The 144,179-nt window shown below is 45.0% G+C and overlaps 4 protein-coding genes across 4 annotated transcripts in view; 2 read left to right on the top strand and 2 right to left on the bottom strand.

The window, feature by feature from the left end:
* LOC122928959 (gastrula zinc finger protein XlCGF17.1-like) overlaps positions 1–2,480 on the top strand; it is a 4,806-nt gene extending 2,326 nt beyond the window's left edge. Inside the window, exon 2 of the mRNA XM_044282311.1 lies at positions 143–2,480. Coding sequence (XP_044138246.1) covers positions 143–1,107 — 965 coding nt within the window. The 3' untranslated portion in view covers positions 1,108–2,480. The remainder of the gene's footprint in view (positions 1–142) is intronic.
* Positions 2,481–32,121: 29,641 nt separating this feature from the next.
* On the bottom strand, positions 32,122–96,884 carry LOC122926301 (zinc finger protein 585A-like). The gene is made up of 6 exons (XM_044277672.1): positions 96,827–96,884; positions 94,437–94,616; positions 61,378–62,764; positions 59,060–59,129; positions 37,886–37,940; positions 32,122–33,947 (listed from the first exon to the last, which is right to left on the bottom strand). The coding sequence occupies exons 1-6, from the start codon at positions 96,858–96,860 to the stop codon at positions 32,629–32,631; spliced, it is 3,045 nt and encodes a 1,014-aa protein (XP_044133607.1). The 5' UTR covers positions 96,861–96,884; the 3' UTR covers positions 32,122–32,628.
* A 15,234-nt stretch (positions 96,885–112,118) lies between these two features.
* LOC122928960 (gastrula zinc finger protein XlCGF17.1-like) lies at positions 112,119–117,202 on the bottom strand. Its single transcript, XM_044282312.1, has 2 exons — positions 117,148–117,202; positions 112,119–114,352 (listed from the first exon to the last, which is right to left on the bottom strand). Exons 1-2 carry the CDS (start codon positions 117,179–117,181, stop codon positions 113,448–113,450), a joined length of 939 nt encoding a protein of 312 aa, XP_044138247.1. The 5' UTR covers positions 117,182–117,202; the 3' UTR covers positions 112,119–113,447.
* A 16,767-nt stretch (positions 117,203–133,969) lies between these two features.
* LOC122928957 (zinc finger protein OZF-like) overlaps positions 133,970–144,179 on the top strand; it is a 15,813-nt gene continuing 5,603 nt past the window's right edge. Inside the window, exon 1 of the mRNA XM_044282309.1 lies at positions 133,970–134,022. The gene's annotated coding sequence lies outside the window, so the exon portion shown is untranslated. The remainder of the gene's footprint in view (positions 134,023–144,179) is intronic.

The following is a 144,179-nucleotide window of genomic DNA, read 5'->3' as shown; positions in this document are numbered from 1 at the left end:
GTGCAGTTTTATTTTTTTATTTGTTTTGCCCATTAAAATGAATTGCTTATTACTCTCCTTTCTGCTGGATCCACTTCCAGCCTAATAGGAATATTATACGTTTCTGTTCTTTGTGGAAAAAATTTTTTTTTTATCTTCGCAGAAAATCCCAGTAATGATTCAGTGGGAACACTCTTTTCCCCAAATCATAAAGCCAAAGATAAAGATATCATTCAGTGCTCCACGGGAGAAAACCTCATCACCCTTAACCCAAGACTACACAGTACAGAACTATTGTATAATACCTCTAATCATGAGGAGCATTCTAACCAATTGCACATTGTTACCACAAATACATGTCAGAAAGGCGGTAAAACGTTTCAATGTGGTACACTGTTCTCAGGACTTTCTACACAAAGAACAATTTACACAGGAGAGAAGCCATACTCCTGTTCAGAATGTGGGAAGTGCTTTACAGACAGATCAAGCCTTGTTACACATGAGAGAAGTCACACGGGAGAGAGGCCGTATTTATGTTCAGAATGTGGGAAATGTTTTACACAAAAATCAACTCTTGTAAAACATGGGAGAATTCACACAGGAGAGAAACCATTTTCATGTTCAGAATGTGGCAAACGTTGTGCACAAAAATCAGATCTTGTTAAACATAAAAGAGTTCACACAGGAGAGAAGCCGTATTTATGCTTAGAATGTGGAAAATGTTTTACACAGAAATCGGAGCTTGTTACACATGAGAGACGACACTCAGGACAGAAGCCGTATTCATGTTCAGAATGTGGGAAATGTTTTACAGTTAAATCAAGTCTTCTTACTCATGAGAGACGTCACACAGGAGAGAAGCCATATTCTTGTTTAGAATGCGGGAGGTGTTTTGCACAGAAATCAGATCTTGTTACACATGAAAGAAGACACACAGGAGTGAAGCCGTATTCATGCTCAGAATGTGGGAAATGTTTTACAGTTAAATTAAGTCTTGTTTTACACGAGAGAAGACACACAGGCGAGAGGCCATATTCATGTTTAGTATGTGGGAAATGTTTTATTTCTAAAGCACAACTTAAAAACCATCAGAAAAGCCACACAGAAGAGAAGCTTTATTCAGGTTGAGAATGTGGGAAATGTTTTGTTGCAATAACGTCTCATGTACACAACTGTCCAGCTCCTCAGAGGGCACAGGTTCCTCATGACTTAACCCACTTCCTCCTATGTCTTGGTGGCCTGGACCAGCTTGCTTTCCACTGCTCCACCTGCAGGTCTGCTTGTATCTTGTGGCTCCTGCAGCCTGCACTCCACTATAAGGTCCCCTGGTTCTGTCTTATAGGCGCTTCTCAGCTTTTAAACATTCAGAACGCACACCCTAGTCTTCTCTAGTTAATGGCTGGTAACCTCAGGGTATTTAATGCTCCTTCCCCTGGGGTAGGGTGTCTGAGCTTTAGGTTGTCTAACTTTCTAGTTCCCTGCAAAGTTTTTCTTATATGATTGTCTGTCCATGTACTGACATCTGCCAGTTCACCGATTCAGCAGAGTAAGGCCTCTTTTACACAAACGATAAGTATTGTGTCGGGATTCGTTCAGTGAAACTCACACCATTTTACAAGAAAGTTCATTATTGTTTGCGATTGTGTTCTCCACTCAACTACTCCACGTCATGGTACCACCCGGGACCCCATGCAGGAGGTCACGATGATGTCATTGCGACCTCCTGCGCTGTTCTATTGCCTCATGGGCTTCAGGCCTAGCAATGTATGATATGGTTTGTACATGAACCCTCTGATTGTAAAGGGCTGAGGAAAATGTTGCCACTATATAAATAAAGACAACTTCTTTTAGTCATTTCTTTTTAGATTTTTTTTTTTAAAATAAAGAGCAAGTAAGACAAGTAGAAAATCGCATAACAAGGTCCTTATCACATCGTAGGCCCCAAAAGAGATCAATCAATAAGAATATAGTGTGTACAGATGACCTCATGTCTCTGCTAGGTATCAAATAGAAGCTGAGTGAAGTGCCATGAAAACTTATCAGAAACATAAGGGGTGCCTCTGTTTAACCCCTTAATGACTAGCCCTGTGTGAGGGATGAGATTCAATTTTGTATAAATATGTCCTCCATCTTGTGCATGTGTGGTAAATTACTGAACCAGCTGTGAAGACATGGCAGTTTCTATGTATAGATAGCTACAAGGCCAAGGTAAGCAGCTCCCTCGCTCCCTTATCAGAATTTGACATACAAGAGAGAGTTAGGTTCTTTCTGAGTTTCGGGATGCGCTGCTAACGAATACTAACTTTGAGATAAGATACTGCAGAAAATGTTTAATTATTAGAAGTTTTTAAACATTAAAAATTAATTATGTTGGTATGGGGCGGAAGTATTGCCTTTTATGAATCACCATTTAAATCATTAGTTTCGCTTCCCACCCCTTACAGATTTGTCTGTGATTATCTGTAGTGTTATAAAAATGGATGCTTGTGTGGAATAAATTAGAGAGAATTTGATTCAGCAAGTGTGTCTGTGTCTGAGCGCTCATAAAGAAAACTTCAATTGGAACCCTGACAGTCATAGAGGTGGGGGTTTTGCCCCAACAAAACTTGGCGCCTCAATGAGGGGCTCGACTAAAGGACACTTCATTAATCTCCCAACAACTTGGATAATCCAGACCGGGACGGACAGATATAAAAGACAGCACTGCAAGGTAAGAGACTTTATCTTACATTATATCTGTGCCTCCCTGACCAGTTGTCTGGTTACAGGGACTGTTGATGGAACGTACATATAAAGTCCTTTTACAGTCGAGTCCATATTGATAAAGAACCTTGAAAGTTGAAAATACCTATGAATATTGGGTTTAGTTTCTGATCATGAGTAACTTTGGGATGTTTTTGGTCTGGCTTTAGGAGTCACGGTATAGGTTTTGTTTGTTCTTTACTGTGTTTGGAAAATTGCAGAACATTATAGAAAGGGAAACCAAAGTCCTTGGACTCCGATGTCCGGTTTGTAGACTTTTGATTTGTATAATAAATCTCAGTAACAGAGTACACTAGGTGATATAGTAGGGAAGCTCTGAGGCTCAGTAACAGAGTACACTAGGTACCATAGTGAGGAAGCTCTATGGAAACTGAGGGGAAACAGACGTCTGGAATTTTGTTTCTACAGTTGTTATGGTATAGTTGAAAAGCAATCGAGAATAATTTTAGTATACCCAAAGGTTATAAGACAGGCAAAACATTGGTGAAGGAAAGAGGAGGTAAGGAGGGTCTGAGGAATGTGGACAGAGTGTTGGAGAACGCAGGGATGAAGTATGGAAATCTTAACCTAGAGGTCTGGGAAAGATTCAGTAGGACACATTGTGGTTGGATAAAGGATCATGGATGTGAAGAAGTGGTTAAAATAGATAAAAGTAGCTTGTGAGGTTGAAACTGAGGGATGGAGAGGAGAAGTTGTGCAAGGTAGATTGTTGTATACTCAGCAACAAAAATGTGTGAAAACTGGAGATACACCACCTCTATACTCCCCCTGGCCACCTCTCTGGAGGCATTTATCCTGTATTGGCTAAGACTAGAATCCTACCTTCTCAGACACCCAAAACAGGTGCCACGGACCCATCCGCCTCTATGGCTCCCCAAGCCCCGGGACCGTCAGGACAGTATGGTTACGTTGCTGTGACAGAATATCACCCTTGGAGCCCTAAAGACCAATTAGAACTGTTGACTAGAATCCCAGACCCCCTGATGAGACCAATGCCCACTGCCAGGATGTTACAACAGATTCAGGCGGCATATAGAGCCACCTGGGCTGACCTGAAGGACTTGATGTTGCAGAAACTAGTGGAATCCCCGTATCAGGTTGTGGACCCTTTCCTGACTGAACATAGGAGGAGGGCTTTTGACAATCTGTCTCTAGAGAACTGGGAGAAGACTACCTTCAGGGGCAGAGTTTGTCCAAGTTTTCAAGGAATGGGCAAAGGGAAAAGAAGATGAGAGTTCCAGGAGTCTAAAAGATGTAGTTCAGGGACCTCAAGAGACAGTACAGACGTATGCAGCTGGACTGCGGACCATTTGGACTGACATGGGTTGGGATCAGACTGCACTAATGGGTGAAAAATTGTTGACATCAGCATTTATGGAAGGCTTGAGACCTGCTCTGCAAGCCAAGTTAAAAGCCTTTAACCTGAATGGCGAGTCACTGCACTGCCACAATAGATTTTTGCTGCAAAAGGGTTAGAGCTGGACATGAAAAAGAATTCAGGGGCTGCAGTCAAATATGTCAATCAGGGCCAAGGACAGCAACAAACATCCTGTAGAGATTTCAGATGTTTTAACTGTAGGAAACCTGGCCACATAAAACTAGATTGCCGCGCTCCGCGTCGGCAACGGGAAGCGTCCAAGGATACTGACAGTGGAGATCAACAGACCTCCACTGCCATTTTTACTCCCTGCTAGGAAATAGGCGACCCGTGCCGATACTGCTCGCAAAAACTGAAAAAAAAGGGCCCTCAACTTCATGCACCCGTATCCATAGGCAGTGGATACTGCTAATACCCCGCTGTTCCCAATAAAGAAGAAACCAGTTAAGGTACAGCCTGTCAGTTACAGGATGGTTCATGATCTTAGAGAAGCTAACAAGGTGACAGTTTTGCAAACTCCAATAGTGCCAAACCCACATACCTGTCACCCCACCAGATCCCTGAGAAGTTCTGACAGACGTTCTTCAGTACCTCCTGCATGATGTTCTTTTGTTTTGCTTTCGCTTTGACATCTCTCCTCCCTCTCCCAGCTGTTATCTATTAGCAGTGATTGCCTCCCTATATATCTCCTGCCATACTGCCTCACTTTGCGGTTTATACTACTTCCTGGTTTGTGTTCTCTGCTTGGAGTTGCTACAGCTGGTTCTTCAGATAAGTCTATTTCTGTATTTGTTGTTTTCCTGTTGGCTTGATTCTAGGTGACCCTGACTCTCTCCGTATTAAGTGCAGGGAGCCGGTGGTCGTGTCCCCTCACTATTATAGGGTTTGCAGGTGTCACTCAGTCTAGGTACGTGGACATGCAACCTTCTATCATTGAGATCTTTGCATGGGCTGAGAAGACAGGGAGAGCTTCAGGGCTTTAATAGGGCTTACCCTTCTGTTCCTTAGTTTTGGATCAAGCCAGTCGGATGCTTATTTGTAACTTCCTGTTTTCTGATACACCATCCGTGACAATACCTTACTGTGACAAGTTCCATCCACTGCCACGTGTTTCACAGTGATAGATCTGGCAAATGCTTTCTTTAGTGTCCCTCTGCATCCTGACTGTCAGTATCTGTTTGCCTTTACATTTAAGGGTAATCAGTATACTTGGACAGTCCTGCCTCAGGAAGCTCAGAACTCCGCCCGGCTCAGTGGTCCTGTTACAATACATGGATGATTTTCTCCTGTGTGCTGAAGACGATGAGACTTGTTGTGGGGCGACTATATCTCTTTTAATTTTCTACATCAGAACGGGTGTAACGCCTCAAAGCAGAAGCTGCAGTTTTGTAAAAACAAGGTTGTATTTCTAGGACACTGCCTGCCCCATAGAGCTTGCCACCTAACCCCAGAAAGAAAGGAGGCTGCTGAAAGGATACAAGTGCCCAAAGGAGCACAAAGCCTCTGGGTGTTTTTGGGGCCGGTGTCATACTGTCTTCCTTGGATTAGACATGCCTCCATGTTAATGCAGCCTCTGTATGATTGTCTGTCATCTGACCCATTTCACCTAATAGAAGAGGCAATTTCCTTACATTGAAGCTGTGCATAACCTCGGCCCCAGCCCTGGATACTCCAAAATATGACGAGGAATTTAACCTGTTCTGTTTATAAATGCAGGGTCACAGCACTGGCTGTACTGGCTCAGAAACATGGTGACCGCCAGCAGCCAGTGGTGTACTTTTCAGCCAGATTAGATCATGTCATCAGAGGTGCCCCCTCCTGTGTCAGGGCGGTAGCGGCAGCGCAGGCAATGGTAGAAAAAGCCTCTGAAATTGTGTTAGACTGCCCAGTGATTTTACAAACACCTCATGACATACAGGGCATATTAACACAGGTTCAACCTCAGCATATTTCTATGGCCAGGCAACTCAGACTCCAGTGTGCACTCCTCATGCCGCTAACATTTATTTCCCAAGGTGTACTACTCTGAATCCTGCTACTTTGTTACCAATCACAGATTCAGAAATGGGGGAAGGGGGCATAGAAGGTACAGGAAGCCTCCTAAATGTCATGATGGAACATGACCCCCATGACCGTGTACAATTAATGCAACAGGAAAACGTCAGGAGTTAATCATATCTATGAAAACCCCCTTGATAACCCTGATTTTTTTGTATTTTGTAGATGGAAGCAGGTTGATGGGAGAGGACGGCCGGTTCCACACTGGATATGCAGTGGTCACACAGCATGAGGTAGCGATAGCTGAACCACTGCCGCCTCACATGTCCGCACAAGAGGCGCAGCTGAAGGCACTCGCTGAGACGTGAAAATTGGCCATGGGGAAGAAGGTGAATATCCACATGGACTCAAGGTATGCTTTTGGTATCTCACATGACCCATATGGCCGGCTAGACACTTTCTAAAATCAGCAGGCCGGCCAATTAAAGATAATGACTCTGTACTTTAACTTATGAACTCTCTGTTATTACCAGAGGAGGTTGCTATTATTAAGGTATAGGCTCATACAAGATGTACCACGATGGAAGCAAAAGGCAATGATCGAGCAGACAAGGCAGCCAAACAAGCTGCACTCCAGCCACTAAATGCTGATGCCACCCCGGTGAGAGCCTTGAGGCCTGAGGTAATTTTTGTACGTACATTTCAAAGAATGCTCGAACAAGCCCCTCCTGAGGAAAAAGAACTGGGCAAAACAAGGGGCCAAACCTGATGAACATGTAATTTGGAGAAACAAGGACAAAATTTGTCTACCGCGCCCTCTATACCCAGCTATGGCTCAGGAGGCCCACAAGCCCATTCGCCTATCAAAAGGTGCCATGGTAAGTGTGGTTAATGCAGGGTGGATTGCTCCAGGACTTTCTACAGTAGCCGCTCGGTTTGTACAAGGATGTATGGTCTGTGCAATGAACAATCCCGGTCAAGTGGTGAAGACTCCAAGCAAGCACACCCCCAGGCCACTTTACCCGCTCCAGAGACTGCAGATAGACTATATACAACTGCCTAAGGTAGGAGTATAGGAATTTGTCCTTGTGTCTGTTGATCTATTTTCAGGGTGGCTGGAAGCCTTTCCAGTAGCAAAGGCAAATGAAAAGGACACAGCAAAGAAGCTGGTCAGTGAACTGGTGTGCGTGTATGGTGTCCTTGAAGTTATTGAATCATACAGGATTATCCCTATTTGAGATTCTGTTTGGAAGCGCCCCCAGATTAGGATTGTATTCCCCACAACATTTGCAAATGAACAATGATAGCCTAACAAGCTACATGCGGGCCCTCACATAGAGGCTTGAGCACACCCATTAACAAGTGTTTGCTTCCCTTTCAGATTCAGTAGAAGGAACACACAGTCTGCAACCAGGAGACTGGATGGTGATAAAAAGACATGTGAGAAAAGGCCTGGTTCCCAGATTTGATTGTCCTTTCCAAGTCCTGTTGACTACTCATACAGCAGTAAAGGTTTAAGGAAAGCCTAACTGGATCCACGCTTCTCACTGCAAGGAAGTTCCGACACCCAAGGATGAGGATCCTCCTGCTGATGGCCGTCCTAATTCTGGGAACAATGGCACTGTACCAACAACTGAAGGAAAACTGGGACAATGCACTTATCCGACACCACCAGGCGCTGTTTAGAGGACTCAATGACACTGACAGTAAAATTAAAGACTATTAGATCTGTACTCACAGTCCCGTGAGTTCAAGAACTATGCCTTATCTGACAATCCCTTTGACTTTTAAAGAACTTAGTCATATGTCTTGTTGGCAGTTTGTCTCACAAAGAAGGCTAGGGCCTGATGATCAAAAGTATAACCCCACTGCAGTCCCTCTCCCCATAGCAGGGTGGGTGGAGGGTCCCTGGTGGAAAGACAAACAATAATGCAAGTAGTGTTGATTATAATAGTAGTATATGCTGGGATTAGGCTGATGTTTATGTGCACCAACAGGTTCTGTACCAAAAGGAGAAACTACCAGGATTATTGAGAGGTCTTGGGAACTGCATCGATACCTGGCCTATCCTGCATCGATACCTGGCAGTTGGACCTATCCCAGCTGAAGTAACTCTAGGTTAAGATGTCAGTTCCAAAATATCTCAAAATGGGGGAATTGTGAAGGATGAGAATCAATTTTGTATAAATATGGCAGTTTCTGTGTACAGATAGCTACAAGGCCAAGGTAAGCAGCTCCCTCGCCCACCTTTATCAGAGTTTGACATACAAGAGAGAGTTATATTCTTTCTGAGTTTCGGGATGCGCTGCTAACGAATACTAACTCTGAGATAAGATTCTGCAGAAACTTTTTAATTATTAGAAGTTTTTAACCATTAAAAAGGAATTCTGTTAGTATGGGGCGGAAGTATTGCCTTTTATGAATAACCAATCAAATCATTAGTTTCGCTTTCCACCGCCCTTGGTGGTGTGCCAGATTTGTCTGTGATTACCTGTAGCATTATAAAAATGTATGCTTGTGTGGAATAAATTAGAGAGAATCTGATTCAGCAGTGTGCCTGTGTCAGATCTCTGAGCGCTCATAAAGAAAACTTCAATGAGATCCCCAACAGTCGGGGTGAGTGGCCTGCCACTGAGCGGAGCAGACGGCCATCTCCGCAGCTCCTGCCTGTTAAAACCGAATAACGGATCTCATTTTGCCCCAGGCCCAGTCCATCACAGGACTTCACGCGCTTCAGCTTTGGCTGACTTTGGAGTCTCCGAACTCGACATAGCCCGATTTACTGCGACGGCCTAACAGGAGGACTGAATCCCTGACTTAAAGTAGCGGGACGCGCGCCGCAGCGTAAGAAGGTGAGCCTCCTCCAACAGCCAGGATCTTCCCCATTCGGTCTCATGTTCTTAACGGGAGGCAAACAGCTTCTGATCTGTTCTTTTACAGACCTTCCTGATGTCTAAAAAGAGCTGGATTTGCCTGTTCTGCAGATATCTGACTGGGCAGTGGTGAAGGAAATAAGGAACTTACCTCACATTCCACCACCAACCCCATGGGAAGAAGTGCCCCACGGTTGCCACACCAAAGCAAAGAAGAATGCGGGTCGACTGACATCTAGAAGCATTGCTACAGACAACACCTGAATTCAGCCCAGTGGTAATAGACTGCTTGAGTCCAACACTATGTCTTACGAGAAGATTTATCTTCTCTGACTACCTAATTTCACCCCTCTCCCTATCAATGCAGATTAATGTGGGTAGGGAGATGGAAGGATGACTGGTCATCCTAATTTTTCTGCAATGTCATATATTGTCTTGTTTTGCATTTCGCAAGTTCCATGGCCAGCGCATTACCCAGTTCTACTGTCGACAAGCAGCCTCCTGCTATAATCTAAAGAGACATAAATCCTCCAATCCCTCTTTCATTTCCTCGCTCTGTCTCTGCTTTTCCACTACTCTCTCGTAGTACTTTATATTCATACTTAACTATCCTGCTATTACTTCCCACTCTTTTTGTTCCTCTCTTTTGCCATGACACTACAAATGTCTGTTGAGACACAACTGTTTCAAAACCACTCTGGCTACCTGCTCCAGGCACTTAGCCATGCTTGCAGTTCACTGACACAAATTTAGGCAGTCATAGCGCCTTCTCCCCTTACCGCACTTCCTGCCGTCTACTTTTATCTTTTCACTACTCTCTAGCAGTTCTTTGATATCCATACCTCACTATCCTCCTTAATATCTCCCATCTTTTCTTCCCTCTTGCATCTTTCACCATGACATTACACTAGTTGGGTCTCCCAAAATATGCCACAAACTGTATTTGGCATAATCCCATCTGTGAGGCAATCACTTAGCCTTGACCACCATGCCTCACACTTTGTTGATCTAGTAGTAGGGAACTGAACTACTACTATGTATGTTACTTGTATTAGCTGTTATGTTTTTGAAACCCAACTTTTCCCCTTCCCCCTTTCCCCTTTCCTTCCCCTCCCCCTCCCCACCCTATTGGCTATCATGATATAACGATCTCACTCTCATGGCAATACAGATTCAAGAATGACCCGACAACATTGTCTCTTATAATGTGAGAGGTATCAACAGGTGATTTACGCTCTTAAAAAAACAAAAAAAAAAAAAAACTGACATATGCTTACTGCAGGAAACACATTTTAAGAAAACAAACATCCCTACCATGAACAGGCAATACTTTTCTTATTGGTTTTACTCCATCTCGGACAGCGGAGCATCAAAGGGCGTTAGCACTGGAATTAGCAAACACGTTTCCTTCTCAGTTTCTGAGAAGTGTACGGACTCCGAGGGTCGCTACCTCTTCATAAAGGGGAAAATAGGTAATTTTATGCTTACGTTTGGGAATATGTATGCTCCTAATAAAGATCAGATCCCATAGCTCATTAGGGTCCATAAAAGACTCTCTTAGTTCGCAGAAGGTACACTAATCCTAGGTGGCAATTTTAACATGGCCCTGAACCCGTTAATTGACACATCCAGCAGCAGATCCTCTCTAAGCTGTCAAACCCTGGCAAAATTTAAACGCCTTCTACACTCTTTGCAATTAACTGACTTGTGGCACGCTTTACATCCATCTGTCACGACCATGGTCATGGTCGTGACTCTTGAACCGCATGCTGTTGCCTGCGGTCTCGTTTGGTTGTTTCAACCACAGGTGAGGGCCGCTTATTTGTTGCCTCACTTGTGGTTGCCGCTGGCAACATGTTATTATTATGTATGTGCCAGTATAGCAGCCTGAGCTGGTGCTAGGCAGCTTGCTGCAAGTGTGCATGCAGTTGCACCTGGCAACCTCTCTTTATAGGTGTGCCTTTTATCGGTGTGCACGGGGTGTTACATGTTATGTGTGCACTTTCCTCTTTAAGTGGTTGTCTTCCCTTTCCTGGTGTGAGAAGGGTTAATTCCTTCCTAGTGTGTGTGCACTGGGTGTGTCTGAGTGTGGGTGTGGCTACTTTGGGCTATAAAGCCTCTGCTGGTTTCAGTTAGCTGAGGGGTTGTTCAGCCCAGGTTGCTGGAGACATCCTCCTGTTATTTACCATCTGCCAGTGGGGGCCACCCTTGTGGTCATAAGTTTATGTCTATGTGATGTTCAGTTGATATTTTCCTTTTGTTATTTGGTGCAGCTATGGATCTGGGTTCCTGTGTGTGGATGTGTGTTTGCTGGGTTCATTTAATATTGTGTGGACATCAGCTTGCCAGCACAGGGATCCAGTCAGCAAGGCTGTGGCAGGTAGGTGGAACTAGTTCAGTTCACCTGCCATATCCATAGGACTGTTTGTGTTCCCCTTTTCCCTGCAGCTTGGCCAGTGAGACTCCTGTTCCTCCGTGTCCAGAAGGAACAGGTCGTCTTACCCTGCTCCTAGTTTAGGGCCACCCTGAGGGCTAGCAGGGACTTCAAGGTTCCGGAGTATGAGCCCTCCTACCATCAGGGTCGGCTCATACAGCTAGGAGTCAGGGTCAGATTAGGGAAGCGATTAGGAGGTGACCTGCTCCCTAATTCTATTGTCCTGGTCGAGCAGCGACTACCATCTTCTGTCATCGCACGGCTGAGGGTTTTCCCATCCTCAGCCGTGACACCATCTGTAAAGGACTGTACACATTACTCTGCGCCCCATAACTCCTATCAAAGGATTGACTTTATATTCTTACCCGTTACTCACATACAAAATTGCTGCTCATCTTCCATAAAATCCCAAGTCTTTTCTGACCACTCTTTAGTAGAGCTTAAATACACAATTCCTTCCTCACCCACTCCCACCATATGCTGGAGATTAATTGACCTTCTGCTTAAATCTTCACATAATACAGAGAAAATTATGAAACTTCTAGCAGGAGTTTTTTGAGGTCAATGATAATGGGGAGGTCTCTCTGCAGACACTCTGGGAAGCCCATAAGGCACATATTAGAGGTGAGCTGATCTCTCTATCTGCCCATGTCCATAAATAGAAAACTAAGAAGATTTCTAATCTTCAGCAAAAAATCTGGCGACTGGAGTGCCTGCATAAGAGATCCTTACTGGCCTCTCATCTTGCGGAATTATCGTCCCTCCGAGATGAACTAAAAAACACTCTCAATCTTACATCAGCAAAGGCCTACCTGTTTGCAAAATGTAAACACTATGCTTACAGAGATAAACCGACCATATAAAAAAAAAAAGGAAAGCCACCTAATTTATCCCCAGCCTACGAGACTCTGCAAACAATCTCTTACACAAAACAGAAGATATTGCAAAATAATTTACTAACTTTTACACTCGACTTTACAACTTACCACCAGCACAGATAGAAGCTGGCCCTCAGATGAAAGCTAACTTAATAACTCACTTCCTCTCATCTCTCTATCTTCCCCAAATTACTGCCGCTCAATTTTAAAAACTCTGCTCTCCCATCACCGATCAAGAAATAAAAGCCACAGTATCCACTTACAGCCCTGATGGCCTGACCTCTTTTTACTATTCTACCCGTCTGGAAATTCTGCTCCCATACCTCGGCAAACTATACAACTCAGCACTATCCGGTGTTCGCTTTCACAAGCAGACACTTCTAGCGCAAATCTCTGTCATTCAGAAAGAAGGGAAGGACCCAATGCATTGTAGCAACTACTGACCCATTTCTCTACTTAACGTAGATCTAAAGCTTTTTTCAAAGATCCTGGCCCAAAGATTACAAAACACCCTTCCCTCTTTGATTTCTCCTGATCAGGTGGGATTTGTACCAGGTAGAGAAGGGAAAGATAATATATACAGAGTCATACAACTCATTGCCTATGCAAAATCTTCATCCATGTTCATTGAAGCTATGTTCACTATGTACATGGGCCCCACCGCCAGAGTATGGATCAATGACACTCTGTCACCTGTATTCCCCATCTCCAACGGTACCCGACAGGGATGCCCTCTACCCCCTCTTCTAATTGTATTAACAATTGAAACACTACTACAGAAAATAAGGTTAGATGACCGGATACAGGGAATTAATTGCGTTGGAAGGGAACACAAGGCCGCAGCATACACGGAGCCCTATTATCAATGCTAGCCAATCCTTCTGACTCGATCACCATAATAGAACTGCCTTTCAAAAGAATTCGGACAGATATACAACTTTAAAGTGAATATGAACAAGTCGCAGGCCCTCAACATATCACTCAGCTACTTCTTCTTTCGACTGGTCACAACCTACAATTAAATTCTTAGGGGTTAAAATCTTCTCTGAGCCCAACCAGCTATATAAAAATAATTTCCCACCCTTACTGCATGAGATATCTAAAATCCTAGCCTCCTGTCCATATATTTCCTGGTTCGGACGTAAAAATATTGCTAAGTGCCTCATTTGGCCAAAAATTACGTACCTATTACAAGCACTCCCTATACATATCCCCAACACCTTCTAGACTATGGTCAATAGGATACTTTCAAGATACATATGGAACTATAAGAAACTGAGAATTAAATATTCTACGCTTCAACTCCCACAGAGATATGACTGTATAGACCTACCTGCTCCACAAACATTTGTCGGAGCAGTCCACCTGAACAGAATTGTCTACTGGATCAAAAGTCCACCTCATAAGCTTTGGGTTGGCAAGAAGAGGAAATAGCAGGATACCCAGTTAGATACTTAGTACTCTCTGATCAAAATAGCCTTATATCCATCAAAACACATAATCCTCTTATAAACTAAACCAGATGCACCTGGAACACAGGCGAAATCCACTCAATTTGCTCTCCGTTCCCCTCCCCATTATTACAAATTAGAGATATATTATACAGCCCTGATCACGCCCACAACGGCACCATACCGACAGATTAAAAACAATAAGACCACTATTGACTCCTTAATCTCAGCCGGCATAATTCCTCCCCTTAGCACTTTTTCCGATATACTAAATTGTCCTTCCCTATCCCAACTACTATACAACAAGTTTACCTTCTCCTTCAAATTTCTAATATCATCAAAAGACGTAGGTCAGTCACACCCTTCAAATCCAATCTCACCCAGCTCAAAACTCCTAAGAAAGTAGTCTCGACCCTTTGCAAGCTACTTTTGTCCCCTCCCACAGACACAGAACACTTTTTCATCAAAGCTTGGAAAGCGGATCTTAAGAAAAAGCTCTCAAAAGAAGAACTATTAAGTATCTTCCTCGCTCCAAAGTAGACCTCTAGATGTGTGAGAATGCAGGAGAGCGGCTACAAAATACTGACCAGATGGCACCTAACTCCAGTGCTATTAAATAAATACAACGCCAATTATAACCCTAACTGCTGGAGATGCTAACAGCAGCCAGGTACTTACTTCCACTTATGGTGGTCCTGCCCTCTCATTGTCCCATATTGGAGGTCCGTTTCAACTCAGATCAATACAATCACAGGCCTAAATCTACCCTTTCTCCCCTTTCTTTTCCGAACACAATCCTAAAATGCAAGCTCCGGTTAAGTAGACTCTTAGCTGCAGCCAGAATTTTGATACCCACTCTCTGGAAGTCTGATCTTCCACCTACAGTTGCGCAATGGTCTGACAAGGTGGATTCCATTTTCCGTTTAGAAGAACTAGCTAGCTGGGAATCCAAATCACATACTCTTATCCAGGTTATCTGGTTTCCCTGGGCAAAATTCAGACACTTCAGTAATAAGAGAGTTTTATTGCTCATGAACCCGTCCTCCACAATATTAAATACCCTTCTGCACTTTCCTATTCCTCTGGGAACACATAATCTAGTCTGAACAAAATGGAACGCTACAGTGGGTCATTAAAGCCCCCCCCCCCCCCCCCCCCCACTACCTAGACCTTCCTCCCCGTCATCCCGCTTTTACTTTTTAGGTTAGGTTACAACAATAAGACTAATAGCCTGATTGTACCTGCTGTTATTGTTCACTTTTGATTTGTCTCTAGATTTTTCCTACTTGGCGACCTCGTTTAGCTGAACATGCATTGCAACAGCACACTACTACCCACTACCTCTATATTTGTAACCTGTACCGCCTACGTTGCTGTTATATATTCAAAATAATAATAAAAATAATTTTGAAAAGAAAATAACCCGACAGTCATAGATATTGGCCTGCCTGGAAGAGCAGAAGGGCCTGCGCCAGATGAGTTGATTGAAAAATGGATAAAATAACTTTTTCCAGATGCAGCGTTCTCTTCAGCCTACGCAGCTCCACCGAGTCCTATGCTTGCAAGAATTCTCAAATGCAAAGACAGGGACAGGATATTGGCTCTAGCTAGAAGAAGGCAGCAAATTAAACATGACGGAGACAGAGTTTCCATCTTTCCGGATTTCTCCATAGATCTATAGAAACAAGGTGCCACCTTTATAGATGTAAAGAGACGCCTGAGCAGAAGCGAACATTCCATACTCCATGGGCTATCCTGCAAGGCTCAGAGTAGTGGACGGCAACAGAGCAGTCTTCTTTACCTCCCCTGGCGAAGTCTCAGAACGGCTGGCCCTACGGAGAAGATCCCTGAGACGCTGAGACTCGTGCTATAACTAGGGTCATGCTACCAGCTGAGGACACTGACCTGGTTTGGCTCACTTGATATGTTCCAGATACCGTATTTCTCCCCCTATAAGACGCACTTTCCCCCCCCTAAAAGCGGGAGGAAAATGGCAGTGCGTCTTATGGGGCGAATGCTGTCGTTTTTATACTGATACACCGCCGACCGCATGCTGCACAGCGCGGCCGGCGTGTGTAACAGCGAGGAGGGAGGAGGGGCTGGGGGCCGGCCCCTAGTTTTGTAATGGCAGCGGGGCCCGGTGCAGTCACTGAATTCTATTGCACCGAGCCCCGCTCACTGTACTAATCGTATCTACTGTAACTGTAGGCAGGCAATGGTTAACTATAGATATGTTCGATCCAGCACTGAACAGCCTGTACTTACGATCATAGCCGGCTGGAGGCAGGAGGCAGGGCGGGCACTGGCAGCGTAACTTCCTACGTCACGTGCCTGCTCTGCCCACTTTATGAATGAAGCAGGTGGCGCAGGCATGTGACGTAGTGAGTTACACTGCCAGTGCCCACCCGCCCGCCCAGCCTCCTGCCTCCTGCCTCCTGCCTCCAGCCTGCTATGATCGTCAGTACAGGCTGCTGGATCGAAAATATCTATAGTTAACCATTGCCTGCCTGCAGTTACAGTAGATAAGATTAGTACAGTGAGCGGGCCCGGTGCAATGGAATACAATGATTGCACTGGGCCCCCGCTGCCATTTAAAAACTAGTGTAGATCCCAGCCCCTGCATTGGGGGTCATTCACAGTGGCTGACACTGTTACGGGGGAATCTGTGAATGTGAAATAGCATAAGATGCTATTTATCTGTCATCCACAGATCCCCCCCATAGCAGTTTCATGCCATCCACAGATGCCCCCATAACAGTGTCAGCCACAGACCCCCATAAGTGCCATCCACAGACGCTCATAACAGTGCCATCCACAGACGCTCATAACCGTGTCATCCACAGACCCCCATAACAGTGCCATCCACAGACCCCCATAACAGTGCCATCCACAGACCCCCATAACAGTGCCATCCACAGACCCCCATAACAGTGCCATCCACAGACCCCCATAACAGTGCCATCCACAGACCCCCATAATAGTGTCAGCCACAGACCCCCATAATAGTGTCATTCACAGGCTACCATTAGTTCAAAGCACACCCAAAGCGCACCTTTTGGTTCAAAATATTTTTTTTCTTATTTTCCTCCTCAAAAACCTAGGTGCGTCTTATAGGGCGAAAAATACGGTAGTAAAATACAGTGGCAGGAATACATATAGTCTCAATTTAGCTAAGAATATAGAGTGTTAATTATTGTGTTAAATCATCTAAATGGTTATATCATTACTGTACCGCAGCCTGTATGCTTCTGCCAATAGTCACCGTAGACAGAAGCATCCCGATTTTACTGGCCTTTGGTCTGGAGTTAGGCAGCACCCAGGACAGTTAACTATATACGAGGATAGGAAAGATTAAGATCTTAGACCGTTTTCTGGTTTCAAAACAATAATGTTTCACTGGTTAGAGACAGTTGTTTATATAGAAATGTTGTATAATGCTACACCCTCTGACTGCGCCCCATACTTGACATCATGTTTCTGCCTTTGAATCCATGGCTGAGCTAAAACTCCTTTCATGGAATGTTAGGGGACTGGGTACCGCAGAAGAGATCCAAGGTGTTCGCCATGATTAGAAAGTCTAATCCACAAAATGTATGTCTTCAAGAGACACATTTAATTACCACTACCTCTAGGGTCTTACAGAAGCCTTGGGTTCAGTGGGTCGCACATTCTTATCCCACCTCCTCGTCACAAGGAGTGTCCTTAATAGTCCACAAACAATTACGCTGGGATGTAAAGGACTTGGCCGTTGATTCAGAAGGCAGATATGTCTTTGTACACTCTCCAGGGGCGTAACTATAGGGGAAGCAGGGGAAGCGGCTGCTTTGGGGCCCTGACCCAGACGGGGCCCATCAAGGAAGAGGAGGACTACAAGACTTTGTCAGGGCCCCCTCAACAGTATTACACAATGACATTATATACAGTGACAGTATAGACAGTGTAGAAAACGGATGGAACAGCTGCCGGCCCTGGTCTGAGAGAGCGATATTTACTAGCCACAGGAATGGGGGCGGCATGAAAATTACTGGGGGAGGGGGGCCCCATTCAAAAATTTGCTGTGGGGCCCAGTCATTTCTAGCTACACCACTGACACTCTCTAATTGACAACTTACAATATACAATATTAGGTATGTACAACCCTTCCCTTGGATCTATGCAAATATTACACTTAGCAGCCACCTGCGACAACCTACCCACATGCTAGAGTAATCTGCATGGTAGATCTAAACATGATATTGGACCCACCTCTAGATTGCTTTACGGACGCAGGGGACCCAATAGGTGCACGGAGTCCCTCACACAGGTTTCTGTCTGAATTTCGATGGTTTGACCTCTGGAGAACTAAGCATCCCAGAGATAGGGTATACTCCTGCCATAGCGATAGCTATAACTCCCTAACCCGAATAGACTACATGCTAGGTAATGAGATAGTGATGTTAAAGCTTCGCTCCATAACATACTTACCTAGGGGGGTATCTGATCACTCGCTAATGTTAGGCATTCTAACACGTGGTACTTCCTCAGTAATGTACAGAATGAGTATACATCCATTTTGGTTGAACCTGCTGGGCTCAGCGGATAAGACCTCCTTTCAGCTAAAAGAGTTCTTGAAAATACATGCAGAAGAGCAGAATATAGCTTTGGTGTGGGATACTTTAAAAGAATTCCTCCACGGTCATTTACACGCCAGTAATAATTACATTAGAAAAGACACCCAGCGTTTGGAGACGGAACTGGACTCCCAGTATACCGCACTGGAACATCAATACATCCAGCATCGAACAGATGCAAATAGAAATGCCTGGCTCCAAGCAGGCAGGAAATACCTAGCGATACTTAAGGATAAAGCGGACAGGAAACTGTTCTTTAGGAAGCAGACAGCATTTGAGCTAGGTCATCAATCAGCTAAACTATTGGCCCAATTAATTCGACATAACCAATCCTCATCAGCAATACTATCAATCAGAGACGCTGCAGGGCAAGAAGTCTGCACGCAGGAAGCAATCCTCCAGATTTTTACACAATTCTACCAAGACTTATATAGTTTAAGGATAACTACATCAGAAACAGAAATATCGAGGTATTTAGAGAGTATATCCCTCCCCAAACTTACCACAACACAAAGCTTACAACTGGATCAACCAATTAGCTTAGAAGAAATAACACAAGCCATCTCATACCTCAACAATGGGAAATCACCGGGTCCAGACGGTCTCCCTAAAGAAGTATACTCCAAATATGCAGAGGAACTGGCCCCACAATTATTATCCACACTTCAGGTAGCTCTGGAAACAGGACATTTGCCAGAGTCATTTATAGAAGCTACCATCATCTTACTGCTTAAACCGGATAAAGACCCATTAGAGTGCAGCTTATATAGACCCATAGCATTGCTGAATGTGGATTATAAAATCCTGACCAGGGTCTTAGCCACTCGGTTGAACTGGGTAATCCTGGCTCTGGTCCACCAGCACCAGACGGGATTTATGCCAGGGAAGTCCACCACGGAAAATATTAGAAGAGTACAGGTAGTCACACAACTGGGATATGCCCTAAATGCAGACTGGGCCTTGACCTCATTAGACGCTACCAAAGCATTCGATTCAATAGAATGGGCTTATTTGTTTCAATGCCTGAAAGGGTTTGGATTTGGTCCACAATTCCTTAGATGGATTACTCTTCTTCTTCTGTATAGTAGCTCGGTAAAACGACTATTAATAAACGGGGAATTATCAGAAACCTTCTCTCTCCATAGAGGCACGAGACAGGGCTGCCCCCTGTCACCACTCATGTTTGCTCTAGCGACCGAGACACTGGCAATCAGGGTTAGAAGCAATAGTAACATAACAGGTGTGACTACGGAAGACAAAGAAGTCTGCATAGGATTATACACAGATGACATGATCTTACATCTATCATCTCCCTCCACATCTCTTAGAGGGGCAGTGGCACTGATAAACGAGTTTGGGGAATTTTCGGGCCTAAAAATCAACTGGGAAAATTCTGTATATACAGTCATGTGAAAAAATTAGGACACCCTTTGAAAGCATGTGGTTTTTTGTAACATTTTTAATAAAAGGTTATTTCATCTCCGTTTCAACAATACAGAGAGATTAAAGTAATCCAACTAAACAAAGAAAACTGAAGAAAAGTCTTTTCAAGATCTTCTGTAAATGTCATTCTACAAAAATGCCTATTCTAACTGAGGAAAAAGATAGGACACCCTCACATGTATTCCCTCTTAAATTGGCTCAGATCTCACACAGGTATATCACACCAGGTGCACATAATTAGTAGATCGTTACTCTGCATGTTGAATGAGGCTTGCCCTATTTAAACCTCAGACATTTAGTTTGGTGTGCTCCTGACTGTTGAAGTGAGAGTGAGCACCATGGTGAGAGCAAAAGAGCTGTCAGAGGACTTCAGAAAAAAGATTGTAGCAGCCTATGAGTCTGGGAAGGGATTTAAAAAGATCTCAAAAGATTTTGAAATCAGCCATTCCACTGTCCGGAAGATAGTCTACAAGTGGAGGGCTTTCAAAACAACTGCCAACATGCCCAGGACTGGTCGCCCCAGCAAGTTCACCCCAAGAGCAGACCGCAAGATGCTAAAAGAGGTCTCCAAAAACCCTAAAGTGTCATCTCGAGAACTACAGCAGGCTCTGGCTACTGTTGATGTAGAAGTACATGCCTCTACAATCAGAAAGAGACTGTACAAGTTTAACTTGCATGGGAGGTGTGCAAGGAGGAAACCTTTGCTTTCCTTGAGAAACATCGAGGCCAGACTGACATTTGCCAGAGATAAAGTTGACAAAGACCAGGACTTCTGGAATAATGTTCTTTGGACAGATGAGTCCAAAATTGAATTATTTGGACACAACAGCAGAGGACATGTTTGGCGTAAACCAAACACAGCATTCCAAGAAAAGAACCTCATACCAACTGTGAAGCATGGAGGTGGAAGTGTCATGGTTTGGGGCTGCTTTGCTGCAGCAGGACCTGGTCAGCTCACCATCATAGAATCCACGATGAATTCTACTGTGTATCAGAAGGTGCTTGAAGAACATGTGAGACCATCAGTTAGAAAATTAAAGCTGAAGCGGAACTGGACCATGCAACATGACAATGACCCAAAACATACTAGTAAATCAATCAAAGATTGGCTGAAAAAGAAGAAATGGAGAGTCCTGGAATGGCCAAGTCAAAGTCCAGATTTGAATCCCATTGAGATGCTGTGGGGTGACTTGAAAAGGGCTGTACGTGCAAGAAACCCCTCAAACATCTCACAGCTGAAAAAGTTCTGCATTGAGGAGTGGGGTAAAATTTCCTCAGACCGATGTCGAAGACTGGTAGATGGCTACAAGAACCGTCTCACTGCAGTTATTTCAGCCAAAGGAGGTAACACTCGCTATTAGGGGCAAGGGTGTCCTATCTTTTTCCTCAGTAAGAATAGGCATTTTTGTAGAATGACATTTACAGAAGATCTTGAAAAGACTTTTCTTCAGTTTTCTTTGTTTAGTCGGATTACTTTAATCTCTCTGTATTGTTGAAACGGAGATGAAATAACCTTTTATTAAAAATGTTACAAAAAACCACATGCTTTCAAAGGGTGTCCTAATTTTTTCACATGCCTGTATGCCTCTAGGCAGAACAAAATGGAAAGGTCCCTCTCATGTAGAATGGTTGAAGGTAGTAGAAACTTTCAAATACCTCGGAGTACACTTCACTAAAAGACACTCTCAGTCACCTAACATCTACCCTTTAATTGGCCATATACAGAGCAAACTTCAAAATTGGGAAACTCTGCCTATTTCAGTGGCAGGCCGCATTAACCTAACGAAAATGATAATACATCCCAAAGCTCTTTATGCTTTCCAACATTCAGAGATATACACTCACCTAGAGAATTATTAGGAACACCTGTTCTATTTCTCATTAATGCCATTATCTAGTCAACCAATCACATGGCAGTTGCTTCGATGCATGTAGGGTTGTGGTCCTGGTCAAGACAATCTCCTGAACTCCAAACTGAATGTCAGAATGGGAAAGAAAGGTGATTTAAGCAATTTTGAGCGTGGCATGGTTGTTGGTGCCAGACGGGCCGGTCTGAGTATTTCACAATCTGCTCAGTTACTGGGATTTTCACGCACAACCATTTCTAGGGTTTACAAAGAATGGTGTGAAAAGGGAAAAACCTCCAGTATGCGGCAGTCCTGTGGGCGAAAATGCCTTGTTGATGCTAGAGGTCAGAGGAGAATGGGCCGACTGATTCAAGCTGATAGAAGAGCAACATTGACTGAAATAACCACTCGTTACAACCGAGGTATGCAGCAAAGCATTTGTGAAGCCACAAAACGCACAACCTTGAGGCAGATGGGCTACAACAGCAGAAGACCCCACCGGGTACCAATCATCTTCACTACAAATAAGAAAAAGAGGCTACAATTTGCACAAGCTCACCAAAATTGGACTGTTGAAGACTGGAAAAATGTTGCCTGGTCTGATGAGTCTCGATTTCTGTTGAGACATTCAAATGGTAGAGTCCGAATTTGGCGTAAACAGAATGAGAACATGTATCCATCATGCCTTGTTACCACTGTGCAGGCTGGTGGTGGTGGTGTAATGGTGTGGGGGGTGTTTTCTGGGCACACTTTAGGTCTCTTAGTGCCAATTGGCCATCGTTTAAATGCCACGGGCTACCTGAGCATTGTTTCTGACCATGTCCATCCCTTCATGACCACCATGTACCCATCCTCTGATGGCTACTTCCAGCAGGATAATGCTCCATGTCACAAAGCTCGAATCATTTCAAATTGGTTTCTTGAACATGACAATGAGTTCACTGTACTAAAATGGCCCCACAGTCACCAGATCTCAACCCAATAGAGCATCTTTGGGATGTGGTGGAACGGGAGCTTCGTGCCCTGGATGTGCATCCCTCAAATCTCCATCAACTGCAAGATGCTATTCTATCAATATGGGCCAACATTTCTAAAGAATGCTATAAGCACCTTGTTGAATCAATGCCACGTAGAATTAAGGCAGTTCTGAAGGCAAAAGGGGGTCCAACACCATATTAGTATGGTGTTCCTAATAATTCTTTAGGTGAGTGTACATACTCAAGTCAGTATTTAGAGAAATAGATTCCCTAACTAGATTTTTTATTTGGGGAAGATCCCGAGCGAAATTAAGCTTAGATACATTAAAACACCCTAAGGCAGAAGGGGGTATGGCACTGCCGGACTATTATATATATACTTGGCAAGCCAGCTGAGGCTTATTAGCTCCTGGTATTCTTCTGTAGATCTTCCCACTTCAGAATACTTCTTAAAATACTACCTAAATTGCCACACACTATGGTCAATCCTGGAAATGCCACCTCAGTTCCAGAAAACGATGTTGCAACTTCACAAGTTGGCACAAGTGACCTGGAGGGAGGCTAAATCACTGGCTAATTTTACAGAAATTGTATCCGACATACCCCTGTGGGATAACCAATCGCTACCGCAGTTGCAGGTGGTTATGGGGGCGGACAGATGGCAGAAGTTAAAACCCCTAGGGGATGTATATGACCCGGGAGTGCTAATGACATTTGAGGCACTGTCCCAGAAGTATCAAATCCCACGATCTCACTTTTTCTCATACCTAAAGCTCCAGCCATACAGAGCAAATTCCTGAATACCAACACTACAATCTCTAAGTACCCACTTATAGGAGTCGTAAAAACCCAAGGATCCAGAGGACTGGTATGAGCAATCTACTCACATCTGGTACAAGCAAAGGTCCCCCTTAGGATAGTAGATACATGTAATAGAATGATACCCACACTTACAGAAGAATCTATAATAGATTTATTAGAATCACATTTACGCCATTTTCTTCACTGCCAAATCTTTTTATTGCCGGAGGTGTGTTTTCATTGGTTGCTGGAGTCACATGCCCTCCCCTGGCCAATTACGGCATACATCGTGCGCATGGGAGTACAGAGCATCATAGGTTACTATGATGCTGTGCACATCAGGCCGCCCACAGTACTATTGTCCTGCACTCATATGATATTCTGAGTTCAGGACAATAGCCCCACGGGCGGCCCGATGCGCACAGCATCATTGTAACCTATTTGGCATCACGGCGCCCATTACTCATCTTTCCACTGTAATTCAGTAACATCTCGATTTATGCTGTGGAGGTATTGAGGAAGGAGGGAGGATGAATAGGGAACATATATATGTGCCTCACTTGGTCACTGGATTCATGTTAGTCTTATTCATGAGTAATAGATGTGGGCACCACACGCGATCAAGGCCACCAATATATCACCCAGTTCCAGCATCTAGATAGGTTTACCAGTAATGTACATAGGGGGTGTTAGTGACAGGAAGATTCCTCTCATGTGTGTACTGGTTTCCAGGAAGTATATATCTCATCCAGGGAGAGGAACCCCGGAGGGCCGAGTATCACTATCAAAGATGGTGGCCTGGATTTTTGGAATAATGGGCGAGTTGGTGGTGGGGTCTATTAATTTCCTTCCTGGCCAGTACAGTTTCTCTGTAACACAGTCCAGCTCATTACTGGGCTATTAACCTCTTAGTGACCAGCCTGTTTTGGGCCTTACTGACCAACCGTTTTTCTTCCTTTTTTCCTCGTCGCATTCCAAGAGCTATAACTTTATTATTTTTCCATCTATGTAACTTGTAAGTTGTAGTTTTTAATAGCGCCATTTTGGGGTACACATAACTGTCTGATTAACTTTTATTAACGCTTTCTGGGTCAGTACGATTACAGTGATATCAAATACATATTTTTTTAAAGTTTTTCTACTTTTTTGCAATAAAACCCCCCTTTTTTTTAAAGAAAAAAAAGTTTTTGCATTGCCACTTCCCAAGACCCATAACTTTTTAAATTTTTCTTTATATGGAGTTGTGTGAGGGCTTGATTTCTGGGGGACGACTATTTTTCATTGGTATCATTTTGGAGTAAATGGCGCTTTTTGATCGCTTGTTAATAAGTTGTTTTTTTCGGTGGCAACTAAGACTAAATTCAATTCTGTCTTTTTTTACTTATTAATTTTTTTTAAGAAAATTACGGCGTTCACCGTAGGGGATAATTTTCGTGATATTTATGTAGTCCGGCTCATTACAGACGCGGCAATACCAAACATATGGGGAAGATTTTTTTTTTTTGCAATTTTATAACAGACAGCTTTTTTATATCTTTTAAAATGCAATGCACTATCCGTATAGTGCATTGCATTTTAACCCTTTCAAGACCAAGCCATTTTTCATCTTTGTGACCAGGCCTAATTTTGCAAATCTGACATGTGTCACTTTATGTGGTAATAACTTTGGAAAGATTTTACTTATCCAAACCATTCTGAGATTGTTTTCTCGTGACACATTGTACTTCATGATAGTCATAAATAATTTGAGTCAACATATTTCACCTTTATGTATGAAAAAATCCCAAATTTACCAAATATTTGGAAAAATTAGCAATTTTCAAAATGTAAATTTCTCTGCTTTTAAAACAGAAAGTGATACGTCATAAAATATTTATTACTTAACATTCCCCATATGTCTACTTTATGTTGGCATCATTTTGTAAATGTCATTTTATTTTTTTTAGGACGTTAGAAGGCTTAGAATTTTAGAAGTACTCATGTTTTAGCCGTGGAAATAAAATAATGTCAAGAATAGACATGGCACTAGTTAGCCCAGAACTGATAGATCGGATATTAAGAATGAGGTATGAGGTGAATAGTATATCAGATCATTCCCCGGTTAGTTTGACATTCAAAACAAGCTCAAGGTTAAAAAAGAGAGAGTTCCGCTTGAATCCGCACTGGCTGAACATGATAAATAAGGATGAAGGTATTATTGCAGATATAGAGGAGTACTGGCAAATTAATCTAGGATCCACACAAATAGGGTACGTCTGGGATGCGTTTAAAGCATACCTACGAGGTACTATGGTTGGTAGAATTAAGGACCTTAAAAATAAATTTGCTAAAAAGGAGAGAGAGCTGACGGAAAAAATAAAGAAAATAGAGGAGGATCTACTGGAAAATAGCTCTTCTGATATGGTGGACCAGTTAAAAGAGGCCAAAATCCTATAAAAAAATTACCTAGCTGATAAGGCACAACAAAAAGTGTTTTTTGAGGGGGCCCGATATTTTAGGGAATCTGGGAAGCCAGGGAGACTGTTGTCTACACTTATACAGAACCAAAAGGGGGGCAGCAGAATCAAGTGTGTTGAGAGGAGAGATGGGGGGAGGACATCCAGCCAGGGGGAAATTTGTTAAATACTATAAGAACCTCTACTCCTCGGAGGGAGTGGGGAGGGATGGGGATCTGAGACTATTCCTGGAGGGGGTATCTCTTCCCAGACTCTCCGAGGAAGATTGTGAATTGTTGAATGGCCCTATTAATCTGGAAGAACTACGGGATACTTTGAAATCTATTAAGGGTAATTCTAGTCCTGGGTTGGATGGTCTCCCCTTTGAGATATATAGAAGATATGGAGAGGTTATCCTACCAGTCTTCTTGTGGGTCATCAACGAATCGTTAGAAAGGGGCGAACTTCCTGCCTCTCTCTCTGAGGCGGTGGTGACCCTGATAGTCAAGAAGGGGAAGGAGAAGAGTAAGGTGGACTCGTATCGCCCCATCTCTCTTCTCAACACCGATTTTAAAATACTTGCCAAATTATTAGCAAACCGTCTATAAAGATATAAAGAGTCATAGAAAAAATAATACATCCAGACCAATTAGGGTTTGTGCCAAAACGTCAGGCTCAAACGAACATATGTCGGGCTCTGCTGAATATCCAGATGAGCGGGGGGGGGGGGGGATAGGCCCACTCCGTCCTGTCTCTGGACGCGGAAAAAGCGTTTGACAGGGTGGAGTGGGCATACCTCTGGAGAATAATGTATGAGCTGAACCTGGGGGAAAAATTCATTAGATGGGTACAATTGCTTTACCATCATTCGAATGTTAGGTTAAAGGGGTGCCCACTCTCCCCATTACTGTTTGCCATATTCATCGAGCCGCTGGCATGTAAGGTGCGAGCAGATGATAAAATCAGGGGGTTTGGGGGAGGGGGTGCATCAGATAAAATATGTTTATATGCAGATGATATCCTGTTCTTCTTAGAGGGGGGAATCTCAATGATGCTATATCTGATAGGGATAGTAAACCAGTTTGGCCAGATCTCAGGCTTTAGGGTGAATTGGACAAAATCGATGCTGCTCCCAGTTGGGTATGAAACCACGCGAACTGATTTAGATGTCATAATACTGAAACCTACAGAATCATTTGAATATCTCGGAATAAAAATTAGCTCAAGGATCCAGGAGTATATAGAACTTAATATTTCCCCTCTGCTCAAAAGGGTTAAAAATAAAATGAGTACCTGGCAAAAATTACTGTTTCGACAGGCTGATCGAATTGCTATTATTAAGATGGTCCTGTTACCGCAGATCCTCTATGCCATTTCCTCCTGCCCCGTATGGATAGGGGATCATTTTTTTAATGTATTGGAAGGATTGATAAATGATCTCATATGGGGGAGAAAAAGGGTGAGGTTGAAACAAAAATACTTATGGTTAGATGAAGAAGATGGTGGCCTGTCCGTTCCCTGCTTTCGAGGTTACTATTATGCCTCTCAGCTTCAGTGGCTAATGACGGAGGATGACAGATTGCGTCGATTTCTGGAGGGCGAGTTTGAAGGTCTCCAAGATAACAGTATCAGTGTCCTAGAAACTGGGGTTATAAAAATAAAGGGCAGGAAGTGCCCAATAAGTAATATGATGCACTTGATCTGGGTTAATGTCAAAAAATTACTGGGTATAAATCACTCCCATATTGGGAAATATAAACTTAGGTGAGTTTCAGAGGTTAGATGATTATGTATTTTGGGAACAAAATGGTATTAAGTTTATTTCACAGATTGAGGTTAAATTGTTTCTGCTTTTTCTGTTGTATTTATCCTTGTTATGCTAAATTAAACAAGATAAGGATAGTATTTTAAGGCTATATAATGATAATCATGTAACAGATGTCTGAGTATGTCTCTGCCATATTGCCTATTCTTTGTCTGCTTTTTTGTCTCTTAGCTTGCATTTTGTTATATGCTGAAATTGAAAAAAAATATATAAAAAATAATAATAATTTTAGAAGCAATTCTTGAAATTTTTAAGACAATTTCCAAAACTCACTTTTTAAGGACCAGTTCAGGGCTGAAGTCACTTTGTGGGGCTTACATAGTGGAAACCACCCATAAAATACCCCATTTTATAAACTACACCCTTCAAGTTACTCAAAACTTATTTCATAAAACTTTGTTAACCCTTTAGGTGTTCCACAAGGATTAAAGGAAAATGTAGATGAAATTTCTAAATTTAACTTTTTTGGTAGATTTTCAGTTTTAATTCATTTTTTTCTTTAAGACTTCGAGGGTTAGAAGCCAAACAAAACTTAATATTTTCAACCCTGATTCTGCAGTTTACAGAAAGACCCCACATGTGGTTGTAAACCGCTGTACGGGCACACGGCAGGGCGCAGAAGGAAAGGAGCGCCATATGGTTTTTGGAAGGCATATTTTACCGTACTGGTTTTTAGATGCCATGTCCCATTTGAAGCCCCCCTGATGCACCCATACAGTAGAAACTCCCAAAAAGTGACCCCATTTTGGATACTAGGGGATACGGTGCCAGTTTTATTGGTACTATTTTGGGGTACATATGATTTTTAATTGCTCTATATTACGTTTTTTGTGAGGCAAGGTAACAAAAAATGGCTGTTTTGGCAGCGTTTTAATTTTTTACAACATTCATCTGACAGGGTAGATCATGTGCTATTTTTATAGAGCAAGTTGTTACGGACGCAATGATATAAAATATGTCTACTTTATTTGTTTGTTTCAGTTTTACATAATAAAGCATTTTTCAAGTTTTACATAATAAAGCATTTAAAGCATGTTTTTGTGTCTCCATTTTCTGAACGCCTTATTTTTTTATATTTTTCTGCTGATCGTTTTGTGCGGGGGATCGTTTTTTTTGCAGGAAGAGTTGACGTTTTTATTGGTACTATTTCTGGGTACATATGATTTTTTACGGACGTGGCAATGCCTAATATGTACACTCTTATTTATTTAACTTTTACACAATAAAAGCATTTTTTAAACCAATTAGCGTCACCATAGTCTGAGAGAGATAGCTTTTTAATTTTTTGACTTTTTTATCGCTTGGTGTTGCAATTTTTGTGATCTAAGGTGACCAAAAATAGCTTTTTTTGGCACCGTTTTTTTTTTACGGTGTTCAGCTGAGTTAGGTCATGTGACATTTTTATAGAGCAGATCATTACGGACACGGCGATACCTAATATGTATACTTTTTCTAAAGTTTTACACAAGTTTTACTAAGTTTTACACAATAATAGCATTTTTTAAACCCCAAAAAATGATGTTTTAGTGTCACCATAGTCTGAGAACTATAGCTTTTTTATTTTTTGACCGTTTTCTTAGGTAGGGTATAATTTTTTGCAGGATGAGGTGACGGATTGATTGGTACTATTTGGGGGGCATACCTTTTTGATTGCTTGGTGTTGCAATTTTTGTGATCTAAGGTGACAAAAAATTGCTTTTTTTTAAGCTTGGTTTTTATCATTTTCTTTTTACGGTGTTCAGCTGATGGGTTAGCTCATGTGATATTCTTATAGAGTAGGTTGGCTATACCTAATATGTATACTTTTTAAAATTTATTTCACTTATAATGGCATATTTGAAACAAAAAAAATGATGCTTTAGTGTCTCCATGTTCTAAGAGCTATATTCATTTTTTCAGTGTTTTTTTTATGGGGGCTCATTTTTTGTGGGATGAGGTGACTGTTTTATTGAATACCATTTTGTGGGACATACGCCTTTTTGATTGCTTGGTGTTTCATTTTTTTGTGATGTAAGGTGACAAAAATAGCTTTTTTTTTGGTGTTAATCAGACGGGGTGGATTATGTGATACATTTATAGAGCCGGCCGTTACGGATGCGTTGATACCCAATATGTGTAGTTTATTTTTTTCATTTTTTAATCTCTTATAAATGAACGGATATAGGAAAAGGCAATTGATTTTATTTTTTATTTACATTTTATTTTTTTGTTCACACTTTTTTTTATCAAGTCCCTCTTGGATCTTGAAGATTTTGTGGGGCTGATGGCTGCATTATACTTTGCAATGCTCTTGCACTCCAAAGTATAGTACAATCAGGTTTCCTAATAGATGGCAACATCGGACACCTTTGCAAAGCGTCCTGGTTGCCATGGCAACCATCGGGTCGCAGTGCGGCAGCCCGATGGTTCAGAGAGGGAGCCCCCTCCTATTAACCCCATGTATGCCGCTGCCGTGGCATCTAGGGGGTTATAGTAGAGTGTCAGCATACAGCTGACACTCTTTGCTGATGGCTGCAGCTTTCCTGACCCGCCATCACATTCAGCAAGACCGCAACAGGGGGTGGGGGCAGGGGGCTCAGATGGGCAGCTGGCGCTGATCAGGAAGAGGGCACAGAAGAAGCTGGCAGGACACATTACAGGGGACAGATGGGGGCACAGATGAGGGGCACAGATTGGGGGCAAAGATTGCCCGATTTCAGGCTTTGATCTGCAGAGTACAGATCAGAGCCTGAAAGCAACATTTTACACTGCTGAGCTCCAATTGGTTAGTCTGCATAGACTAACCAATCGGATCGATCGTCGGCAAGGGACTCTGATTGGTCCCTTGCTGGCATTACTGGACTCTGCACTGACCCTGACATCGGCAGTGCAGGGGCACAAGCTTTAATCCAAGCGCTTTGCAGCGCTTGGATTAAAGAGCTGCCATAACGTTTATATACGTGCTATCTGCACGGGGTTTGTGCAAATAGCACGTATATAGCCGTATGGCAGTCGTGAAGGGGTTAATTGCAATGCTATTCTGACATTGACCAGCAGGCTGTGCCAGAGAGGCACAGCCTGCTGGAAATTACTCAAGGCTGGTATGGGGCCTACATCAGACCCCCAGGCAGCCTTCACACACATCGGCACCCCACAATCTCATTTGCGGGGTGCCAATGGGAGAAAGAGGGAATCCGCTCCCTCTGTCAGCACTTTACATGCGGTGGGCGCCATTGCCTGCGGTATGTAATGTTTTAAACAGCCCGGATCGGCACTCCTGCCGGTCCAAGCTGTTAGAGCAGGATCGCGGCTCTCTTGTGAGAGCCGAGTCCCTGCTCCCTGGGGGACCCCTGCAGCATTTAGACTGGGCTGACCTATAAAAGCGGCGGCCCAGCCTAAGGCCCCTTAGTGACCGCTGTAAAAACACGTATGGGTGGTCACTGAGGGGTTAAAGTGTGCACTAAAGGAAAAAAGCCATCTTAGGAGACAGAACCTGTCTGGTGAGACTGTTACTGGGATTGCTAGCCTTAAAGTGGGCATTTGCTCTTGGTGTGAAGTAATACACATTAATGTGATTTATTTGAGTGGTTGGTAATACGTCACTTATATAGTCTGGGAAGCTTATGTTTAGTTAGCGCTCAGCAGAGCAGTGGTTGATTAGTATTTTGGACCTAAATCTAAAGGCTGTATATTTGTAGGACCAATGGATGTCACAGCACTAGTAGAAAGTATATGAGCCAAAACAAAAATCTCTGAAAACACGACACATACAACGATAAGTGAAGTGTCTTTTATTTCATGCTCTGGGTATGATACTTATAGAGCCGACCCTAGTGTATGATACATCAAGACAAACATATATAAGGCATAGATATAGTGAACAATGGTGATGCTGTCGAGGAACATATACAAGACTTTTTTTTATCTTTAAGCAGGTTGTTCACCCTCTGGTGGCCGTTCTGGCAAAACCCCCAGCGTACTCAGACTTGCAGAGGTCTGATCTACTTGTGGAGTGGGGAGCAAAGAAGCCAAGAGGATCAGGGAAATAGGATGCCTTACGTAGGTCAAGCATCACTGGGTGTTGTGCCTAAAAGGACCACAGGGGTGAAAAACCCCTTTAAAGGGAACCTGTCACGTTGAACACGTGTTTGAGCTGCAGGCGGCATGTTATACAGCAGGAGAAGCTGAGCAGATTGATATTTAGTTTTACGGGAAAAGATTCAGTAAAACTTTATGTATTTTATACATTTAAATTCCTGCTCATTCTGAACTTTGACGTCAAGAAGGAGGTCCTATCGGTGACTGACAGCTATCTCTGTATGTGTAGTCATGGAGGGAAGGCTGTCAATCACTGATAGGACTGCCTCCCTGACATCAAAGTTCAGAGTGAGCAGGAAGTTAAATGTATAAAATACAGGTTATACTCAATCTTTTCCCATAAAATTTTAGATCAATCAGCTCAGCTCCTCCTGCTCTATAACACGCTGTCTGCAGCTCGACACCATGCTCACAACAAGTTCCTATTAAAGACTATTTGAATCATGATCAAGTACTGTATCAATATGTCTGCATACATTATAAAACAATTACATGGAGCGTTGTTACTTCTCCCCATGTCACTCTCCCCCGCAGTGTGGGTGGAGGTGTCAATACAGTGATAAGAAGCAAGGTTCATGAGGACAATTCATCTTCACTGCTCTGGAAGTAAACAAGGCTCTTCATCCGTTTCCTATATCCCCAATATTTTTATCCATGGACCTGGTCACAGTGACCTCAAGGAAATATAATTCAGTTATCTAGGAGATCTGGGGTAGGTACACCCAAAAATAACTCTTCTTATAGACTCTTTAAGGTCAATGAATAACCTGATATGCAAAAATATGTAAAAATGGTTTCACATATGAATTATATGATTTCTACTACGATCTAATTTTTGTATAAAACTCTTCCCACATTCTCAACATGAATATGGCTTCTCTGCTCTGTGACTTCTCTCATGCCTAACAAGATTTGATTTCTGTGTAAAACATTTGCCACATTCTGAACATGAATATGGCTTCTCTCCTGTGTGTTGTCTCTCGTGTGTAATAAGATTAGATTTATGTGTAAAACATTTTCCACATTCTGAACATGAATGTGATTTCTCTCCTGTGTGAATTCTCTCATGTGTAACAAGACTTGATTTGAGTATGAAACATTTCCCACATTCTAAACATGAATAAGGCTTCTCACTTGTGTGACGTCTCTTATGTGTATCAAGTTGTGATTTATATGTAAAACATTTTCCACATTCTGAACATGAATATGGCTTCTCTCCTGTGTGACTTCTCTCATGTGTAATAAGATTACATTTACGTGCAAAACATTTTCCACATTCTGAACATGAATATGGTTTCTCTTCTGTGTGAATTCTCTCATGTATAACAAGACTTGATTTTTGTGTAAAACATTTCCCACATTCTAAACATAAATATGGCTTCTCTCCTGTGTGACTTCTCCCATGCCTAACAAGATTTGATTTATCTGAAAAGCATTTCCCACATTCTGAACACGAATATGGCTTTTCTCCCGTGTGTCTTCTCTCATGTGTAACAAGTTCTGATTTTTGTGTAAAGCATTTCCCACATTCTGAACATGAATATGGCTTCTCTCCTGTGTGAATTCTCTCATGTATAACGAGATTTGATTTAACTGTAAAACATTTCCCACATTCTGAACATGAATACCGTTTGTATCCTGTGTGACTTCTGTCATGTGTATCAAGATTTGATTTATTTGTACATTTCCAACATTCTAAATATGAAGATGGCTTCTCTTCTGTGTGACTTCTCTCATGCCTAATAAGATTTGATTTATCTGAAAAGCATTTCCCACATTCTGAACATGAATATGGCTTCTCTCCTGTGTGAATTATCTCATGTGTAACAAGATCTGATTTATCTGTAAAACATTTCCCACATACTGAACATTGATATGCTTTCGCTCCTGCTTGAATTCTTCTTTGTGTAGGAAAACCTGAACTTTTTGTGAACTCTTTACCACAATGAAATTTTTCACTCCCTTTCAGATTTGTATGCGTGGTAATATTGTGTGATTGGTCAGGAGAAGGTTCCTCATGATTAAGGGGATTATATGATAGATCTGTACTGTAAAGTCCAGGATATACATTAACGGTAATGAGGTTTTCCCTTGTAGAGCGCTGCATGTTGTCCTCATCTTCAGATTTATAATTTAATAACAACATGAACTTTCCCTCAGAATTCTTGCTGGGATTTTCTGTGAAGATAAAAAATTGGAATATGTTATTTTTTTTTAAAAACCATAAAGAATAGAAATGTATGACATACCTATGAGGCTGAAAGAGGATCCATCAGGAAGCTGAGATATAAGCCATTCATTCTGAATCCACTTCTGGCTTTGGCTAAAAAACTGCATGTGTGATTTCAGCCTTAAAAAGATTTCTATAATTTTCTGATGAAGTCTAGGATTCTGATTTACATCCAGTCTTGCCTTTTATTACATTCAGAAAATCAAGCAAATATTGTAAAAGCCTGACCATGTCTGAGAACCAGTCCTGTACTATGCCAACTATTTCACATAATAGAATCCGTCACCACATTCATTATTAAGTAAACCTTAGACCTGATGACGTCAGTAAACTCAGTAGAGTTTGTGTCATGCCCACGTGGAGCTTAACCAAGCACTTTTAGTGCACTGCCTCCTCCTGCTAACGTCTCACACTGCTCAGTACAGGCGGCAGCCTCCCTGGCTTTGTAATGAGAAAGCAGCATTTTCCGAGTGGAATTACAGCCTCTAATTCCATGTGCTGCATCTGTAGCAGCAGGGGAGGAGGTACATGGAAAGGTGCTTGCCAGTTAAGACATAGTTGGGCAGAGACTGAGTATAGCTCAGAAGTACAGGATTCATCATGCCCACTCCCACTGTCTAGCCTTTATTATTAACTTTCTGACATGGAATGTAAAAAGTAAGTACACCGGCCTCTTCAGGTCTAAGTGATCTATTTCATAATATGTGCAGTTTGTATAGTGAAATCTAGAGACAGATCCTCTTTAATATCGTTATGGACAGTCTGATCACGGCCACCGGCTACATTTAACGGGATAATGCACCATGAGGTGAAGCGCACGTCTCAGGCTGAATTCACGGACATGACAATGCTATCTGTAAGGCCTATTGGCCGCACAGTCACCAGATCTCAGGTTTATAGACATCTGTAGAAAGAGTGGAATAGACAGAGTGAGGTCATCAATCAGAACCTGTAATAAAGGTCTCCAGCACCTTGTTGGGTCCATTACACTAAGAATTCAGGATCTTCTAAGGGGAGCGAGGGTCCTATCAAGAATTAATAAGGTGGAGCTAATGAAGTGTCTTGTGAGTGCAGGGAATCATCACTGAGACGTCTGTGTCTGTACAATAATCACATGTGACATCGGAGCTTCCTGATAATCATGGAGCTGAGGACTGGAGTTCACCGACAGGAAGCCAAAAACACCACAACCAAACATCTCTAACCCCTTCCCGCACCATGTTATAAATGTACGTCATGGCAAGTAGCACATTCCTGCACCGTGTTGTATATCTGTGGTATAACAATAGCGCCTGCTCAGGAACTCAGCCGCCGCTATCAGCAGTGGGTGTCACCTGTAACATGCATCTAACAACCTTCTGCAACGGCCAAGATTGGTTCTGGGGCAGATTCTGCCCATTTACCCCTCAGATGCTAATCAGTAACGACAGCTGCATCTGAGTGGTTTATGGATGGAGGGGGCTACCTCTCTACCCCATCAGGCCCCCCGCGACACGATCACAGAGTCCTGATCGTTGCTATTGCCAGATACACTGGCACAATACACTGCAATAGATAACAATACAGTGTATTGTACCAGCGGCCCAACTGTTCTAACAGTCCCCGACTAGAACCTAAAAAAAGTGAAAAAACAAAATAAATAAAAATAAAGGCTTTACGCCTTATCCACTTATTTATAATTGTTAACAAAATGAATAACCGGAAGCTATTAAAAGATCATGTTATTTATTCCGCATGGTGAATGCTGTTAAAAAAATAATATTAATAAAAGACAAAAAAATGACGCAACTGCTGTTTTTGTCACCTTAGCTCCCATAAAAAGTGTTTAAAAAGGCATATGTGCCCCAAAAATAGTACCATTTAAAACTACAGCTTGTCCCACAAAAAAACAAGCCCTCAAACAGCTGACTTGACAGAAAAATAAAAAACAATTATGGGCCCTAGATATGGTGATGTAAAAAAGTGATTTACAAAGTGATTTTATGATGCAAAAGTAATAAAACATGATAGAAACCTATATATATTTATCTTCTTAATTGTATCAAATGCAGAATAAAGTTATTATTATATGTACCGCATGGTGAACCCCATAAGAAAAAAATAAACTGGAGATTGTAATTTTTGCCCATCTCACCTCTCAAAAAACGAAATAAAACGCAGTCATGTGTACCTGAAAATGGTGCCAATAAAAACTACAGCCTATCCTGCAAAAAACTAAAAAGGCAAGCCCCACACAGCTGCTTTAATGGAAAAATGTAAGCTGTAAGCATATGCAGTTGTTTTTTTAATTAAAAACTGATTGTATGATGCACAAGTAGCAAATCATAAAAAAAACTCTATAAATTTAGAATCAAGGTAATTTTATCAACCTGCAGAATATAATTATAATTTCACTTATACCTCACAGTGAAACCTGTTAAAATAAAAACACAGACAACTGCAATTTCTGCCCAACTCACGCAAAAAACCACCCCTCACACGGCTCAGCCACATGGCACTCCTTCCCTTCTGAGCGGTGCAGTGTCCCCAAACAGCAGTTTATGACAGCATTTGGGTGGAGAAACTTTGAACTAAATTACATGGTGCTTTTTCTTCTTTTAACCTTTGTAAAAAGGAAAAATTTGAGGCTAAAGCAACTTACTCTTAGAAAAAATTTAATTTTTCATTTTTGTGGTCTAATGTTAATTTGTTCTATGAAACACTTGTGGGGGCCAAACCATCACTACACCCCTAGATGACTTCTTTGCGGGTGGGGTGTAGTTTTAAAAACAGAGTTATGTCTTGGGGTTTCAGGGGCATTTCAGGTTTGACACGGTCACTCCAGTAAAATCTGTATTTCTAAAGCTAAGTGGTGCTCCTTCCCTGCTGAGCTCTGCTGTGTGCCCGAACAGCACATTACACCCACACATGGGTGTTACCGCACTCAGATGAAATGCTGTAACAATTTTGGGGGTCCTTTTTTACCTGTTAATCTTTGCAAAATTTTAGAATGTTGTGCTAAAACGACATATTATCGTTAACATTTCAATAAAACCCTGTGACCTGTAGTAAAATGGAGGGAACTGGCCAGAGGACGACCTTGTCTTGATGAAGGACCAAGAAGGGTGAGCGACTAGACAAGACCGTCAACTCAGAAACCCTGTGGAAAGACGTGACGGCAACCAGGAAGGTCACTTCATTTCAGGAGTATTCAGATGAAGAAACCATTGTTTGGACAGTTGAACTCTCAGAGGTAGCAGTTCCCTGGAACTTGAGGCCTTGTCTGCAGAGACATACTCATTTTCCTGCAACTTTGCTCACACTAAACTGTCCAAATCAGTAACTGGAGGCAGACCCTGGTCTATCACCCTGATAACCTAGCTAGTAAACAGATTTCAACCAGGTACTTGCCACAATATTGCCACTGAGGTGACATAATACATGGAAAATGTATGTTTTTAACCATACACAGCATTTAACTTGGTTACTGAAAATTAACGGTTTCAGCAGTAATTAACCCTTTTTTCTGTGCCCCACTGGGGTACTGCACTTGAGATCCAGAACCGGGTAATCGCCATTGCCATTTTTGGGCACCACAAACAGGTTGGAATAGAAACACTAGAACCGTTCATTTTCTGGTACCAGGACAATTACGTCTTGGAATAGGAGCATCTGAATGGCTTGAAGCAGAGTGAAGCCTTGACTGAGAGGATGGACGAGCAGTCCAAAAAACAACAAGGGGAGGCGTGGAAGACAATTGTAGTTTGTTTTCGTCCCAGACGACTTCCTATATGATTATTTCACCTGATGATGGGGTCTTAAAGGAGCTTTCTGGGATTTCAATATGGATGCTCTGAAGGCACCAGGACAGAATCAGATATCACTTTCTCCATTCATGATTCCATACCTGTGGTGACATCTCCTGGAACGTCCTCCTCCACCTCACTCTTACACGGGGGATCGCCCATCATCCGCTCTTCTTCATCCTCCACTTTAATATCAGTCAGATCTTCCCCCTGATTTGTCATCTGTAACAATTCAGGACAATACAGCAGACAGGTGGGAAATCTAACAGATCCACAGAAGAGACCCCCACAATCTATGACCCCTCTATGACTGCAGGACCCCCCTATATAGATGTGTATAGGGCTCAGCTCCATCTACCTGAGGGTTCTCTGGGAGCTTCTTCTCTGAATAGTCCTGGGAATACAGAGGACGGGGACATCTCTCTGGTGGATTTCTCCTCCTGGATCCATCTGTGGAGACACAAGCACACAGTGACAGATCTACAGGAGGCCATGTGTTCCGTCTGTAGATCAGACTCCTCTCTCAGCTGAGAGATCTTGTAGATGATGTGGTGAAAGCAGAAAAGAGGTGATGACCTGTGATGTGTGGACAATTGGATGAGATCACCTCAAAAACGGACAGTCATGTTGGGTGTTTCAGACACATAGAGGTTATTACATACCAAAAATGGTCCAAGGAGGGGCAAGCAGTGACCAGGGCACAGCATTTTGGGCACCTCAGGCTCATTAATTTGTGTCAGACACTGTTTCTGCAGCTTACATTCACTGTGAAGGACAGTGTAGGGCGGCCGCTCGGCTCTTCCTGTAATGTCACCTCCTCCGGCCGCCGCATAGCACAGATATCCTGATCATAGTCATAAATGGCTGAGATGGAAATGCCCCTTAAAAGAGTCTTCTGCCAACATCTGGTACCAGACACCACAGGACACCTTCAGATGTCTTGTAGAGCCCACAATTCGAATAGTCAGAGATGTTTTGGCAGCATAAGGAGTGTAGCTGGCCGGCTAAGACTTGTCCTAGGTTGCTAGTATAGCTTATATGTGTATACTGCTAAACCTGCCAATAACCATATTGCATATGTTTATGTGTTAGAGACAAAAGCAGAGTTATTTACTATGACATCATGTTTGGATGTCATATATCTGTTATATATTGTGTTCACAGAAGCAGAAAAGATAATATGCCTTTAAGATTTATTTTGTAATGTAAGGTAAGCTCAGTGACACAGCAGAAACAACAGAAAGTATAGTGTTAATCTGTTGTTACTGGGCAGAAGTCTAGACCAATCACAGCCAGCTTCTCATAAAGCCTGTCTGGGAATTCCCCCAACTCCTGCTGCTAGAATCATTATCCACCAGAGACAGGAGCTGAAGAGACATTCACTCCACTGAGAGCTGAGTTCTATGAGAACAAGAGGCCAAAATAGGTAGTTAAAAAATTCCAAGCTGCAAATTGCAAGCATTTAGATTCCATATTGCAATCAAAATTGCATACAACCATACCAGATCATACTCAGCCAATCTGCAAATAGTCACTGCCAACTGCATACTGCAAGTAGAACTATTAGTCAGACCTCAGATATACCTCTCAGAGAGATCATAAAGTGCTTAAATAACCTAAAGTGAGAGTACAGATACTCAAGAGAGGAATATATCCACCATTTTATGTTGAATGACAAGATTGAACAGTTGAACCACCCTCTTATGCATACCGCCATTGTGTGATACTTTATTAAACACGTGTCATGTACATGGACTATCTGCTGCGGAGGCGGCAGTGTTATATATGAAGAAAAGTTGACGTTAATAAAGAAGTTATTTCCAGCATTTGTTGTGCTCTTTACACCTACTGTTTCCATAGAATGGCCCTAGAGGGATTACAGAGTAATAGACAGTCTGGTTAGACTAACAGTCAGAGATATCAGAATTCTTCTAATGTCACAGCACAAAAGGCACTTCATAGTGCTGTGCCTGCACAGTGGAACTATTACCCTCAGAGGGCGAAGTGATAGCGCTCCTCAACTTGCACAGTAATGAGCGCATTAGAGCAGCGAAGCACCAGCATATACCGCCGCGCAGCAACTATTCCCTGACTGAGCAAGCAAAGACTACACTACATGAATAACGTCCAAAGAAAGATAAATCCTCAATACCTAAAGATACTAAGGAAGAAAAGAAAGTATCTGTATTCTCTTGCAGAGTGAGGGAAGGAGAAAGCAACGGCACATCAATGGTTGTACCAGTGTGCAATTCAAATCCTAAAAGGAGGAACTAGAAGGTATATGCCTATGCGCTACTGGATGCCCAGAGTGACGTCCCCTTCATTGATCAAGAAATGTGCAAGAAATTACAAGCGGCTACAGAACCAGTGAAGCTCAAACTCACCACAATGACGGGGAGAGACACATTAGTGAGCAGTCAAAGGACTGAGAGTTAGAGGACTTCATGCAAACTGCACATTGGATCTACCTCCAGCTTATACAAAAGACAATATACCTCTAGATCGAGATCACCTACCTGTGAAACAGCCAATGAATGGGAGCACCTATCTGTCATATCTCATGAAATGTCCCCACTGAAGGAGTTTGGTGTTGGACTCTTGATAGGCTATGATTGTCCTAAAGCCTTGGTACCACGAAAGGTAATCACATGAGGAAAGGGTCAACCCTACGCTGTTCAAACTGATCTAGGATGAGGTGTTGTTGGAGGAAAACAGCAGATCGCAAACTTAAGACAGGTGACAGGATTGTGTCATCGAATATCTGTCCAAGAGTTACCAACTGTAAGTCCAGCAAAAGTAATCAAGATCCTTGAATCTGACCTTGCAGATATAAGTTCTAAAGAAAAGAGTGTATCCCAAGAAGACATAAAGTTCGTACACACTCTAGAAGTAAGTATTCAGCAGAATCAACAAGGTCATCTTGAACTGCCCTTACCTTTTAGAGAACGACCTCGTCTGCTAAATAACAGAAATCTTGCCCTAGCAAGATTGAAATGGTTGAAGAAAAGGATGGGAAGAGATCCCAAATTCAAGCAGGATTATTTGAAATTCATGGAAGGCATCCTCGAAGAAGGACATGCAGAAAAAGCTAATAACCAATCTAAAGAAGGAGAAGTGTGGTACATCCCACATCAAGGTGTTTACCACTCAAATAAACCAGATAAGATTAGAGTAGTATTTGATTGCTCAGCAAAGTACAATGGTGTTGCATTGAATGATCATCTACTAAAAGAACCAGATCTTACAAACGCTCTGCCTGGAGTACGCTGAAGATTCAGAAAGTATCCTGTAGCGGTCATGTGTGACGTTGAAAATATGTTCACCAGTTTCATGTGAAGAATGAAGATAGACACTTCCTGAGATTTCTATTGTGCTCCTCCATTACATGTCACTGCACACACGTGTATACACTGCACATGACGGCTCTTACCCTGTGATATAAGAGGCTGGTGCTCCTCCATTACATGTCACTGCGCACACGTGTATACACTGCACATGACGGCTCTTACCTTGTGATATAAGAGGCTGGTGCTCCTCCATTACATGTCACTGCACACACGTGTATACACTGCACATGACGGCTCTTACCTTGTGATATGAGAGGCTGGTGCTCCTCCATTACATGTCACTGAACACACGTGTATACACTGCACATGACGGCTCTTACCTTGTGATATAAGAGGCTGGTGCTCCTCCATTACATGTCACTGCACACACGTGTATACACTGCACATGACGGCTCTTACCTTGTGATATAAGAGGCTGGTGCTCCTCCATTACATGTCACTGCACACGCGTGTATACAATGCACATGACGGCTCTTACCATGTGATATAAGAGGCTGGTGCTCCTCCATTACATGTCACTGCACACACGTGTATACACTGCACATGACGGCTCTTACCCTGTGATATAAGAGGCTGGTGCTCCTCCATTACATGTCACTGCACACACGTGTATACACTGCACATGACGGCTCTTACCCTGTGATATAAGAGGCTGGTGCTTCTCCATTACATGTCACTGCACACACATGTATACACTGCACATGACGGCTCTTACCTTGTGATATAAGAGGCTGGTGCTCCTCCATCATGTCACTGCACACACGTGTATACACTGCACATGACGGCTCTTACCTTGTGATATTAGAGGCTGGTGCTCCTCCATTACATGTCACTGCACACACGTGTACACACTGCACATGACGGCTCTTACCCTGTGATATAAGAGGCTGGTGCTCCTCCATTACATCTCACTGCACACACGTGTATACACTGCACATGACAGCTCTTACCTTGTGATATAAGAGGCTGGTGCTCCTCCATTACATGTCACTGCACACACTGCACATGACGGCTCTTACCTTGTAATATGAGAGGCTGGTGCTCCTCCATTACATGTCACTGCACACGCGTGTATACACTGCACATGATGGCTCTTACCCTGTGATATAAGAGGCTGGTGCTTCTCCATTACATGTCACTGCACACACATGTATACACTGCACATGACGGCTCTTACCCTGTGATATAAGAGGCTGGTGCTCCTCCATCATGTCACTGCACACACGTGTATACACTGCACATGACGGCTCTTACCTTGTGATATAAGAGGCTGGTGCTCCTCCATTACATGTCACTGCACACACATGTATACACTGCACATGACGGCTCTTACCCTGTGATATAAGAGGCTGGTGCTCCTCCATTACATGTCACTGCACACACGTGTATACACTGCACATGACGGCTCTTACCCTGTGATATAAGAGGCTGGTGCTTCTCCATTACATGTCACTGCACACACATGTATACACTGCACATGACGGCTCTTACCTTGTGATATAAGAGGCTGGAGCTCCTCCATTACATGTCACTGCACACACGTGTATACACTGCACATGACGGCTCTTACCTTGTGATATTAGAGGCTGGTGCTCCTCCATTACATGTCACTGCACACACGTGTATACACTGCACATGACGGGCCTTACCTTGTGATATAAGAGGCTGGAGCTCCTCCATTACACGTCACTGCACACACGTGTATACACTGCACATGACGGGTCTTACCTTGTGATATAAGAGGCTGGTGCTCCTCCATTACATGTCACTGCACACACGTGTATACACTGCACATGACGGCTCTTACCTTGTGATATTAGAGGCTGGTGCTCCTCCATTACATGTCACTGCACACACGTGTATACACTAAACATGACGGGTCTTACCCTGTGATATAAGAGGCTGGTGCTCCTCCATTACATGTCACTGCACACACGTGTATACACTGCACATGACGGCTCTTACCTTGTAATATAAGAGGCTGGTGCTCCTCCATTACATGTCACTGCACACACGTGTACACACTGCACATGACGGCTCTAACCCTGTGATATAAGAGGCTGGTGCTCCTCCATTACATGTCACTGCACACACGTGTATACACTGCACATGACGGCTCTTACCTTGTGATATAAGAGGCTGGTGCTCCTCCATTACATGTCACTGCACACACGTGTATACACTGCACATGACGGCTCTTACCTTGTGATATAAGAGGCTGGTGCTCCTCCATTACATGTCACTGCACACACGTGTATACACTGCACATGACGGCTCTTACCTTGTGATATAAGAGGCTGGTGCTCTTCCATTACATGTCACTGCACACACGTGTATACACTGTACATGACGGCTCTTACCCTGTGATATAAGAGGCTGGTGCTCCTCCATCATGGCCTCCTTGTACAGATCCTTGTGTCCTTCTATATACTCCCACTCCTCCATGGAGAAATAGACAGTGACGTCCTGACACCTTATAGGAACCTGACAACACAATGACACCGTCATCACCCAGACCCCTCCAGTGCTGTTACTGGAGAATTTCCCAGCATTCCCAGCAGTGTCACCTCTCCAGTCAGCAGCTCCATCATCTTGTGGGTGAGTTCTAGGATCTTCTGCTCATGTATCAGGGGGTGAGGGGGAGGCTCTGTGATGGGATGAGGGGTCCTGCTCCACCCTCCTGTCTCCTGGAGATGGATGATGGGAGTCACACAGTCCCCCGATGTCTTCTTCACTATTGTGTACTCCTGTGGATGGAGAGAGACACTTAGGGAATAAACCCTTCAGGGACCATGTACTCTCCTCCGGCCCTGTCCTCCTGGTACAACGTGCCTACTTACCTTCTCATGGCTCCTACAACATGACTATTGGTCACTGGTCACATGATACATCACTCACCATATTGGGGGCTGATCTTCAGGTTCTCCATCACTTGGAAGGTCTGGAGGCCGTTCTCCAGGACCCTGGACTCTTCCTATCACTTCCTATGATGGATTCTCCTTCCTGATGTCTGACTTGTTACAGAATACAATACAGAGGAGAGAAATCTAGAAAAGTTTACCTCTCCGCTCAGCAGGGAGATGATCTCCAAGGTGAGGTCTAATATTCTTCTGATGTTCTCCTTCCTGTCCATCCTTGGTGGTCATTCAGGAGAAGAGGAGAGAACTGGAGGAGCTGGAGGCTTCTAGTACTGCAGGCGCCTTTATGAGAAGAGGAGAGGAAATCATCCAGGGGACAAGACCAGATGTCACCTCCAGAACCGCACTACCTGAGCCTGGAGGGGCCCCGCTTCTCAGAGCCCCCACCACATGGATTCCAGGGCCCCAACATGGAGATCTCTGGTGGCTCCACAGGAGATAAATGTCTGATAGATGCAGGTCCCACCTCTGGGCTGTGCTCAGCTGTGTCCAGAACTCCTAGAGAAGAGACTGGAGAGAGCTGAGCTCAGGCCGGGCCCCCGCTCCATTCATTCTCCTCCTGGAGGCAGGGGCCCCTCACCAGGACAGTCAGCGGCCAGCGAATGATGACAACTCCCACTATCCCCACTACTCCTCCCCCCATCATACTAAGCTGAGGAGCAGAGAAGGATTCCTTGTGTGTAATGGAGGAGAATCTCCAGAGGTGACATGTCTGAGCTCTCCACCACACTGTATCCTCACAGCTCATCTTACCTGCAGGCTGGAGGAATGGCTGATACCAGAGAGAACAAGAGCCCTGACTACCGACCAGGACCTGCCCAGTGTCTGCTGCACTGCCAGAGCTGAAGGACCTGCGGTGACGTCACCGTCATGTGATCAGTGCAGGGGGCGTGGCTCAGGAGAAGAGAAGAGGTGGTGAAGGACCTGGGGTGACGTCATAGTCATGTGATCAGTGCAGGAGGCGGGGCGTGGCTCAGCAGTGACTACCGACCAGGACCTGCCGAGTATTTGCTGCATTGCCAGAGCTAAAGGACCTGTGTTGACGTCACCGTCATGTGATCAGTGCAGGGGGCGGGGCGGGGCTAAGCAGTGAAAAGGAGAAGCGGTGTTGAAGGACCTGTGGTGACGTCACTGTCATGTGGTCAATGCAGGGGGCAGGGCTCAGCAGGAGATTATTGGTGGCGAAGGACCTGTGGTGATGTGGACACCATGTGATCAGTGCAGGGGGCGGGGCTCAACCCTATGGAGAAGAGTGGGTGAAAGCCTTGTGATGATATCAGTCACACGAAGAGGCCGGGGCTTTGTGATGAGTTTAGTATTTTCTCTTCTGATTTCCATTACTAACAGGCTGCACATGCTGAGAGTTGTAGTTCTTTCTTATAATTATAGTCTGAATGCTAGTAAATACAAAAAAATCTTCTTGAGAAACGTCAAGGATTCCAGATCCAGAGTTGTGGAATAACATCCGATTCTATTGGAACATGTAAATCCAGTGAGAATCGGGGTCACCGGCTCCTTGTGAGCTGGGGTCGTGCACCTATACGGCCTGGCCGCAGAAGTTGTCCCTGGGAGAAAACGCATTACAGAAATTTGTCATTTATTATTATTATTATTATTATTATTATTATTTATTATTACAGCGCCATTCATTCCATAGCGCTGTACATGTGATAAGGGGTCACATACATAATACAGACAATTGCACTAATCATAAACAAGGTGAGTTACAGACTGGTACAGAAGGAGAGAGGGCCCTGCCCGCGAGGGCTTACAATCTACATGGTATGGGAGAAGGACACAGTAGGTGCGGGTGACGTTGGTCGTGGCGGTATAGAGGCAGCAGGGTCATTGGTTGTAGGCTTGTCTGAAGAGGTGGGTTTTCAGGTTTCTTATGAAGGATTCCACTGTAGGTGAGAGTCTGATATGTTGGAGTAGCGAGTTCCAGAGTGTGGGGGATGGATGGGAGAAATCCTGAAGCAGATTGTGGGAAGAGGCGATAAGAGGAGAGGAGAGAAGGAGGTCTTGTGAGGATCGGAGAGTGTGTGTGGGGATGTATCGGGAAAGTAGCTCAGAGATGTAGGGAGGGGACAGGTTGTGGACGGCATTGTATGTATTTGTTAGTACTTTGAAGTGGATTCGTTGGGCAATGGGGAGCCAGTGAAGGGATTGGCAGAGGGAAGAAGCAGAGGAATAATAGGGTGAGAGGTGGATTAGTCGGGCAGCAGAGTTGAGGATAGATTGGAGGGGTGCGAGAGTGCTAGATGGAAGGCCACAGAGGAGGATGTTGCAGTAGTCTAGGCGGGAGATAATGAGGGCATGTACAAGCATTTTCGCAGATTCAAAGTTAAGGAAAGCGCGGATGCAGGAAATGTTTTTGAGTTGGAGGCGACAGGTGGTGGAAAGGGCTTGGGTGTGCGGTCAGAAGGACAGGGCAGAATCCAAGGTCACTCCAGGGCAGCGGACTTTGTTGACTGGGGAGAGTGTGCAACCATTGATCATGATAGATAGGTCTGTTGGGGGGTTGAACAAGATGGGGAAAAGATTATGAATTCTGTCTTATCCATGTTAAGTTTAAGAAAGCGAGAGGCGAAGAAGGATGATATAGAAGATAGACATTGTGGGATTCTTGATAGTAAGGTGGTGATGTCTGGACCAGAGAGGTAGATTTGTGTGTCGTCAGCGTAGGAGTGATACTGAAAGCCATGGGACTCTATGAGCTGTCCCAGGCCAAAAGTGTAGATAGAGAAGAGCAGGGGTCCTAGGACAGAGCCTTGCGGGACACCAACAGAGAGGAAATGAGACGAGGAGGTGGTGCGGGAGTGGGAGACGCTAAACATCCGGTCTGTGAGGTATGATGTGATCCAGGAGAGGGCCAGGTCAGTGATGCCAAGAGATGAGAGAGTTTGCAACAGAAGGGAGTGGTCAACAGTGTCGAAGGCAGAGGACAGGTCAAGGAGAAGGAGGACAGAGTATTGTTTCTTGGTTTTGGCTGTCAGTAGGTTATTGGTGACTTTGGTAAGGGAAGTCTCGGTCGAGTGGTGGGGTCGGAAGCCAGATTGTAGGCGGTCAAAGAGGGAGCAGGAGGAGAGGTGGGAGGACAGTTCTGAATGGACATGTTGTTCAAGTAGCTTTGAGGCAACTATAAAGGGCAGTATACTTAATAAAACTTCACTTTTATTAGTATGTAGGAGATAAAAATGGCCCCTACTGACAGACAACAAGTAAGACGTGCACCCTCAACAAGGTGTGGTGAGAGAGCAAAGACGGTTACAATACAGACAAAAATACTAATAGTGGGCTGGACAAATATCATGTAGAAGGTCAGGCGAGAGGGTGTAAGAGTGTACTACCCACTAGCCCTAGTGCCTCCCTACTTGTCCTAGTCCACCCTAAAGAGTGTGTCCAAAGGACGGGGTCCAAAAAAGCCCCGCAAGGGGTGGCCCAGACAGGAGCTCTGATCCTATATTGGAAGCCCTAGTGAGGCCCTAATCAATAGAAATAAAGAAAGAGAATTCCAAACATTGGAACAACACACATGCAAACAAAAGGAGATTAACTCCACCAAAAAAACCTGAAAGGATTAAATGGAGGAATACTCAAGTGTCCCGACGCGTTTCTTCAATAGAGGCCCCAGGATTCTTCAGGGGACACGGAGCATAAATGATGGTTATCCCTGGCGGCTGATAACCCAGTAGTTAGGGAGTAACCTATGTATTCGCTGCAGTCAGTATGTGGCTGAGCTCTCTGGTGGCTGCGGTCAACATATGGCTGTAAACCCACGATTAGGCAGGACCCAGGGTGGTGGTGTCTGCTGAAGTAGTTTTATCAAGTATACTGCCCCTTATAGTTTTCCTTGTTGCATTTTTGAGCAGTACTCAGGGGGGCTCTCACTGCCTTTCCTGACCGACCAGCTTTATTTGTTCAAGTAGCTTTGAGGTATACGGAAGAAGTAAAATGGGGCAATAACTGGACAAGGAAGATGGGTCAAGTGAAGGCTTTTTGAGGATGGGTGTAATGGTAGCATGTTTAAAAGCAGAGGGGAAGACACCAGAGTTTAGTGATAGGTTGAAGAGATGAGTTAGGGCTGGGATAAACACTGTGGTGAAGTTAGGGATGAGGTGGGATGGGTTTGGGTCAAGTGCACAGGTGGTCAGATTAGATTTGGAGAGTAGAGTGGAGAGTTTTTCTTCTGTAATGGTGGAGAAGTGGGTTTTGGGAGAAAAGGACCGAGCAGTTGTGTAGAGGGTCTGTGGGGACTGTGTAGTAAAGCTTTCTCTGATGTGGACTATCTTTTGTTTGAAATATTTGGCAAAGTCCTCAGCTGAGAAGAGAGGAGAGGGTGGGGGGCGCTGGGGGACGGAGAAGGGAGTTAAAAGTGCTAAAAAGTTGTTTAGGGCTGTGTGACAGGGAAGATATGAGAGATGAGAAGTAGGCCTGTTTTGCATCAGCGAGTGAGGATTTGAATATGAGAAGGGATTGCTTGTATGCAGTGAGATGATCTATAGAAGGGGATTTTTTCCATCGCCGCTCAGCAGCCCTGGAAGCTTGTCTGAGTTTTTTGGTCAGGTTGGTGTGCCAGGATTGTCTGTTGATTTTCCGGATTTTGTTGTGTGTGAGGGGGGCAACAGTGTCCAGAGCTGTACTTATTGTAGTGTTATATAGGGTGGTAGCAGCTTCTGGGTCTTGGAGGCAACAGATGGTAGAGAGTGGGAGAAGAGAGTCAGAAAGCAAGCGAAAGTCAAGATGTTTATAAGATAACAGACTAGGCGCCTCTGAGCTGGACCGGCTCCTTCATCAGCTCCAAGAAACCTCAAGGAGCTCAGAGACTCCCAGTCCTTTATTACAGCCGGTGACCCCAATTCTCAAAGTATTTCCGTATTCCAGGGCTTTTTATCTCATGCATTTTTTTTCTAACAATAGAATCGGATGTTATTCCAAAACTCCGGATCTAGAATCCTGGACATTTCTCAAGGAACTTCTGCATTTTCTAGAATTTTGATATGAGACTCAGTGGAATATTCTGGTGTCCGTACCTGGGCTGCGGTGTGCGGATGTGGGTGCAGTGCCCCGCTGTGTAAGAATAAGTACACCAGACATGTGGGGAACATATAAGAGAGGAGACACAAGACATGTCAGAATAAGGACAGCAGAAGTGTGGGGAACGTGGAAGAGAAGAGACACAAGACATGTCAGAATAGGGACAGCAGAAGTGTGGGGAACATGGAAGAGAGGAGACACAAGACATGTCAGTAGTATAAGGACAGCAGAAGTGTGGGGAACATGGAAGAGAGGAGACACAAGACATGTCAGAATAAGGGCACCAGAAGTGTGGGGAACATGGAAGAGAAGAAACACAAGACATGTCAGAATAAGGACAGCAGAAGTGTGGGGAACATGGAAGAGAGGAGACACAAGACATGTCAGAATAAGGACAGCAGAAGTGTGGGGAACATGGAAGAGAGGAGACACAAGACATGTCAGAATAAGTACACCAAAGGTGTGGGGAACATTGAAGAGAGGAGACACAAGACATGTCATAATAAGGACACCAGAAGTGTGGGGAACATGGAAGAGAGGAGACATAAGACATGTCAGAATAGGGACAGCAGAAGTGTGGGGAACATGGAAGAGAGGAGACACAAGACATGTCAGTAGTATAAGGACAGCAGAAGTGTGGGGAACATGGAAGAGAGGAGACACAAGACATTTAAGAATAAGGACACCAGAAGTGTGGGAAACATGGAAGAGAGGAGAGGAGACACAAGACATGTCAGAATAAGGACACCAGGAGTGTGAGGAACATGGAGGAAAGGAGACATAATACATATCATAATAAGGACAGCAGCAGTATGGGAACATGGAAAAGAGGAGACACAAGACATGTCAGAATAAGGACAGCAGAAGTATAGGAACATGGAACAGAGGGGATACAAGACATGTCAGAATAAGGACAGCAGAAGTGTGGGGAACATGGAAGAGAGGAGACACAAGACATGTCATAATAAGGACACCAGAAGTGTGGGGAACATGGAGGAAAGGAGACATAAGACATCAGAATAAGGACACCAGAAGTGTGGGGAACATGGAGGAAAGGAGACATAAGACATCAGAATAAGGACACCAGAAGTGTGGGGAACATGGAGTAGAGGAGACACAAGCCATATCAGAATAAGGACACCAGAAGTGTGGGGAACATGGAGGAAAGGAGACATAAGACATCAGAATAGGGACACCAGAAGTGTGGGGAACATGGAAGAGAGGAAAGACAAGACATATCAGAATAAGGACACCAGAAGTGTGGGGAACATGGAAGAGAGGAGACACAAGACATGTCAGAATAAGGACACCAGCAGTGTAGGAAACATGGAAGAGAGGAGACACAAGACATGTCAGTAGTATAAGGACACAAGAAGTGTGGGGAACATGGAAGAGAGCAGACACAAGACATGTCAGAATAAGAACACCAGACGTGTGGGAAAGATGGAAGAGAGGAGAGGAGACACGTCAGAATAAGGACACCAGGAGTGTGAGGAATATGGAGGAAAGGAGACATAATACATCTCATAATAAGGACAGCAGCAGTGTGCGAACATGGAAGAGAGGAGACACAAGACATGTCAGAATAAGGAAAGCAGAAGTGTGGGGAACATGGAAGAGAGGAGGCACAAGACATGTCAGAATAAGGGACACCAGAAGTGTGGGGAACATAGAAGAGAGGAGGCACAAGACATGTCAGAATAAGGACAGCAGAAGTATGGGAACATGGAACAGAGGGGATACAAGACATGTCAGAATAAGTACACCAAAAGTGTGGGGAACATGGAAGAGAGGAGACACAAGATATGTCATAATAAGGACACCAGAAGTGTGAGGAACATGGAAGAGAGGAGACAGAAGACATGTCAGAATAAGGACAGCAGAAGTGTGGGGAACATGGAAGAGAGGAGACACAAGACATGTCAGAATAAAGGACACCAGAAGTGTGGGGAACATAGAAGAGAGGAGGCACAAGACATGTCAGAATAAGGACAGCAGAAGTATGGGAACATGGAACAGAGGGGATACAAGACATGTCAGAATAAGTACACCAAAAGTGTGGGGAACATGGAAGAGAGGAGACACAAGATATGTCATAATAAGGACACCAGAAGTGTGAGGAACATGGAAGAGAGGAGACACAAGACATATCAGAATAAGGACACCAGAAGTGTGAGGAACATGGAGGAAAGGAGACATAAGAAATATCAGAATAAGGACACCAGAAGTGTGGGGAACATGGAAGAGAGGAGACACAAGACATGTCAGAATAAGGACACTAGAAGTGTGGGAACATGAAGGAAAGGAGACACAAGACATATCAGAATAAGGACACCAGAAGTGTGGGGAACATGGAGGAAAGGAGACATAAGACATCAGAATAAGGACACCAGAAGTGTGGGGAACATGGAGGAGAGGAGACACAATACATATCAGAATAAGGACACCAGAAGTGTGGGGAACATGGAGGAAAGGAGACATAAGACATCAGAATAAAGACACCAGAAGTGTGGGGAACATGGAACAGAGGGGACACAAGACATGTCAGAATAAGTACACCAGAAGTGTGTGGAACATGGAAGAGAGGAGACACAAGTCATGTCAGAATAAGGACAGCAGAAGTGTGGGTATGTGGTTCCCAGCCACCACTACTTTGCCAGGTGGGCCATCCATCACGGTCCCTCAGGTGACTGATGTCAGGAGATCAGGGAGACTGGCTAGGTGTGGAGGAATCTAACCGCCTCCTTGATTTCTCTTGATTCAGTGTTGATAGGGTAAATGACCACTTCCCTTTTCTCAGCTGTTGCTCAGTGGTTATCACTTCTACCCTTTATAGTCTGACCCCACCCTTCTGACTATGCGATAGATAGCTTCATTTGGGTTTGGCTAAGCTTGTGTGAGGTCGTCTCTTGTGTTCCTGCTCGTCATTCTCTTCAGAAGTTAAGTGTCGCGTTTGGTTGTGTTTGTTATATTTTCTGTTGTTTGTATCTGGGCCTGAGGCAGAGATTTCCATTCGTCCATCTGGGTTATTCTAGGGCCTTTTAGGGAAATTAGGGCCTAGGTAAACTGCATATGTATATTCCTACATTCAAGGTCTATTCATATTAATAGGAAGTTAGTGCCCGGATGTCACAATCCATGTGAGGGGAAGACTCCACACTAAACACCGGAGGGAGGGGGGACAGTAACTGGAAACTAGGGAAGGAACAGGTCACCTCCTAAACAACTTTAATCCGGGCCCTAACTTCCTATCAATATAAATAGACCTTGAAGGTAAGAATATTCATATGCAGGATGCCTAGGCGCTAATTTCCCTATAAGGCCCTGGAATAAGGTTAGGACCAGAGACAACCCATGGGGTGACCTCCGAGCACCCAGGACCGACCTTATCAGGATAGGCTCTGTGAAAGGCCTTCACCAGACGATTCGCATTAACATCGGCCGCTGGAAACCACATCCCCTCCTCTGGTCCGTAACCCTTCCAATAGATGAGATAGGGATCTACGGAGAACTCGGGAGTCCACAATCCTGCTGATTTGTAATTCTAAATTACCGTCCACCATGACAGGAGCGGGAGGCAAGGATGACGGCTCAACAGGTTCGACACATTTCTTCATCAACGATTTATGAAATACGTTATGAATTTTCAAAGCCTGAGGAAGTTCAAGATGGAAGGCTACAGGGTTAACAATGTCAGTGATCTTATATGGACCAATAAATCTTGGGCCCAACTTCCAAGATGGTACCTTAAGCTTAATGTTTCTTGTGGACAGCCACACAGAATCACCCACTTTCAGGTCTGGACTATTCATACATCTCCTGTCAGCCACACGCTTATACCTGTTGCCCATCTTTTTCAGGTTATTTAGAATTTTCAGTTCAAATCGAAGACAAAGAAGAGGAAAATCGTTCCTCCTCAGGAATTCCGAAAGTTTGAGAACCTGAAAATGTGCCAAACTGCGGATGGAATCCATATGCCCCCAAAAATCATGACTAATCAGTGGACTCCTGTTTACGGTTATTAATGGCAAACTCAGCTAACGACAAGAATGAAGACCACTTCTCTTGGTTCTCGGAAGCAAAACATCTCAAGTAAGTCTCCAGATTCTGATTAGTGCGCTCCGTCTGTCTGTTCGACTGAGGATGAAAAGCCGAAGAAAAGGACAATTGTACCCCCAGTCAAGTACAGAACGCTTTCCAGAATCTGGAAACAAACTGAGTCCCCCGTTTGGACACCACATCAGAGGGAATGCCATGTAGTTTCACGATGTTATCGACAAACACCTGTGCAAGAGTTTTGGCATTAGGTAGAGCAGGCAATGCTAAAAATGCGCCATCTTGCTAAACCGATTAACTACCACCACGATCACAGTTTTTCCCAAAGAATTCAGTAAATCCGTGATAAAGTCCATGGACAAATGCGGAAGAAGAGATCCAGAAGGCTGAGTATGTGTCACCTTAGCACGAGCACGGGTACAACAGGCTGACACATAGTCCTCAACACACTTTTTTTTTATTAAACAGTTTTTATTAAGTTTTCAAATATTTGAAGAATAAACATACAGTACAGACCAAAATTTTGAACACACCTTCTCATTCAAAGAGTTTTCTTTATTTTCATGACTATGAAAATTGTAGATTTACACTGAAGGCATCAAAACTATGAATTAACACATGTGGAATTATATACATAACAAAAAAGTGTGAAACAACTGAAAATATGTCATATTCTAGGTTCTTCAAAGTAGCCACCTTTTGCTTTGATTACTGCTTTGCACACTCTTGGCATTCTCTTGATGAGCTTCAAGAGGTAGTCACCTGAAATGGTCTTCCAACAGTCTTGAAGAAGTTCCCAGAGATGCTTAGCACTTGTTGGCCCTTTTGCCTGCGGTCCAGCTCACCCCAAACCATCTCGATTGGGTTCAGGTCCGGTGACTGTGGGGGTCAGGTCATCTAGCGCAGCATCCCATCACTCTCCTTCATGCTCAAATAGCCCTTACACAGCCTGGAGGTGTGTTTGGGGTCATTGTCCTGTTGAAAAATAAATGATGGCCCAACTAAACGCAAACCGGATGGAATAGCATGCCGCTGCAAGATGCTGTGGTAGCCATGCTGGTTCAGTATGCCTTCAATTTTGAATAAATCCCCAACAGTGTCACCAGCAAAGCACCCCCACACCATCACACCTCCTCCTCCATGCTTCACGGTGGGAACCAGGCATGTAGAGTCCATCCGTTCACCTTTTCTGCGTCGCACAAAGACATGGTGGTTGGAACCAAAGATCTCAAATTTGAACTCATCAGACCAAAGCACAGATTTCCACTGGTATAATGTCCATTCCTTGTGTTCTTTAGCCCAAACAAGTCTCTTCTGCTTGTTGCCTGTCCTTAGCAGTGGTTTCCTAGCAGATATTCTACCATGAAGGCCTGATTCACACAGTCTCCTCTTAACAGTTGTTCTAGAGATGTGTCTGCTGCTAGAACTCTGTGAGGCATTGACCTGGTCTCTAATCTGAGGCTGGTGACTCGGATGAACTTATCCTCCGCAGCAGAGGTGACTCTTGGTCTTCCTTTCCTGGTGCAGTCCGCATGTGAGCCAGTTTCTTTGTAGCGCTTGATGGTTTTTGTGACTGCACTTGGGGACACTTTCAAAGTTTTCCCAATTTTCGGACTGATTGACCTTCATTTCTTAAAGTAATGATGGCCACTAGTTTTTCTTTACTTAGCTGCTTTTTTCTTGCCATAATACAAATTCTAACAGTCTATTCAGTAGGACTATCAGCTGTGTATCCACCTGACACAACGCAACTGATGGTCCCAACCCCATTTATAAGGCAAGAAATCACACTTATTAAACCTGACAGGGCACACCTGTGAAGTGAAAACCATTTCAGGTGACTACCTCTTGAAGCTCATCAAGAGAATGCCAAGAGTGTGCAATGTAATAAGTCTTATTGTCCTGAGGAAGGGGGATGTCTTGCCCCCGAAACGCGTAGACCTACTTTAATAAAAAGATTACCTCTATTGGTACCTTCTGAGCATCGAGTCCTTACTGCACCAGCGCCACTGAGAATGGTCTGATCTTTTCTTCACTTCTCTGCAAGAGTGTGCAAAGCAGTAATCAAAGCAAAAGGTGGCTACTTTGAAGAACCTAGAATATGACATATTTTCAGTTGTTTCACACTTTTTTGTTATGTATATAATTCCACATGTGATAATTCATAGTTTTGATGCCTTCAGTGTGAATCTACAATTTTCATAGTCATGAAAATAAAGAAAACTCTTTGAATGAGAAGGTGTGTCCAAACTTTTGGTCTGTACTGTATGTTAGTCCATGTCTGAACAGAATCTCTACTCCCCTGGATTTAGAGGTGTGCGAGGCCTGGTCTAAATCGCTTAAGGTGTGTCACAACTTTCCTTCTCTTTGTTGGGGTATTTAACCCTGCCACATTCCATGTGAGCAGTTTTAAATGTGGTGAGGTGTTGTAGGTGGGTGTGGTGGATTCAGGTGTGGTACTCATCTGGCCAAGGGGGAATACGGTAGTGATTGGAAGGCTCCGTCACGTTGAGGTCCTCTCCCACCAGTCCCAGCGAGCGCGCAAGAGTGGTGTTATGTGGTAGAGGAGGGGGTCCCAGGTCCCGAGCATCACAGTTAGCAATCTGAAATACAGAACACAACTTGTAATAAACAAAAATAAACATTAGTGGGTGTCAAGTGGCATCCCTTGGTAAGGCATTCAAATGCAATTCAAAAGGCAGAAAAAGAGAACAATTGAGGTTAGGAGGTTCTTCCCCGAATGTGTGACGAATGTTTATTCCACATCTGGTTGGCTGTAGAATCTTCTGGGGTCTGCTGATTCATCGAACAGGTGCGTGCGCCCCTCGTGTTGAACTCGCAGCCTTGCCGGGTACAGGAGCTGAAAGCGAATGTCGCGGTCATGAAGGTAGCTGCATATTCCCATGAACGCTTTTCTTTTCTGTGTCACTATTGCCGAAAAGTCTTGGAAAAGGAGTATTCTCTGGCCGTCTATCACCAGTTGTCGTTGGTTACTGTAAGCTCTGAGAATCTTTGGTGGCCCAGTGGACGTATTTAGAAATTGCGGGTCTAGGGCGACCCCCCTCCCTTGGTCTCTGGGTGGTCCTAGTCTGTGTGCCCTCTCTACTGTCATAGGGTCAGCCGGCTGGTTAAGCTGTAAGGCCTGCTGAATTTTTAGCGCTAGATAAGTTGTTAGCGCCTCCCCAGTCACCGACTCCGGAATTCCCACAAATCAGAGATTGTTTCTCTTGTCTTTGTTCTCCAGGTCTTCCAATTTTTCTCTAAGCAGCGTCTCTATGGCTTCGCACTGTCGTAGTGCGGCCAGCACCGCCACCATATTAGTTTCTCCTGTGACCACTCTGTTTTCTAGGTCTGCGATCCTTTGCGTATTAGCGGTTATCTGGGCCATTGCAGATTAATAGAGGCGTGTGGAATGTCAAATCTTTTATCAAAGAGTGGCAACAGTAGACGGGTCACTTCTTGTGCTACTGCCGCAGCCTGTGCGTTGTCCTGTGGTGACTGAGAAGACTGGCTGTGTGGAGGCGAAAGATTTGGTGGCGTGATATCATCTGTTATCATTTCTTGCAAGGAGAGTGGCGACTCTGGGGCCTGTTCCTCCGCTCGGGACGATGAATGTGTCTGTTTTTTCCTCAGCGTAGGTTTATTGGAGACTTTAGTTGGTTGAGATTTGGAAGCCATTTGACTAGGCTGCGTCTTGCGTTGCTGTCTCTGTGGTTGGGGTCCCATAAGGAATTTGTCCATTCCTATGCCCTGTGCAGGGAGGGTGAGGGTCAAGGGGGGGCCTTAAGAGAACCAGATCTTAACATTGGGAGGGTGGGCCTCTCTTCTACTTGAATTGTTTATAGCATTTGATACGGAGGTCTATGTCCGCTGGAAAAGTGAGCGATTGACAAGATGTTGCTCAGCGTTCTGTGCGGTTGTACACATTAATAGGTTAATAGATGTGCCAGCTTCCCCACTGGGAAATATTGGGATACCACTTGGTCAGGATTCTTGCAAGCGTGGGGGGTAACAGAAGGTAGTGACCCGGTCCAGATGGGAGCAGCAGACTGTGATATGCCCCTGGTCAGTGGGGTTTCAAGGTCCCAGGGTCTGGTGACAGGCTTTATGGGGAAGGGTTGTGTGGTCCTCCCCAACTGAAGTGTCCAGGCCTCCGTTGGTGAAGTAAAGACCCGGCGTGCCGATGGAGGCGCACGTGGGAGGTCGAGATCTGTCGTGTAGGCCCAGGCCTCCTCCTTAACACAGGCGTAGATGGGAGAGTGCGTAACTGGAGCGCGTCTGTAGCTTGGTGCCACCTCGGCCGGGGGCACGTGTGGGTAAGTGGACCGGTTTGCCTGTTCGCAGAGGTATTATGGAGAGCTTTATCAGTTGGCGTAAAAGATCCGCAGCTAAATTTGACTGTTATGGGTTAGCGGCCACACGGCGTGTTCGCCCAGTACGATATTTATACCGGTAGGAATAAAAAGCAAAGTTTGGCCATAAAGAGTTGCAGGAACATCAGTATTAGTATTAGATGGTGTTATACTGTGATACACCACTTGGCTCAAAAAGTCACTATGTGGAGAGAAGTGAAGGGAACTTCAGCATGGATGGGGAAGCGTCATCTTGAAAGTACTCACAAGTCCCTCCTACTGCAGGTAAGGTACCTTCTTCACTCCAGGAGGGGGTTCCGTGTGGGATCGCCGATCTCCCTGGCAGATGCAATATGTCCCAGCTGCTGGTATTGTACAGTGTGGGTGGGAGGGTGCAGGCCTCGGTGGTGAGGGTTTTCTTCAGGGCATTGGTTGTGGATTTGTGGCCCTTGTGCTTCCTCACCTCCTTGTGAAACCGCCCGCTTAGTGTGTTAATGGCCCCGACAATCGGGGTTGAAGGGGCTCGGTGGCAGGGAGCGGGTGTAGGCTGCAGCTGCGTGGTCCAGTGGCCTATACGAGTGTTGGGCAGCTCACTACTGCAGACTCTGGGGCAATGTTATCTGTCACCCTCCAATCTATGCGTCCTAGAGGGTTTATCCTGTCACCCTGTTAGACGCCGATAGCGGCAGGTTATTTAGCTGCCGAGGAGGACGCTGTTATAACGCGGCCATACTTTATGTCCCGCCCCCCGGAAGTCCAGTTCTCAACACACTTACGCAGCCCTGGCCACCAAAATCTGCGTGAGATGAGATCGACAGTGGATCTACTCCCAGGGTATCCAGCCAGGACAGTACAGTGATGTTCCTCAAATACCTTGTGACGTAAGTCTGAAGGAACAAACAATTTCCCCTGGAGGACAAGAGTCCGGTGCATCCTCTTGGGCCTACAACACCTTAGCCTCAAGATCAGAATATAGGGCAGATATGAGTACCCCTTCAGACAAAATAGGACTAGGATCTTTAGAATCCCCCCTCCGGCATCCGCCTCAACGTTCTTATCCCTAGGGCGGTAGGTGACAATGAAGCTAAATCTGATTAAAAAAAAAAACAGCGACCATCTGGCCTGCCTTGGATTCAGTTATTTAGCCGACACAAGGTAACACAGATTTTTGTGATCAGTAATTACCGTAATAGGATGAATTGCTCCTTCCAAACAATGGTGCCATTCTTCAAAAGCCAACTTAATAGCCAGCAATTCCCTATTATCCACGTCATAATTTATTTCAGCAGTCGAGAGATTTTTAGAGAAAAAAGCACATGGGTGCAATTTACTAGGTGAAGAACCTTGCGACAAAACTGCTCCCATCCCTACCTTGGATGCATCAACCCCTACAATGATCGGCTGAGACATTCCTGGTTGCAGCAGAATAGGGGCTGAAGCAAAACAATTCTTCAAGGCAGAAAAGGCTTGTAATGCTGCCTCAGACCAAAATAGAAATCAACCTCCTTCCTAGTCATATCTGTTAAAAGGTTTAACCACAGTTGAACAGTTCAAGATGAATTTACGGTAGTAGTTGGTGAATCCCAATAACCGCTTTCAGATTCATACTCACGATGCGGGGATAACTCCTGGTTACTACTCTCAGAAAACACATCAGAATATTCAGAAATGAACGAGGGTACAGTTTTAGTGGTGACCACAGAGAAAGACACATTAAGACAGTTGTCCATGCAAAAATCACTCCAATCAAGAATCTGTCTCACTTGCCAGTCGATGGTAGGGTTATGTTTGCTTAACCATGGTAAGCCCAAAACCATCGGAGCAGGCAGACCCTCCAACACATAACATGAGACAGATTCCTGATGGAAATCACCCACTCTTGGATGTCATTCACCACCTGCCTCAGGGATTTTCGGTTAAGAGGTGCAAAATCAATTGCAAAGACAGAAATGCTTTTCTCTAGTGCACTAGTAGTTAACCCATGAATACGAACAAACTGTCCATCAATCAGGTTAACCCCAGTCCCACTCTCGATAAATACCTTGATTTCCAGTTTTGGACTCTAGCGCCAGAGTGAATGACGGTTCTTCACTATTGGAGCGACTTTAAAACCTTATAGGTATTACGTGAGAAGAGAGGAAAGAGGAGAAATACAAGATTTATAGACTGGTCTGGCGTGCCTGCAATCCACCTGAGTATATTAGCTAAAAGTGCGGGTGAGCAGTATTCACAGTGCTTCACTATTGGTGCGGTTTCGATGTCTCACAGGAGCTGTTGTGGAAGGGGGAAATCTGGTGAATCCGGTGTTTTACCTGTATACGTATAATTGGATGGTTCAACTCAAAGAGGTTACCTCATCTAAATATTAGGATTTCGGGCGGTCCTGCATAAACGCATACAGACATTGTGAATTGAGCCCACTTCACGTTTGGGACCTGCTACGGCAACCAATTGAGGCAACGTATTGGAGTTTTTATTTTATTTATATAATATGAGCCAAAACAAAAATCTCTGAAACCACGGCACATACAAAGATAATATGCAAATGAAGGGTATCATACTTATAGAACCAACCCTAGTGTTTTGGTCCATCAAGACAAACATATATAAGACATAAAGTGAACAATAATTATGCTGTTGTGGCACATAGTGGCCTTTCTGGCAGGACCCCCACAGTAGTCAGACTTGCAGAGGTCTGATCAACTTGCCTGATCCCTGCCGCTGGGTTCCGGCTCCTTCGCAGATCATGGGTCTCTCTGTGTGAATATGAATGGCCACAGCGGTGACGTGTCACCCATGCCTCATGTCACTGGGTCATGTGACATATGGGTGACACTTCACTGCTGCGGCCATGTGACCCATGTCAAACCGGATGTTTACAAGTGGAGACCAGAGATGCGGTAGAGTGGGGAGCAAAGAAGCCAAGACCCATTGGTGAGGATCAGGGAAATAGGATGCCTTATGTAGGTCAAGCCTCACTGGGGGTTCTGCCTAAAAGGACCACAGGGGTGAACAACCCCTTTAAAGGGAACCTGTCACGTTGAACACAGTGTTTGAGCTGCAGGCGGCATGTTATACAGCAGGAGAAGCTGAACAGATTGATATTTAGTTTTACTGGAAAAGATTCAGTAAAACTTGTATTTCATACATTTAAATTCCTGCTAATTCTGAACTTTGACGTCAAGAAGGAGGTCCTATCAGTGACTGACAGCTATCTCTGTATTAAAGTCATGGAGGGAAGGCTGTCAATCACTGATAGGACTGCCTCCTTGGCATTAAAGTTCAGAATGAGCAGGAAGTTAAATGTATAAAATACAGGTTATACTCAATCTTTTCCCATAAAATTTTATATCAATCATCTCAGCTCTTCCTCCTCTATAACAAGCTGTCTGCAGCTCGACTCCATGTTTACGACAAGTTCCTTTTAAAAACTATTTGAATCATGATCAAATACTGTATTTATATGTCCACATACATTATAAAACAATTACATGGAGCGTCGTTACTTCTCTTCATGTCACTCTGGACTCTCCCGCAGTGTGGGTGGAGGTATGAATACAGTGATAAGAACCAAGGTTCATGAGGACAATTTATCTTCACTGCTCTGGAAGTAAACAAGGCTCTTCTTCTCTTCCCTATATCCCCAATAATTTTCCTCCATGGACCTGGTCATAGTGACCTCAAGGAAATATAATTTGGTTATCTAGGAGATCTGGGATAGGTGCTTCCAAAAATAAACCTTCTTATTGACCGTTTAAGGTCAATTAATAACCCAATATGCTAAAATATGTGAAAATGGTTTCAAATATGAATTATCTGATTTCTATTAAGATCTATTTTTTGTATTAAACTTTTCCCACATTCTTAACATGAATATGGCTACTCTGCTTTGTGACTTCTCTTATGCCTAAAAAGATTTGATTTATCTGAAAAGCATTTCCCACATTCTGAACATGAATATGGCTTTTCTCCCGTGTGTCGTCTCTCATGAGTAACAAGATATGATTTCTCTGTAAAACATTTTCCACATTCTAAACATGAGTACGGCTTCTCTGCTTTGTGACTTCTCTTATGCTTAACAAGATTTGATTTATCTGAAAAGCATTTCCCACATTCTGAACATGAATATGGCTTTTCTCCCGTGTGTCGTCTCTCATGAGTAACAAGATATGATTTATCTGTAAAACATTTCCCACATTCTGAACATGAATATGGCTTTTCTCCCGTGTGTCGTCTCTCATGAGTAACAAGATATGATTTCTCTATAAAACATTTCCCACATTCTAAACATGAATACGGCTTCTCTGCTTTGTGACTTCTCTTATGCTTAACAAGATTTGATTTATCTGAAAAGCATTTCCCACATTCTGAACATGAATATGGCTTTTCTCCAGTGTGTCGTCTCTCATGATTAACAAGATATGATTTCTCTGTAAAACATTTCCCACATTCGGAACATGAATATGGCTTCTGTCCTGTGTGTAGTCTCTCGTGTGTAACAAGTTCAGATTTTTGTGTAAAACATTTGCCACATTCTGAACATGAATATGGCTTCTCTCCTGTGTGTCGTCTCGCATGTGTAGCAAGTTCTGATTTTTGTGTAAAGCATTTCCCACATTCTGAACATGTATACCATTTCTCTCCTGTGTGAAATTTCTGATGTCTAATAAGATTTGATTTAACTGTAAAACATTTCAAACATTCTGAACATGAATACCGTTTGTCTCCTGTGTGACTTCTCTCATGTGTAACAAGATTTGATTTAACTGTAAAACATTTACCACATTCTGAACATGAATACGGTTTCTCTCCTGTGTGACTTCTAGCATGATTAACCAGATTTGATTTATTTAGAAAGCATTTCCCACATTCTGAACATGAATACGGCTTCTCTCCTGTGTGAATTCTCTCGTGTCTAACAAGATATGATTTATATGTAAAACATTTCCCACATACTGAACATTGATATGTTTTCTCTCCTGCGTGAATTCTTTTGTGTGTAGGAAAATCTGAACTTTTTGTGAACTCTTTACCACAATTAAATCTTTCACTCCCTTTCAGATTTGTATGCGTGGTAATATTGTGTGATTGGTCAGGAGAAGGTTCCTCATGATTAAGGGGATTATATGATAGATCTGTACTGTAAAGTTCTGGATATACATTAACGGTAATGAGGTTTTCCCTTGAAGAGCGCTGCATGTTGTCCTCATCTTCAGCTTTATAATTTAATGACAACATGAACTTTCCCTCAGAATTCTTGCTGGGATTTTCTGTGAAGATAAAAAATTTGAATACTTTTTTTTCAAACAATAGAAACGTATACTAGAAAACTAGAAACACAAAAAAGGGAGGGGGGGGGGGGGGGTCAGCACATCCCAATGCGCAGGTGCACGTTGCTGATGTGGCTGCAAATATACATCTGACAAACACATGGTGCAACAGCACTCTACAAACCAAAAGTAGAGTACAAAGGTATATTAAATTGCAAATGCTATGCTAATGAGGCCTAATGCACACGACCGTTGTGTGCATCCGTGGCCGTTGTGCCGTTTTCCGTTTTTTTTCACGGACCCATTGACTTTCAATGGGTCCGTGGAAAAATCGGAAAATGCACCGTTTGGCAGCCGCATCCGTGATCCGTGTTTCCTGGCCGTGAAAAAAATATGACCTGTCCTATTTTTTTCACGTCCAACGGTTCACGGACCCATTCAAGTCAATGGGTCCGTGAAAAATCACGGATGCACACAAGATTGGCATCCGTGTCCGTGGTCCGTGTCCGTTTTTTCCTATCATTTCAATGGCAAACTTTACTTTGATTTTTTTTTTCATTTTTCATGTCCGTGGATCCTCCAAAAATCAAGGAAGACCCACGGACGAAAAAACGGTCACGGATCACGGACCTACGGACCCCGTTTTTGCGGACCGTCAAAAAAAACTGTCGTGTGCATGAGGCCTAACTTAGAGATGCTTAGCAAATACATTTTGTACAAAATCATTTGAGCCCTTCTGCCGAACGCCAAGGCGACCTCTATAAGAAGGGTCCTAACACTAAAGCTCACCTGTTGGGTGCCATAACAGTGACCATGAATCCAGAAAGTGCAGGTCCCACATGCATGCTGTGCCCCCTTGATTTATGTCTATGTGGAGCCAAAATGGCCTTCATTGAATCCAGAGGCTACAAGTATTTGTAGCCCCTGGATTCAATGAAGGCCTGAACATGGGGCAGACAGCTTGCGCAATTTACGATTCAAACGCCAGGAGAGGACTTGCGCAAAACCATCAGACGAGGTCACAAGCTGCAGCAAGGTAAGGACCTTTAATTCTTACAACCTCCTCTGAGTCTTTTGCCCAAGTGGATTCTCAAGAGTTGAATTGGTGTTATCGCGATAGAAGGGTTCAAATTATAGCTGATCTGTCCATTATAGCAAAATAACCTGTAGAAATATTCCTTCTTTGTGTGGTAGGACATGCTGGAACTAAACGGAAGTTGTTAGACAGCTGAGTCGGATATCCTGTGACGTAGAATTGGATCCCAGCCAAGTTCTGACAAGAATCACGAGGAAAGGGTTAACACCAATTATCATAGGCGATTGGATGTTATTAAGATTTTGTATCCCAGTGAATGGACCAGGGGTCTTCACCAAGAGATATTGTGGGCTCAATACTATTATATATCGTTTGATCTATGTGTAACTGCACTTAAGTTAGTGGGTTCGATAGCAATTACTTATAGTAATTGGATATCGTTTGATCTATGTACAACTACGCTTAAGTTAGCGGGCTCGATAATAATTAGAGATTGTTTGATCTTAGTGTAACCACAATAATGGGAAATTCTAATGTTGCAGGACCAAGTGAGGAGATGGTAACAGCAGCTCAGTTGATGAGAGAAAGAGAAGGAAAAGTTTCAGTAACTAAGTTAAAATCATTCATGCAGGCAATTGGTATGCCTGAAACTGGAAGATTAGATGAAAGTTTATGGAAAAATATATTGCAGGAAAAGAAAGGTTGGTTGAGAGATAACAATAGGCTGGTGCAAGCAGAGTTATCGTGGAAGTTGTCTACAGATGTGAAAGTTAAAAGAAATTGAGAAGAATGGACAATATTGGTCTAGTAAGATGGAGGATTTGGGTGTGGTAGGGAACAAAGAACAGGAGAGTTTGCCATGTGGCATCCCTTCCCCCATCACATCTGCTGTAACTTTAAAAAGTAATCCTGGGTCTTGTGGTTCATCAAACAATACTATTGCTTCTGTCAGCCCCTCCTTTACACCATGTTCTGGAATGTCCTTATCAGCACCTCCCACTGTGCCTTCTGCTCCCTCCATCCCTTCCCCATCCCCAGAAACTCCCTCCTTAGGACACCAACCCCCTCCTTATGGGGGATGGGAGTGTGTGTGCAGGCACAAAAATGCTGAAACGAGTAACACGTGTGCTGTTTGTAGATCTGAACGACAGGGCACGATTCCTATCATAGTTCCCAGCACTGGATTATATGCAGTGATGTCTGCAAATAACCCTTCCCAATTGTATGTCCCAACAGTTAAAAATGTACCTGCAGTAATTACCCCTATGATGCCTACTAGAAATATTCCAGACCAGTCTACTCAATCTAGGAATGCACCCACTTTAAGTCCGATTTCAGACTTGAGTGGATTTCTATCACAGGAAAGTGTAGGGATTCCAACATCATTGTTGGATATGCGAAATCTGATGCACCCAGTTTCCCCTGTTATATCATCTACGCCAAATGTACCCCGACCAAATATATCCCATCGTACGCTCAGGCACCTTACCCCTGGACCTGCTCCTCTCAGAGGTCCAAATGACATCACTGATGAGCCTGTGTATCGCCCTTGGTCCCCTAGTGAGATGCTGGCCATGATGAGTAGAATCCCTAATAAAGAGGACTTAGCCATGCCGTTCTGTAGGGAGTTAGCGAAGATACGGAAAGCTTTCTCATGTTGCTGGAGGGATTTGGAAGATTTAGTCCAGTGTAAAGCTGGTGACTCCTTCTCTCATATTATAGCCTCTGCAGAGGGATCTTATGAGGGAGATGATACTACTTTGTTGTCCGGAGAGCAATACATAGTGAAGCTCGCGGAATGGGGGAGAAAGTGATTAGGTGATCAGTCTGTTACATCAGTAAAAGATGGGTGGATTTGGGCTTTGAGTACACCTCAGACATGCATGGGAGAATTTTAAGTGCTGCTTTTGTGGATGGTCTTAGGGAAAGCATTTTCAAGGGTCTGGTATCAGCTAGGCCTGAATGGAGAACTATACAGCCCTCCATTTTGTTACAAGTAGCAAAGGGGGTAGAAGCGGAGTGGAACAAAAGACCTAAGCCAGGTCTGGCCACTTACCAGCCCTCTCCCCGAAAAGGGGGAAGGAAACCAAGGTATCTCTTAAGATGTTTTAACTGCGGTGGGGTGGGGCACTTTATGCCACCCATGGGAGGAGGAAGAGGAGGAGAATGCTCAGCCCCCTCAAGTGCAACCCCCATAGGGAGTTGGCAATCCAGAGTCAAATGCTGTGCCCCTATTAAAAATTCAATCCTTAGGGTCTGCCCCGGTTGTCTTCTTGGCAATCAATGGGGGGGAGCCCATCCCATTTTTGATTGACACTGGAGCAGCCAAAACAGTTATTCGCAGCAGACATGTAAAAAGATCCCTCATGTCTAAGGTTAGTATTCCATGTGTAGGAGTAGATGGTAATGAGGTTCCTACTCCTCTCACAGAGCCAATACACATTGCATTTGCCCCAAACCAACAAATGGTAAGCCGTCTCTTAGTCAGTGACACCGCCCCGGTTAATTTGCTAGGAGCAGATTTGTTGCAGAGAATATATGCGCAGATAACATATCTTCCTGATTGTACTGTGAAGATACAAGGCAAACTAGGAGAAGAGGATATATGTCTCTTAGCGGCCTGTGATTATAATCCATTCCACATGTACGTGTCTACACTCTCTAAAGAGGGCGTGTCCCTTCTGCTGCAACAAGTACCTGCACATCTGTGGGCCTCCGGACCTACAGATGTTGGACGTTTATCTGTTGCTCCAATGATGATAGAATGTAAACCTGATGCTCCCTTGAAAGGCGCAGTATCCCCTCAGTATACAACAAACAGATGCTATCACCAAAATAGTGGATGATTTTGTCGGTAATGGGGTACTAATTGAAACCACCTCTCCATGTAACACTCCCTTGTACCCCATTAAGAAAAGGGGGGGGAAATAGAATGGTACATGATCTTAGGGCTGTTAATGAGGCTACAAACCCACATACGTTGTTGGCACAGATTCCCCACAGTGCTACCCATTTCACTGTGGTGGATCTTGCAAATGCGTTTTTCTCAGTTCCGTTACATCCAGATTGCAGATATCTTTTTGCTTTCACACATGACAGGAAGCAATACACCTGGATGGTCTTACCACAAGGTGTCCATAATTCCCCCAGTATGTACAGTACTGCCTTGGCCCAGGTTTTAGCGGATTGGCCCATTCCATCTGAAGGAGTTGTCTTACTTCAATATATAGATGACCTACTTCTTTGCTGCCCGGGAGAGGAGGTGTGTAAACAAACCTCGGTGTCTCTTCTCACCTTCCTGGCTGCAAATGGCTGTAAAGCTTCCCGCAAGAAGCTTCTATTCTGTTGTACCACAGTCACCTTTCTAGGGCACTGTATATCTGCTGGGATTAGACATCTCACCCCAGACCGTATAACTGCAATCAAAAAAATTCCTCTGCCTACTACTGTGGGGGCTCTGAGAATTTATTTGGGTCTAGTCTCATACTGTAGGCCTTGGATCAGAAATGCCTCTGCTCTTCTACAACCCTTGTATGATTGTCTCACCTCTCTTCCTTTTTCATTGACAGATAAGGCCGTGGAGAACTTTCATACATTAAAACTAGTCATCAGTTCCATAGCAACATTGGGTCTACCAGATTACAATAAAAGATTTCAGACTTTATTGCACTGAATGTCTTGGCCATGCTTCAGCTGTTCTCACATAAGCTAGGGCTGGCCAACAGCGTCCAGTGGCGTATTACTCTGCCAGACTCAATCCAGTGGCTAGAGGAGCGCCATCTTGTGGCCGTACAACTCATGCCTGACAAAAGCTCTGAGATTGTGCTCAATTATCCAATCACTGTTTTTGTCCCTCATGACATCTCAGCCATTCTCACACAAGTACAGCCTAAATACCTGTCCACCGCCAGACACCTTAGACTAGAATGTGCACTACTAATGCAACCAAATTTCACCATCAAAAGGTGCACAACTTTGAATCCAGCTACTCTGCTGCCTCTGGAGGGGGGAGGGAGTAGTAGTATGAGTCATCTAGCCGAATATCTTCCTGAGCTGGAAGATAAACACGACTGTCTCCAATTAATGTCCCAAGAGACAGCAGGGTTTGATCATGTGGTAGATACTCCCTTAGAAAACCCAGATTTAGAGCTCTTTGTGGATGGATCGCGGTATGGTGTCCAGGGGAGGTTATACTGGGTATGCAGTTGTCACTCGTACGATACAATCAAAGCGGAAGCATTGCCCTCTCACATGTCTGCACAGGAAGCTGAGCTTTCGAAGAGGCCTGCGGAGGGAAAAACTGCAAACATCTATACGGATTCCAGGTATGCTTTTGGGATCACCCATGATTATGGTTCAATTTGGAAGGCTATAGACTTCCTTACAGCAAATGGCAAGCCAATTAAAAATGGCAAAGGGGTGAAAGCCCTAATGGACGCTCTGCTGTCGCCAACGAGGGTGGCCATTATGAAAATTAAAGGCCATTCGTCAGGAAAAACCCTTGAAGCTCGAGGAAATCATAGAGCTGATCTGGCAGCAAAAGCTGCTGCACAGAAACCCAGAGATGATCCTGTAGGGACAGCAGCAGTACAACAGCACATCTCCCTGCCAGTCAGCTATGAAAGATTCAAAACCTTACAGTCGCAAGCAACCAAAGAGGAAAAGGCAGTATGGCTAGAGAAAGGAGCTGTGATGACCCCAAAAGGAACATGTGAACTTAGAGGAAGGCTGTGTTTGCCCCGTGCCTTGTTCCCAGTCACAGCCCAGGCCACAAATGGCAATACTCACCTGTCCAAAACTGCCATGACTGTTCTTGTTAATAATCACTGGTATGCCCCAGGATTCAGTGTAGCTGCAGCCAAATTCACTCAGGCTTGTATGATTTGTGCCCATCACAACATAGGAAGGACGGTAAAAACACCTTTGAGGCACACTCCCAGGCCCAATTTCCCCTTTCAAAGACTGCAAATAGATTACATACAACTACCAAAAGTGGGGACCCTAGAATACGGCTTGGTATGTGTAGATCTGTTTTCAGGCCAGAAACCTATCCTGTGGCCAAAGCCACTGCACAAAACACAGCCAGGAAACTTCTGAATGAGATAGTTTGCCGGTATGGGGTCCCAGAGACAATTGAGAGTGACCGAGGTTCTCACTTTACAGGGGTGGTCATGCGTGAAATTATGGGAGCCCTGGGTATTGAACAAGCCTTCCATACTGCGTATCACCCACAAAGCAGCGGTAGAGTAGAGCGACTCAATGGCACAATTAAATCAAAAATACAGAAGGCCATGGCTGAACTGAATAAGCCATGGACAGAGTCATTCAGAAGTCTCCCCTTGGCACTCTTCTCCATCCAGTACAGGCCTGAGTCCATATGAAGTACTCTTTGGGAATGCCCCTAGATTAGGACTCTATTTTCCACAATAACTCCAGATGCAGCATAGTAGTCTTTCAAAGTACGTTATCTAAATTCAAAAAAAGGGGATCCGCTCACCTCTACTCTCTCAGGATAGGTGCTCCAAACCAAAATTGGAGTCACCCCTCAAAGATTGAAGTATATAGTAAAAAGAAGATGGAATGGTCACTCTTATATGGAAATATAGGACACTTTATTGGGCATATATCATGGAATTGTGCGCAATAAAATTACAATAAAATGTTAAAACTAAATTTTGATCAATAATATATTAAAAAATAAAATGAAACAAAAAGCAGTGTTGAATGGGTGCTGATGGCTCCAAATAAAACCCCTCTCTATCATTCGCATCCAGACTTGTCCAGTCCCAGGTGCGATAGTTCTATCTGGTTTGCAGAGGTAGGTTGGTGCAAACAGCATTCACTCAGCTAAAAAATCCATATAATAGCAAAGTACATCAGATATAATTATACATCAGATATAAAGTATATAATCCTATGAACAATTAAAAAGAAACGTCACACTGTTTGGGATCCGTGAATGTCTAGATTTTTGTTGTTCACTTGTGTTGTTTGAACACAATTGGTTAAACCGTCTGTATCAAAAGGCTGCTACAAACTGGTTGAATAATGTCAGTTTTCCTGCTGCTGACTGTTGCAATCTACTGTTTGTTTGGCTTGATTGTAGCAGAAATCATTACTTGAATAACCAGCAGGAAAACTGACATTATTCAACCAGTTTGTAGCAGCCTTTTGATACAGACGGTTTAACCAATTGTGTTCAAACAACACAAGTGAACAACAAAAATCTAGACATTCACGGATCCCAAACAGTGTGACATTTCTTTTTAATTGTTCATAGGATTATATACTTTATATCTGATGTATAATTATATCTGATGTACTTTGCTATTATATGGATTTTTTAGCTGAGTGAATGCTGTTTGCACCAAAGTACGTTATCTGTCTAATGTCTATTCCCAAGTTTTTGCTTCTCTTCCAGATCCAGACAGCATAGAGGCAACTCATTTTCTACAACCAGGAGATTGGGTAGGGGTGAAACGACACGTGTGGGAAGTCCTAAAACCACGATTTGAGGGTCCACAGCAAGTACTGTTACCACCGCCACTGCTGTCAAGTTGGAAGGAAAGCCTAATTGGGTCCACGCATCTCACTGCAAAAAAGTACCAGAACCTCACGTGCTGGAATGACTGCAAGTGCCGTAATATTTTTGCATGCCTTAATGTTCATTCTATATTGTACTGGGGAAAAGGCACAGTCAGATCAAGTCCCAGATTCCGTATTTACAGCAATACTAATACAAGGGAATCAGAGTGTAATTGCATTTATATATCCTACAGCTTCACCCATGATTGACAAAATGGCCTTAGAGACCGGGTTTTCAGATACAAATGTATGGCTAGAGTGGATCCGCTATACGGTTCTGTCCCAGAAGCGATCCAACTGCATAGCATGTGCTGCAGCTCGACCTCATTTGGGTACGGTACCTTTCCCTTTGAATAAGGTTACCAATCCTGAGGGTTTCAAGTGCATCCTTAAGATGTATACTGAAACCATTCCCAGTAATGACACCTCCCGCTGCAGAACATTAGAATTACTTTATCCTATTGCTCATGATAAAGATCATATGGGTTTCGGCATAATGCCATACCCTGGAAATGATACCTGTTTCAATCGCAATGCTACAGGCAAAGACATTGGTGTTTTCCCTCCAGGATATTGTTCCTATAACATCTATCTAAATGAGACAAGTAGTGACTCTGACGCTTACCCTGACAAATGGTTTGTCCACCAAGATTATCAACATTCGGATATCTGGTGGTTGTGTGGAGACATGAAGCTCCGACCCAGGATACGAATGGAATGGATTGGCCAATGTACCTTGATTAAGGTGCTGATGCCATTTGTTCTATTTTCGACTCTTGAGTGGGATCAAGTCAATAAGCAGACCAGTGTCCGGTCACGGCTAAGGAGGTCACTCCCTACATCTTTTGATTCTAATGTATACATAGATTCTATAGGAGTCCCTAGAGGAGTTCCTGATGAATTCAAGGCTAGAAACCAGATAGCTGCTGGTATCGAATCAATATTTCCCATAATTGGCGTAAATAAAAATGTAGGCTGGATTAACTATTTATACTATACTCAACAGAGATTTGTAAATTATACCCGAGTGAAAGGAATAGTGGAACAACTGAGCTCTTCATCGGTGATGGCGTTACAGAATCGACTGGCCCTTGACATGATCCTAGCGGAAAAAGGAGGCGTCTGCAAGATGATTGGAAGTTCCTGCTGCACCTTTATTCCAAACAACACTGCCCCTGACGGAAGCATCACAAAGGCTTTGAAAGGACTGACTGCCTTATCGAATGAACTAGAGGAAAACTCTGGAATCAACAACCCATATACTTCATGGCTAGAACAGTGGTTTGGGAACTAGTCTAGTGTGTTGGCCAATCTGTTAATGACACTGGTGGTAGTACTTATGGTATTGGCATTAATAGGGTGTTGTGTGGTTCCTTGTCTTGGGAAAATTGTTTTTAAAATGTTCAATTCAACCACACCTGCAACCACCATGTACATGCATTGTGACACTGACAAACCCAAAGATTATTTTGAGCACCTCTTTGAGAAACGCGATTCCGTCCTAAGACAAATAAAATCTTGTTGATGGTTGCGGAATCAATAGAACCAGATGAAAGCAAACCCGAAAGGGAGTTGGGGGGACCTGGTGAAGCAATAAGGAAAGTCCAGCTCTTCGCCGTTTAGGGCGTTGCTTATTAATATTTATCTACTTACCGCGAAAAGGAGGGATTTGTGAGAGACAGGATTTTATTTCTCTCTCTCTGCTGTAGTACACATTTTTCTCCACCAGATGGCAAAAAAACTATTAAGACCCTCGTGTACATTTTCTTTGTTGTAAGATATTTAGGGGGAAAAAGGAGGAGTTAAGCTGCTAGTTTCAAATGTGCCAATCAAACTCAGGGATAAAGTTAGTAAACTACTCCCTTTTTGTCACAGAGCCAATAAACTTTTATTTAGGACCACCCTTTTGTCTACCTCATATTGCCTATATAAGTGTATGTGACTGGAATAAAGATATAGATATTTTCCATGATACCAGCCTGTATTGGTCTCATTGAGAAAGCTGTATGAGCTCATACTTATAATCCTAACTGATTTGGAGCCACACAAAGGAAGAAGCGAGTCGTATAATTTGCGACAACAGTACATGGAAAGGTGCTTGCCAGTTAAGACATAGTTGGGCAGAGACTGAGCATAGCTCAGAAGTACAGGATTCATCATGCCCACTCCCACTGTCTAGCTGGACTTGTAAAAATGCTCATTTTATTATTAACCTTCTGACATGAAATGTAAAAAGTAAGTACACCGGCCTCTTCAGGTCGAAGTGATCTATTTCATAATATGTGCAGTTTGTATAGTGAAATCTAGGGACAGATCCTCTTTAATATCGTTATGGACAGTCTGATCATGGCCACCGGCTACATTTAACGAGATAATGCACCATGAGGTGAAGCGCACGTCTCAGGCTGAATTCACGGACATGAAAATGTGATCTGTAAGGCCTAATGGCCGCACAGTCACCAGATCTCAGGTTTATAGACATCTGTAGGATATAGTGAAATAGACAGAGTGAGGCCATCAATCAGAACCTGTAATAAAGGTCTCCAGCACCTTGTTGGGTCCATTACTCTAAGAATTCAGGATCTTCTAAGGGAAATGATGGTCCTATCAAGAATTAAGAAGGTGGAGCTAATGAAGTGTCTTGTGAGTGCAGGGAATCATCACTGAGACGTCTGTGTCTGTACAATAATCACATGAGACATCGGAGCTTACTGATAATCATGGATCTGAAGACTGGAGTCCACCGAAAGGAAGACAAAAACACCACAACCAAACATCTCTAACCCCTTCCCGCACCATGTTATAAATGTACGTCATGGAAAGTAGCACATTCCTGCACCGTGTTGTATATCTGTGGTATAACAATAGCGCCTGCTCAGGAACTCAGCCGCCGCTATCAGCAGTGGGTGTCACCTGTAACATGCATCCAACACCCTGAGATTGGTTCTGGGGCAGATTCTGCCCATTTATCCCTCAGATGCTATTCAGTAACGACAGCTGCATCTGAGTGGTTTACAGATGGAGGGGGCTACCTCTCTACCCCATCAGGCCCCCCGCGACACGATCACAGAGTCCTGATCGTTGCTATTGCCAGATACACTGGCACAATACACTGCAATAGATAACAATACAGTGTATTGTACCAGCGGCCCAACTGTTCTAACAGTCCCCGACTAGAACCTAAAAAAGAAGAAGTGAAATAACAAAATAATAAAAATTTCAAGTAAAAATAAAGGCTTTACGCCTTATCCACTTATTTCCAATTGGTAACGAAATTAAAAACCGGAAGCTATTAAAAGATCATGTTATTTATCCCGCATGGTGAATGCTGTTAAAAAAATATAATAATAATAATGGACAAAAAAAAACGATGGAACTGCTGTTTTTGTTACCTTAGCTCCCATAAACAGTGATCAAAAAGGCATGTGTGCCCCAAAAAGGTACCATTTAAAACTACAGCTCGTCCCACAAAAAACAAGCCCTCAAACAGCTGACTTGACAGAAAAATAAAAAACAAGCCCTGGGTCCTAGATATGGCAAAGTAAAAAAGTGATTTACAAAGTGATTTTATGATGCAAAAGTAATAAAACATGATAGAAAACTATATATATTTATCTTCTTAATTGTATCAACTGCAGAATAAAGTTATCATTATATGTACCGCATGGTGAACCCCATAAAAAAAAAAAAAGAAAATTGTAATTTTTGCCCATCTCACCTTTAAAAAAAACAAAATAAAATGTGGTCATATGTACCAGAAAATGGTGCCAATAAAAATGACTATCCTGCCAAAAATAAAAAAGCAAGCCCCACACAGCAGCTTTAATGGAAAAATAAAAATGTAAGATAAGCACAGGCAGGTCTTTTATTAAAAACTGATTGTATGATGCACAAGTAGCAAATCATAAAAAAAAAACTGTATAAATTCAGAATCAAAATAATTTTATCAACCTGCAGAATATAATTATATTTTACTTATACCTCACAGTGAAACCCGTTAAAATAGAAACACAGACAACTGCAATTTCTGCCCAAAATACACCCCTCATACAGCTCAGCCACATGGCACTCCTTCCCTTCTGAGCGGTGCAGTGTCCCCAAACAGCAGTTTATGACCACATTTGGGTGGAGAAACTTTGAACAAAATTAGCATATTTTTCGCGACATAAGACGCACCTAGGTTTTAGAGGGAATAAATAGAAAAATGTTATGGGGATCTGTGGATGACACTGTTATGGGGGAATTTGTGGATGACACTGCCATGGGGGGGATCTGTGGATGACACATATATAGCATCATCCACAGATCCCCCCCCCCCCCCATAACAGTGTCCCTGTGTAAATACTGACCCCCAATACAGGGGCCTGAGGCCGGCAACTGATGTTGGAATCGCGGCGGGGCCCGATAAAGTCACTGTACTCTATTACACCGGGCCCCGCTCACCGCAGTCTTTATATGTAAAGTAAAGAATTGGTAAATAGACAGGCACTCTGCACCCGGTACCACACGGAGAGGAATACTCTTTTAAGTGTTTTATGTACAAATAGGAAAAGTTTGTTATATAAAATATATATATATATATATATACACACACACACAAGTTCTTTTCTATGTAAAAAATATAGATAATTTATTGTGGATAAAACACAGCAGGAAACCCTCACTCCACCCACAGACCTTCCCAGAAATATATACCGGAAAATGTGAACCTAGAAATCTAAAACCAAAACCTATATCTAAAAACAAAATGTTACAAGTCTTCCCAAGGGAATAAGTAGCAGCAAAGGAGATATGTTTTTCGGAATAATAAGTAGCAGCAAATCTATAGTCAATCGTTCGACGTGACGGAGTTGGGTCTGGGCTATATAATTAGTTGCCTGTAGACAATCCTTTCAATAAAGGTGTTTCCAATATCCAATCTGTTTGTTGATCCACATAAAGGAATTGCCGGTCTGCAATCTTGTGCCGGATACTACGATGTAGCAATGTAATAATTTGCAACAATGTTCAACTTTGTTAATTCAGCTTAGTACATAGCGTTACTTCCAACTGCAATCTAGTGCCTCAAAGTGTTGCTCCTATGTCACATTCAGCAAGAGGTGTCTTTTACATATGCCATATACGCCCAATTCCTCAGGGTATATGTCACTGTTTATGGCATTGAGGTTAGTATAGATACTAAATTACAGTCAGGTACCGGCGTGTGTCTACTGTGGCGTCCCACGTGGCACCGTTCTCTGACTGCCGTTACCTTCTCCGTGTCTTCCCAGTCTGCCGCTTCTATGGACCTCCGTTCGGATCTCACCGCTGGCGTCCCACGTGGTTGTAGCGCTGCTGGCCTGTAATCCTGTGCGTGGTGCGTTGCTCTGTTCGGTGGGAGTCCCGGAGCAGTGAAGACAAATAATAGTGAAGCGCCTCAGAGGTAGTGATTAGGCCTCGCTTTTCTCGGAGTGAGATATGCGAGTACTGTCTTAGTTTCGGAGTCTTAGACGGACTCCTTCATCAGTGGTTACCGCATATCTCCATCCCTTCTTATACTCTCTAGTGGGCTGGCTTGAAAACCTGGAACGGATGACAATTCTTTTTGTTTTCACTTATTCCAGCTAATTGTATTCAGGGCATCTAGATCCGGTATAGATGGTTGAATCCATGTTCCCGGTCTTGTCATTAGAATAGTTGTCATGATAGTTTAAATTCATAGGTTGCGTTTTCCTTGCGATATGGTTGTATTTTTGGGCGCATTTTCCTTGTATCTACATTCCGCTAAGTCCTCCCTATCATGGTAGGTACTGATTCAATAGTGGACGGTGGGGTTCATTAATGGAACTTGTGGAGTATTCCAGAAAAATATTGATATTCCAGAAAAAATGTTTGCATTTATTTAAGTAAATAAATAAAATAAACATGCAAATCTGCAGATATAAAAAAAAATATATATATATAAAGAGAATAAAAATGTATATACAAAGCTTATATGGTGTGTATATGCAATGTATACATCAAGAGGATAGCTGTGTAGCAGATAGAGGTAAATAATATACTGTTTGTTCTGTTCTCCCTTATGTCTGTATTCAGATGAGTATGCATTGCAGTTAGAAGATTGGGGGTGGGGGCCTCCCGCCAAGGGGAGATCGGGGTGCTGGATAACAGCCTGACGCCTATCTCCCGTCAGCACCCATCCCATCTCTACAGGAAGCCGAATAATTCAAGTTCAGCATTAAGGCCTTCGGGGAACAATGTATTGAATTCAAATATGTATCTAGATTCCAGGCGAGAATTCTCATAATGTGGCTGCCTCCCCTCCAATGTTCCTCCACCCTGTCAAATGCTGCAAATGTTAGGCCCCTAGGTTCTTGGTTGTGGTATATTTTAAAGTGTTTAGACAGTGGGTGTTTTTCATCCCCATTCCTGATATTGTTGATGTGTTCTGATATGTTTTTCTTGATTGTCCTTTTAGTTCTTCCTATATATTGTTTTTTGCATGGGCATTGTATAATATAGATGACGTTCGTGCTGCTGCCGGTGAAGAACTCCCTTATTTCATGTCCAAAGGCATTAGTTGTTGAACAGATCTATTTTTCTTGGGAAGGGGCCACCTTACAATTGCAGCATCTATAAAATCCTTTTAATCCTAGCCAGCCACCCATCGGGTGTTCCTGTTTTTTATTTTTTGCTTTGATGGTCGGTGCGATCTTCAGTCCTAAATTTGGGGCTTTGGTGTATACTATCTGTGGAAGAGCAGTGAGGGATGTGCCTATCCATTTGTCCTCCAAGATATGGTGCCAGTGTCTTTTGATGATTCTTTCCACTTTTTTGTATTGAGCATTGAAAGGTAATATGATGCGTAGGGGCGTTATCTTTCTCTGGTTTTTCTTTAGTAATATCATTTTCAGTGTTAAAGAAGAAGGAGCTTTTAGCTAAGGCTCTCACTTTTGCCAAGGATGTTTTTATATTCGTAGTGGGGTATTTTTTTATAATTAATTGTTCTTTCATTCATTTAGCCTCATAATCAAATCTCTCCACATCTGTGCAGTTTCATTTTATGCGTCGAAATTGACCAGTTGGTATGTAGAGGAGACATCTGGGTAGGCGGCAGCTCGAGTATAAGATGTAACTATTTCTTGCTGTTGGTTTTTGATACAACAATTTATTGTCTTCTACCTTAATTTGCAGGTCTAAAAATTCTATTCGGGATCTACTAATGTTGGAGGAGAAATGTAAGTTGATTGCATTATTATTGACTTCTTCAAGGAATATCTGTAGTTCCCGCTCGCTTTTCTGCCATATGAAAATAATGTCGTCGATATATCTCTGCCATAGGACCAGGTCCGTCCCCAGTCTAGGATTAATGTGGTGGTCCTCTCATTGGGACATGAATACATTTGCATAACTGGGGGTGAACCTGGTACCCATGGCAGTGCCCCTAATTTGAAGGTAAAATTCTGACACAAAGTGGAAATAGTTATGTGTTAAAATGTATTCCACTCCATCTGCCAGAAAGTCAAGATATTGCTCTGTGTGGAAGAGGTGACTTTTTTCTAGTTGGTTTTCGTGGCATTTATTTCCTGTTTATGGTCAGTTATTGTATATAGTGATTGTACGTCTAGAGTACCTCAAATCCAGTTGGGTTCAAATTTCAGTCCTTCTATCATTTTTATAATTTGTGTGGTATCTTTTATGTAGGATTTTGTATTTTTAACCACAGGCTGAAGTGGTTTATCTATATACTGTGATAAATTTGCCGTTAGGGAGCCAATGCCTGAAATAATCGGTCGTCCCGGTGAATTATCTGCATTTTATTATGTACCTTTGGCAAACAGTAAAAAATTGGAAGTCTTGATTGTGTGTTTGAAATTATATAATCTTTTTTTTCTACTCCCTTCTGGCATAATTTTAACAAAGTTTGATTCAAATCTTTGGTCGGGTCTTTTGTTAATTTTCTATATGTGGTTAGTCTAACAGTTGTCTCAGTGTCTAGAATTACAATAGCCCCCCCCCCCCCTTTGTCTGCTGGTCGGATAGTAATGTTTTATTGCCTGAATCTCTTGGCTTGAGAGATTATTCCTAATATTACCATTTTTTAGTCGTCTTAGATCGGTCTCAACGCATTTACGGAAGGTGGCTATCTCTTGACTCATTTCTTGTCTTGGAAACTTCATCGATTTTTGTTTCAAATCGATATGTACATATTTTTTGTCATCATTTGGGACATAAGTTATAGGGTTTTTTAAAACATTTTTTTTCAAGCATAGCTTTCTGATGAACTTTTCCACCCCTATAAATGTATCAAATTTGTTCATTCTGGTGGTTGGCGCAAATTTTAATCCTTTGTTTAGTAGTTTATTTTGGGGCTCTGTTAGAACTACTGTGCTAAGGTTTATTATTGAATCTTTGGCATTTAACGTCTCTTGTGATTTGTTTGTTTTCCGTTGTCCTCTCCGGGTCTCTCTCTTCCTCCGTTTAGAGTGTGTTTTTTGTGATATTGTGCTTGTGGGGTCTCCTGTGAGTGATTGAATCTCGGATGTTGGTACAGGTTTGTGGGGACTTGTAGTTATGGTGATTTCTGTGATCCCGGTCTTGATTGGTGTATCTGGTCAAAGTGAGTTATGTACTTGACCTAGTGATTGTCGTGATGTCTGTCGAGTCCGTGTTTTGTGATGTGCTGGTGTTCTGTCTATAAAAAAGTTCCTTTGTGAGTGTTTCAAACCGGTTAGTGACTGGAACATTAAATCTTAGCTGTGCGGTGTAATCATTTGTTTCCTCTAATTGTGTTGTGTCTACACGTATGTGCTGGTATTGATTTTTCTGTTCTTTCTTTGGTTGTGTATTTTCTGGATTATTTTAATATTTTCTGATTTTCTTGTCCATGATTTCCCATTCTAGTTTATCCCAACTTTAGCATAATCTACCCTGCCAGATATTAAATTTGTCGTTTTTTGGGAGTATGTCTATTGTTTCTTTCATTTGGTTTATTTTGTCTGTTGTTTCGCCCAAAATTTGTATCCTTTTTTGATGATCAGTTGGATCAACGCCATACACTGAGTCATCAAGGTATTCTTTGCTGAAATTGGTATTACAGAGATCTTGTGCTGGGATTTAGGACATGCAAAGACCTTGCAGCATTTGACAGGGTGGAGGAACATTGGAGGGGAGGCAACCACATTATGAGAATGTCTCGCCTACAATCTAGATACATAACATATTAGAATTCAATACATTGTTACCTGAAGGCCTTAAAGCAGGCATCTCAAACTGCGGCCCTCCAGCTGTTGTAAAACTACAACTCCCACAATGCCCTGCTGTAGGCTGATACCTGTAGGCTGTCCGGGCATGAAGGGAGTTGTAGTTTTGCAACAGCTGGAGGGCCGCAGTTTGAGATGCCTGCCTTAAAGGGAGTCTGTCACCTCCATATGGCCATATACAGTGCTTACATTGCCCTATAGCACACCTATACATGAATGTAACGGTACCTTTGTCTTTGTCTTTACACTTGCAGAAGTTGGAAAAACTAAGTTTAATTCATATGCAAATGAGCGCTCGCAGGTGCCCGGGGCGGCGTTCCCTGTGTAGGAGCCCAGGCTGCTCGGCCTTTTTTCATTGTTTCCCCACCCAACCCTCTTATTCCCTTGCACTATCCTTCGGTCCGGCCGAGATCCCACACCTGTGCACTACCTCGTCGGGCCAAAGCATGCGCACTGCGATGCCCATTGTGGGCACGGCATCACTTTACCTATTGCGCATGTGCCTGCAAACGCCACATTGTACTGGTTTCGGGCCGTTCACCGGCGCATGCGCAGTAGTTGAAGCGATGCCGTGCCAACAATGGGCATTGCGGTGTGCGTGCCCCGACCCGGCAAGGCAGTGCGCAGGATCTCGGCCGGACCGAAGGATGACGCAAGGGAATAGAAGGTCGGGCAGAGGCAGAGTCTGGGGCGGGGAAACAATGAAAAAAGGCCGAGCAGCCTGGGCTCCAACACCCTGAAAACCACCCCGGGCACCTGCAAGCGCTCATTTGCATATGAATCAAAGTTCGTTTTTCCAACTTCTGCAAGTGTAAAGAAAAAGACAAAGGTATCGTTACATTAATGTATAGGTCTGCGATAGGACAATGGCCATATGGAGGTGACAGACTCCCTTTAATGCTGAACTTGAATTATTCAGCTTCCTGTAGAGATGGGATGGGTGCCCTCTGTCGACGGGAGATGGGCGTCAGGCTGTTTTCCAGCACCCCGATCTCCCCTTGGCGGGAGGCCCCCATCCACAATCCTCTAACTGCAATCCCTACTCATCTGAATACAGACATAAGGGAGAACAGAACAAACAGTATATTATTTGCCTCTATCTGCTACACAGCTATCCTCTTGATGTATACATTGCATATACACACCATCTTAGGCTACTTTCACACTAGCGTTCGTCGGTCCGCTCGTGAGCTCCGTTTGAAGGAGCTCACGAGCGGACCCGAACGCAGCCGTCCAGCCCTGATGCAGTCTGAATGGAGCGGATCCGCTCAGACTGCATCAGTCTGGCGGCGTTCAGCCTCCGCTCCGCTCGCCTCCGCACGGCCAGGCGGACAGCTGAACGCTGCTTGCAGCGTTCGGGTGTCCGCCTGGCCGTGCGGAGGCGTGCGGATCCGTCCAGACTTACAATGTAAGGCTACTTTCACACTAGCGTTCGGCTGTCCGCTCGTGAGCTCCGTTTGAAGGGGCTCACAAGCGGACCCGAACGCTTCCGTCCAGCCCTGATGCAGTCTGAATGGATGTGGATCCGCTCAGACTGCATCAGTCTGGCGGCGTTCAGCCTCCGCTCCGCTCGCCTCCGCACGGACAGGCGGACAGCTGAACGCTGCTTGCAGCGTTCGGGTGTCCGCCTGGCCGTGCGGAGGCGTGCGGATCCGTCCAGACTTACAATGTAAGTCAATGGGGACGGATCCGTTTGAAGATGCCACAATATGGCTCAATCTTCAGGCGGATCCGTCCCCCATTGACTTTACATTGAAAGTCTGGACGGATCCGTCCGAGGCTATTTTCACACTTAGCTGTTATATGCTAAAATAATGCAGACGGATCCGATCGAACGCTAGTGTGAAAGTAGCCTAAGCTTTGTATATACATTTTTATTCTCTTTATATTTTTATTCTTTTTATTTATATCTGCAGATTTGCATTTTTATTTTATTTCTTTACTTAAATAAACGCATTTTAAAAAAAAATGGAAAATCAATATTTTTTATGTTGTATATTTTTCTGGAATACTCCACAAGTTCCATTAATGAACCCCACCGTCCACTATTGAATCAGTACCTACCATGATAGGGAGGACTCAGTGGAATGTAGATACAAGGAAAATACGCAAATAAAAAAGCAACCATAATCGCAAGGAAAACGCAACCTATGAATTTAAACTATCATGACAACTATTCTAATGACAAGACCGGGAACATGGATTCAACCATCTATACCGGATCTAGATGCCCTGAATACAATTAGCTGGAATAAGTGAAAACTAAAAGAATTGTCATCCGTTCCAGGTTTTCAAGCCAGCCCACTAGAGAGTATAAGAAGGGATGGAGATATGCGGTAACCACTGATGAAGGAGTCCGTCTAAGACTCCGAAACTAAGACAGTACTCGCATATCTCACTCCGAGAAAAGCGAGGCCTAATCACTACCTCTGAGGCGCTTCACTATTATTTGTCTTCACCGCTCCGGGACTCCCACCGAACAGAGCAGCGCACCACGCACAGGATTACAGGGCAGCAGCGCTACAACCACGTGGGACGCCAGCGGTGAGATCCGAACGGAGGTCCATAGAAGCGGCAGACTGGGAAGACGCGGAGAAGGTAACGGCAGTCAGAGAACGGTGCCACGTGGGACGCCACAGTAGACACACGCCGGTACCTGACTGTAATTTTGTATCTATACTAACCTTAATGCCATAAACAGTGACATATACCCTGAGGAATTGGGCGTATATGGCATATGTAAAAGACACCTCTTGCTGAATGTGACATATGAGCAACACTTTGAGGCACTAGATTGCAGTTGGAAGTAACGCTATGTACTAAGCTGAATTAACAAAGCTGAACATTGTTGCAGATTATTACATTGCTACATCGTAGTATCCGGCACAAGATTGCAGACCGGCAATTCCTTTATGTGGATCAACAGACAGATTGGATATTGGAAATACCTTTATTGAAAGGACTGTCTACAGGCAACTAATTATATAGCCCAGACCCAACTCCGTCACGTCGAACGATTGACTATAGATTTGCTGCTACTTATTATTCCGAAAAACATATCTCCTCTGCTGCTACTTATTCCCTTGGGAAGACTTGTAACATTTTGTTTTTAGATATAGGTTTTGGTTTTAGATTTCTAGGTTCACATTTTCCGGTATATATTTCTGGGAAGGTCTGTGGGTGGAGTGAGGGTTTCCTGCTGTGTTTTATCCACAATAAATTATCTATATTTTTTACATTGAAAATAACATATATATATATATATATTTATATAAGAAACTTTTCCTATTTGTACATAAAACACTTAAAAGAGTATTCCTCTCCGTGTGGTACCGGGTGCAGAGTGCCTGTCTATTTACCAATTCTTTACTTTACATATAAAGACTGCGGTGAGCGGGGCCCGGTGTAATAGAGTACAGTGACTGCACCGGGCCCCGCCGCGATTCCACCATCAGTTGCCGGCCTCCAGCCGCTCCTTCCTCCCCGCTGATACATCGCAGGCCGCGCTGTGCAGCATAGCGGACGGCGATGTATCAGCGGCACCAGTGTAAAAATGGCAGCATTCGCCTTATAAGACGCACTGCCATTTCCCCCCCACTTTTGGGGGAAAAAAGTGCATCTTATAGGGTGAAAAATACAGTACATGGTGCTCTTTCTTCTTTTAACCTTTGTAAAAAGGAAAAATTTGAGGCTAAAGCAACTTACTCTTATAAAAAATTTAATTTTTCATTTTTGTGGTCTAATGTTAATTTGTTCTATGAAACACCTGTCAAACCATCACTACACCCCTAGATGACTTCTTTGGTGCGGGGTGTAGTTTGAAAAACAGAGTTATGTCTTGGGGTTTCAGGGGCATTTCAGGTTTGACATGGTCACTCCAGTAAAATCTGTATTTCTAAAGCTAAGTGGTGCTCCTTCCCTGCTGAGCTCTGCTGTGTACCCGAACACCACATTACAACCACACATGGGTGTTACCGTACTCAGATGAAATGCTGTAGCAATTTTGGGGGTCCTTTTTTACCTGTTAATCCTTGTAACATCTTAAAATGTTGTGCTAAAACTACATATTATTGTTATAGAGGACCTTTCACCGATCCCGACATTGTGAACTAACTATACAGACATGGAGAGCGGCGCCCGGGGATCTCACTGCACTTACTATTATCCCCGGGCGCCGCTCCGTTCTCCCGCTATGCCCTCCGGTATCTTCGGTCACTAAGTTATAGTAGGCAGAGATTTCAGTCACTAAGTTATAGTAGGCGGAGTCTGCCCTTGTTCTGCTGTAGCGCTGGCCAATCGCAGCGCAGAGCTCTCAGCCTGGGAGGTAATTTTCTCCCAGGCTGTGAGCTCTGCAATGCAATTGGCCAGCGCTACAGCAAAACTAGGGCAGACTCCGCCTACTATAACTTAGTGACTGAAATCTCTGCCTACTATAACTTAGTGACCGAAGATACCGGAGGGCATAGCGGGAGAACGGAGCGGCGCCCGGGGATAATAGTAAGTGCAGTGAGATCCCCGGGCGCCGCTCTCCATGTCTGTATACTTAGTTCACAATGTCAGAATCTGTGAAAGGTCCTCTTTAACATGTCTATTATTTTGATGCCTCAGTGCTTATAAATTCTATGATAAACTTGTGGTAAAACGCTCACTGCATTCCTACATTAACTCCTTGAGAGGTTGACTTTCCTTTTGGGGGGGTGTTTCTTATGTTTTAGCACCTTAAAGCCTCTGCAATCAAGATATTGTACCTTAAAATCTTATTAAAAAATGGAGGCCCCAAAATGCACAAGGGTTTGCTTTAAATAAGTCGGTATTTGAGTAATTGTTCTGTAGTAGGAAAGGACCATGCGAGGTCCCAAAACAGTCTCCAGTGTGGAATGAATAGCATGTAAATAGGAGTGCAACTAGTGGACCATCGAAATGGGCACACAATAGAGAGAAGATCAGGTAGTGGCATTACCCACCTGAAGACCGGGCGCTTGGTGACACACAGACCATGAGACCTCTACAGAATGACTACAGTGAGCCATGGTCCCTTTAGAGTGGTACGCCTCAGAAGAAGGTAGTGGATTTTGAGGCTGACAGACCCTTCCTGGGACCCTCAGGAATGACAAGGGAAGCTGTCTGAGAAAGAGAGATTCGGATCATAGGATCTGATGGGGAAGGGCAGAAAGAAGGCAGGAGGAGATCTTTGCTGAGATAAAACCCCATGACCTGTAGTAAAATGGAGGGAACTGGCCAGAGGACGACCGTGTCTTGATGAAGGACCAAGATGTGTGAGCGACTAGACAAGACCGCCAACTCAGAAACCCTGTGGAAAGACGTGACGGCAACCAGGAAGGCCACCCACTAAGAAAGGAGACACAAGGAGATGTCCTGTAAAGGTGGCTTCTCTCTTCTTTTCAGGAGTATTCAGATGAAGAAACCATTGTTTGGACAGTTGAACTCTCAGAGGTAGCAGTTCCCTTGAACTTGAGGCCTTGTCTGCAGAGACATACTCATTTTCCTGCAACTTTGCTCATACTAAACTGTCCAAATCAGTAACTGGAGGCAGACCCTGGTCTATCACCCTGATAACCTAGCTAGTAAACAGACTTCAACCAGGTACTTGCCACAATATTGCCACTGAGGTGACATAATACATGGAAAATTAATGTTTTTAACCATACACAGCATTTAACTTGGTAACTGAAAATTAATGGTTTCAGCAGTAATTAACCCTTTTTTCTGTGCCCCACTGGGGTACTGCACTTGAGATCCAGAATAGGGTGATCGCCATTGCCATTTTTGGGCACCACAACCAGGTTGCAATAAAAACACTGTAACTGTTCATTTTCTGGTACCAGGACAATTACGTCTTGGAATAGGAGCATCTGAATGGCTTGAAGCAGAGTGAAGCCTTGGCTGGGAGGATGGACGAGCAGTCCAAAAAACAACAAGGGGAGGCGTGGAAGACAATTGTAGTTTGTTTTTCGTCCCAGACGGCTTCCTGTACCATCTGAAACATCAGTAAGTCAGATGTCCCAGACACACAACCCCCCGCACCCCCCCTCTCACCCAAGCTGGCTTGGATGGGGGCTGAGCATCATGTGGAGACGGACTTTGAGGAGAAAGGCTTGGAGGTGCGGAGATGGGGGTTAAAAATCTGCATCTTATTCTGCTTCTGATGATAAGTCTTGTGTTCCCAAGACCCAGAGCTGGGAAAACGGCATAAGGAGCGAAAATAAGGTCTGCAAGGCTGGAACGTGCTGACCTGTTCTGTGGCAGATGGATGCTCCTGCCCCTCGCTGAGATGAGAGATTATCTCCTCAACACACTTCAAGAAGAGGCGAATGGAAGGGCTAGGAGTGCTTTTTTTTTTTTAATCGTCCGTGGACCCAGGGCTGGTGCAAGGATTTTTGCTGCCCTAGGCAAAGAGCCATTTTGCCGCCCCCTCATGTCACTCACTCACTGACAGACACACTGACAGACAGACACAGACTCAGACACTCACTGAATGACGTACACATACACTCACTGACAGACAGACAGACACACACCTACCCACTAAAACACTCACTGACAGACAGACAGACACACACCTACCCACTAAAACACACACATACACACACACACACAGAAACTCACTGACAGACACTCACTCACTGGCAGACAAACACACACATATACTCACTGACAAACATACAGACACTTACTGACCGACAGACATCCACACTCACTGACAGACACACATACATTTACAGACATACCTACACTCACTCACTGACATAAATACACAGGCAGACACTTACTCAGTCAAACACTTAAACACTCACCTCCCTGGGGTCCAGTGTGGTGCAGCTCCTCAGTCCTCCAGCACGCCGTTTAGTATGCCGAGGCCGGAATGACGTCGCACGAGGGAGGAGTGGGGAGCTGCTAGAACAGCCTCCCTTACCGCCAGCCTCCTCTCCTCCGGTAATTTACTGGTAGAGCAGGCACCTGCCATCAGGGTAAGGAGATGCCTGCTCTGCCATATTTAAGAAGGACCTCCACCTCCTGGCCGCCCTGTAACGGCACTGGGGGCGGCTCAAGAGCCACTCGCCCTGTCGCCCAGGGCTGCAGCCCCAGTCAGGGGGAGCCCACCAGGGCGCCCACAGCAGGCCGGCGCCCTAGGCGAACGTCTAGTTCACCTATATGGTAGCACCAGTCCTGTGTGGACCAATAGGAAAGCCACAAAATCCTGTTCATGGCGAGTAGGCCATGTAGACTAGTAGTGAAAAGCGTGTGTAGAGTAACATCTCCAGGTTCCTTTGGAGATTTGCCTATGAGGATGCCACTGAGGAGACTGGAAGCCCACTCTGCGGTGTCCTTGCTGCCCAAGTAGAAGCAAAGACGGGGTGGAAATCTGCCCCAATGGCTTCAAAGGAAGACTTAGAAAAGGACTCCAACTTTCTGTCTCTTAGGTCAGAGAATGTTGTTGCAACCTCCATGGGTAGAGCGATATGTCTAGTCAGGTGGCAAAACTGGATAGTCTATGATGGGAGGTGAGGACCACTTTTTAACGAGATCCTCGGGAAATGGGTATAAGAGGTCCAGACGTTTTAGCAAAAGCATCCATAAGGGGAGTTCTACTCTTTATACAGAAAGGAATCAAATATGAGTGGTTCGGAAAAACCTTTGGAGAGCACCTTGAGCGCCAAAATGAAAACCTTTCTTGGGCGGAATATGATTCCAAGAGGGTATCAATAACTGCCAAAATCAGGCTGTCAATCATAGAGGAGATTTTGGATGACAGCTTATCGTCTAGAACATGCTCTGCATCAGAAACCTCATCTTCTGAGAGGACATGTTCTCTAGAGGACGCATCAGATACAGATTCCCTCAGGGGAGGATGCAGATGGGCTTCTTCCCTGACTTCTGACATGGCAAAGAAGAGGTTAACTTGCTATGCCTGCAGGAAGTGTTGAGGATAGCTTGAGCGATCCTATCCAGTCTATAGTGGTGTCGCCCCAAGAACATAGAGTAGCTGCAGAGCCCCTGTAAGATGCAGGCCGCCAAGAAAGATCATTGATGTCTAGAAGTGAGGTGTGGAGAAGCTTAAGAGGAGGATGAAGGAGGAGAAGAGGTGGAGTCAGGCAGTGGGGAAAGAATCAGTGCCAGGAAGGAGGCCCCGGCCTCTGCGAGGCTGCAGCTCCAGTGGCAGGAAGCTTCTGACCTTCATGGTCCTGCTCCTCTTCCAGTGGCCCTGATGCTGCGTGTACTGTGGAAAGAGAGCAGCTGGCCACCAGAGCCTCACAAAAAGGAGTAATAAACGGATGTCCTAGGGAGCCATCACCCGGGCAGCAGAGAATGGAGAAACATTTCTGCAAACCTTGGCAAGCAGATAGGTAGAGCTGGTGGGCGGAGGGGCTCCAAGTGGCAGCCGCTGTACCCCATGGTCTGTCCTGTGTCCCCCAGTGACATGGACATGAAATATATGCATTTGCTCCATTGTCTTCTGCTTTTTGTTCTTATGGGATCGGCTATGACGTGAGGAGGTTATTCTGCGGTCAGTACGAGAGCGGCGATGTCACGTTTATCATGTGTCACTACTTCGCATCGCCTTCTGACCGCCAGAACTTTCTTATGGTCTCCTCTACAGAGCTGTGGGAGACCGAGTCTTCTGCGGGGGAGCTTTACTTTATTTTGGGGGACACACAAGTTTTTGGTCACTTTTTATTCAGTTTTTGGGAGAAGCAACGTGATAAACAACAGAGTCAGACGTTTCTCTTCGTTTACAGCTTTCACTGTGCAGGAAAAATACTTTTATATTTTATTATTTTGGACATTTTCAGACGCGGCAGCGACGCCTTAAGGAGAGATATGAATTTTTTATATTTGTGTCTTTTAAACCTTTTTAAAAACATTTGACAATATGTGGGAGGCGCATGAGACTGACGGGTGAACAGACAATCGCGGCCTCGAGATACCGGCTATCCCTGAGCCCTGTTATGGCCGGATGTGATATTCTGGGGTCTTTTAACGGTTTGGTCTCACTTTGAGTGTGTTTTTTAATAAAACTTATTGAGTTGCACTTTGACCCCACTGTGGGCGTTCTCTTCCCCTTCTGTTTGTATATTTCTGCCATATTGTGTCCACCCTGTGTGTTTATTTCACCTGAAGAGGGGGTCTTAAAGGAGTTTTCTGGGATTTCGATATTTTGGTGAAATGTTTATTTTTTTTTAGCTCTGTATATACAAAGAAGAGAAAGGAGCCAATATCGGTGGCGCTGGGGCTGTTAGTACGTCCAGTGATATACTCACTTGGCTAACTGTAGATATGGTCCAAGAGAAGTTAAATAAGGTAAATGTGAACAAGGCTCCGGGTCCAGATGGATTACACCCGAGAGTGCTTAAAGAGCTCTGTTCAGTCATTGCTGTGCCCCTGTTTATAATTTTAAAGGATTCTCTAGGGACTGGTAGAGGGCTAAGTGATTGGCGCAAGGCAAACGTGGTGCCCATATTAAAAAAAGGATCAAGGTCCTCTGCAGGTAATTATAGACCAGTTAGTTTAACTTCTGTTGTGGGAAAAATGTTAGAAGGACTCTTAAGGGACTATATACAGGAGTATGAGACTGTAAATAATATCATAAGTGATAACCAGCATGGGTTTACCAAGGACAGAGGTTGTCAGACTAACCGGATTTGTTTTTATGAGGAGGTGAGTAGTAGCCTGGACAGAGGGGTGGCTGTAGATGTAGTGAGGTAACTAGTAGCCTGGACAGAGGGCGGCTGTGGATGTAGTGAGGTCAGTAGAAGTCTGGACAGAGGGGCGGCTGTGGATGCAGTGAGGTGAGTAGTAGTCTGGACAGAGGGGCGGCTGTGGATGTAGTGAGGCGAGTAGTAGTCTGGACAGGGGCGGCTGTGGATGTAGTGAGGTGAGTAGTAGCCTGGACAGAGGGGTGGCTGTGGATGTAGTGAGGTGAGTAGTATCCTGGACAGAGGGGAGGCTGTGGATGTAGTGAGGTGAGTAGTAGCCTGGACAGAGGGGCGGCTGTGGATGTAGTGAGCTGAGTAGTAGCCTGGACAGAGGGGCGGCTGCGGATGTAGCGAGGTGAGTAGAAGGCTGGACAGAGGGGAGGCTGCGGATGTAGTGAGGTGAGTAGTAGCCTGGACAGAGGGGCGGCTGTGGATGTAGTGAGGGAAGTAGTAGCCTGGACAGAGGGGCGGCTGTGGATGTAGTGAGGTGAGTAGAAGCCTGGACAGAGGGGCGGCTGTGGATGTAGTGAGGGAAGTAGTAGCCTGGACAGAGGGGCGGCTGTGGATGTAGTGAGGGAAGTAGTAGCCTGGACAGAGGGGCGGCTGTGGATGTAGTGAGGTGAGTAGAAGCCTGGACAGAGGGGCGGCTGTGGATGTAGTGAGGTGAGTAGAAGCCTGGACAGAGGGGCGGCTGTGGATGTAGTGAGGTGAGTAGAAGCCTGGACAGAGGGGCGGCTGTGGATGTAGTGAGGTAAGTAGAAGCCTGGACAGAGGGGAGGCTGTGGATGTAGTGAGGTGAGTAGTAGCCTGGACAGAGGGGCGGCTGTGGATGTAGTGAGGTGAGTAGTAGCCTGGACAGAGGGGCGGCTGTGGATGTAGTGAGGGAAGTAGTAGTCTGGACAGAGGGTTGGGTGTGGATGTAGTGAGGTGAGTAGTAGCCTGGACAGAGGGGCGGCTGTGGATGTAGTGAGGTGAGTAGAAGCCTGGACAGAGGGGCGGCTGTGGATGTAGTGAGGGAAGTAGTAGTCTGGACAGAGGGTTGGGTGTGGATGTAGTGAGGTGAGTAGTAGCCTGGACAGAGGGGCGGCTGTGGATGTAGTGAGGTGAGTAGAAGCCTGGACAGAGGGGCGGCTGTGGATGTAGTGAGGTAAGAAGACGCCTGGACAGAGGGGCGGCTGTGGATGTAGTGAGGTAAGAAGACGCCTGGACAGAGGGGCAGCTGTGGATGTAGTGAGGGAAGTAGTAGCCTGGACAAAGGGGCGGCTGTGGATGTAGTGAGGTGAGTAGTAGCCTGGACAGAGGGGCGGCTGTGGATGTAGTGAGGTGAGTAGTAGCCTGGACAGAGGGGCGGCTGTGGATGTAGTGAGGTGAGTAGAAGCCTGGACAGAGGGGCGGCTGTGGATGTAGTGAGGTAAGAAGACGCCTGGACAGAGGGGCGGCTGTGGATGTAGTGAGGTAAGAAGACGCCTGGACAGAGGGGCGGCTGTGGATGTAGTGAGGTAAGAAGAAGCCTGGACAGAAGATTGGCTGTGGATGTAGTGAGGTAAGAAGACGCCTGGACAGAGGGGCTGCTGTGGATGTAGTGAGGGAAGTAGTAGCCTGGACAGAGGGGCGGCTGTGGATGTAGTGAGGTGAGTAGTAGCCTGGACAGAGGGGCGGCTGTGGATGTAGTGAGGCGAGTAGAAGCCTGGACAGAGGGGCAGCTGTGGATATAGTGAGGTGAGTAGTATCCTGGACAGAGGGGCGGCTGTGGATGTAGTGAGGTGAGTAATACCCTGGACAGAGGGGCGTGTGGATGTAGTGAGGTGAGTAACCTGGACAGAGGGGGCTGTGGATGTAGTGAGGTGAGTAGTAGCCTGGACAGAGGGGCTGTGGATGTAGTGAGGTGAGTAGAAGCCTGGACAGAGGGGCGGCTGTGGATGTAGTGAGGTGAGTAGTAGCCTGGACAGAGGGGCTGTGGATGTAGTGAGGTGAGTAGTAGCCTGGACAGAGGGGCTGTGGATGTAGTGAGGTAGTAGCCTGGACAGAGGGGGCTGTGGATGTAGTGAGGTGAGTAGTAGCCTGGACAGAGGGGGGCTGTGGATGTAGTGAGGTGAGTAGAAGCCTGGACAGAGGGGCGGCTGTGGATGTAGTGAGGTGAGTAGTAGCCTGGACAGAGGGGCGGCTGTGGATGTAGTGAGGTGAGTAGCCTGGACAGAGGGGCGGCTGTGGATATAGTGAGGTGAGTAGTAGCCTGGACAGAGGGGCGGCTGTGGATGTAGTGAGGTGAGTAGAAGCCTGGACAGAGGGGCGGCTGTGGATGTAGTGAGGTGAGTAGTAGCCTGGACAGAGGGGGGCTGTGGATGTAGTGAGTAGTAGACGCTGGACAGAGGGGCGGCTGTGGATGTAGTGAGGTAAGTAGCCTGGACAGAGGGGCGGCTGTGGATGTAGTGAGGGAAGTAGAGCCTGGACAGAGGGGGGCTGTGGATGTAGTGAGGTGAGTAGACCTGGACAGAGGGGAGGCTGTGGATGTAGTGAGGTGAGTAGTAGCCTGGACAGAGGGGCGGCTGTGGATGTAGTGATGAGTAGTAGCCTGGACAGAGGGGCGGCTGTGGATGTAGTGAGGTGAGTAGAAGCTGGACAGAGGGGCGGCTGTGGATGTAGTGAGGTGAGTAGTAGCCTGGACAGAGGGGCGGCTGTGGATAGTGAGGTGAGTAGAGCCTGGACAGAGGGGCGGCTGTGGATGTAGTGAGTGAGTAGCCTGGACAGAGGGCGGCTGTGGATGTAGTGAGGTGAGTAGAAGCTGGACAGAGGGGCGGCTGTGGATGTAGTGAGGTGAGTAGTAGCCTGGACAGAGGGGGGCTGTGGATGTAGTGAGGTGAGTAGTAGCCTGGACAGAGGGGCGGCTGTGGATGTAGTGAGGTGAGTAGAAGCCTGGACAGAGGGGCGGCTGTGGATGTAGTGAGGTGAGTAGTAGCCTGGACAGAGGGGGCTGTGGATGTAGTGAGGTGAGTAGTAGCCTGGACAGAGGGGCGGCTGTGGATGTAGTGAGGTGAGTAGAAGCCTGGACAGAGGGGCGGCTGTGGATGTAGTGAGGTAGTAGAAGCCTGGACAGAGGGGCGGCTGTGGATGTAGTGAGGTGAGTAGAAGCCTGGACAGAGGGGCGGCTGTGGATGTAGTGAGGTGAGTAGAAGCCTGGACAGAGGGGCTGTGGGATGTAGTGAGGGAAGTAGTACCTGGACAGAGGGGGTGTGGATGTAGTGAGGTGAGTAGAGCCTGGACAGAGGGGCGGCTGTGGATGTAGTGAGGGAAGTAGTAGTCTGGACAGAGGGGGTGGGTGTGGATGTAGTGAGGTGAGTAGAAGCCTGGACAGAGGGGCGGCTGTGGATGTAGTGAGGTGAGTAGAAGCCTGGACAGAGGGGCGGCTGTGGATGTAGTGAGGTGAGTAGAAGCCTGGACAGAGGGGCGGCTGTGGATGTAGTGAGGTGAGTAGAAGCATGGACAGAGGGGCGGCTGTGGATGTAGTGAGGGAAGTAGTAGCCTGGACAGAGTGGAGGCTGTGGATGTAGTGAGGGAAGTAGTAGTCTGGACAGAGGGGTGGGTGTGGATGTAGTGAGGTGAGTAGAAGCCTGGACAGAGGGGCGGCTGTGGATGTAGTGAGGTGAGTAGAAGCCTGGACAGAGGGGCGGCTGTGGATGTAGTGAGGTAAGAAGACGCCTGGACAGAGGGGCGGCTGTGGATGTAGTGAGGTAAGAAGAAGCCTGGACAGAGGGGCGGCTGTGGATGTAGTGAGGCGAGTAGAAGCCTGGACAGAGGGGCAGCTGTGGATGTAGTGAGGTGAGTAGTAGCCTGGACAGAGGGGCGGCTGTGGATGTAGTGAGGTGAGTAATACCCTGGACAGAGGGGCGGCTGTGGATGTAGTGAGGTGAGTAATACCCTGGACAGAGGGACGGTTGTGGATGTAGTGAGGTGAGTAGTAGCCTGGACAGAGGGGCGGCTGTGGATGTAGTGAGGTGAGTAGTAGCCTGGACAAAGAGGATGGGGTTATAAATGGTGACCCCAAGGTTCAGTGCTGGGCCCTCTATTATTAATTTAATTATTAATGATATTGAGGACGGGATTATTAGCACCATATCTATTTTTGCAGATGACACTGAGCTGTGTAGTACTGTACGGTCTATGGAAGATGTCCACAAACTGCAAGCTGACTTGGACACTGAGTGATTGGGCATCAACTTGGCAAATGAGGTTCAATGTGGATCAATGTAAAGTTCTGCATCTTGGTAATAATAATCTCTGTGCTTCATATGTCCTAGGTGATGTAGCACTGGGGGAGTCACTTATAGAGAAGGATTTGGGTGTCCTTGTGGATGGTAGATTAAATTACAGCACAATGTCAATCAGCTGCTTCTAAGGCCACCAGGATATTGTCCTGCATTAGACGAGGCATGGACTCGCGGGGCAGGGATGTAATATTACCACTTTACAAAGCGTTGGTGCGGCCTCATCTGGAATATGCAGTTCAGTTCTGGGCACCAGTCCATAGAAAGGACGCCCTGGAGCTGGAGAGAGTACAGAGGAGAGCGACTAAACTGATAAGGGGCCTGGAGGGTCTTAGTTATGAAGAAAGATTAAAAGAATTGAAATGATTTAGTCTTGAGAAGAGACGTCTAAGGGGGACATGATTAACCTGTACAACTATATAAATGGGCCATACAAAAAAATAGGGTGAAAAACTGTTCCATATAAAATGTGCTCAAATGACAAGGGGGCGCTGCCTCCGACTGGAGAAGAAAAGTTCAGTCTCTAGAAGCGTCAAAGCTTCTTTACTGTAAGAGCTGTGAATCTGGAGTAGACGCCTCAGGACGTGGTCACAGCAGGAACAGTGGACGGTTTAAAAAGGGTTTAGATGAATTCTTGAAAGTAAACAACATTAATGCTTATGAAAACGTGTAGAAATCTGAGTCTCACTTCCTTCTGGGATTCGCGCCCCCACCGATCTCTTGGTTGAACTTGATGTACGTTTGTCTTTTTTCCAACCGTATTAACTATGTAATGCCCTGAAGGCACCAGGACAGAATCTAAAATCACTTTCTCTATTCATGATTCCATACCTGTGGTGACATCTCCTGGAATGTCCTCCTCCACCTCACTCTTACACGGGGGATCGCCCATCATCCTCTCTTCTTCATCCTCCACTTTAATATCAGTCTCTGGGACCTTCTCCTCTGGATAGTCCTGGGAATACAGAGGTCGAGGACATCTGTCGGGGGGATTTCTCCTCCTGGATCCATCTGTGGAGACACAAGCACACAGTGACGGAACACATGGCCTCCTGTAGATCTGTCTGTAGATCAGACTCCTCTCAGCTGAGAGATCTTGTAGAGGATGTGGTGGAAGCATTAAAGAGGTGTTGACCTGTGATGTGTGGACAACTAGATGAGATCACCTCCAGAACGGACAGTCTAGTTGGGTGTTCCCGACACATAAAGGTTATTACATACCAAAAATGGTCCAAGGAAAAGCAAGCAGTGACCAGGGCACAGCATTTTGGGCACCTAAGGCTCATTGATTTGTGTCTGACACTGTTTCTGCAGCTTACATTCACTGTGAAGGACAGTGTAGGACGGCCGCTCGGCTCTTCCTGTAATGTCACCTCCTCTGACCGCCGCAGAACAGAGGTATCCTGATCATAGTCATAAATGGCTGAGATGGAAACGACCCTTAAGAGAGTCTTCTGCCAACATCTGGTACCAGACGCCACAGGACACCTTCAGATGTCTTGTAGAGCCCACACCTCGATTAGTCAGAGATGTTTTGGTAGCAAAAGGGGGCGTACACAATATTAGGTGGTTGTAATGTTATGGCTGATGAATATAGAGATATCTTCAGCAGCCAGAACATAATATTCCAGACGAGCAGAGTAAAACCACCGGCCTTTAATCCAAAACCCCCGAGGAGGAGGAAACCAACTGCTCCAAATTAGTGAAAAAAAACTTTCCGACTCCAGAATAAACCCCTGGATCATCACCGTCTCCAGGAATAATCTGTGATATTATTATTTTCAAGAGTAATCCAGAACCTTCTAAAACGTATACAATAAACCGACCATCACAGTCTCACTGCTCTTACAGGAAAGAATCCTCTCTATGATTATAGAGAAACCTTCTCTTCTGGAGACGTAGAGGACATTGCTATATCATGTGAACGGAGCCCTATGGATATGACCGACATATAAAGAACAAAGAGCCTCTAATCTAATGTGAGAGGGAACTGTGGAGCTCCTCCATTACATGTCACTGCACACACGTGTATACACTGCACATGACGGCTCTTACCCTGTGATATAAGAGGCTGGTGCTCCTCCATTACATGTCACTGCACCCATGTGTATACACTGCACATGACAGCTCTTACCTTGTGATATAAGAGGCTGGTGCTCCTCCATTACATGTCACTGCACACACGTGTACACACTGCACATGACGGGTCTTACCTTGTGATATAAGAGGCTGGTACTCCTCCATTACATGTCACTGCACACACGTGTATACACTGCACATGACGGCTCTTACCCTGTGATATAAGAGGCTGGTGCTCCTCCATTACATGTCACTGGACACACGTGTACACACTGCACATGACGGCTCTTAACCTGTGATATAAGAGGCTGGTGCTCCTCCATTACATGTCACTGCACAAACGTGTATACACGGCACATGATGGCTCTTACCCTGTGATATAAGAGGCTGGTGCTCCTCCATTACATGTCACTGCACACACGTGTATACACTGCACATGACGGCTCTTACCCTGTGATATAAGAGGCTGGTGCTCCTCCATTACATGTCACTGGACACACGTGTACACACTGCACATGACGGCTCTTAACCTGTGATATAAGAGGCTGGTGCTCCTCCATTACATGTCACTGGACACACGTGTACACACTGCACATGACGGCTCTTAACCTGTGATATAAGAGGCTGGTGCTCCTCCATTACATGTCACTGCACACACGTGTATACACTGCACATGACGGCTCTTACCCTGTGATATAAGAGGCTGGTGCTCCTCCATTACATGTCACTGGACACACGTGTACACACTGCACATGACGGCTCTTAACCTGTGATATAAGAGGCTGGTGCTCCTCCATTACATGTCACTGGACACACGTGTACACACTGCACATGACGGCTCTTAACCTGTGATATAAGAGGCTGGTGCTCCTCCATTACATGTCACTGCACACACGTATATACACTGCACATGACGGGTCTTACCTTGTGATGTAAGAGGCTGGTGCTCCTCTATTACATGTCACTGCACATGACGGTTCTTACCTTGTGATGTAAGAGGCTGGTGCTCCTCCATTACATGTCACTGCACACACGTGTATACACTGCACATGGCGGGTCTTACCTTGTGATATAAGAGGCTGGTGCTCCTCCATTACATGTCACTGCACACACGTGTATACACTGCACATGGCGGGTCTTACCTTGTGATATAAGAGGCTGGTGCTCCTCCATCATGGCCTCCTTGTAGCAATCCTTGTGTCCTTCTATATACTCCCACTCCTCCATGGAGAAATAGACAGTGACGTCCTGACACCTTAGAGGAACCTGACAACACAATGACACCGTCATCACCCAGACCCCTCCAGTGCTGTTACTGAAGAATTTCCCAGCATTCCCAGCAGTGTCACCTCTCCAGTCAGCAGCTCCATCATCTTGTGGGTGAGTTCTAGGATCTTCTGCTCATGTATCAGGGGGTAAGGGGGAGGCTCTGTGATGGGGGAAGGTGTCCTGCTCCGCCCTCCTGACTCCTGGAGATGGATGATGGGAGTCACACAGTCCCCCGATGTCTTCTTCACTATTGTGTACTCCTGTGGATGGAGAGAGACACTTAGGGAATAAACCCTTCAGGGGCCATGTGCTCTCCTCCGGCCCTCTCCTCCTGGTAAAACGTGCCTACTTACCTTCTCATGGCTCCTACAACATGACTATTGGTCACTGGTCACATGATACATCACTCACCATATTGGGGGCTGATCTCCAGGTTCTCCATCACTTGGAAGGTCTGGAGGCCGTTCTCCAGAACCCAGGACTCTTCCTATGATGGATTCTCCTTCCCGATTTCTGACTTGTTACAGAATACAATAAAGAGGAGAGAAATCTAGAAAAGTTTACCTCTCCGCTCAGCAGGGAGATGATCTCCAAGGTGAGGTCTAATATTCTTCTGCTGATCTCCTTCCTGTCCATCCTTGGTGGTCATTCAGGAGAAGAGGAGAGAACTGGAGGAGCTGGAGGCTTCTAGTACTGCAGGCGCCTTTATGAGAAGAGGAGAGGAAATCATACAGGGGACAAGACCAGATGTCACCTCCAGAACCGCACTTCCTGAGCCTGGAGGGGCCCCGCTTCTCAGAGCCCCCACCACATGGATTCCAGGGGCCCCAACATGGAGATCTCTGGTGGCTCCACAGGAGATAAATGTCTGATAGATGCAGGTCCCACCTCTGGGCTGTGCTCAGCTGTGTCCAGAACTCCTAGAGAAGAGACTGGAGAGAGCTGAGCTCAGGCCGGGCCCCGCTCCATTCATTCTCCTCCCGGAGGCAGGGGCCCCTCACCAGGACAGTCAGGGGCCAGCGAATGATGACAACCCCCACTATCCCCACTACTCCTCCCCCATCATACTAAGCTGAGGCGCAGAGAAGGATTCCTTGTGTGTAATGGAGGAGAATCTCCAGAGGTGACATGTCTGAGCTCTCCACCACACTGTCTCCTCACAGCTCATCTTACCTGCAGGCTGGAGGAATGGCTGATACCAGAGAGAACAAGAGCCCTGACTACCGACCAGGACCTGCCCAGTATCTGCTGCACTGCCAGAGCTGAAGGACCTGGGGTGACGTCACCGTCATCTGATCAGTGCAGGGGGCGGGGCTCAGCAGTGGGGCGAGAAGGTGGTGAAGGCGCTGGGGTGACGTCACTGTCATGTGGTTAGTGCAGGGGGCGGGGCTCAGCAGGAGAGTAGAGGTGAGGAAGGACCTGTGGTGATGTAAACACCATGTGATCAGTGCAAGGGGCGGGGCTCAACCCTATGGAGAAGAGTGGGTGAAAGCCTTGTGATGATGTCACAGTCACATGAAGAGGCCGGGGCTTTGTGCCGAGTTTAGTATTTTCTCTTCTGATTTCCATTACTAACAGGCTGCACATGCTGAGAGTTGTAGTTCTTTCTTATAATTATAGTCTGAATGCTAGTAAATACAAAAGAAACTTCTTGAGAAACGTCAAGGATTCCAGATCCAGAGTTGTGGAATAACATCCGATTCTATTGGAACATGTAAATCCAGTGAGAATCGGGGTCACCGGCTCCTTGTGAGCTGGGGTCGTGCTCCTATACGGCCTGGCCGCAGAAGTTGTCCCTGGGATAAAACACATTACAGACATTTGTCATTTATAAGAGAACAGACTAGGCGCCTCTGAGCTGGACCGGCTCCTTCATCAGCTGCGATCAACCTCAAGGAGCTCAAAAGACTCCCAGTCCATTATTACCGGCGGTGACCCCAATTCTCAAAGTATTTCCGTATTCCAGGGCTTTTTATCTCATGCATTTTTTTCCTAACAATAGAATCGGATGTTATTCCAAAACTCCGGATCTAGAATCCTGGACATTTCTCAAGGAGCTTCTGCATTTAGTAGCATTTGGATATGAGACTCAGTGGAATATTCTGGTGTCCGTACCTGGGCTGCGGTGTGCGGATATGGGTGCAGTGCCCCGCTGTGTCAGAATAAGGACAGCAGGAGTGTGGGGAACATGAAGAGAGAAGACACAAGACATGTCAGAATAAGGACACCAGGAGTGTGGGGAACATGGAAGAGAGGAGACACAAGACATGTCAGAATAAGGACACCAGGAGTGTGGGGAACATGGAAGAGAGGAGACACAAGACATGTCAGAATAAGGACAGCAGAAGTGTGGGGAACATGGAAGAGAGGAGACACAAGACATGTCAGAATAAGGACACCAGGAGTGTGGGGAACATGGGAGAGAGGAGACACAAGACATTTCAGAATAAGGACAGCAGAAGTGTGGAAAACATGAAGAGAGAAGACACAAGACATGTCAGAATAAGGACACCAGGAGTGTGGGGAACATGGAAGAGAGGAGAGGAGACACAAGACATGTCAGAATAAGAACACTAGGAGTGTGGGGAACATGGAAGAGAGGAGACACAGGACATGTCAGAATAAGGACAGCAGAAGTGTGGGGAACATGGGAGAGAGGAGACACAAGACATGTCAGAATAAGGACAGCAGAAGTGTGGGGAACATGGAAGGGATGAGACACAAGACATGTCAGAATAAGGACAGCAGAAGTGTGGGGAACATGGAAGAGAGGAGACACAAGACATGTCAGAATAAGTACAGCAGGAGTGTGGGGAACATGGAACAAAGGAGACACAAGACATGTCAGAATAAGGACAGCAGAAGTGTAGAAACATGAAGAGAGGAGACACAAGACATGTCAGAATAAGGACACCAGGAGTGTGGGGAACATGGAAGAGAGGAGACACAAGACATGTCAGAATAAGGACACCAGGAGTGTAGGGAACATGGAAGGGATGAAACACAAGACATGTCAGAATAAGGACACCAGGAGTGTGGGGAACATGGGAGAGAGGAGACACAAGACATGTCAGAATAAGGACACCAGGAGTGTGGGGAACATGGGAGAGAGGAGACACAAGGCATGTCAGAATAAGAACACTAGGAGTGTGGGGAACATGGGAGAGAGGAGACACAAGACATGTCAGAATAAGGACAGCAGAAGTGTGGGGAACATGGAAGAGAGGAGACACAAGGCATGTCAGAATAAGAACACTAGGAGTGTGGGGAACATGGGAGAGAGGAGACACAAGACATGTCAGAATAAGGACAGCAGAAGTGTGGGAAACATGGAAGAGAGGAGGCACAAGACATGTCAGAATAAGGGCAGCAGAAGTGTGGGGAACATGGAAGAGGGGAGACACAAGATATGTCAGAATAAGGACACCAGGAGTGTGGGGAACATGGAAGAGAGGAGACACAAGATATGTCAGAATAAGGACAGCAGAAGTGTGGAGAACATGGAGGAGAGGAGACACAAGACATGTCAGAATAAGGACTGCAGAAGTGTGGGGAACATGGAAGAGATGAGACACAAGACATGTCAGAATAAGGACAGAAGAAGTGTGGAAAACATGAAGAGAGAAGACACAAGACATGTCAGAATAAGGACACCAGGAGTGTGGGGAACATGGAAGAGAGGAGACACAAGACATGTCAGAATAAGAACACCAGGAGTGTGGGGAACATGGAAGAGAGGAGACACATGACATGTCAGAATAAGGACAGCAGAAGTGTGGGGAACATGGAAGAGAGGAGACACAAGGCATGTCAGAATAAGAACACTAGGAGTGTGGGGAACATGGGAGAGAGGAGACACAAGACATGTCAGAATAAGGACAGCAGAAGTGTGGGGAACATGGAAGAGAGGAGACACAAGACATGTCAGAATAAGGACAGCAGAAGTGTAGAAACATGGGAGAGAGGAGACACAAGACATGTCAGAATAAGGACAGCAGAAGTGTGGGGAACATGGAAGGGATGAGACACAAGACATGTCAGAATAAGTACAGCAGGAGTGTGGGGAACATGGAACAAAGGAGACACAAGACATGTCAGAATAAGGACAGCAGAAGTGTAGAAACATGAAGAGAGGAGACACAAGACATGTCAGAATAAGGACACCAGGAGTGTGGGGAACATGGAAGAGAGGAGACACAAGACATGTCAGAATAAGGACACCAGGAGTGTAGGGAACATGGAAGGGATGAAACACAAGACATGTCAGAATAAGGACACCAGGAGTGTGGGGAACATGGGAGAGAGGAGACACAAGACATGTCAGAATAAGGACAGCAGAAGTGTGGGGAACATGGGAGAGAGGAGACACAAGGCATGTCAGAATAAGAACACTAGGAGTGTGGGGAACATGGGAGAGAGGAGACACAAGACATGTCAGAATAAGGACAGCAGAAGTGTGGGAAACATGGAAGAGAGGAGGCACAAGACATGTCAGAATAAGGGCAGCAGAAGTGTGGGGAACATGGAAGAGGGGAGACACAAGATATGTCAGAATAAGGACACCAGGAGTGTGGGGAACATGAAAGAGAGGAGACACAAGATATGTCAGAATAAGGACAGCAGAAGTGTGGGGAACATGGAGGAGAGGAGACACAAGACATGTCAGAATAAGGACTGCAGAAGTGTGGGGAACATGGAAGGGATGAGACACAAGACATGTCAGAATAAGGACAGCAGAAGTGTGGAAAACATGAAGAGAGAAGACACAAGACATGTCAGAATAAGGACACCAGGAGTGTGGGGAACATGGAAGAGAGGAGACACAAGACATGTCAGAATAAGAACACTAGGAGTGTGGGGAACATGGAAGAGAGGAGACACAGGACATGTCAGAATAAGGACAGCAGAAGTGTGGGGAACATGGAAGAGAGGAGACACAAGGCATGTCAGAATAAGAACACTAGGAGTGTGGGGAACATGGGAGAGAGGAGACACAAGACATGTCAGAATAAGGACAGCAGAAGTGTGGGGAACATGGAAGAGAGGAGACACAAGACATGTCAGAATAAGGACAGCAGAAGTGTGGGGAACATGGAAGGGATGAGACACAAGACATGTCAGAATAAGTACAGCAGGAGTGTGGGGAACATGGAACAAAGGAGACACAAGACATGTCAGAATAAGGACAGCAGAAGTGTAGAAACATGAAGAGAGGAGACACAAGACATGTCAGAATAAGGACACCAGGAGTGTGGGGAACATGGAAGAGAGGAGACACAAGACATGTCAGAATAAGGACACCAGGAGTGTAGGGAACATGGAAGGGATGAAACACAAGACATGTCAGAATAAGGACACCAGGAGTGTGGGGAACATGGAAGAGAGGAGACATAAGACATGTCAGAATAAGGACAGAAGAAATGTGGGGAACATGGAAGAGACGAGACATAAGACATGTCAGAATAAGGACTGCAGACGTGTGGGGAACACGGAAGAGAGGAGACATAAGACATGTCAGAATAAGGACACCAGAAGTGTGGGGAACATGGAAGAGAGGAGACACAAGACATGTCAGAATAAGGACACCAGAAGTGTGGGGAACATGGAGGAAAGGAGACACAAGACATGTCAGAATAAGGTCACCAGAAGTGTGGGGAACATGGAGGAGAGAAGACACAAGACATGTCAGAATAAGGACTGCAGAAGTGTGGGGAACATGGAAGAGAGGAGACACAAGACATGTCAGAATAAGGACACCAGAAGTGTGGGGAACATGGAAGAGAGGAGACACAAGACATATCAGAATAGGGACACCAGGAGTGTGGGGAACATGGAAGAGAGGAGACACAAGACATGTCAGAATAAGGACAGCAGGAGTGTGGGGAACACGGAAGAGAGGAGACACAAGACATGTCAGAATAAGGACAGCAGAAGTGTGGAAAACATGAAGAGAGAAGACACAAAACATGTCAGAATAAGGACAGCAGAAGTGTAGGGAACATGGAACACCCGAGACGACCTCACACCAGCTCAGGCAAACCAAAATGAAGCTACCTACCGCATAGTCAGAAGGGTGGGGTCAGACTATTAAGGGTAGAAGTGATAACCACTGAGCAACAGCTGCGAAAAGGGAAGTGGTCATTAACCCTATCAACACTGAATCAAGAGAAATCAAGGAGGCTGTTAGATTCCTCCACGCTCAGCCAGTCTCCCTGATCTCCTGAGATCAGTCACCTGAGGGACTGTGACAGTACCCCCTCTTCTACGGGTGACCTCCGGGCACCAAGGACCGACCTTAACAGGATGGGCTCTGTGAAAGGCCTTCACCAGATGATTCACATTAACATCGGCAGCTGGAACCCACATCCTCTCCTCTGGTCCATAAAAATTCCAGTGGATGAGATACCGGAGGGATCTACAGAGAAATTCGAAATTATTGTCCACCATGACAAGAGTGGAAGGCAAGGAGCACTGCTCAACAGGTTCGACACATTTCTTCAACGACTTATGAAATGCGTTATGAATTTTCAAAGCCTGAGGAAGTTCCATACGGAAGGCTACAGGGTTAGCAATGGCAGTGATCTTATATGGACCAATAAATCTTGGGCCCAACTTCCAATAAGGCACCTTAAGCTTAATGTCTCTTGTGGACAGCCACACAGAATCACCCACTCTCAGGTCCAGACCATTCATAAGTCTCCTGTCAGCCACACGCTTATGCCTGTTGCCCATCTTTTTCAGTTTTTTTTGAATTTTCCGCCAAATCGAAGACAAAAAAGAGAAAAATCGTTCCTCCTCAGGAATACCGGAAGTTTGAGAACCAGAAAATGTGCCCAACTGCGGATGGACTCCATATGCCCCCAAAATCTGCGACTTATCAGTGGACTCCTGTCTACGGTTATTAATGGCAAACTCAGCTAAACAACAAAAATGAAGACCACTTCTCCTGGTCCTCCGAAACAAAACATCCCAAGTAAGTCTCCAGATTCTGATTAGTGCGCTCTGTCTGTCCGTTCGACTGAGGATGAAAAGCCGAAGAAAACGACAATTGTACCCCAGTCGAGTACAGAACGCTTTCCAGAATCTGGAAACAAAGTCCCCCCGATCGGACACCACATCAGAGGGAATGCCATGGAGTTTCACGATGTTATCGACAAACACCTGTCTAAGAGTTTTAGCATTAGGTAGAGCCGGCAATGCTATAAAATGTGCCATTTTGCTAAACCAATCAACTACCACCTCGATCACGGTTTTTCCCGAAGAATTCGGTAAATCCGTGATAAAGTCCATGGACAAATATGTCCAAGGTCTGGGCGAGATGGGTAACAGAAGAAGAGATTCAGAGTATGCGTCACCTTAGCACGAGCACAGGTACAACAGGCTAACACATGGTCCTCAACACACTTACGCAGCCCCGGCTACCAAAATTTGCGCGAGATAAGATTGACAGTGGATCTACTCCCAGGGTGTCCAGCCAGGACAGTACAGTGATGTTCCTCAAAAATCTTGTGACGTAAGTCTGAAGGAACAAACAATTTCCCTGGAGGACAAGAGTCCGGAGCATCCTCTTGGGCCTCCAACACCTTAGCCTCAAGATCAGGATGTAAGGCAGATATGAATACCCCTTCAGACAAAATAGGGTTGGGATCTTTAGAATTCCCCCCCCAGGAAATCTGTGCGACAAAGCATCCGCCTCAACGTTCTTAACCCCAGGGCGGTAGGTGACAATGAAGTTAAATCTGGTGAAAAACAGCGCCCATCTGGCCTGCCTTGGATTCAGTCGTTTAGCCGACTCAAGGTAAGCCAGATTTTTGTGATCAGTAATTACCGCAATAGGATGAATTGCTCCTTCCAACCAATGGCGCCGTTCCTCAAAAGCTTACTTAATGGCCAGCAATTCCCTATTATCCACGTCATAATTTCAGCAGTCGAGAGTTTTTTTTGAGAAAAAAGCACATGGGCTGTTCTGTTTGGTGTTTTCCTCCCACACAGATCGTGACACCATCCCATCTCTGCATGTACAAGCAGCAGGAAAAAATCATATGTGCGCTGTGCAACGCCATCATTGGCAAGGTCCACATAACCACTGATACGTGGACCAGTAAGCACAAATTATATTTCTCTCTAGGCACAGATAAAAGAGACAATTCCCCATAACTATCCCCTACCAGGTGTGAAACAGTTGCCCCTTACCCTGAAGATTGTAGTGAGAGTCTTACCCATGTATATTTACAGCACCTCGCTCCATTCTCTGCCTGCTTCCCCCTATACGCAGTGAGGATGGGGGTTGAAGCGTCCGAGACTCGTAGCAGAGCGGTGCATGCATGAGACACACTGGGCAGTCACACATCTCGCACATGCACAGAAGTGGTGCTATTTAACTCCGGGGATATCGGTGCAATGTGCGCTCTTCAGGGTGCTACACCTGCTGCTTTCCAGGGTAAGTAAGGTGCAGCGTGGAGGGTATAATGGCCTGCAGGGGGCAGCTCTGGCATGGTAGACTTATCACATGCCGATATGGGACACAGTGTCTCGCCTCCTCATCTTGGACTGGTGTTGGTTAATGCCTTATTATTTTTGGTATATGACTTAACTCTCGTATTATTATTGCCCAGATGTCCACCTCCAAGAGGAAAAGAAAGTCTAGACACCGCAGCTGCCCCAGATGATGCCCCCTCTGACATGTGCTTGAAATGCACGTCACTGGAAACTCCCCATTTTGAAAACAGAGGAGGTTTTATTAGGATGGTTTAAAGAACAATTAACGTCTATTTTTAAGGCATTTCATAAAAAGGCAATGACATCACACAGAACCTCTCCTTCGAGGTGTATCACTGCATCCTCTGAAAGCTCAATGTCAGACGGGGAGATCCAAACTCTGAGGATATGGAAGACAGCATGATATGACGCAAAAATTATATGAATTCTGGAAAGCCGTCAAAGGAACTATAGAGACCGAGATGTATCTGAAAAGTCTAAATTTGATCAATTTGATTAGTTCCCAAAAAACGTAGGGAAGGTTTACCAGGTCACCCAATATTGAAGGTTTTTTTCCTGGATTTTAATATTGATGACCTAGGATAGGTCATCAATATCAGATCTGTGGGGGTCCGACACCCGGCAATCCCACCAATCATCTGACCCCGTATGAGCGCAGCCTTACCTTCTTTGTTTACCTGCTCGCCGTCAATATCGCAGTGGTGATCAGTGTAATTACAAGAAGCCGTCCATTCTCCTCTATGGGACGGCTCTGTAGTGTAAACAAGAATGGAACGAGCAGTCCCATAGAAGAGAATGGACGGCTTCTTGTAACACTGATCATATATTTAATAAAAGATCCAGTGAACAAAAAAATTATCTTCCTAAAAATGCTTATGCTTCCACGTCTGCTTCCTGTATGCCAACTCTGGCCTCAGTCCTGGTATTATTGTTATTATTATTAATGCGCCTTTAATTTGTGCTGTACATATTATACATGGGGCACATACACTCACCTAAAGAATTATTAGGAACACCATACTAATACGGTGTTGGACCCCTTTTGCCTTCAGAACTGCCTTAATTCAACAAGGTGCTGATAGCATTCTTTAGAAATGTTGGCCCATATTGATAGGATAGCATCTTGCAGTTGATGGAGATTTGAGGGATGCACATCCAGGGCACGAAGCTCCCGTTCCACCACATCCCAAAGATGCTCTATTGGGTTGAGATCTGGTGACTGTGGGGGCCATTTTAGTACAGTGAACTCATTGTCATATTCAAGAAACCAATTTGAAATGATTTGAGCTTTGTGACATGGTGCATTATCCTGCTGGAAGTAGCCATCAGAGGATGGGTACATGGTGGTCATAAAGATATGGACATGGTCAGAAACAATGCTCAGGTAGCCCGTGGCATTTAAACTATGGCCAATTGGCACTAAGGGGCCTAAAGTGTGCCCAGAAAAGATCCCCCACACCATTACACCACCACCACCAGCCTGCACAGTGGTAACAAGGCATGATGGATCCATGTTCTCATTCTGTTTACGCCAAATTCTGACTCTACCATTTGAATGTCTCAACAGAAATCGAGACTCATCAGACCAGGCAACATTTTTCCAGTCTTCAACAGTCCAATTTTGGTGAGCTCATGCAAATTGTAGCCTCTTTTTCCTATTTGTAGTGGAGATGAGTGGTACCCGGTGGGGTCTTCTGCGGTTGTAGCCCACCTTTCTTTCCAATTCTGACATTCAGTTTGGAGTTCAGGAGATTGTCTTGACCAGGACCACAACCCTACATGCATAGAAGCAACTGCCATGTGATTGGTTGACTAGATAATCGCATTAATGAGAAATAGAACAGGTGTTCCTAATAATTCTTTAGGTGAGTGTACATAATACAGACAATTGCAATAAGCATAAACAAGACAAGTTACAAACTGGTACCTTTACAAGGTATGAAGGACAAAGTAGGTGAGGTAGCAAGATCTCTGCATATTTGGCTCTCTCAGCTGTCCCATGACATAGAGGAAGGGGTTCCAAGAGAAGAATTACAAAAAAAATGTCTGTAGTGAAATATACATCCGAGTTCCTGTGTGGCGCACCACTAGACACTAAGATTTGCTTCCCGTTCTCTAGCTCTTACTAATACTTCCAGAAGTTCTCTGTGGATTAAGCAGTGGTCTGGTCATCTTTTGTCAACATTTATTTTTAGTAATCTTCCCTTCTAGCCTACATTATTGTTTGGACCCCAACTGGAGAAGATCTTAGAATCATTGAATGACAGTAAAACAACTAAATTTCCTGAGTCAAAGAAAAGACATTCTAGCCCTTTCGGACATAGAGAAGAAGATCACCAAGGTTTCAGAATAGGCAGCAGTTTGGAAGAAATAGAAGATTTCAGGATAAAAAGAAAAGATCAGACTACAGAAAGAATAGAAAATTTTTAGAACAATGCCACCATGCCTCAGACCCAAGGGGGAACAAGATTGAAGAACTTTACTTCAACAGACGCTTGGGTAACCTCCACAATTCAAAGGGGATATGTTCTAGAATTCACAAAACATCCTCAAGATACTTTCTTCTTGAATCAAGGAAGCAACCCAGTCATTCACCGACTAATAGGATCATTAATTAAATAAGCTGCTCTGGAACCAGTACAAATCTCAGAAAAAGCAACAGGTGTCTATTCACAATTTTTCCCAGTCCCTACAATCTGTGGATACAGAAGAAATGGAGTGTATGGGAATCCAAAAGCATTAGGTCCTCCAACTGGAGGGAGCTGAAGGCGGTCCACCTAGCATTAATTCGTTTTCAGGATCATCTGGCCGCTCATAACATCCTGACAATGTACCTACAGTTTTCTACATAAACAGGGAGAAATAAGGAACGGTGAACTCTCCAAAGAATGCAGTCTCCTGATGAAATTGGAAGAAGCATGGTCAAAGGGCATTTCAGCAGTCCATATAAAGAGTTATTTGAACATCTATCGAAATAAATAATTTGGAAAATCCCACCATGCCCGGATCTTCTGAGCCAGAAGAGATTTCTCCATCCCAACCGCAACAGCTTGAAGCTAGCGGTCTGGAAGCTGAGCGAGGCGCCCTTGTACATATGGGTTTCTCAGCTGAAGTAGTCAATACGCTCCTTGCAGCTCACAAACCTACAAAAGTGAAAATTTATAACCGAGTATGGCACAAACTATGAAAATCTGGAGACAATAAAATCCATTCTACAATTCCTTCTGGAAGGCTTTAGCAAAAGACTAAATACCGATACATGTAAGTAGTTAGGCTGAGTAATTAGTGGTTGGCCTGGAGGTTTTGGAGAAATTATCACGTATTCACCACAATACATCACTATTGTGAACCTTCCTCAAGAAGTGCAGGTAGGCATACATCACGGATGGTCACCAACAGTAACTTAGAGGACCGCAATGTGGTAGAGCTCCACTGGTCTCATTAAGGTTGTAGGTAGTAAGTAACTGCAGGAATTCTTCTGGCATCTATGTACAGTGCTATTTGTCTCACTCTCTGCATGATCAATAGGTTTTCTAGCCTCCTAGATCTTGGAAAGGTGCTTTTAATCTGCTTGTCTGCATATGTACTGACTTCTGCCTGATTACTGGATTCTGACCCTCTGCTGCCTGACCTGATTTGTGCCTGATCACCGTACTGACCCTTTGCTACCTGCCCTGACCTTTGGACTGTTTCTCAGATTTGCACAACTTTGCCTGCCCTGACTTTGACCTGTTACTGACTGAGTTTTGCCCTATTCCTTGATGCTTTCCACCTATGTGGGCCTGTTTAGGGGTTAAAGGCTGAATACCAAGGGACTGCCAGAATAACATCCTTAGGTTTAGCCAAAACTAAAAATGGTTAGTGGACACAGTGGTTTCACACCAAGTGCCTGTAACAGTATTCTCAGTCCATGGAACCCGCTGGCCTACCTCGGATAGGTTTGCCAGACATACCCAAGGAACTAGATCACCAGCGTGGTAGCCAGGAGCAACTACTTCCATACATGTACAACATCTCTGCTCGCCTGGATGCCTTGACCAGGCCAAAACCTCCAGCCTCAGCATCTGTACTGACACCTCCAACTGTTGGTGCCGCTAGTGGTTCAGGTTTAGGTCTGTCACTTCCTCCATGGTATGAGGGGAACCCTATATTAGGGTTCATCGATCACTGCACAATACACTTTGAGCTGCAGTCACACCAGTTCCCCACCAACTAGGATAAAGTAGCCCTTGTGGTCTTCTTTCTGATGAGTGAGGCTCTAGCTGTAGGCTGGGCTACACAACTCTGGGAGAGAAGTAATCCTGGGACCTGCAGGAATTCCTTATTTTTATGTGACTTCAGGAAGCCACTACCTTATTTGTATGTGACTTCAGGAAGCCACTACCTCCTGGAGTAGTCCTGGTACAGTTGACAACTGGCCCACATAGATACAAAGCACCAAGGGATCAGGCAAAACCCATAGTCACTGTAGTCTTTTATGAAACAGGCCAAATTACATCTGCCATGTTTACTCTTCTGTGACTCTTTCAGGGCAACCTCACAGTTAGCCAGTATGTCAATCAGCTTAACAACCCGTTCTCTGAACTGGCCTGGAACAACAAGCCTCTGGTGGTGGATTTCTAGCAGGGTCTGTCTTTGCATGTTAAAGACAAACTGGCAGGCTGTGATGTACCATCCACAATAGACAACCTCATTTCACTTGCTACCATAGTTGTCCTCTGATACAGGGAGTATGATTGCGAGAAGACTTTCCAGATTGGCAACATCCTTCCAGAGACCCATGACTCATCCACTTTTAGCTACAGTCCAGGACCCCATGCAGGTAGACCAGGTCAGACTGTAAGATGAAGGTCAGCATAGGCATGCTACTGACCTGTGCATGTGTTGCAGAACCAAGGGACACATTGGGGGAGATATATCACACTGGTGTAAAGTAGAAGTGGTTTAGTCACCCATAGCAACCAATCAAATTCCACCTTTTATTTTCTAAAGGAGCCATGGAAAATGAAAGGTATAATCTGATTGGTTGCTATGGGCAACTAAGCCAGTTCTACTTTACACCAGTTTGATACATCATACCTGTCCTCTTAAGGGAGAACTCCATAGCCTATGGTTGGGTGAAGATAAGCGACTTTACCCCTGTTGCTGTCATGCATTGATACTCTGTTTTCCATACAGGCCTTCCTGGACTTTGGCTTGGCAGGAAATTTCCTGCATCAGGCCTTGGTCAACCAGTATGCATAACTACCCAACACCCAGCAAAGTACTTGTGACATCAGTTAGTAGGATGGTGCCTCCTGACTCCATACATAAAGCACTGTGGATGGAGGAAGACAATGTCATAGAGCAGCAGGAGATGCTAGCAGAATGCTTGGGTGTATAGGGAGAGGCATTACCAGTAGACAGAGGGAGGCACTCATGCCGCTCTACAGAGCACTAGTGAGATCTCATCTGGAGTATTGTGCGCAGTACTGGAGACCATATCTCCAGAAGGATACTGATACTTTGGAGAGAGTTCAGAGAAGAGCTACTAAACTAGTACATGGATTGCAGGATAAAACTTACCAGGAAAGATTAAAGGACCTTAACATGTATAGCTTGGAAGAAAGACGAGACAGAGGGGAGATGAGAGAAACTGCTAAATACATAAAGGGAATCAACAAGGTAAAAGAGGAGAGAAGATTTACAAGAAGAAAAACTGCTACAAGAGGACATAGTCTTAAATTAGAGGGGCAAAAGGTTAAAAGTAATATCAGGAAGTATTACTTTACTGAGAGAGTAGTGGATGCATGGAATAGCCTTCCTGCAGAAGTGGTAGCTGCAAATACAGTGGAGGAGTTTAAGCATGCCTGGGATAGGCATAAGGCCATCCTTCATATAAGATAGGGCCAAGGGCTATTTATAGTATTCAGTATATTGGGCAGACTAGATGGGCCAAATGGTTCTTATCTGCCGACACATTCTATGTTTAAGTTCATCCTGCATTTCCATCTGGCTGACAGGAATACCAAAAAAGATGCCCTCTCTTGTTCATTTGATCTGGCTAATAGGGTGGAGAAGCCGCAGCACATCATTGACCAAGCCCACATAGTTTTTGTTTCCTTGGTACAAATTAGAGACATCCCTCCAGGGAGAACTTATGTTCCTCAAGCCAGACATAGGCAAGTTCTCACTTGGGGACATAAATCTAAAATGGTTGGTCATCCAGGGGTCTGTAATACTGTCGAGCTCATCTCCAGGTACTATTGATGGACATCTATTTGACAGGATGTCAGAGTTTGTTGCGGTGTGTGTGAATTGAGCCCAGAACAAGTCAGCCAGACAGGGGCCTGCTGGTTTACATTATCCTTTTATGATTCCCAAAACTCCATGGCAACACATTGCTATGGGCTGGACAGATCTTCCTGCCTCCTATGGATGTACAGTAATTTGGGTGATCCTCTACATGTACATCACTCTGTAGTTTGCTTGAGATTAAACTGGACTTCTATTCTGCCTACCATCCTCAGTCCACCAAGAAAAGGGAGAGCGTCAACCAGACCCTAGAGAAATATCTACGGCTCTTTCTCTCCTTGAAACAAGATGGCTAGGGCTTTTTTGGCTCAGTTCTGCCACAATAATCATTCCATTGAGTCTACTATTTAAATCATCATTCTTTATTGGTTATGTACAGCACCTTTATCTTCCTGTATCCATTGCAGATGCTGCAGCCAATAATTTGTTTACAGATATGACAGGAGGCTTTCCTAACTCAGGCTTAGACTTATGCAAGTGGTTTGTTGATAAGAAACAAAGAGCTCCACCACAATTCCCTTAGTACCATCTTTCACAGTCACTCCACTTCCGGGGTTATCTGCCAAATTAACCCAGTCTGTTATAAGCAACATTTGACTCCATCTCTCCCCATTCCCAACTCCTTCCACATGTTCCACCTCAGACTCCTATTCCAAACCCTCTGTATACACTTCTGTTCCTGCTGGTGATGAGGATGAATTTGAGGTCAAATTCATCCTAAGCACCTAAGGCACTGAGGAAAGGGTGCAGAAGCATAGAAAACATCAATGCCCCAGTTCTGCTTAAGAGATTTCTATGACTGTCTGGACCAAAGAAGAGAAGGTATAGGGGGGAGTAACTTTATACCACCAGCCCATGTACGCTGCTGCCCTGCTACTTTGGGCAGGCACCGCTGCACTCGTCCTGTGTCTGTTGCAGGTCTAACGTTCCATCAGCAGGCCTCGGCGCCGATGTCCAATGTATCTATTGGGGACATTCTTTATTGAACCTCACCTCATTCAGCACTATTGCAAGGGTTAAGCCCTGCTTTGGTTCTGTGTGCAGCTGCTAGGCTGTTTCTAATGTGTAATCAGCATCTGATATTTATACTGTACTGTTTACCTAATTCTCTGCTTGAGCAATAGCTGGCAAGATTCTGCAAAGGTGCTTTAATCTCTTGACTGCCCATGTACCAACTTCTGCCTGTGCAGCCATTTAACCTGAATACACCTGGGTAAGTCCTGTTCGAAGTAATTTTTTTCCATCTTAAAAAAAAGATCTCAGACGAAAATGGCTAAAACTGATGCAAAATCTGCATAACTGAGCATAACAGATGCTTAAAATACAGGATCATGTTCTTTTGACGGATCAGGAGAATGGAAAACAAATTGGTGATGTGAACCCGGCTTAAGCTGGCAGCTTGCACTAATGACCACCGATATCCAAGAAGACCCTATTTTTTTCAGATGCTGTTCAGGAATATCAACCTTCTAGTTAACTCTTGTCAAAATGGCTCAATAAAGACCAATTGAAAAAATGATTTTTAGGTCAAAATGAGTAAAATACAATCATAAACAATTGCCTACAAAGGTGTACATAGCCTTTAACGTCTTTTAAGGTCCATGAATAACCCAATATGTTAAAATATGTGAAAATGGTTCCACCTATAAATTATCTATGTCTACCAAGATCAGATTTTTATGAAAAACATTTTCCACGTTCTCAACATGAATACAGCTTCTCTCTTGTGTGTTTTTCCTGATGATTCCTAAGTTGTGCTTTAGAAATAAAACATTTCCCACATTCTAAACATGAATGCAGTTTCTCACCTGTGTGATTTCTCTCATGCCTAACAAGATTTGATTTATCTGAAAATTGCTTCCCACATTCCGAACATGAATATGGCTTCTCTCCCGTGTGTCGTCTCTCATGTGCAACAAGATATGATTTCTCTGTAAAACATTTCCCGCATTCTGAACAAGAATATGGTTTCTCTCCTGTGTGACTTCTCTCATGTATAAGAAGATTTGATTTATATGTAAAACATTTCCCACATTCTGAACATGAATATGGCTTCTCTCCTGTGTGACTTCTCTTATGTATAACAATAAATGATTTATCGGTAAAACATTTCCCACATTCTGAACATGAATACGGCTTCTCTCCTGTGTGAATTCTTTCATGCCTAATAAGACTTGATTTCTCTGTAAAACATTTCCCACATACTGAACATGGATATGGTTTCTCTCCTGTGTGACTTCTTTTGTGTCTAATAAGATTTGATTTTCCTGAAAAGCATTTCCCACATTCTGAACATGAGAATGGCTTCTCTCCTGTGTGAATTCTTCTGTTTGTAGAAAGACCTGAGCTTTTTGTGAATTGTTTACCACATTGAAACCTTTCACCCCCTTTTTGACCTGCATTTGGGGTAACAATCTGTGATTGGTCAGGAGAAGGTTCCTCATGATTAGGAGGATTATATGACAGATCTGTACTGTGAAGTCCTGGATGTACATTAGGGGTAATGAGGTTTTCTCCTAAAGAGCACTGCAGGATATCTTCATCTTCTTCAGCTTTATTACTTAGTGATAACATGATGTTTCTCTCAGAATTCTTGCTAAGATTTTCTGTGAATATAAAAATTAGAATTTGTGCTTTTTTCAAACCATATAGTGTAGAGTAATAACTTCTAACATTCCTATTAGGCTGGACGTGGATCCAGCTAGATGCAGAGGTATAAGCCATTCACACTTGCCTTTGGTTAAAAAAAAAAAAAACACTTCACATGTGATTCCAGCCTTATAAAGCTTTATATAGCGTCCTAAAGTCCAGGATTCTGGCTTTCACTTGGCTTTGACTTTTACATACAGTAAATCATGACTTGAAAAACCTCAAACAGTTGAAAAGCTCAGCCATGTCTGGCAAGTAGTCCTGCATTATACCAACACAGTTTGCCCTTCAACACCAAATGGGCATTACTTTAATACAACAATTTCACTTAAAAGGATCCGTCACCACATTCCTCACCACAAACTGTATTCATTATTAAATAGAGTTTAGACCTGATGATGTTAGTGTACTCACTAGAAGAATTTGTGTCATGTCCACCTAGAGCTTAAAGGGGTTATCCAGTAAATTGTCATCAATATCAGATTGGCAGGGGTCTGACACCCAGGACACCCGCTGATCAGATGTCAGAAGAGACCTCTTCCTAGACCATGTGACGTCACCGTACATCGGTTACATGGCCTAGTAGTAGCTACTCCCCAATTAATTGAATGGGGATGAGGTGCTATACAATATGCTGCGCTGTGCCTGGAAAGCTTTCAGGAGCCGGCTGCGCTCACCAGAGCTCCAGTGAGGGAAGCAGCTGATCGGTGGGGGTGCCGGGCCTCGGACCCCTGCTGATGTGATAGTAATCACTATATTTACCTGGATAACCCCTTTAATTCACAAACAGTGAGAGATCCCTCATTCTTCCAGCAGCAGTGTCAATGAGGAATTCCAGCTTCTAATTCCATCAACCGTTTTAGTTTACTGCCATTTACAGAGATCACATGTAGCAGCAGGGGAGGAGGTGCACTGAAAGGAGCTCATCAGGTGGACAGTGACTGAGTACAAAACTCATCATGTGCTCTCCTGGATTTTACTATTAACCTTCTGACATGGAATTTTTAAGTAAGTTCACCGGCCTCATCAGGTCTAAGATCTATTTAATACTACATGCAGTTGATATTTTAAAATTCTGTGAGAGAGCCTCTGCACATGACGGCTCTTACCTTGTGATATAAGAGGCTGGTGCTCCTCCATTACATGTCACTGCACACATGTGTATACACTGCACATGACGGCTCTAACCTTGTGATATAAGAGGCTGGTGCTCCTCCATGACATGTCACTGCACACACGTGTATACACTGCACATGACGGCTCTTACCTTGTGATATAAGAGGCTGGTGCTCCTCCATTACATGTCACTGCACACACGTGTATACACTGCACATGACGGCTCTTACCCTGTGATATAAGAGGCTGGTGCTCCTCCATTACATGTCACTGCACACACGTGTATACACTGCACATGACGGCTCTTACCTTGTGATATAAGAGGATGGTGCTCCTCCATTACATGTCACTGCACACACGTGTATACACTGCACATGGCGGCTCTTACCTTGTGATATAAGAAGCTGGTGCTCCTCCATTACATGTCACTGCACACACACTGCACATGACGGCTCTTACCTTGTGATATAAGAAGCTGGTGCTCCTCCATGACATGTCACTGCACACACGTGTATACACTGCACATGACGGCTCTTACCCTGTGATATAAGAGGCTGGTGCTCCTCCATTACATGTCACTGCACACACGTGTATACACTGCACATGACGGCTCTAACCTTGTGATATAAGAGGCTGGTGCTCCTCCATGACATGTCACTGCACACACGTGTATACACTGCACATGACGGCTCTTACCCTGTGATATAAGAGGCTGGTGCTCCTCCATTACATGTCACTGCACACACGTGTATACACTGCACATGACGGCTCTTACCTTGTGATATAAGAAGCTGGTGCTCCTCCATTACATGTCACTGCACACACACTGCACATGACGGCTCTTACCTTGTGATATAAGAAGCTGGTGCTCCTCCATGACATGTCACTGCACACACGTGTATACACTGCACATGACGGCTCTTACCCTGGGATATAAGAGGCTGGTGCTCCTCCATTACATGTCACTGCACACACGTGTATACACTGCACATGACGGCTCTTACCTTGTGATATAAGAAGCTGGTGCTCCTCCATTACATGTCACTGCACACACGTGTATACACTGCACATGACGACTCTCACCCTGTGATATAAGAGGCTGGTGCTCCTCCATTACATGTCACTGCCCACACTTGTACACACTGCACATGACGGCTCTTACCTTGTGATATAAGAAGCTGGTGCTCCTCCATTACATGTCACTGCACACACGTGTATACACTGCACATGACGACTCTCACCCTGTGATATAAGAGGCTGGTGCTCCTCCATTACATGTCACTGCACACACTTGTACACACTGCACATGACGGCTCTTACCTTGTGATATAAGAGGCTGGTGCTCCTCCATTACATGTCACTGCACACACGTGTATACACTGCACATGACGGCTCTTACCTTGTGATATAAGAGGCTGGTGCTCCTCCATTACATGTCACTGCACACACGTGTATATACTGCACATGACGGCTCTTACCCTGTGATATAAGAGGCTGGTGCTCCTCCATTACATGTCACTGCACACACGTGTATACACTGCACATGACGGCTCTTACCTTGTGATATAAGAGGCTGGTGCTCCTCCATTACATGTCACTGCACACACGTGCATACACTGCACATGACGGGTCTTACCCTGTGATATAAGAGGCTGGTGCTCCTCCATCATGGCCTCCTTGTACAGGTCCTTGTGTCCTTCTATATACTCCCACTCCTCCATGGAGAAATAGACAGTGACATCCTGACACCTTATAGGAACCTGACAACACAATGACACCGTCATCACCCAGACCCCTCCAGTGCTGTTACTGGAGAATTTCCCAGCATTCCCAGCAGTGTCACCTCTCCAGTCAGCAGCTCCATCATCTTGTGGGTGAGTTCTAGGATCTTCTGCTCATGTATCAGTGGGTGAGGGAGAGGCTCTGTGATGGGGTGAGGGGTCCTGCTCCGCCCTCCTGACTCCTGGAGATGGATGATGGGAGTCACACAGTCCTCCGATGTCTTCTTCACTATTGTGTACTCCTGTGGATGGAGAGAGACACTTAGGGAATAAACCCTTCAGGGGCCATGTGCTCTCCTCCGGCCCTCTCCTCCTGGTACAACGTGCCTACTTACCTCCTCATGGCTCCTACAACATGACTATTGGTCACTGGTCACATGACACATCACTCACCATATTGGGGGCTGATCTCCAGGTTCTCCATCACTTGGAAGGTCTGGAGGCCGTTCTCCAGGACCCTGGACTCTTCCTATCACTTCCTATGATGGATTCTCCTTCCCGATGTCTGACTTGTTACAGAATACAATAAAGAGGAGAGAAATCTAGAAAAGTTTACCTCTCCGCTCAGCAGGGAGATGATCTCCAAGGTGAGGTCTAATATTCTTCTGCTGATCACCTTCCTGTCCATCCTTGGTGGTCATTCAGGAGAAGAGGAGAGAACTGGAGGAGCTGGAGGCTTCTGGTACTGCAGGCGCCTTTATGAGAAGAGGAGAGGAAATCATCCAGGGGACAAGACCAGATGTCACCTCCAGAACCGCACTTCCTGAGCCTGGAGGGGCCCCGCTTCTTAGAGCCCCCACCACATGGATTCCAGGGGCCCCAACATGGAGATCTCTGGTGGCTCCACAGGAGATACATGTCTGATAGCTGCAGGTCCCACCTCTGGGCTGTGCTCAGCTGTGTCCAGAACTCCTAGAGAAGAGACTGGAGAGAGCTGAGCTCAGACCGGGCCCCGCTCCATTCATTCTCCTCCTGGAGGCAGGGGCCCCTCACCAGGACAGTCAGGGGCCAGCGAATGATGACAACCCCCACTATCCCCACTACTCCTCCCTCATCATACTAAGCTGAGGAGCAGAGAAGGATTCCTTGTGTGTAATGGAGGAGAATCTCCAGAGGTGACATGTCTGAGCTCTCCACCACACTGTCTCCTCACAGCTCATCTTACCTGCAGGCTGGAGGAATGGCTGATACCAGAGAGAACAAGAGCCCTGACTACCGACCAGGACCTGCCCAGTATCTGCTGCACTGCCAGAGCTGAAGGACCTGCGGTGACGTCACTGTCATGTGATCAAGGGGCGTGGCTCAGCAGTGACTACCGACCAGGACCTGCCCAGCATCTGCTGCACTGCCAGAGCTGAAGGACCTGGGGTGATGTCACCGTCATGTGATCAGTACAGGAGGTGGGGCTCAGGAGAAGAGGTGGTGAAGGACCTGGGGTGATGTCACTGTCATGTGATCAGTGCAGGGGGCGGGGCACAGGAGAGGAGGTGGTGAAGGACCTGTGATGATATCACCGTCATAGAATAAATAGAGATAATCCACGGCACTCCAAATTTTCTTTTTGTTTTGCAAATTTATTATAGGTACAAATTTTTTTTTCCAAAAATGTCAATATATGACTAGTCGCGCCAAAATCATAGTATAAACATATATTCATAGGCCATAGTGTGTCCCGACGTTTCGGTCCTCAAGACCTTTTTCAGGGGATCATGGCTGGGTTGTAATCGGCGTGATGCAGGCGCTCCACCATAAAAGGTGTGCGGACTCCACAATCTCCTTTAATAGATATCACCGTCATGTGATGAGTGCAGGGGCGGGGCTTAGCAGTGGACAGGAGAAGAGGTGGCGAAGGATGGGGGGGGTGATGTCACCATCATGTGATTATTGCAGGGGGCGGAGCTCAGCAGTGGAGAGGAGACATTTTGGTGAAGGACCTGGGGGTGATGTCACCATCATGTGATCAGTACAGGGGTAGGGGCTCAGCAGTGGAGAGGAGAAGAGGTGGTGATGTCAGCGTCATGTGATCAATGCAGGGGGCGTGGTTCAGCAGTCGGGAGGAATGGGATAAGAGGTGGTAAAGGACCTATGAGGATGTCACTGTCATGTGATCAGTGCAGGGGCGGAGCTTTATATGGTGGAGGAGTGATGAGTACTTTCTCTTCTACAGAGTTGAAGAGATGCTGGGAGTTGTAGTGGTTTCTTCTTATAACTCCTCCTTGTAATATCTTAAAGTTTATCTGTTATGCTGGAAGCTGTAGTTCTCTGATGTAACAGCGTGCATCTGCTGGGAGTTGTAGTTCTGTGGCAGTATCCAGGACACGGCCCCATCTTCTCACCTCCTGATCTGATACTTTCATGCTCACAGATGACATTTTCCGGTTACTCAGACTGCAGAGCATTCGTCGCAGTGTGCGGTGCCCGATAACCAGGACTCCCTGCTTCTGATGTCGTATAATACACGGGTCACTGGTTTAGACCGGAGGAGACTCTAATCCTGGACCCTGAATCACCCGGGGGCAGAAAGAAGAGATTATCTACACGGAACAACTTCAACAGTTCTCTGATACTGTATAGTAACAGCCTGGACATGCTGGGAGTTGTAGTTCTCCTTTATACAACAACCAAAACTTCCTATAACTGGAAACAGTTAACTATTTACAGTCTTTTGGTTAAGGTTCCATATGTCAGCAGCAGTCACAAGCGGGCTTATACAAATGGCAGGCACACTGTTCTTGCAAGATACTCAGAGGGTTAAACACTTACAGATCGGGCTGTACTTTTCCTCAGAATCCTGTCTGTATCACAAGGCCCGTATGCCCTAATGCTGGCTTTATCCTTGATAGGGGAAACTTCCTCAGGTATATATCCTTGCTTTAGGCAAAATCCTTCTGCCCTTCAGCCCTCAGGTTGGCTGGAAACACTTTGGCTCTGCTCTCCTCTGGTTATGGGAACTTCAGGTTTCTTAGGAGGTAGCTTCTTCCCCTGGTGGCAACTAGAAGCCTGGGCTGTCTAGCTGCATGTCAGGAGGTGGCCCTCAGCTCCTCTCTGGCTGAAGTGCACACTCTCTTCTGCTCTACACAGACTCCTGACTACATAACTATATTTTCCCTGCACAGGACCTGACTATTTATACTAGGGGTTCCTTAGCTCCCTCTACTGTCTAGGAGGAGGAACTACACCCTAATAGGCCTGATACACATAACAGTGAAAAATACACATAAAAGCATAGCAATATACATTAAAATGGACTGTAAAATACAATGCCACTGTTCCTCAGGAGTAGGAGAACAACGTGGCCCAATTGACCCTTGTGTAGTGCACACATTTACCTAGTGGGACACTACAACTTCTTCTGACGGAATAAGGGAATTTATGCTGGGAATGGAGGAACCATGCGGGGCAGACAGGTCGATAATCTCTCTTTCTTGATAAATTTACCGGTGACCACGCCTACAGGACTAAACCTCCATCGTTCGAAGGGTGAGGATGAAAAAGGGCCTATCAGGAAACCTTTAACTAACTCTGCTATGATCAATTTATCGGAGACATTTGGGTTACGGTCAGCGGATTGTACATTTTTACACTTGTGTGTAGATTCTGGGAGGGCAACCATCCCAGTGTGGAAACCAAACGTGAGATCTGTGACTAGGAATTCCACAAAACCTGGGTCGTGATGGTAGCGCAAGAACCGTTGTAAGCAACCTACGTTAACGACACACATGTAACTTTTATCCGATTTTAATGAACGGACTGACTTAGGATGGGCTCTGAAGCAGTTAGAACAAATATGCAGCAAACGACACCGACTATAGTTGATGAGTAGTTGAAATTGTTGCATAACTGAGACCTGCCGAGAAGTTTGATAGGTCTACCTAACTTGTCTACCATGCCAGAGGAACTCTGCGGTTCAGAGGGCCCGGCAACCAGAACTTTGGTACTGAACTCAGCACCGGGAGCGGCCTTACGACACCATGCTGTGGAATAATAAATGGATTGGCACAGGGAGCATGATGGGGCCCTCAGCCTGGTGAAAGGCCTGCAGAAATCTCAGTGTCAATGTTGGCTCAGTTCGTAAGGAACTGGAATTCACTGAGAGCAGCTGCTGCCTTAGCTGAGAACGAACAGTGGTAGTCATAGAAGAAACTACCCCCGTATTTATGCCCCAGTTCGGTTACTCTAAATAAATACAAATCTAGCTCTTCCCTTCTGTCAGGACGCACTGAGCAGATCATGTCTCTGTACAAACTCTGGTATGGTGAGCTTGCGATTCAGCCTGTGGTCCTGGCCTCTTAGGACCATGGACACATCACCACAGGCAATGACCTTACTTTTTGAAAGATCCCTGGTACTGATAACCCCCCTGCTGCAGATGTGGAAGGGATGGCTACATAAGTAGTAAGCGGAGTATTAGCAGTACCGCGAGACTCAACCACTTCCAGTCTGGTTTGGATATCCGAGACGGATGAAGTCAGGTTGCTCAGCATGACATGAATTTGTGCGAGGGAAGTCTGTACTGTGGTCATGGAGACCTCTTCTTGACGTTGTGGGCACGAGCTAGCGGTGAGCAGACAATATAGTTCGGCTTTTCTGGCAGTAGTGGGAAACGAGACACCCCTTTTTGAAAGTTCCGACATTAACCCGGGGATGGTCCAGGTGCGCAGAGACGGAATACTGCCCCCTTATGACATCCTGGCGGCGTTCTCGTCGACCGAAGGCTCCACTATGTCTGACGTGTGTGACATTTTCCTGCGGGTACAGTATGCTACAATGAATGCCAGTAACCAACCCTTCACCAGAACTGCGTGGCAAACGACACTCGTGCAAGACGTGAGAAGGCCCCGGAACCATGAAAACTGTGTTGAATATATATGAGGGATGAGTGACACGGTGAGCCTGTGAAGCAACCTGAAGCGAAAGCTGATACCTGACATACCCATGGTGACAGGTATGTCAGACGGTGACACGTAGTTAACACTACCACCTGACAAGAACGTTTGGATAGAAATAGCAAGTAAAAGCTGACGTCTACCGTACTGTACCCTGCTAGTCGTAGGAAGGAAACCACGAAGAACCACAACACGGATCCTGAAACAAAAGGAGACGGGAAAGCATAGCATACGCGCTATGGGCAATTGTTGTTGGCACCTGGATGAACATAACGAGTAGATGGGTATGTGCAAAAATGCATCATCGTTCCCCCCTTTTTATTTTTACATATATGTTAGTATATATACAGTACAGACCAAAAGTTTGGACGCACCTTCTCATTCAAAGAGTTTTCTTTATTTTCATGACTATGACAATTGTAGATTCACACTGAAGGCATCAAAACTATGAATTAACACATGTGGAATTATATACATAACAAAAAAGTGTGAAACAACTGAAAATATGTCATATTCTAGGTTCTTCAAAGTAGCCGCCTTTTGCTTTGATTACTGCTTTGCACACTCTTGGCATTCTCTTGATGAGGTAGTCACCTGAAATGGTTTTCACTTCACAGGTGTGCCCTGTCAGGTTTAATAAGTGGGATTTCTTGCCTTATAAATGGTGTTGCGACCATCAGTTGCGTTGTGGAGAAGTCAGGTGGATACACAGCTGATAGTCCTACTGAATAGACTGTTAGAATTTGTATTATGGCAAGAAAAAAGCAGCTAAGTAAAGAAAAACGAGTGGCCATCATTACTTTAAGAAATGAAGGTCAGTCAGTCCGAAAAATTGGGAAAACTTTGAAAGTGTCCCCAAGTGCAGTCACAAAAACCATCAAGCGCTACAAAGAAACTGGCTGACATGCGGACCGCCCCAGGAAAGGAAGACCAAGAGTCACCTCTGCTGCGGAGGAGAAGTTCATCCGAGTCACCAGCCTCAGAAATCGCAGGTTAACAGCAGCTCAGATTACAGACCAGGTCAATGCCACCCAGAGTTCTAGCAGCAGACACATCTCTAGAACAACTGTTAAGAGGATACAAAATTGGTTAAATGTTAATTACCTTACGGTACAAACTTACACTGGCGCTGGTCGGTAGAAATATAACAAATCGAGTGGAGTGGCTATATGAATGTTCCGGGTTCCCGTTCCTGTGTGTAGGGAAGTGTAAGGAAAAGTAAATCTTCACTGCTCACCTACCAGCATTTACACTGCTCCGGCCGGTAGCTGTGTGGTGCGAGGGAGCAGACTACAGATTCGGCGTCCAGGATTTTCTGTGCGTGTAACGTCACCGCAAAGTGCTACTGGTGCTCCCAGAGATCAAAGTTCTTACAGCCATCTTGGAGAGTTATAAAAACTCCAAAGTTATTTGCATGTACCAGTCCATAGAAGGAAAAAAAAAAAAAAAAAAGGATGAACTTTGATCTCTGGGAGCACCAGTAGCACTTTGCGGTGACGTTACACGCACAGAAAATCCTGGACGCCGAATCTGTAGTCTGCTCCCTCGCACCACACAGCTACCGGCCGGAGCAGTGTAAATGCTGGTAGGTGAGCAGTGAAGATTTACTTTTCCTTACACTTCCCTACACACAGGAACGGGAACCCGGAACATTCATATAGCCACTCCACTCGATTTGTTATATTTCTACCGACCAGCGCCAGTGTAAGTTTGTACCGTAAGGTAATTAACATTTAACCAATTTTGTATCCTGGGCGGCAGCAGCAAAGCCCATTATATACACTGTGCAGCGGACCTCCAATTGGAGGTTGGTGGATTTCTTGTATGGGAGCTCAGGAGTGTTCTTGATTTTCTTTGTAATAACTGTTAAGAGGAGACTGTGTAAATCAGGCCTTCATGGTAGAATATCTGCTAGAAAACCACTGCTAAGGACAGGCAACAAGCAGAAGAGACTTGTTTGGGCTAAAGAACACAATGGACAAAGGAATGGACATTAGACCAGTGGAAATCTGTGCTTTGGTCTGATGAGTCCAAATTTGAGATCTTTGGTTCCAACCACCGTGTCTTTGTGCGACGCAGAAAAGGTGAACGGATGGACTCTACATGCCTGGTTCCCACCGTGAAGCATGGAGGAGGAGGTGTGATGGTGTGGGGGTGCTTTGCTGGTGACACTGTTGGGGATTTATTCAACATTGAAGGCATACTGAACCAGCATGGCTACCACAGCATCTTGCAGCGGCATGCTATTCCATCCGGTTTGCGTTTAGTTGGACCATCATTTATTTTTCAACAGGACAATGACCCCAAACACACCTCCAGGCCGTGTCAGGGCTATTTGACCATGAAGGAGAGTGATGGGGTGCTGCGCCAGATGACCTGGCCTCCACAGCCACCGGACCTGAACCCAATCGAGATGGTTTGGGGTAAGCTGGACCGCAGAGTGAAGGCAAAAGGCCAACAAGTGCTAAGCATCTCTGGGAACTCCTTCAAGACTGTTGGAAGACCATTTCAGGTGACTACCTCTTGAAGCTCATCAAGAGAATGCCAAGAGTGTGCAAAGCAGTAATCAAAGCAAAAGGTGTCTACTTTGAAGAACCTAGAATATATGACATATTTTCAGTTGTTTCACACTTTTTTGTTATGTATATAATTCCACATGTGTTAATTCATAGTTTTGATGCCTTCAGTGTGAATCTACAATTTTCATAGTCATGAAAATAAACAAAACTCTGTGAATGAGAAGGTGTGTCCAAACTTTTGGTCTGTACTGTACATATAAACACTTTCTTTTTTTCTTTTCCTATCTTTTTTTTCTTTTCTTTGCCACAACAATTACATATAGTAACTGAAGTGGCCACTAGAGGGAGCAAGCATGAGAACTGAGACTCTCCTCCTGCGCGCAGTACCAGACAGTACCACTAGAGGGAGCAAACATGACAACTGAGACTCCCTTCCTGCCCGCAGTACCAGACAGAACCACTAGAGGGCACCAGAGACACTGCAAGGAGCGTCTGTGGAAACCAAACAGCAGATCGGCGCGAGGCAGGGGTGCGGTCTCTGGAATGGGTAAAGTGGTCTGGGGGTGTGCTGCTTGCTTGGAGACTTCACCACCTGGCCGGGATTGTTCAATGCACAGACCATACATCCTTGCACAAATCGAGCAGCTGTTGTGGAGAACCCTGGGTCAATCCACCCTGCACTTACCATGGCACCTTTTGACAGATGCGTAGACCCACGGGCCTCCTGTGCCATAGCTGGATACATGGGGCGGGTCGGACACACTCTGTCCTTATTTCTCCACAGACCCTCAGCATCAGGGCTAGCTCCTTGCTTAGTCCACAAGTCTTTTCCTCAGGTGAGGCTTGCTCAAAGAAATTGATTAGAGTCTCTCTGTACACTTCCATGGGTTTTAAGGCTCTTACCTTTATGATAGCAACTTCTTCAGGTAGTAACAAAGAGTTCATTAATTCAGACACAGAGTCTTAATTGGCTGGTCTGCTGATGTCAAAAAGTCTCTGGCCCGCCATATTGGTCCAAAATCATGCGCAATACCAAAAGCATACCTGGAATCTGTGTAGATGTTCGCCTTCAGCTCCGCCTCTTGTGCAGACATGTGTGGAGGGAGTGGTTCAGCAAGGGGTTTCTCATGCACATGATCAAAACCAGATGTTTATGTTGCATTAACTGCACACAGTCATGTGGATCTTTTTCAAACAAATTTTGGTAGTCCCACTACCCTCCCCCATTTCTGAATCTGTAATTGGTAACAAAGTAGCAGGATTCAGAGCAGTACACCTTTTAAAATAAATATTATCCGGCATGAGGAGGGCACATTGTAGCCTAAGTTGTCTGGCCATGGAAATGTGTTTTGGCTGTACCTCTGTAAGAATGCCCTGGATATCATGAGGAGTTTGTACAATGACACATGTGCACTTCGCTCGACGATGCCATTACCTGTAGTCCGCACGGGCGCAGACTACAGTGTGTAGTGCGCACGCACGGGATTTCAAACAGGCTCAGGGATTACATCAGCGCTCCGGCTCTTGAATATATTATATTAGAGGCGGCGGTGGACTCAGGAAGGCGGCGCTGGGTACCGGACCGAAGGGTGCAGCTGGGCACCAAGTTAGGAAAGGACATCCCCTTGGGCACCTTATGTAAGTCATTAGCATATCACTGAAATCATTTTTATAAAGAAATAAATCAAGACTATTAGTTAATAAGGGATCATTTACTACAGCTCAGGGACACCTACAAGTAGCTATGTTTTACTGTGGGGGGTAAAATGTGGTGACAGAATCCCTTTAAGAAACAAAAAAACTATATAAATGTATCGCTGTAACGAAGAGAACAGGTAAGTCGTATATCATAGGGTGCACTATAAAAACTAAACCCATAAAACTATATAAATGTGGTATCTCTGTAATCGTACTGACCCGGAGAATGAAGGGAACAGGTCAGTTTTATCTCATAGGGAACGCTGTAAAAACAAAACCCATAAAACTATATAAATGTGGTGTCTCTGTAATCGTACTGACCCGGAGAGTGAAGAGAACAGGTCAGTTTTATCTCATAGGGAACACTGTAAACACAAAACCCATAAAACTATATAAATGTGGTATCTCTGTAATCGTACTGACCGGAGAATGAAGAGAACAGGTCAGTTTTATCTCATAGGGAACAATGTAAAAACAAAACCCATAAAACTATATAAATGTGGTATCTCTGTAATCGTACTGACCCGGAGAATGAAGGGAACAGGTCAGTTTTATCTCATAGGGAACGCTGTAAATACAAAACCCATAAAACTATATAAATATATCGCTGTGATGAAGAGAACAGGTAAGTTGTATATCATAGGGTGCACTATAAAAACTAAACCCATAAAACTATATAAATGTGGTGTCTCTGTAATCGTACTGACCCGGAGAATGAAGGGAACAGGTCAGTTTTATCTCATAGGGAACGCTGTAAAAACAAAACCCATAAAACTATATAAATGTGGTGTCTCTGTAATCGTACTGACCGGAGAATGAAGGGAACAGGTCAGTTTTATCTCATAGGGAACGCTGTAAATACAAAACCCATAAAACTATATAAATGTGGTATCTCTGTAATCGTACTGACCCGGAGAATGAAGGGAACAGGTCAGTTTTATCTCATAGGGAACGCTGTAAAAACAAAACCCATAAAACTATATAAATGTGGTATCTCTGTAATCGTACTGACCCGGAGAATGAAGAGAACAGGTCAGTTTTATCTCATAGGGAACGCTGTAAAAACAAAACTCATAAAACTATATAAATGTGGTATCCCTGTAATCGTACTGACCGGGAGAATGAAGAGAACAGGTCAGTTTTATCTCATAGGGAACGCTGTAAACACAGACCCCATAAAACTATATAAATATATCGCTGTGATGAAGAGAACAGGTAAGTTGTATATCATAGGGTGCACTATAAAAACTAAACCCATAAAACTATATAAATGTGGTGTCTCTGTAATCGTACTGACCCGGAGAATGAAGGGAACAGGTCAGTTTTATCTCATAGGGAACGCTGTAAAAACAAAACCCATAAAACTATATAAATGTGGTGTCTCTGTAATCGTACTGACCGGAGAATGAAGGGAACAGGTCAGTTTTATCTCATAGGGAACGCTGTAAATACAAAACCCATAAAACTATATAAATGTGGTATCTCTGTAATCGTACTGACCCGGAGAATGAAGGGAACAGGTCAGTTTTATCTCATAGGGAACGCTGTAAAAACAAAACCCATAAAACTATATAAATGTGGTATCTCTGTAATCGTACTGACCCGGAGAATGAAGAGAACAGGTCAGTTTTATCTCATAGGGAACGCTGTAAAAACAAAACTCATAAAACTATATAAATGTGGTATCCCTGTAATCGTACTGACCGGAGAATGAAGAGAACAGGTCAGTTTTATCTCATTGGGAACACTGTAAATACAAAACCCATAAACTATATAAATGTGGTATCGCTGTAATCGTACTGACCCGGAGAATGAAGGGAACAGGTCAGTTTTATCTCATAGGGAACGCTGTAAAAACAAAACCCATAAAACTATATAAATGTGGTATCACTGTAATTGTACTGACCCGGGGAATGAAGAGAACAGGTCAGATTTATCTCATAGGGAACGCTGTAAACACAGAACCTATAAAACTATATAAATATATCGCTGTGATGAAGAGAACAGGTAAGTTGTATATCATAGGGTGCACTATAAAAACAAAACCCATAAAACTATATAAATGTGGTATCACTGTAATCGTACTGACCCGGAGAATGAAGGGAACAGGTCAGATTTATCTCATAGGGAACGCTGTAAATACTGAACTCATAGAACTATATAAATTTGCTCCTGTTGTGTGGAGACCAGTTCTCATCTCATTATCATCACAGCCAGGATGACAATGACAGGTAACACCTTTGTACAGATAACACAGAATCCACCATACATTATAGGTGTTGTCACAGCTTAACTACTCCCCCTCCCTGCACAATGGCCTCCTCTCAGTTCTCATAGCATGCCCACATTCTCCTGTCTTCTCTGCCCATAGCTGCTATAAGTCATATGTGCTGTAATAAGCAGATCATGCAAAATGGACACCACCCCGTACAGAAAACTGAATACAAAATGTACAATCAAAAAAAGGTGTGCCAATTTTGAATGCTGATGCTGGTATTATAAGAAATCAGAACTACACCACCCAACATATCCACCCTGTTATAAAAGCTCAGAGGAGAGAACTACGACATGTCTTATAGGATAGTTGAAGATAGAGGTACAACTCCCAGCATGTCCAGACTGTTATTATATATCAAAGAGAGAACTACAACTCCCAGCATGTCTAGGTTGTTATATAAAGAACTACAACTCCCAGCATGTCCAGGCTGTTACTATACAGTATCAGAGAACTGTTGAAGTTGTTCCGTGTAGATAATCTCTTCTTTCTGCCCCCGGGTGATTCAGGGTCCAGGATTAGAGTCTCCTCCGGTCTAAACCAGTGACCCGTGTATTATACGACATCAGAAGCAGCGAGTCCTGGTTATCGGGCACCGCACACTGCGACAAATGCTCTGCAGTCTGAGTAACCGGAAAATGTCATCTGTGAGCATGAAAGTGTCAGATCAGGAGGTGAGAAGGGGCCGTGTCCTGGATACTGTCACAGAACTACAACTCCCAGCAGATGCACGCTGTTACATCAGAGAACTACAGCTTCCAGCATAACAGATAAACTTTAAGGAGATATTACAAAGAGGAGTTATAAGAAACCACTACAACTCCCAGCATCTCTTCATCTCTGTAGATGAGAAAACACTTATCATTCCTCCACGTATAAAGCCCCGCCCACTGCACTGATCACATGACAGTGACATCCTCACAGGTCCTTCACCACTTCTCCTCCCCACTTCTGTGCTCCGCCCTCTGCATTGATCACATGACAGTGACATCACCACAGGTCCTTCACCACTTCTTAGCTTTTCCACTGCTGAGCCCCGCCTCCTTTACTGATCACATGGTGACATCTCCCCAGGTCCTTCACCATCACTTCTCCTCCCCACTGCTGATTTCCGGCCCCTGCACTGATCACATGATGGTGACGTCACCGCAGGTCCTTCAGCTCTGGTAGTGCAGCAGATACCGCAGGTCCTTCAGCTCTGGCAGTGCAGCAGACACTGGGCAGGTCCTGGTCGGTAGTCAGGGCTCTTGTTCTCTCTGGTATCAGCCATTCCTCCAGCCTGCAGGTAAGATGAGCTGTGAGGAGACAGTGTGGTGGAGAGCTCTGACATGTCACCTCTGGAGATTCTCCTCCATTACACACAAGGAATCCTTCTCCGCTCCTCAGCTTAGTATGATGGGGGAGGAGTAGTGGGGATAGTGGGGGTTGTCATCATTCGCTGGCGCGTGACTGTCCTGGTGAGGGGCCCCTGCCTCCAGGAGGAGAATGAATGGAGCGGGGCCCGGCCTGAGCTCAGCTCTCTCCAGTATCTTCTCTAGGAGTTCTGGACACAGCTGAGCACAGCCCAGAGGTGGGACCTGCATCTATCAGACATTGATCTCCTGTGGAGCCACCAGAGATCTCCATGTTGGGGCCCCTGGAATCCATGTGGTGGGGGCTCTGAGAAGCGGGGCCCCTCCAGGCTCAGGAAGTGCAGTTCTGGAGGTGACATCCGGTCTTGTCCCCTGGATGATTTCCTCTCCTCTTCTCATAAAGGCGCCTGCAGTACTAGAAGCCTCCAGCTCCTCCAGTTCTCTCCTCTTCTCCTGAATGACCACCAAGGATGGACAGGAAGGAGATCAGCAGAAGAATATTAGACCTCACCTTGGAGATCATCTCCCTGCTGAGCGGAGAGGTAAACTTTTCTAGATTTCTCTCCTCTGTATTGTATTCTGTAACAAGTCAGACATCGGGAAGGAGAATCCATCATAGGAAGTGATAGGAAGAGTCCAGGGTCCTGGAGAACGGCCTCCAGACCTTCCAAGTGATGGAGAACCTGAAGATCAGCCCCCAATATGGTGAGTGATGTGTCATGTGACCAGTGACCAATAGTCATGTTGTAGGAGCCATGAGGAGGTAAGTAGGCACGTTGTACCAGGAGGAGAGGGCCGGAGGAGAGCACATGGCCCCTGAAGGGTTTATTCCCTAAGTGTCTCTCTCCATCCACAGGAGTACACAATAGTGAAGAAGACATCGGAGGACTGTGTGACTCCCATCATCCATCTCCAGGAGTCAGGAGGGCGGAGCAGGACCCCTCCCCCCATCACAGAGCCTCCCCCTCACCCCCTGATACATGAGCAGAAGATCCTAGAACTCACCCACAAGATGATGGAGCTGCTGACTGGAGAGGTGACACTGCTGGGAATGCTGGGAAATTCTCCAGTAACAGCACTGGAGGGGTCTGGGTGATGACGGTGTCATTGTGTTGTCAGGTTCCTATAAGGTGTCAGGACGTCACTGTCTATTTCTCCATGGAGGAGTGGGAGTATATAGAAGGACACAAGGACCTGTACAAGGAGGCCATGATGGAGGAGCACCAGCCTCTTATATCACAGGGTAAGAGCCGTCATGTGCAGTGTATACACGTGTGTGCAGTGACATGTAATGGAGAAGCACCAGCCTCTTATATCACAAGGTAAGAGCCGTCATGTGCAGTGTATACACGTGTGTGCAGTGACATGTAATGGAGGAGCACCAGCCTCTTATATCACAAGGTAAGAGCCGTCATGTGCAGTGTATACACGTGTGTGCAGTGACATGTAATGGAGGAGCACCAGCCTCTTATATCACAAGGTAAGACCCGTCATGTGCAGTGTGTACACGTGTGTGCAGTGACATGTAATGGAGGAGCACCAGCCTCTTATATCACAGGGTAAGAGCCGTCATGTGCAGTGTATACACGTGTGTGCAGTGACATGTAATGGAGGAGCACCAGCCTCTTATATCACAAGGTAAGAGCCGTCATGAGCAGTGTATACACGTGTGTGCAGTGACATGTAATGGAGGAGCACCAGCCTCTTATATCACAAGGTAAGACCCGTCATGTGCAGTGTGTACACGTGTGTGCAGTGACATGTAATGGAGGAGCACCAGCCTCTTATATCACAGGGTAAGAGCCGTCATGTGCAGTGTATACACGTGTGTGCAGTGACATGTAATGGAGGAGCACCAGCCTCTTATATCACAAGGTAAGAGCCGTCATGTGCAGTGTATACACGTGTGTGCAGTGACATGTAATGGAGGAGCACCAGCCTCTTATATCACAGGGGTAAGAGCCGTAATGTGCAGTGTATACACGTGTGTGCAGTGACATGTAATGGAGGAGCACCAGCCTCTTATATCACAAGGTAAGAGCCGTCATGTGCAGTATATACACGTGTGTGCAGTGACATGTAATGGAGGAGCACCAGCCTCTTATATCACAAGGTAAGAGCCGTCATGTGCAGTGTATACACGTGTGTGCAGTGACATGTAATGGAGGAGCACCAGCCTCTTATATCACAGGGTAAGAGCCGTCATGTGCAGTGTATACACGTGTGTGCAGTGACATGTAATGGAGGAGCACCAGCCTTTTATATCACAAGGTAAGACCCGTCATGTGCAGTGTGTACACGTGTGTGCAGTGACATGTAATGGAGGAGCACCAGCCTCTTATATCACAGGGTAAGACCCGTCATGTGCAGTGTATACACGTGTGTGCAGTGACATGTAATGGAGGAGCACCAGCCTCTTATATCACAGGGTAAGAGCCGTCATGTGCAGTGTATACACGTGTGTGCAGTGACATGTAATGGAGGAGCACCAGCCTCTTATATCACAGGGTAAGAGCCGTAATGTGCAGTGTATACACGTGTGTGCAGTGACATGTAATGGAGGAGCACTAGCCTCTTATATCACAAGGTAAGAGCCGTCATGTGCAGTGTATACACGTGTGTGCAGTGACATGTAATGGAGGAGCACCAGCCTCTTATATCACAAGGTAAGAGCCGTCATGTGCAGTGTATACACGTGTGTGCAGTGACATGTAATGGAAGCCATGTGTTCAGTCACTATGTGCTTGTGTCTCCACAGATGGATCCAGAAATCCACCAGAGAGATGTCTCCGTCCTCTGTATTCCCAGGACTGTGCAGAGGAGAAGGTCCCAGAGGATCCTCAGGTAGATGGCGTTAAAGGACTCTGTCAGCACTTACCTCTCGCCAGTCCAGCTGCTGTGGGAGTCGTGCTCTTCTCAGCTGAATCAGATGCTGTTGGTCCCATCTCGATCGGTGGCCGCAATGTGGAGAAATCAGCGTTTTTCTAATATGCAGATTAGCCCCTTGGTGCAATGAGGGCGGTGCCATTGCCAGAGGTTCCGCCCACTCGCTTGTAGTCCATGCCCCCCCCCACTATGACAGGGCCAGGCAGTGAAGATGTAATCCCGTCTGTCCCGAGTTCTGTATCTGCGACCTTCTTCACTGTACTGCAGCCGGAACCGCACAGGTGCGAGACTTCAGGACAGGCGCGGTTACGTCTTCACTGCTTGTTCCTGACAAAGTTTTGGGGTGCAGACTAGAAACGAGTGAGAGGAGCACCTGGGTGCAATGATGTCACCCTTGTTGCACCAAGGTGCTAATGAGCATATTATAAAAACCTTCATTTCTCCCCATCGAGATGGGACCAACAGCAAGAAGAGAAGGTCACGTCTCCCACATCTGCTGGATTCCCTGAGACGTGTGAGGAGACTGACCCCCAGGATCTGACCGCACAGTGACTGTATCCAAGTCCATCTTACTTCATGTCTCTTATCGTTTAGGATGAAAATCTGATTGATATCAAGATTATCGTTAAAGATGAACCTGAAGAGGAGACGGATGTAATGGACGATCTGCAATGTGAGGAGGGGGAGACCTTCACTGGTCATCTGGATACTACTCCCATCATCTCATCATCACACGTAATAATCTGTCACTGTGTTTCTTACAGATGGACTCGTAGAAGGAAATCCACCAGAGAGATGTCCCCGTCCTCTGTATTCCCAGGACTGTCCAGAGGAGAAGCTCCCAGAGAACCCTCAGGTAGATGGAGCTGAGCCCTATACACATCTATATAGGGGGGGTCCTGCAGTCATAGAGGGGTCATAGATTGTGGGGGTCTCTTCTGTGGATCTGTTAGATTTCCCACCTGTCTGCTGTATTGTACTGAATTGTTACAGATGACAAATCAGGGGGAAGATCTGACTGATATTAAAGTGGAGGATGAAGAAGAGCGGATGATGGGCGATCCCCCGTGTAAGAGTGAGGTGGAGGAGGACATTCCAGGAGATGTCACCACAGGTATGGAATCATGAATGGAGACAGTGATATCAGATTCTGTCCTTGGTGCCTTCAGGGCATTAATATCGAAGTCCCAGAAAACTCCTTTAAGACGCCTCATCAGGTGAAATAAACACACAGGGCGGACACAATATGGCAGAAATATACAAACAGAAGGGGAAGAGAACGCCCACAGTGGGGTCAAAGTGCAACTCAATAACTTTATTAAAAAACACACTCAAAGTGAGACCAGTTAAAAGACCCCAGAATATCACATCCGGCCATAACAGGGCTCGGGGATAGCCGACTCTGTTGTTTATCACGTTGCTTCTCCCAAAAACTGAATAAAAAGTGACCAAAAAGTGTGTGTCCCCCAAAATAAAGTAAAGCTCCCCCCGCAGAAGACTCGGTCTCCCACAGCTCTGTAGACGAGACCATAAGAAAGTTCTGGCGGTCAGAAGGCGATGCGAAGTAGTGACACATGATAAACGTGACATCGCCGCTCTCGTACTGACCGCAGAATAACCTCCTCACGTCATAGCCGATACCATAAGAACAAAAAGCAGAAGACAATGGAGCAAATGCATATATTTCCTGTCCATGTCACTGGGGGACACAGGACAGACCATGGGGCACAGCGGCTGCCACGAGGAGCCCCTCCGCCCACCAGCTCTACCTATCTGCTTGCCAAGTTTTGCAGAAATGTTTCTCCATTCTCTGCTGCCCGGGTGATGGCTCCCTAGGACATCCGCTTATTACTCCTTTTTGTGAGGCTCTGGTGGCCGGCTGCTCTCTTTCCACAGTACACGCAGCATCAGGGCCACTGGAGGAGGAGCAGGACCATGAAGGACAGAAGCTTCCCACCACTGGAGCTGCAGCCTCGCAGAGGCCGGGGCCTCCTTCCTGGCACTGATTCGTTCCCTACTGCCTGACTCCACCTCTTCTTCTCTTAAAGGGAACCTGTCACCGGTATTTTGTGTATAGAGCTGAGGACATGGGTTGCTAGATGGCCGCTAGCACATCCGCAATACCCAGTCCCCATAGCTCTGTGTGCTTTTATTGTGTCAAAAAACCGATTTGATACATATGCAAATTAACCTGAGATGAGTCCTGTACGTGAGATGAGTCAGGGACAGGACTCATCTCAGGTTAATTTGCATATGTATCAAATCGGTTTTTTTGACACAATAAAAGCACACAGAGCTATGGGGACTGGGTATTGCGGATGTGCTAGCGGCCATCTAGCAACCCATGTCCTCAGCTCTATACCCAAAATCCTGGTGACAGGTTCCCTTTAAGCTTCTCCACACCTCACTTGTAGACATCAGTGATCTTTCTTGGCGGCCTGCATCTTACAGGGACTCTGCAGCTACTCTTCTGTGTTCTTGGGGCGACACCACTATAGACTGGATAGGATCGCTCAAGCTATCCTCAACACTTCCTGCAAACATAGCAAGTTAACCTCTTCTTTGCCATGTCAGAAGTCAGGGAAGAAGCCCGTCTGCATTCTCCCCTGAGGGAATCTGTATCTGATGCGTCCTCTAGAGAACAGGTCCTCTCAGAAGATGAGGTTTCTGATGCAGAGCATGTTCTAGACGATAAGCAGTCATCCAAAATCTCCTCTATGATTGACAGCCTGATTTTGGCAGTTGTTGATACCCTCTTGAAATCCTATTCCGCCCAAGAAGGGTTTTCATTTTGGCGCTCAAGGTGCTCTCCAAAGGTTTTTCCGAACCACTTATATTTGATTCCTTTCTGTATAAAGAGTAGAACTCCCCTTATGGATGCTTTGCTAAAACGTCTGGACCTCTTGTACCCATTTCCCGAGGATCTCGTTAAAAAGTGGTCCTCACCTCCCATCATAGACTCTCCAGTTTTGCCACCTGACTAGACAATATCGCTCTACCCATGGCAACTACATTCTCTGACCTAAGAGACAGAAAGTTGGAGTCCTTTTCTAAGTCTTCCTTTGAAGCCATTGGTGCAGCTTTCCACCCCGTCTTTGCTTCTACTTGGGCAGTAAGGACACCGCAGAATGGGCTTCCAGTCTCCTCAGTGGTATCCTCATAGGCAAATCTCCAAAGGAACCTGGAGATGTTACCCTACAGATTTTCTGTGGAAGCAGCCAGACTAATGGCTCGCTTTTCACTACTAGTCTACATGGCCTACTTGCCATGCACAGGATTCTGTGGCTTTCCTATTGGCAATGGCGATCACCCTATTCTGGATCTCAAGTGCAATACCCCAGTGGGGCACAGAAAAAAGGGTTAATTACTGCTGAAATCGTTAATTTTCAGTTACCAAGTTAAATGCTGTGTATGGTTAAAAACATTAATTTTCCATGTATTATGTCACCTCAGTGGCAATATTGTGGCAAGTACCTGGTTAAAATCTGTTTACTAGCTAGGTTATCAGGGTGATAGACCAGGGTCTGCCTCCAGTTACTGATTTGGACATTTTAGTGTGAGCAAAGTTGCAGGAAAATGAGTATGTCTCTGCAGACAAGGCCTCAAGTTCCAGGGAACCTCTACCTCTGAGAGTTCAACTGTCCAAACAATGGTTTCTTCATCTGAATACTCCTGAAAAGAAGAGAAAAGCCATCTTTACAGGACATTTCCTTGTGTCTCCTTTCTTAGTGGGTGACCTTCCTGGTTGCCGTCACGTCTTTCCACAGGGTTTCTGAGTTGGTGGTCTTGTCTAGTCGCTCACACATCTTGGTCCTTCATCAAGACAAGGTCGTCCTCTGGCCAGTTCCCTCCATTTTACTACAGGTCATGGGGTTTTATCTCAGCAAAGATCTCCTCCTGCCTTCTTTTTGCCCTTCCCCATCAGATCCTATGATCCGAATCTCTCTTTCTCAGACAGCTTCCTTTGTCATTCCTGAGGGTCCCAGGAACGGTCTTTCAGCATCAAAATCCACTACCTTCTTCTGAATTAGTTTGTCTATAGCTGAGGCGTACCACTCTAAAGGGACCATGGCTCACTCTAGCCCTTCTGTAGAGGTCTCATGGTCTGTGTGTCACCAAGCCCTAGGTCTTCAGGTGTGTAATGCCACTACCTGATCTTCTCTCTATTGTGTGCCCATATCGATGGTCCACTAGTTGCACTCCTATTTACATGCTATTCATTCCACACTGGAGACTGTTTTGGGACCTCGCATGGTCCTTTCCTACAACAGAACAATTACTCAAATACCGACTTCAGAATTAAAGCAAACCCTTGTGGATTGTGGGACCGTTAAGGTGCAATCTCTTTATTTGCAGAGGCCTTAAGTTGCTAAAACATAAGAAACACCCCAAAAAGGCCCCATTCAAGGAGTTAATGTAGGAATGCAGTGAGCGTTTTGACACCACAAGTTTATCATAGAATTTATAAGCACTGAGGCATCAAAATAATAATTGACATGTTAACGATAATATGTAGTTTTAGTGCAACATTTTAAAATTTTACAAGCATTAACAGGTAAAAAAGGACCCCCAAAATTGTTACAGCATTTCATCTGAGTGTGTGGTTGTAATGTGCTGTTCGGGCACACAGCAGAGCTCAGCAGGGAAGGAGCACCACTTAGCTTTAGAAATACAGATTTTACTGGAGTGACCTTGTCAAACCTGAAATGCCTCTGAAACCCCAAGACATAATTCTGTTTTTCAAACTACACCCCGCACCAAAGAAGTCATCTAGGGGTGTAGTGATGGTTTGACCCCATTTGACCACAAAAAAATTAAATAAAAAAAATGTCTAAGAGTAGGTTGCTTTAGCGTCAAATGTTTCCTCTTCACCCAAATGTGGTCATAAACTGCTGTTTGGGGACACTGCACCGCTCAGAAGGGAAGGAGTGCCATGTGGCTGAGCCGTGTGAGGGGTGGTTTTTGTGTGAGTTGGGCAAAAATTGCAGTTGTCTGTGTTTTTATTTTTAATGGGTTTCACTGTGAGGTATAAGTGAAATTATAATTATATTCTGCAGGTTGATAAAATTATTTTGATTCTGAATTTATACATTATTTTCATGATTTACTGTGCATTATACAATCAGTTTTTAATAAAAAACCTGCATATGCTTATGTCAGGAATATGGATTATTATTTACTGGCAGCCCTGATTATCAATGGATTCACCTTTTGGCTTGTACACAGTCAGTGTACATGCAAAATATGTTCCCACCCCCCAGCCATCTGATTGTCAGCTAGGAAGGGTGAAAGCCCCAGGGGTCCAGGCTTCAAGAAGGCCCCAGGTGGATAATGTCACACCTCAACCAGCCAGTTTGGAGGCAACCAAATCTGCAGGAAAACCCCCAGCAGGGGGTCTCAGCTCTTGCCCAGGATCAATGCTACCTCCCAGACATGTTGGCCCCTACATTTCATAAGGAATTATGAATTGCCCGGCCATCGCAGGCGCAAACCAGATACATATTTGTGTCCCGGTGGCCACGAGGAACGTGCCCATGTTTTTGGTTTGATAGTGGGATGCCAGGGAAGGAAGATATACATATCTCCCCTCAGAAACCAACTAACGGTACCATGTTTTGACTCTAGTTGTAGTCGGAAGCCAGGCGGATCCGTTGGTCCCAGAACCATCTCCCTGTGACCCTCTGGTCTGGAGCTATGAACCCTAAAGGGTTTTGTGGGTCATTTGCTGCCAGCCCAGAAGAGGAGGAGTGGACCCCTCTCAAAGGCTGGGAGGGGAGGGGCCAGCTACAGGTTAAAAGGCTTGTGCCAGCAAGCGGGCGTGTCTTTCTCTGAAGAAGGGTCTCATTGTGTAATGTGTTTAGAGGGACCCAGGAACTAGCTGAGCTCACTGCCCTTCATGTGACTACAGCAAAGAACACACCACAACCGAAAGGAACTCTCATCTTACCCGGTAACTGACTTTTACTCTGCTTAAGGCCGAGTTCACACGAACATGTGTGACCCGTGGCCGTATTGCAGCCCCCAAATTGCGGGCCGTAATACACGGCCACAGTTCCGCGGACTCATTCACTTCAATGGGTCCGCAAATCTAGAATTGTGGAACGGCCGCACGGAACGGGACCCTTCAGAAGCACTACGGAGTGCTTCCGTGGGGTTGCGTCCCGTACTTCCGTTCCACAAAAAGATAGGACTGGCGGATCGCGGACCCATTAAACGAAATGGGTCCGCAATTCGATGCGGCTGACTCACTGCCGGCGATCGTGCATTGCGCCCCGCAATTTGCAGGCCTCAGCACGGGCACGGGTCACACACGTTCGTGTGAACTAGGCCTAACCCTGTTGTACCCATATAACCCGTATCTGTAACCTCAGACCACTGTATATATTCTCTGTGTATATTGCGTTATATCTAGTGTGCCCTTAAGGCGATTAAATATATAATTTAATCTTGTGCTATCTTGTATCTCGATCACGAATCCCCACGTCCGTGTTTCGGCGTAGTTATAAGCTACCACGGGTTGGTTTCTCACCCTATATAATCCCGTTAGCAGACCGGGCTTATATCAAACGAGAAGCTGGTGGCAGATACCCGGGTTGAGACAGCACAGTTATCACTGCGGCAGTGACCAGGCTCTCTCAGCTTGTTGCCTCTCTGTGCCCCCGTGGACAGGAGGTGTCTGTGAAAACTGAACCAAGCTGACCTTACCTGCTCCTCTGGAGGGCATAACGTCACATTTTTGGTAACCCGTGACCATACCGTGTCTCGTGAGCTCGACGTAGGCGACGTCAAGCGGGCACGAGGGGTGGTATTCGTCACAGCTTACATCCATAACATTTTATTTTTCCACTGTGGGGGCTTGCTTTTTTATTTTTATTATGGGGTTCACCATGCGGTACATATAACGATAACTTTATTGTGCAGTTGATTCAATTAAGGAGATAAAAGTATGTATATTTATGTCATGTTTTACTGCTTTTGCATCATAAAATCACTTTGCACATCACTTTTTTACATCACCATATCTAGGGCCCATAATAGTTTTTTTTTATTTTTCTGTCAAGTCAGCATTTAGCATGGATACATATCTGAAGGTTGCATAATATTCAAGAACATGTACAAATAGTAAAACATGGGAATACAAAAAAAAAGGGGGTGGGAGAGGAAGATATTAGTAGTAGTAGAGTGTCTTCCTTCCATTATTTAAAAGTAGGGTTGATCAGGGGAAAACCTTAAAACTCACTCCAAGTCTTCCATGTATTAGTAAACGTGAGTGTTCTTCCGGTCTCCCATGCAGCCAACTGTCCCATCCTATAAATATCATCGCATTTCTTTACCCAGACATTTATTTGAGGGGCAGAATCTTGCCGCCATTTTGAAGCAATAAGAATCCTTGCAGCTGCCAGTAGTTGTGTTAACAATGCTGAGTTACAGTTCGGGCCTTGGATTTCGTCTAGTAAGTTGAGAAGGCATAACCGCGGAGAAGGTATAACCTTTACTCCACAAACCTGAGAGAGTATTTTGCAGATCTCGGCCCAAAAAGGGAGAATTTTGTGGCAGTTCCACCAGATTTGCAAAAAGGAACCTGATTCCATCTTACAACGCCAACACACCTGGCTGACCTCTGGATACATATTGTGTATAACCTCGGGTATAGTACTAGCGTGTGAGAACTTTATAATACTTCTCCTGCAATCGGACACATGGAGTGAGCGAGAGGCACTTCTGTAAGCTATTAGTGTCGGGATCTCTGAGTAAGTCTTTCTCCCATTCTTTTATGTATTTTATGTATCCCGGCCTGACTTGAGCTTTCAAGCAAGAATATATCTTTGTAATTTTCTTGGAAGGTTTATTGAAAATCCGGGTCTCTCTTTCAAAGGCAGTGGGATCATTCCCAGAAGCTGGGAGAAAAGTATTCAAATAGTGTTTGATGTGTAATCGGTGGAAAAGGGACATTAGTGGGATTTGGTTGTGAGAATCCAGTCTTCTTTTAATCCTCCTTGGGAATCGATCAAAGGGGTCCTGTTATTCCGAACGGAGTCTGTGAGTGTGTCTAAAATTAACAGATGAGTCCCAAAGGATTTCTCTAATCTGTATCAAAGGAGACAGGGGAGTACTGAGAGTAGTGTGGGTGCCAGACTGGATTTCCATATTTTAATCGTGGTTTTTGTTATTGGACTATGAATATCAGCTTTTAATATTTTTCTCCTCCAATAACGGGGTCCTCAAGGGAATTTGTGATTGAGTGTTTTTTGTCCAATCGGTCTTTATGTGGTCGTAGCCATTCCAAACACCTCATACCTTGGATAGCCCTGTAAAGTATTTGGAAATCTGGGATTCCCATCCCTCCCTGTCTCGTTGGTTGAATGAGATATGAGCGTTTGAGTCTGGGTTTTGTTTTTGGAGAGAATGTAGTGTAATTGTGTGAAGAAGATGTGTGGTAGGGGTATATGAAGGGTTTGTAAGTAATACAATATCTTTTGGGGGCGACTTTTGTTTTAATCAGTGAACGCCTGCCAAACCATGATTTACAGGGGAGGTCCCATGAGTCTAGTAGTTTTTTAATATTTTATTGTACTTCCCGTCAATTTACATCGTAAAGTTTTGAGGGGTCTGAGGTAATATGTATACCCAGGAATTTCATGGAATCTATAGACCATTGATATGGGGTTATGAGTTCCAGGCTTTTTTGTTTCTGGAGACTCAATGTCACATTCAATACCTGTGATTTAGATGGATTGATTAAAAAGTTGGAAAGAACTTGAATATTGATTGGATCGCTGGAAAGGAGCTCTCGTGTTTAGTAATGGTCACTAATAGGTCATCTGCAAAGGCTGCTAATTAATGGTGCACTCCAGAGATTTCCATTCCTCGTATCCTGTCATCTTGTCTGATAGCTTGAAAAAAGCATTCTACTGTCAGGACAAAGAGCCGTGGGCAGAGGGGGCATCCCTGTCGAGTTCCATTTTTTATATTAAAAGAAGGTGAAAAAGTACCGTTTATCATGACTGTGGCGGAAGGATTTTCGTACATTGCCATAATAGTGGAAATAAACTTATCCGGGATCCCAAACCTGTGTAGCGCTTTTTGCAGAAAGACCCAGTCTATACGATCAAACGCCTTTTCGGCGTCTGTGCCCAGCAACACTAAAGGCACAGAACGCCGAGAGGCCTGGTTGATGATATGTAATATACATGTGGTGTTCATTCTACTCTCTCTTCCCCCAAAAAAGCCCGCTTGTTCACTGTTTATTAAGATGTTTGAATCTCAATGCTATCATTTTGGTGAGCATTTTTAAATCCGTGTTCAAAAGTGAAATGGGTCTGTAACTGGCACAGACCGTAGCGTCCTTCCCTTCTTTGGGTATAATAGTAATGTGGGCCATAAACATCTGGTTAGGCAAGCTGTCTCCCTCCAACACCTTGTTGCATAGGTCCAAGAATCGGGAAATCAATGTAGATCGAAAAGTACGGTAGTATATCATGGGTAGGCCGTCTGGGCCTGGGCTCTTGTGTAAGGGGGAGGATTTCAGCACCAAATCAATTTCTTGCAGTGTGAAAGGTCGAAGTAAAGACATTACCTGCTCCCCGGAGAGAGAGAGAGGTCAGATCCAAAGTGGAGAGCCACGTGTCTATCTATTGAACTCTGTCTATGTCAGCGGTTTGAGGGGTGGATTGTCTTTTATATTATAAAGGTTCTCATAAAAGCGAATAGCTATCTCTTCCGTAGTCGGGAGAAGTGAGGAGGATGCAGTTTTAATCCCATGTATATATTTGGAAGCTTTGTCCCCGTGTGCGTAGTATTTAAATTTTGCCGAAAGATAAAGTTTAGCTGTTCGTGTGTTTTAAGATATTTTTAAGGGAGGATCTTAAATGATTCAGTTGTTCCAGTGTCGCATCTGAAAGGTGTCTTTTATGGGTAGATTCTAGTGTCTGGATTTGTTTATAAAGGTCTGCGTGTCACCACCAGACATCTGAGAAGCTCTGACAGATCCCTTTCAGAACCTCCTCCTTGAGCTTCCTTTGTTTTGGTTTCAGTTCCTCATCTCGTTAGCCTCTCTCAGCTGTCATGTAGTTGTACTGATTGCATCCGTTTAAATTCCTCCCCATAGTGCATCAGTTTGCGGTTTATATTACTTCCTGGAGTGTGTGCATGCTGATCCTACTTCCCAGTCTTCTACAAGTAAGTGTTGTGCATTCATTTGTGTTTTTCTGTTTGCTGGATCCCAGGTGACCCTGACTCCCTCCGTATCTAGTGTAGGGAGCCGGTGGTCGTGTCCCCTCACTATTATAGGGTGTTCAGGTGTTATACAGTCGAGGTACGAGGATATGCGATCATCTACCATTGGGATTTTTGCATAGGCTGAGCAGACAGGGAGAGTGCCAGGTCTGATGCAGGGGTCTCCCTTTTTGTTCCTTAGTTTTGGATCCAGTGAGTCGTATATTCATTTTGTGTTGTCTTGTTTCCTGTACACCTTCCGTGACACTGCGACTTTTTGTTCTCTTTCCTTTTTAATATATGTCCCTAGTGAAATCAAATGACCTCTGAGAACAGCCTTGTGGGCCTCCCATACCTATCCAGGGGCTACTCCTGATGTAGAATTGGTTTTGAAATAGTCATCCAATATATCTGACAGTTTATGCACGTGTTCTGGATTATCTAGAAGTGTCTCATTTAATCTCCAATTACTCATGGGCTTTGGGAATTGCTTAGGTGCGAAGTCTATAAACATTGGAGCATGGTTTTAGAGCAGGAGACTATCAATGTTGGCCCCTTTGCAAGAAGTCAATAAATAGTATGGCAGGAAGAGGTAGTCCAATCGTTGATAAGATCGGTGAGCTACTGAATAGAAAGTAAAGTCTTTGCTTGTGGGGTGTAGGTTCCTCCACACATCTGCTAGACTTGAGAACTTGATTCAGAGCTGAGTGGGAAATAGTGGAGGCCTCAGTTGATGAATCCAATTTAGGATTTAAGTTAAAGGAACCCTGTCACCGGGATTTGGGGTATTGAGCTGATGACATGGGTTGCTAGATGGCCGCTAGCACATCCGCAATACCCAGTCCCCATAGCTCTGTGTGCCTTTATTGCAGAAAAAAAACAATTTGATACATATGCAAATTAACCTGAGATGAGTCCTGTACATGAGATGAGTCAGGGACAGGACTCATCTCAGGGTAATTTGCATATGTATCAAATCGTCTTTTTTCCACAATAAAAACACACAGAGCTATGGGGACTGGGTATTGCGGATGTGCTAGTGGCCATCTAGCAACC

The sequence above is a fragment of the Bufo gargarizans genome, chromosome 2 (genome assembly GCF_014858855.1).
Source record: "Bufo gargarizans isolate SCDJY-AF-19 chromosome 2, ASM1485885v1, whole genome shotgun sequence".
Taxonomy (NCBI): Eukaryota; Metazoa; Chordata; class Amphibia; order Anura; family Bufonidae; genus Bufo; species Bufo gargarizans.
This window is presented reverse-complemented; position numbering and strand designations above follow the sequence as displayed.

What these genes read in the sequence shown, in the direction of transcription:
- LOC122926301 (XM_044277672.1), bottom strand. Translation starts at nt 96,860, where the DNA reads ATGATGGAGGAGCACCAGCCTCTTATATCACAAG. An exon ending in CCAGCCTCTTATATCACAAG is followed by an intron (nt 94,617 to 96,826) that starts GTAAGACCCGCC and finishes GTGTCTCCACAG; the next exon opens with ATGGATCCAGGAGGAGAAAT. An exon ending in TCCAGGAGATGTCACCACAG is followed by an intron (nt 33,948 to 37,885) that starts GTATGGAATCAT and finishes TTATCTTCACAG; the next exon opens with AAAATCCCAGCAAGAATTCT.
- LOC122928960 (XM_044282312.1), bottom strand. Translation starts at nt 117,181, where the DNA reads ATGATGGAGGAGCACCAGCCTCTTATATCACAGG. An exon ending in CCAGCCTCTTATATCACAGG is followed by an intron (nt 114,353 to 117,147) that starts GTAAGACCCGTC and finishes TTATATTCACAG; the next exon opens with AAAATCTTAGCAAGAATTCT.